The 144,179-nt window shown below is 37.0% G+C and overlaps 3 protein-coding genes across 3 annotated transcripts; 1 reads left to right on the forward strand and 2 right to left on the reverse strand.

Annotated features, from left to right (window-relative positions):
- Positions 1-9,395: 9,395 nt before the first annotated feature.
- Positions 9,396-49,358, forward strand: LOC125225107 (myrosinase 1-like). The gene is made up of 7 exons (XM_048128661.1): positions 9,396-9,653; positions 26,612-26,730; positions 26,815-27,390; positions 27,468-27,562; positions 28,414-28,719; positions 34,221-34,462; positions 49,104-49,358. The coding sequence occupies exons 1-7, from the start codon at positions 9,616-9,618 to the stop codon at positions 49,303-49,305; spliced, it is 1,578 nt and encodes a 525-aa protein (XP_047984618.1). The 5' UTR covers positions 9,396-9,615; the 3' UTR covers positions 49,306-49,358.
- LOC125225108 (facilitated trehalose transporter Tret1-like) lies at positions 49,294-70,983 on the reverse strand. The gene is made up of 5 exons (XM_048128662.1): positions 70,639-70,983; positions 53,756-53,962; positions 52,873-53,063; positions 50,021-50,812; positions 49,294-49,622 (listed from the first exon to the last, which is right to left on the reverse strand). Exons 1-5 carry the CDS (start codon positions 70,688-70,690, stop codon positions 49,434-49,436), a joined length of 1,431 nt encoding a protein of 476 aa, XP_047984619.1. The 5' UTR covers positions 70,691-70,983; the 3' UTR covers positions 49,294-49,433.
- Positions 70,984-101,423: 30,440 nt separating this feature from the next.
- Positions 101,424-122,483, reverse strand: LOC125225460 (facilitated trehalose transporter Tret1-like). The gene is made up of 4 exons (XM_048129197.1): positions 122,170-122,483; positions 109,364-109,504; positions 103,357-103,613; positions 101,424-102,750 (listed from the first exon to the last, which is right to left on the reverse strand). Exons 1-4 carry the CDS (start codon positions 122,213-122,215, stop codon positions 101,782-101,784), a joined length of 1,413 nt encoding a protein of 470 aa, XP_047985154.1. The 5' UTR covers positions 122,216-122,483; the 3' UTR covers positions 101,424-101,781.
- Positions 122,484-144,179: the final 21,696 nt, after the last annotated feature.

Here is a 144,179-nt window from a genome sequence, read left to right on the forward strand (position 1 = left end):
ACACAGCAAAAGGGAATGTACAAGTTTCTAATGGGGTGGCAACGCGCATGTGACAAGAATGTACTTGAGTTGCAGGCGTCCATAGGTTATGATGACCGCTTTCCATCAGGCGGACCGTACGCTTGTTTGCCACCGACGTAGTATAAAAAAAATTGTATTATGAAATAAATGAATCTTGTCTAAATGTGCCTAAGATGTTACAAAAAACCGGCCAAGAGCGTGTCGGGCCACGCTCAGTGTAGGGTTCCGTAGTTTTCCGTATTTTTCTCAAAAACTAATGAACCTATCAAGTTCAAAACAATTTTCCTAGAAAGTCTTTATAATGTTCTACTTTAGTGATTTTTTCATATTTTTTTAACTTATGGTTCAAAAGTTAGAGGGGGGACGCACTTTTTTTCCTTTAGGAGCGATTATTTCCGAAAATATTAATATTTTTAAAAAACGATCTTAGTAAACTCTTATTCATTTTTAAATACCTATCCAACGATATATCACACGTTGGGGTTGGAATGAAAAAAAATAACAGCCCCCACTTTACGTGTAGGGGGGGGGTACCCTAATAAAACATTTTTTTCCATTTTTTATTTTTGCACTTTGTTGGCGTGATTGATATACATATTAGTACCAAATTTCTGCTTTCTAGTGCTAATGGTTACTGAGATTATCCGCGGACGGACGGATAGACGGACGGACGGACGGACGGACGGACGGACGGACGGACGGACGGACGGACGGACGGACGGACAGACGGACAGACAGACATGGCGAAACTATAAGGGTTCCTAGTTGACTACGGACCCCTAAAAACGGCCAAGTGCGAGTTGTACTCGCGTTGCAAGGGTTCCGTACACTACAAGAAGGGCTTCCCCCTTCGAGTCCCAAGCATCTATATGTACCTATTTACTTATATTTTACTGACATCATATGATGTCGCTGGGACTCGAATAGTTAAAAAATTATTTAAAAACATATTTTTGAAACTTAGTATCTCGCTCACGCTCTTTCATTTGATATGTAACACAATAGGTACGTATACTTCAAAAAACTTCAGTTTTTATTTTCACTTTTAAATTACATGTCCATCTTTGGCTCACAGGTTAACATACCTGTGCCAAAATTTCAAGTTGATCGGTTGAGTAGTTTTGGAGAAAATTAGCTGTTACAGACGGACAGACAGACGCACGAGTGATCCTATAAGGGTTCCGTTTTTCCTTTATGAGGTACGGAACCCTAAAAATGAGTTATTGAATTATGGAATAGTTTCTTATTAGATATTCACGTAATCATTTGTGTACCTACACAAACACTGAAACTAAACATTGTACCCGTTTGAAATTATGAAATTTCCAGAATTAAGTGTACTATAATTATTTGAATTAGAAGAAACGTAACTTATTGCTGGATATAACTTTCCTCAGATGTTAATTTAATATTATAGTTCAACTTAAAACATCGAAGTGCTGGGCGTCCTAGCCGTGTGATTCAAATTTAAAAACATGGTTCTTCAGCACTCGCTCGCTTGATAAAATGTTAAAAATAACACCTGCACTAATGTATCACTAACACTGCCCCTAATGTATCACGTCTAATGACTCGAGACAGGAAGTGCTTCGGGTTTCATGCTCAACCATTTAAGTATTTGCTTACCAACTTAATCTTTTTTTTTTATGAAGCTGTAGGTACCTGAATTTTCCACCCATAACGCCAACCTATCTTCTTCGTTAACCGGGAATCGGAACACTAAAATTTCTCCGGATAGATTTTTGCAGTTCACGTATGCACATGTACACGGCATTTTTACAATTTATGTCAAGTTGAAAACCAGAATGACAATTATTGTCACTGTGTCAAATTGAACAAAACTTATTTAATCTATGAAATCTGTCGACAACCCAAGTCCAGCGCCATCTGATGTGACATTTTAACAATAATTAGTTGGCTATAAAGCTATCGCAACTTAATGAATGCTTGTGAATTCCGAAACTGTCAAAGCAGCAGAAACTCAAAATGATTTGAGGCAAAAGGACGTAACTCCATGAAATGGAACTGCTAGAGTCATCTAGCGACAGCCAAGCAATTCACGTAGTCCGTTACACAATTGACTTAGACCGTAGCGCTCTAGAAGACTATATTCTCTTTGATTGTACCTAAGGTACGCACAGGCTAACGAATATACCTTTATGTAAGTGTTAAACTGGTGGTCGGGTAAAGTAAAGGTTTAAGTTTATTTTCCTTCTAAAAAGATCGGAGGGAAGAAGGAAGGAGGAAAATGAAACGCAAATGAGTGAATGTCGATTCGATGTTGCGATGTTCGGTAAATTATCTGCTAAGAGATACTCGTAGGTACTTGTATGATGTCTATCTCTAGGATACAAAGAAAATACATACGGGGGTTATTGGGTTCATCAGATATGGGTTTGCTGTTTAGGACAAACTAAGTAGAAGGAATACATTTTTAACGCCAAAAATGTTTGGTCTTTATAGGGAAAGTCTTCCCGAAAAAAAAACATTGTATACTGTAATGGAGGAGGAATATTATTCCAGTACTTAGTTGCCTAATATTTAAAACTACCTCGGAGGTACAGTTATGTCATGTGAACTTCTGAAGCTACTAATTTGTTGCTGATCGATCTATAGCCATAACTCATTAAAAAGTATTTGATCGTCAGGTCAATTTTTCCAACTTTCGTGCTACAAGTAGACAGACAGATACTTATTGCGCAAAATCTATCCTGAGCTAAAAATAAATAAATTGAAGTAATAGTTACCGACTTTGTAATGCATATGGAAACGTAGTTAAAATCAAAATAACCGAGGCAAGTTGATCACGTTTTGTTTTGACCAAACCCCCGACGAATAGTTGTCCAGCAACTAGTCGACCTTACGAATAAACTCAAACGGTGACCGTTCGAAACTCGCCAGATATGTTGCATTTATTTATTTACCTATTTAAATTTAAGTGCACAACCGGGCAAGGTCATTATATGTATAATACGGTAATTATTCTGTCCTTATTGTCACTGAGCGTAAGAGAGATATGTTATAAAAAAATGTGAAAAATCATCATCCTTCTTTCGTTATCCCTGAATTTGCCGCGGCTCATGGGAGCCTGGGGTCCGCTTTGACAACTAATCCCAAGATTTGGCGTAGGCACTAGTTTTACGTAATTGACTGCCACTTGACTTTCCAACTTCCAACCCGAAGGGTAACTCTAGGGCCCGTTTCTCGAAAGGTACAAGCCTTGTATTACAAGTGTGTTTCCATGACAACCCATACGATTTGACAGTTCACGCACTTGTAATACAAGGCTTGTACCTTTCGAGAAACAGGCCCTAGGCCTGATTGGGATTAGTCCGGTTTCCTCACGATGTTTTCCTTCACCGAAAAGCGATTGGAAAATATCAAACATCAGTGCATTTTGACCCAATGTTTACGAACATTTTCTTCTTATTCAGCAAAACCCTCGAAACTGAAAATAGAATGGCTTAAATCCGTATCCAAAAAACCGGCCAAGAGCGTGTCGGGCCACGCTCAGTGTAGGGTTCCGTAGTTTTTCGTATTTTTCTCAAAAACTACTAAACCCATCAAGTTCAAAACAATTTTCCTAGAAAGTCTTTATAAAGTTCTACTTTTGTGATTTTTTTCATATTTTTTAAACATATGGTTCAAAAGTTAGAGGGGGGGGACGCACTTTTTTTCCTTTAGGAGCGATTATTTCCGAAAATATTAATATCATCAAAAAACGATCTTAGTAAACCCTTATTCATTTTTCAATACCTATCCAACAATATATCACACGTTGGGGTTGGAATTTAAAAAATATCAGCCCCCACTTTACATGTAGGGGGGGTACCCTAATAAAACATTTTTTTCCATTTTTTATTTTTGCACTTTGTTGGCGTGATTGATGTACATATTGGTACCAAATTTCAGCTTTCTAGTGCTAACGGTTACTGAGATTATCCGCGGACGGACGGACGGACGGACGGACGGACAGACAGACATGGCGAAACTATAAGGGTTCCTAGTTGACTACGGAACCCTAAAAAGGCCAAACCGTTTTGTGATCAAATAAAGCCCTACGATTTAAAAAAAAATCCGTTAGTTGAACCTAAGTAGGTAGCTAGTATAGTCTACTTGCCTCCTAGTCAAATCAGCTTCTTTTTAAGAACTGTCAAAACGAATTCCAACGTCTTGGAATTAATATGAAATCGAATTGAGTGACGTCACGGTCAACTCAGTTACTTTATATATTTCTACCTGACTTATTAAATAGAAATTCAATTTAAAAATAACTTCCATCCATGTTTTTCTTATATTTATCTGATGCTTTATTTCGTACAAGATATAAAATATTTTATTTTAAGTACAGTCAAGTTCCCTATTATTACGCCTTAAACAAAACAGGTTGAATATTTACTTGTAATTAAAGGCAATAACAAGGCAATGTAGGTGTCGCATTAGTTTCACCACAAATCGGTAAAGGATTTTCCATGAAAATACCCACGACGAAATTATACCGACCGCTCCACTTACTTATTATGTGGAAAGGTAATTCACCCGCCTCGAGGAAAAATGTAAGCATAGTATTCACTCTCTACTACAAACTGTAGAGATAATTATGTAATAGCCATTTAATAGTTATTTGTTTTACATGGGGTTAAAGTAGTTGTTTAACCTTCGTGCCTTGAAACCCTCGCAACGCTCAAAATTCCACTTTGCACTCTTGTGGATAAAATGCAATTTTGCTATCTGTTTTCGAATAGCAAAGTAAGCCTTTAACGGTTGGTGTGGTGAAAATAAATATGCCATAATTCAAGATTTGATCTCATAATGATAATATTTCATATTAAATAAAAGTTGAATTTAGTGTTATGTTCCTGCCTGTGAGGTAGACTACCAGAGCCCAACGAGGGTGTGCTGGTGACCTTGGGACCTACGGAACTAATTTATTCCGTCTATTGTCCTTTGAGTCGTCGGCAACCCGAACCCTCCTTGGAACTTGTACACTCCTTTTTGCTGTGTACTTAACCACACCTCGGACACTGGCGATCAAATATATGAAAGAGGCGCGTTCCTAGCACACAGTCTAAGCTCGTGTAGGTGAACGCGAACTATGCTTGTATGAGTGAAATATGACAGGTCGACTGTTCGCGTTTTTGACAGGCGGTAACTGTGAGGTAACCGAGAGGGGGTGGGCGGCGCTTTCAGCGGGGAGCGGGAGTGGCCATACTGTACGATAGTACTCTTTATTATACTGTGACTTAACACAGCAAAAGGGAGTGTACGGTCACTGACTTTAATTGTTGATCCACTTTATACTGGATATTTCAGAGTTAACCATAGTTAAGCTATGACGTTCCAGTATAAAATGAGCTAGAAGTGAATCAACAATTAAAGTCTGTGACTGTACAAAGTTTCTAATGGGTTGGCAACGCGCATGTGACACTTCTTGAGTTGCAGGCGTCCATAGGTTACGATGACCGCTTTCCATCAGGCGGACCGTATGCTTGTTTGCCACCGACGTTGTATAAAAAAGTTATAGAGTTTGTGAAGATAGAGCTTGGATTGTAGAGTTAGAAACTTGGCTTTGCATAATTATTTACGTACTACTTACTGACTTACTTATTGTCAGTGCTATCTTTATAAATTAGTCTTCGTTTTGCAACATTTTATACAATAGGTACAACAATACAATAGGTACAAATTATTATTATTTATTATAACAAGATGACATACAAAATAAAGTACATAACTTTAATAACTATGGTGGTCTTATCGCTAAAGAGCGACCTCTTCCAGACAACCTTTGGGTTATAGTTATGTTTAGAAAAAAATACATTAAGTTATAGAAAGGTGGTAGGTATTAAATCATATGAACATTAACAATATGTTGTATAGTTAAATTAGTTTATGTTTGTATAAGTACGAGTAATTAAAGTACATTATTATTTATAAGGAAGATATGAACTAAATATAACTCGTTTTAAGGCTGCAAGTTTAGTGATCTTCACGGTGACTTGTTTAACCTTTATCTTAACAAGGCACAAAATGTATTTTTTGTGTCATCAAGTCATCATGACCAATTACAAATGATTGTGGAACATTAAATAAGACACTGCATTTTGTGGTGTGAATTAATTTAATATTCCTTTTAGAAGTATGTTCTTTACAAGTGAGGTGAGGGCGGCTAGCAGATATCGTGCTGCTACGAGAAAATGGTCTTAGAAGACTTTCTCTCGAGATCATTTCATCAAATATGAAATTTTTACTTAAACGAATATACACCATTAAGTCCATTAACATAAAACAAATCATAGAAATATTTTAAACTAGCATATTGCTTTGGGCACCACGTCATACATACATCAACAACTACATTTATGAATTGAGTACCCACATGTCCCACATGTAATGCGCATGTTTTTCCCGTGACGAGAAAACTATTACGTTACGTTTTCCTCTACGCAATGAGTTATATCAGTACTTTTTAAAGACGCTGTGATAAAGGACGCACGACACGAGGCGACCTTCTATGTATAGGCAGAATACTAATTTTACTGCCGACGTATCAACTGCAAAAATACGGGGTCAAGGTAAACGCCCTAATTTGTTTTGTTTTACTTAATTGGGTCACGACGAATGCGGACCCAGTTTTTCGATATTTGTTTTATCTACATTTTCACCTGATACCCTTAATTATACATTTTTTAGCCATTTTTATTAACGCAGATTTACATTAAAAGTCAAAGCTAACAAGTTTGACATTAAACGTTAAAGTTTGGCAAGTTTTTACTGTATTAATCTTATACTTTTAAACGAGAAATTCTTGTATATTTATTTATTTATACCGACGATCTCGGAAACCGCTTTAACGATTTCGCTGAAATTTGTTATGTGGGGGTTTTCGGGGGTGAAAAATCGATCTAGCGTAGCCTTAGATCCCGGAAAACGCGAATTTAGGAGTTTTCATGAGTTTTTCTTTCGCGTTAGTAAACGTAAAATATGGTCGTTAATTTCGCCGCGCGCGCATCGATTCCGCTTAGCTCAGTCGTACGAGGTCGGTCTAATGTACGCAGATAGATCGTAGGTGTCAGGGTTTCGAATCCCGGCCAGAAATTAAGTTATTGTTTTTTGTCTTTTTTTTTTGTTTTTGTATTTATAAGAGTTTTTTTTATGTAAAGACGTGATATATTAAAATAGAACCAAGCGAAGCTCGGTCGCCCAGATATTATGTACTTATTAGTTTAAGGTGGTTTTTTTTTAAACAAAAAAAAAAAGAAAATTACATTAAGATAATATCATTGTACATAACAGTCTTAACACATTTACCAACTATAGGACTATGGCTAGATTGGTATACTCGTACATATATAACTCGGGTAGATATACTCGTAAATAAATGGCCTTATTTTACTGGCAGAATTTTCCAATAATAATCTTAACTACAATGCGGCTTCGACAAGATCAAAAACTAATCAATCATTATAGACTTGCTGCCGTCGGCTATGGATAATACCACAGAATATATAATAGTACAAGTACAGAAGGCTCACTCCTTTGATGTTCACAAAACGCCGCCATTCTAAATTCTTACCTACATTAACAAACGGACCGCACGCGTGCAGACGACATTGAATTCTATTGCGCCGCGCGAAGGTCGTCGCCAGTGAATGGGCCGCGAACTCGCGGCCGCCGGCATGTACTTGTAGCGCGGTGAAAGGATCGCGGAGTGAGCCGCCCCTGATAATACCTAAACCAGTATCAATGGAATGGTTTAATTCATGAGCGAAGTCTAGGGCCCATTACACGGCGCGTAAACTTGCACTTCTCGCATCCGATTTTAGTTACATCCTCGCCTGTTATGTTTTTATCCATTCCTACTACATGATGACCCCTAAACATAAACGAAACGATAAAATAGTGCTAGAATATACGAGTAGATATTTTATTTAATAGTTTGTATGCCCCATTGAAACAAAAAAAATATTGAAGTGCAAGTTCTCGCACCGTGCAAATGGGTCATTAGAATGAATTCGGTTATTTTTAACTTTTCCATAGTAAAATATTTTTCCTAAGTTTTGGCGGTCACCTAGATTTTTATATTTCTATTACTATAAATAATTACATATTATATGTACTGTTATTTTGAGGATAATTTTAATGTAATTTTACTTTGTAGTCTTATAATTTGTACGTTTAGATTTTAGTTTTAGTTTGTAATTTTATTTAAGGCCCTCATTTTATTGTTTTTATTATGTATTATTGTAATTTAAATGTTATTCATTTATTTATCTTTTAATTGTTATTATTACCTAATTAATAATGTCCTTCCAGACAAACTTAGCAAATAAGAGCAGGGAGGAAGTCAATACAAGATATTAGTTTATGGGGTTGTTACATAGTGCTTGAAATTGCTGTTATTTTCTAGAAAAAATATTACTAAGTTATTTCCCTGAAAAATGTATCCAATCATACTAATTGCTCTTTACTTCGTTCGAAGCGGATTTCATTTCATTTCAGACGTCTATAGAGCCACTCACAGTTTTTCCAACGGGCCTCCGATCCGATTCATTCTTGAGGACAGTTATTGGAAATTTGGAACTAGCAATCAAACTTAAGTTTGTTTCCTGCTTGATTATCAATAAACCTAAGAAACCATTGAATTTGATGGACGAAATTAGGAAGATATTACCAAACTTAGGTTGAATTTTGTTGAAAAATTCAGAAGAGAAATTCATGATGATGACTTTTATGCTTATCAATATCCATTATACTTATGACTAAATATTATGTGAAATCAAGAAAGTTATAAAAGCCTTTTAAAAGTTTAAACCCCAGGAAAACTTAAAGAGGTTCTTGGTGCCGATTCGAGCGGGTCATATTATAATAAAATACTCTAGAAAAGTAAATTTTATATATCATGCAATTTAAGGTTTGTTACTTTGTTAGCTTTGCCTAAAATGTTGCTGTCTGTGTGAAATTGTTGAGTACAACTAGGTACTTGATTGTTGATAAAGGGTTAAAAAAAGCTCATTCCTAAGGGCTGAGAACGGGATATGGGATTGAGAAATAGCGCCAAGGTATGAGCTCGAGGGCAAATTCAACATTGCTGTTAAATTGAGGTCGTTTCCGCACCGCTCAGGAAGGAATATTTATATCGCGCCTTATTATTCTAATTGGAGGTTCCGACTTCAGACTGCGATTTGCTGACGTTACCTGAAACAAAGAGTAGCTCAAAAAGAGACAAAAGAGTAGCTCAAAAAGAATTGGACATAAAGTTAAGTTTTATGATCAGTAGTTTAGCCAAAACAATTAGCCAGTAAAGCCTGTAATTATCGACGTCATTGAGGCTGTCGGTTATCTGAGCTACAGCCTATGAGTTGAGCTGCGCGCGCGCAGTTCGCGCAGGCTGGCCGCGCGCACTACACGCACCGTCTGACCTTCCGCCCGATCGAGACCACAATCACTCACTTACGCTCAATGATCCTTTCCTACAATTACATGCAATAATGTAAATTAACTAGTTTATAAACTTAGTATTTTTATTCAAGTGATAGCAAAGTGATACTGTAAATATTAGTTTAGTACCTAATTAGTGAACAATTTTAGAAAATGATGCTTTTAGTTTTTGCGGTTTTAATATGTAAAGGGTAAGTTATACCTATTTAAAAGTTTTTTTAGTTATTTACTCTCCGAGTATAATTTGGTTTACGATTGATATATTATTTTTAACCTTGATAAGGGTGAAAGTATACGATAAGTAGGCATTTAATTCTTAATAATAAGTATATTTCCGATAACTATTAGATTAGGTAAGACTTTATCAATATATATTAACAAAGGATTCAGTCAGTTATTCGAAATTAATCTCAGCGATCGTCAACAAAATAAATACGGAACCCTAAAAAGTCATGGTTAAGTAAATTAGTTACGTAAAGTATTAAGTGAAAATAAAATATTTAAAGTAATTCAATTAGCTAGTTGAGTATAACATATATTATATTATAGTTGATTATAACATATATTATAATCTATAAATAGAGTCGTTATTTCAGGACTTAATAACCACAAAAGGATTAAACTTAAAATGTCATATTACCTAAACAATAAAACATTGTTAAATCATTCTGATACCTACTCCCTACTCGAAATAAAATAAGTTTTGTACAAGATATCACATCGAATGCTTTATAAATGTATTATATTTCTTCCACCAGTTTTGCCACTTTTGCTTTTTTTGCGAATTGGCAAACATGAATTAAGTTTTCAACCTACCAGTTGAAAAGTTATGATTGCAATCAACTTATTGCGTGTTTGTCTTTTTTGCTGAGTCTCAATGTTACCAACTACTTAGTGAGATTTTGATTCATGACCTTATCTAAGTTTGACAAATTCAGTATGCAAGGAAAATAGTAACGGGGACCAAAAACGTTGCAAAGCTGCATCAACTCGTCGCCAGACCAGAATAGTTATTTTCCCCTCACTAGCTCGGAAACACGTGTTTTGTCCTTTAATACCAGCGGGTAAAAACGCATTTTATCCACTAGTGGATAAAGTAATTTGACCTTGAATATAGTGATTTTTTCTGCTTTACAACTGATAAAAGTGAGTGAATCTAGTGATGACGATGTTTTACCACCTGTGGAACTACTGGAAGCAGTGATAAACGCGTTTTTTGCGTTGTACTTTCCTCGCTATAGTGAGGGGAAAAATTTTGTGTTACACTCGGGTGTAAATGTATTTTAGTCAAAGTCAATAGTTTATTGCAAGAACATAGTGAGATTACATAAGATGATAACATTGAAAAGCAGTTCTTATGTTCTACCAAGCAAGGCATGCAATATTTAACAATTATTTACAAGTATGTACAATATAATGTCAATATAATTTGTTACACAATAATTCATTACAAATAAACACAAGGATTGAGTCAATTTATTACATTTTATAAATTACACAGCTAAGATGTCAAATATAGGCATAGAAAAATTACTTAATTTCAGGATTTACAATAAATTGAGATCTTGGCAACTTAAATATTCTTTTACCGAGTAAAAACATTTGTCTAGTAGCCATTCTGTAAGTGATTTCTTAAAGCGATCTGTAGGACATTCTAAGATCGATTTAGGCAGCAGGTTATAAATTTGAATTGCCATACAGAACGAGTTATTTTTGTGAAGCTTTACTCTAGAATACGGTAGGAATAGTTTATCTTTATTTCTGGTAGATCTAGGATAGAATGTACTTTGCTTTTCAAAAAATTCAGGATGTTCTCTTACAAACATGCACATCTGTTTGATGTACAAGCATGGAAGTGGCAATACTTTTATTTCTTTAAATAAAGGTCTACATGGCTCTAAGTAGTGAGTGTTACAAACGGCTCGTACACATTTTTTTTGTAGTAAAAATGCATCATTCACATCTACGGAATTGCCCCAAATAATCAAGCCGTAGCTAAGTAAAGATGACACGTGCCCGTGATAAGCAGTTAGTGCTAAGTCTCTAGATGAGGTTCTGCTTAATTTCCTTAATGCAAAAACAAACTTCTCTAGCCTTTCACACAAAGATGCAATATGGTCTTTCCAGCTACAAAATTTGTCAATAATTATTCCAAGAAATTTTGTTGTTTCTACTTCTTCTAATTGGTAACTCTTGTAATTTATATTAAGATTAATGTCAGTATTTTTGTATGTCCTAAATTGCATGAAATTAGTCTTGTTTATATTTATTCTTAATTTATTCATGTGTAGCCAGTCAATGATGTCTGCCAGAGTTTTATTAATGTCATTGTTAAAATTATTGATGTCATCTGATTTAATTATTAGAGTCGTATCATCGGCAAACATGATGCAATTTTGATTAATATGTAGTGGCATGTCATTTATATAAAGAATAAAGAAAAGGGGCCCTAAAATACTCCCCTGTGGCACACCGCATATGTTGGGACTATAATGTGATCTCTTAGTTATAAGTTCTCCATTTTCAATAATCTGTATTTCTGTACATTGCTTGCGATCTGTAAGGTAGCTTTCAATCCATCTGTGGGCATTCCCTCTAACACCATATTTTTCTATTTTATTTAAAAGGATCGAATGGTGAACAAAATCGAAAGCCTTGCTCAAGTCCAGGAAAATAGCTGCTACTGGTATTTTGTCGTTTATTGAGTCTGTCACAAGTTTTATGAGATTAAAACAGGCTAATGTTGTTGAGCTGCCCTTCCGAAAGCCATATTGATCTTTGTTTAAAATGCAGTTTAGGAAAGACGATAAGCGACTATGCATGGCTTTCTCTATAACTTTAGAGATAATTGGCGTTAAAGTGATGGGCCGATAATTATTCATCTGGCTTTTGTCCTCTTTTTTATATATCGGTTTAACTATTGATAACTTGAGATTCTGAGGGAAAATGCCTTGGTTAAAGGATACTTCTCGTGTGTTAAAAAACTCGCAAGTTCAGGATTCTATTCTCGAACCACTCGCTTCGCTCGTGGTTCAACTATAGAATCCTTTCACTTGCTCGTTTTTCAATTTCACACTCTGCGTTAAAATACAACTTTGCCCCCTTGTATAACAATAGTTATTTGTTATACAAGGGTGCAAAGTTGTATTTTAACGCCGAGTGTGGAATTGAAAAACGAGCAAGTGAAAGGATTCTATAGTTGAACCACGAGCGAAGCGAGTGGTTCGAGAATAGAATCCTGAACTTGCGAGTTTTTTAACACACGAGAAGTAAAATACTTTTGCACCCCAGTGTAACACAAACTTTTCCCCTCACTGTAGCGAGGAAACTACAACGCAAAAAATGCGTTTGTCACTGCTTCCAGTAGTTCCACAGGTGGTAAATCATCTTTATTACTAGATTCACCTACTTGTATCAATTTTAAAGCAGTTAGTTTGACTTTATTCAAGGTCAAATTACTTTACCCACTAGTGGATAAAATGCGTTTTTACCCGCTGGTATTAAAGGACAAAACACGTGTTTCCGAGCTAGTGAGGGGAAACATATTATGTAATAGATATTTTCTTATAAATCACCATGACTTATGAATTATCCTAGTAGGTGCAGTTACAAGTTTTCAATATCGGCGAATTGGTTCTTATCTTACACTTCGTTCGATATTGTCATAGATAATGAATTTAGAGTAGACATCATTTTGAAAGTGACTCTCACTTATCTCTCTCTACCTTAAAATTTGATATTTACTTCACCTTTAAATCCACAAAGCAACAAAACTACAAGAAAAACCCGCCAAGAGTTTTTGCTATGTGTACAACTGACCAATACCAAAGCAATACGCATTCAAAATTACTATGAGGCTGGCTGAAGGTACGCTTGTTTGCCACCATGTGGTATAACAAAATATACAAAACATAAATAAAGGAACTTTTTTTCTTTTAATTGCCTAGTTTATAATATTTATTGCATCAAATTTTTATTTAAGAGTTATACACAAATTTTAAATCCTTCAAAAAAAAAAAATTAAAGCTATATTTAATTCTGTTTGATAAAATTGATGATATTCAATGAAGAAACCACGGATATTTTCATGATTCGAAAATCTTAATTGTCCTGTAGCTTACACATAGACAGAATATTTCGTCGACGTGACAATGATACGATACGATCATGCGCGCCACGTCGAAAGTCATGAAAAGAATGGTTATGCTACATATTTCCTACCTAATTGGACAGTTGTCCCATTAAATTACGTCATCTATTGTATGACCATTGACATAATCGAGTATACGTCGTAAAGTTTGAACCTATTGGAATCGTATCTTTTAATAGGTCGGATAAAGTTCGACTAGAGATTCCAAGGTATGTTGGCAGCAATTTTGACTAAACTGCCAAACCGAAATGAATGGGATCAGTTATGTTATTAGACTTATGATACACTAAATAAAATTATGGTATGGCAGTTTAGATTATTGTAAAACAAAAAAATTATGATTACCTACGTAGGTAGTAGGTAGCTACTGAAGATACTGTTTACCTATAAGGTACAGCGGGGCAAATCTCGACTGCGGGGGGACCGGTGAACACTCTATTTAATAATGCAAACATTGTAAAACATAAAAAAATAGACCCGGGACCCGGAGTTACATTTGTCCCCCAGTCGGGATTTGCCCCGCTGTACTTTAGTCGACGTTACATACATCAAATCAAATACAAAATTTTGTCAACCGACTAGGTAACAGTTTCTTTTGTGTTTTTTTAAACACTAGTTTTAAATTATGCACATAGTGTTTTTATGATAACTTTAAGCGAGTACCTATCAACTATGTAGAACCAATGAACCAATAAGCGATCAATATTTTTGTTACAACTAGGATGTATATTTTATGTTTAATTTGCATAAAATTATAATAGGTAACGACTTCGTGCACTTGAGTTCATACATATTTGCTCCATATGTTTATTACCCGGTTGTCGATGGTTATCTAAAACTACTTAGTTCAACGTTTATAGGTTGTAGGTATATATTAGTTTTTAAAACTGCTCAACAAATTTTGCAATACGCATTACCTAAATGTCAAGGTCTTTGCTATTTGAACCCGCGTATAGTTTTTATACGTCTTTAGTTATCTTAGTGGGACAAATTGGATAAATCTTTTGTTATTTATTTTGGGCACCAAGAGTTCATCCAATTCGTATCTCCCGTGACCCTGATGAGACGTCATTTGATAAAACGTTGCTAATTCTCTGGTTTGTAGGTAAAGGTCGAAGTCAAATGTAGAACAGACCCAAGTTTGGTGATACGTAAGCATCTGGTAATAAACTTGACCTGTGTGCGTAGCCGAATGCACAAACACTCACGATAATATCTTTTTCGTAGCTATCTATCTCTATCGCTCTTGCGTATTGCCGCGATAGAGCCAGACTACATTTCTGCGGCGTTTCGCGTCGCAGAAATGCCATTCGGCTACGGGGTCAGATCTCAAACCTAATGCCAAGTCGGTGCGTGATAGCACTGTGGCTCTTAACTGAAGAGCCGAGTGGGTAAATTAATTAGGTTAGATGCCTTAGTTTTATTTTTTATTGATAAAAAACTGGCCAAGTGAGAGTTTGACTCTCGATCTGCGTGTACTATCACATCACAATACACTTTTTAAAATACATATCACAAAGTTGAAACTAGATATTAGAACTAGTTTGACTTTGAGGAAAAAAACAAATGTATTTCTAGTATATTGGTTGTAATAATAATAAGAATAAGAACAACTTTTTCAATGGTTTACGACCACACGTGCCGCTTACTGTAGTTATTGCACTTATTGCCATTGCCATGACTTCATGAGACTTATGAGTCAATTGCATTTACAAAACGGGCATTTAAGTTTTTATCTTTTTAGGAGTACGAACCTACTCAGGTATTTCTTCTGCAAAGCCAGAAAGTCAGAAGATTTCGGGAAACATAGATACTCGTATGTACCTACTAAATACAATAAAAAATGTAGGTACTCGTGTCGCAGATTGCAAATAAGCAGAACATAGTTTAAGACTCGAGTTTGTGCCATTTTTACGCCCCAAGTTACACACAAATTATATCTTCACACTATCGATAAAAGAATAACGAAAAGGACAAAAAGTTAAATATTGTACTAGAATTTTCATAACTCCCTTGGGTGCGAAATTGAATTTACTGAGCAAGTGTGATAAAAACAATTTTATTAATGACATCTATGTTACATTTGACCCTGTTTTTATATGAACTCAAATATACCTATATACTATTTGCCTTGATATAAATGACTAGTTTTAGAACTATACTTAATATCAAAAGTTATAAGACATAGTAACACCTGTTCTTAATGAAAAAGTGAACTTTGTAACAATGTACACTTGCATACAAAGTTATCTTTTATAATTGCCTCCGTGTACTAGTTCCAAAGAGATAACTAAACAAATGAACAATAATAAGCAGTGTGTTGTATGTAAAATATTTATAACAGAAAATATACAAATAGTTTTTCGGTGGTATTCAAACAAGGATATCGACCTGTCAGAGTGAAACGTGAGTATTTGGTTAAATATTCTCATAGGAACTATGATAGCGGTGGTGGTCATCTAAAATACAGATATACTAGAAAATGAAGTTCTAGCAAATGCAGTTAAGGGTTGTTATTTATTTTCCTGGTCGGGATTGATAGAGGCATTTCGATAGCGATTAACTCCACTATCATAATTAGAATAACAGAATCGGCCTCAAGAGCAGCTATGGGTATTAATAGTTGCCTGGACAATAATGTCAATCAAAGGAGCGATACAGAGAATTACATCTTGTCAAAAAAAAGAGTAGAAATGGAACTAATTTTTTGTGTCAAAAATCTGTCAAAATAGTTGCCACATGCAAAACGGTTTACATAGACGGTGGCGCCCCTTTTATTGTCAATCTTTTTTGCCATGCTTTAATTACGATACGCTTCTATTCGTGAACCTATTGTACACATAAGGCTTACACACTGTATAAGGACGAACTAATGATGTAATTTTTGATAAACACATTTATTGTACTTGAAGCACAAGGACCCTTCCATAATGGAAAGCCACATAAAAAATTTAACTCTTCAAATATATTTTCCGTCATATTTACAATGTGGTACAAAAAATGTACTTAAATAATACGTAAAAGAATATAAATTATATAAATGTCTACGCAACTAAGCATCAGGGTCAATTTAATTCCTAAGTAGCAATCAAATTTACAAATTAAAAAGTATCTGTCGATAAATAATTCATAATTTACCTTGACTGATTAAATAAGTTATATCACGCCACTTCATCTCAATTACGTAGAGAATGAGGTTAACTTCATGTAATTCTACGGAATTATGTTCCTATTAGTAATTAATGACATAGGTTTGATTCGAAGGTAATTCAATCGATCGTATCGATCGTAACTATGATCAACCTCATAAGAGCCCCTACCATATCATGAATCCATGAGTTTAAGACTTCTAGAATATTATACTAGTTCTCGTCCGAAAATCTAAATTAAATATGTTGGTTTTATATATATAAACATTTTTAAAAAACTATAGTATCAGGCATATTAAAACAAAATATATAGATGGATATATTAAATGGATGGATATATGGATAAATATATATATATGACTGAGCGAGCGTGGTCACGACCCCCGCTCCGGGTCATTCCTGTTGCAAAGGTTGTCCATGGCGGTTCAACGTGGCAACGCGGCGAGCGTGATGGGCTCCTTTGCAGCGGGAGGGACTCGGAGTCGATTTAGTGAGTAGTTTAGTCCTAATTTTATTTGTAATTATTAATTTATTTAGTTATTAGTATATATAGTATAAGTCTTGATTGTAATCGTTTTATCTTAATTGTAGTTGAAATATTTTTCCATCATATTTCTACGGAAACGTTCCATGCTATTTCAGTCAGTCTAAGTACAAGGACATCTCATTGTACCTACCATATTCTTAGAAATAAATATTATGATTATGATTATGATTAAGGAGTATTGATGTTAACTAAAGTGGCATAACAAATGCGAACGTTTCCGAGAAAATAAGATGGAAAAATATTATGCACTACAACACTACATCAATAAGACTTTATTAACGGCGCTCCAATAAAAAGCGCCCTACCGCCATGTGAGAAATAAAAAAAAAACTCTAAAGGTCTATTTACACGATGCGAGTTTCATTAAATTGCAGTACTTGAATGGTGTGAAGAATTGTATATATACACCTCAACATCTACAGTCCGCAAAATTGCATGCAATTCGCGCGCCGTGTAAATGGGTCGTTATGCGCGCTTTTTTAAGCGTTTGGAAAATCGGAAATCTTCTCGAGACTGACGCGTAGGGTTAGAGCCGGCATAGCTTTATTTGACGTTCATATGCGAATTGTAATATGCCTACTTGAAAAATAAATATTTTATTTCATTTTTTTTTGGCTTTTTTACACGGCAGAAAAATAATGATACATGCGTACAAAACGTACTGGAGTTGACAGTTGATTAGAGCGCTGATTCGACTCGCCAGAGCGACAGGCTAACAATAGCGGATAACAATAATATACCAATAACACCATAATAGTGGACAACAATGTAGACACGTCATAACGACATCCAGGCTAGCTGTGACGAGTTGAACCGCATGGCCTTAGGAGACTGTAAATTTGTGACCTTATTAATGAAAATATTGATAAAAGAACAATACCTAATATTTAACAATAAAAAAATCATACGAATAAACTGTATCCTGCCGCTCCCGGTGCAAAGGTGCCTATGACGCGTGACGCTATCTTTCCGCGTCGGATTAAGTACTATGGAATGCTTTTGCACCAGTAACGAATAAAACGTTAAAATTGCAAATTCCTCCATTCGCAAATTCTATCCATACCTCTACCATAAACTACGCTCAATGAAGTAGAAAAATATGAGTAATAAATTGTAATTTTCTTGTTTATAACAAGTCTGCATGAGAAGATTAGCTTGAGATTTTAATTGTGGTTACAACAGCAAGTACGTACTGATAAGTAATTAAGAGATTAGTCTGTTGATTCTGCGAGGAACGAATAAGCTGATATAATAATAAGTTAATAACGCACAAGTGTTTGTCAATTATATAAAATCTGTACCTAAAACAAAGAACAAATATCATAATAACAATGTTAGCAATACCTTGATAGGTAGTTTACGTAGTGCCATAAATAACAAAAAAATCTTTCATTATATTTACGTGAATTCCAAGTGCGTAAGAAAGTGGGTGGATTAGTATTTTTAACCGACTTCAAAAAAGGAGGAGGTTCTCAATTCGACTGAATGTTTTTTTTTTTTTTTTTATTTTTTTTTGTATGTATGTTACTCGATATCTCCGAGAATCGTGGACCGATTTTCAAAATTTTTTTTTTGATCGAACCGGTATAACCAAGTCAGGGTCTGATGATGGGATCCTGGAGAAATCGAGGGAACTCTTCAAATGTTATAGGCACATGTAATGTTTTTAGTCTATTTTTCAAAGGTACACCAGTATTTACGTCTGATGGTAATAATTTTATGTGGCTGAGCTGATGATGGAAGGTCAACTCCTCAATGGTTAGGAGTTAAAGGATAATTCTTTCACTACTGTACATGTATTCGGACTGATACATATAATATCACTAGGAACCACTAAAAATCAACTGAGCTGATGATGGAAGGTCAACTCCTCAATGGTTAGGAGTTAAAGGATAATTCTTTCACTACTGTACATGTATTCGGACTGATACATATAATATCACTAGGAACCACTAAAAATCAACAAATAAATAAACTTTTTAACAAAAAATAAAACCGCCTTCAAAAATAAGCGCGTTACAAAACACGGAGAAACTAAAAAGCCAAAAATAATAAACCTTTCAATTCAGATTTCTTATCGTATTGCAATAAGCTAAACATCCAAATTATAAACAAATCAATTATTTTTCCCTACAAAACTTCGATTTTGCCAATAATCAAACTTTTGTGACTTTCCAACAAAAAAGGATCCTTATATGCTTCAAGTCATCATCCTCCTTGCGTTATCCCGGCATTTGCCACGACTCATGGGAGCCTGGGGTCCGCTTTGACAACTAATCCCAAGATTTGGCGTAGACACTACTTTTTACGAAAGCGACTGCCATCTGACCTTCCAACCCGAAGGGTAAACTAGAGCTTATTGGATTTAATCGGTTTCCTCACGATGTTTTCCTTCACTGAAAAGCGACTGGCAAATATCAAATGACATTTCGCACATCAATTCCGAAAAACTCATTGGTGCGAGCCGATGTTCGAACCCGCTACCTCCGGAACGAAAGTCGCACGTACTTACCGCTAGGCTACCAGCGCTTACTTATATGCTTCAAGTATAAAAATATTTAAAAAGTCCTTTCCATCTGAAATTTTAACAAAAGTTTTATCTAAAGACCCTTTTGTGGAAAGTCACATTGAAGGTCGGGTGCGCCAAATCGTCTATTATTAAATTTAGCATTCGCAATTTTTTCGTATGGGAATTTCCATACTAAATTGTGGTTAATGCAAAAATTTAACTAAAAAAAAAGTAAATAATAATAAAAATGTCTATGGCTATGTACAGTCAGCTGCAGAGAAAAGGATACCCCCTTGTATAAAATCTCTATGTAGGGGGTATACTTTTCTCTGCAGCTGACTGTACTCTGTAGCTGTAGGTAATCGTTGTGAATGGTATCGAGTAAATTTGTACAGAGCAGTTTATTTCCTTAGTTATGAAGGCGAAACGTAAGGCCGCGAAGGTTTTCCTAAAGGATCACCATTGTTACTCAGTACAAGTAGTGCCATTGACATACTTTTAATTATAAGGATTTACAGTACAATTCCCACAAGAAAAAAAAATTAAAATATGAATGATCAAAAGATGATTTGTATTGCGTTGGTACTGGATTTATAAGTAGGTACCCCAGAAATTGAAATTAAAGATTATAAGAACGAGAAGTATTTTTACATGGTTACTAAATTTTTTCCCCATAAATTAGTACCTATAACCGTAAGCGCATAAGCGTATTTCAAATATGACGTGAAATAAAAAAAAAACAAAGGTCATAATTTACTTTTCTTCGGTGATCAATATTATGTATACATATTTATACACATTTTATACCATTTTACATCTCTCACGTCAAATAATACTCGTTCAGGCGTATCAAATCCACATCGAATTTATATAATAGCTACAATTTTAGTATACATTATTTTTAACCTGTGTGGTGACGGGTTAAGAATTTCACCACCCCCTCTTCCCGTGGGTGTCGTAGAAGGCGACTATGGGATATGGGTTAAATTGTGTAGGCGAGAGGCTGGGAACCTGTCACTGCAATGTCACAGTTTCGTTTTCCTTCAACCCCTTATTTGCCAAGAGTGGCACTAAAGCTTTAGTAGTTTTATGTGCTCTGCCTACCCTTTTATGGGATACAGGCGTGATTGTATGTATGTATAATGTATTATTTTTTACTTAGGACTCGCTATATAATCCCTAATACTACTCTAGTTTAATACCTACCTAAATCATTATACATATGTTTTCACTATATATACCTGTTTTATTGATAATATAATTAATATGATAAACTTCCAAAAAACGTCTACCATCTACCTCTAATCCATATAAAATGAACGGTCATAAGTAGCGCCATCCTTCAAAGTGAGAACAGAGTAAGAGGTATAATAAATTATTATCTGCAATCTTAGACAGGCGTGGTAAAAAAGTGATACAAATAACCTTTCTCCTATTTATTTACTTATATACCTAAGAGTCGGTTGATTGACAAGCAAATTAGTTTTTGGCAAACGTGGCCGCTGTGAGGCGATTGCGCAAAATTGCAATCTATGCTATCAACTGTAGCTCTCGACAATCTACTTTCTATTATTACTTGTACAGACAAATAGATTTAAAAAAATATACGTGATATAAAAAGAGATAAAGATCATGTTCGAGACAGTCTACTTTCTATTAGATCAGACAACTAGACTTTAAGAATATTGGTAGATACGTTATTTAAAAAGGGAAAAGAAAAAACGTTATTTAAGGATTAATTGATAAGTTAATAAGTAATCATCATCATCTCGGAAAATGACAATTTAAAAGCTATTTGGTTGCGATTGTTCAAAAACCCAAGGACACATAATTTCGTAACTTTATAAATATTGCCGTTCTAAAAACGAAGGGGAAATCCGTAACAGACTTCAATTATTTATCAAAATGAGTACCAATAATTATCTTATCAGCAATACAACATCACCAAACGATATATAAATCTGCGTGCGTAGCCGAATGTACAAACGCTCACGATAATATCTCTTTCGTAGCTATCTATCTCTATCGCTCTTGCGTATTGGCGCGACAGAGCCAGACTACCTTTCGTTTCACGTCGCAGAAATGCCATTCGGCTACGGGGACTGTTCAGTTTGTTTATGTGTAAAGTTTAAGTGCGAAAATTCGTAACTACTTACCTGTTTCTGACCAATTAGCTACGTAAGGTACCTATAGGTAGGTATACTGCACACTTGTATAGAATAATAACCTAACCACAAAATTAAAATTTTGAAAAAACCCCCGACCGCGACATAGTGGACCGATTTTCATGAAACATGGCTAAGAACACTTCCGACTAACTCAGTTTTCAGACAAAAAAAACTAAATCTAAATCGGTTCATACGTTCGGGAGCTACGATGCCACAGACAGACACACACACAGACAGACAGACAAACAGACGGACAGACAGACAGACAGACACGTCAAACTTATAACACCCCTTCGTTTTTGTCGGGGGATAAAAATAGGTAACCACGGGTCAGTATCGTGATCATAGAATGAGTATAAAATAGTCATTTGTTTATACAAGGGGACACTTTGTATAGTTGAACCACGAGCGAAGCGAGTGATTCGAGAACAGAATCCTGAACTTGCGAGTTTTTTAACACACGAGAAGTAAAATACATTTGCACCCGAGTGTAACACAAAACTTTTCCCCTCACTATAGCGAGGAAACTACAACGCAAAAAATGCATTTCATATCGAATTATATCCGTCTAAAAACATAAAATTCAAACAATTTTATAACATGATTTTACCATAAGACACTTGAAATCGTACAAGAAATTGTATTTTTGACTCTTCCATTGTACTTATTCAGAACGCACCTTAAGTAACATTGCAATCTCAAAACGCGTGAAACGGAACGCACCCAAATAGATTTTTCTTCTTGATTCTTAATTTGAAACTTTTGTGGGGTCGGTCGGTGCATCGTGGAAATTGTAATAAACGCATTGACTTATTTCTGTCAATTATGTTCCAGTTGTTTTTATTGCGTGTTTCCTCGCTTTAGTGAGGTGAAAAGTTATGTGTTACACACGGGATACAAAGTTATTTTACCTCGTGTGTATTGCAACACTCTCTACGCTCAGGATTCTATTTTTGAACTACTCGCTTCGCTCAGGATTCTATTTTCGAACAACTCGCTTGGCTCGTGGTTCAACCATAGAATCCATTCGCTAGCTCGTAGTTCAACCCTAAAATCCATTCGCTAGTTCGTGTCGCAATTCCACAATCCACACTCGGTTAAAATATAACTTTGCTCCCTAACTCTATCTCTATTCTCTATTTGCTTTGCGCGTCAAATAACTATTATCACTGCTTCCAGTAGTTCCACAGGTGGTAAATCATCTTTATTACTAGATTCACCTACTTTTATCAATTTTACATCAGTTAATTTGACTTTATTCAAGGTCAAATTACTTTACCCACTAGTGGATAAAATGCGTTTTTACCCGCTGGTATTAAAGGACAAAACACGTGTTTTCGAGCTAGTGAGGGGAAAAGTTTATTCTTTTATCCAACTTTAATGCATATAAAATATTTAGCAAAAACTTGTTGTAGAGTTAAAACTCGAACCTTATTTCCATTTTAGCATTCTCTAAGCATTTTGCAATAGCAAACTTATTAATACAGTAGGTATAACTTTCAAATTGTACACAATAGACTTTCTTTTTGCATTTTCTACTCTTATATCGGGATATAATACTTTAAGCGAGTATTCTGACAGCTATGGCATGGCAGACGATTTTTTGTTTTGACAGATTTTTTATGTAATTTTTTGATTACATTATTGCGCTGCTTATTCTAAGTAATTAGCGTTTGCGACGATAAAGTATTTAAGTAGGTAATTTAAGAAAACAAACCTTTCCCGCTTTTCCACCCTAAAAGAGTCTACCGCCCCTGACCATGGTAGCTCTAGAATAAATACGCCCTTGCCTGTTATAAACTACAATTTTTGTGTTTGGAAAGGTAAATACAAGACCTTTGACAAGAGGTGGTACTCAGGGTCTGATGATGGAGCCAGATAGTGGTCACCAGTACCAATGAACCATATGACTATACCACTTCGTGTTTGGGGTCATTGGGTTCGTCTCAACAATACCTTTGACAGGAGGTGGTACTCAGGGTCTGATGATGGAGACAGATGGTGGTCACCAGTACCAATGAACCATGGAACTGAGCCACTTCGTATGTAGGCTCGTTGGACTCGTCTCAACAAGACCTTTGACAAGAGGTGGTACTCAGGGACTGATGATGGAGACAGATGGTGGTCACCAGTACCAGTGAACCATGTAAGTAAACCACCTCGTGTTTAGGCTCGTTGGGTTCGTCTCAACAAGACCTTTGACAAGAGGTGGTACTCAGGGTCTGATGATGGAGCCAGATGGTGGTCACCAGTACCAATGAACCATGACTATACCACTTCGTGTTTGGGGTCATTGGGTTCGTCTCAACAATACCTTTGACAGGAGGTGGTACTCAGGGTCTGATGATGGAGCCAGATGGTGGTCACCAGTACCAATGAACCATATGACTAAACCACTTCATGTATAGGCTCAATGGGATCGTCTCAATAAGATCTTTGACAAGAGGTGGTACTCAGGGTCTGATAATGGAGCCAGATGGTGGTCACCAAAAAATCAACTCGCATATGTGAATAACATAAAAAAACACGAAGTGGTTAGTCATATGGTTCATTGGTATTGGTGACCACCATCTGGCTCCATCATCAGACCCTAAGTACCACCTTTTATCAAAGGTCTTGTTGAGACGAACCCAACGAGCATAAACACGAAGTCGTTTAGTCACATGGTTCATTAGTACCTGGTGACCACCATCTGGCTCCATCATCAGACCCTGAGTACCACCTTGAAGTAATTAGAATTGTATTTGACATATTTTATCATCATATTAATATATACTTTTTCAGTACAGATGGTCGTTTTTTTACGCACTAGTTCGAGAAGTGGTTCATTATACATATAACAGGTCGAAACTTCGGAGGCTCATCTGTACTGAAAAACGTCGTACGATACACGTGCAAAAAGGAAATTCGTAACTCGTGTCGATTTAAAACACTCCCTTCGGTCGTGTTTTAATTTATCGCCACTCGTTTCGAACTTCCTTTTTTACGCACTTGTATCGTAATGTACTATTTCAGTACAGATGGTGTTTTTTTACGCACTAGTGCGAGAAGTGGTTCATTATATGCCAGGTCGAAACTTCGGAGGGTCATCTGTACTGAAAAACGTCGTACGATACGCGTGCAAAAAGGAAATTCGTAACTCGTGTCGATTTAAAACACTCCCTTCGGTCGTGTTTTAATTTATCGCCACTCGTTTCGAACTTCCTTTTTTACGCACTTGTATCGTAATGTACTATACTCTAATACTTATCATATAACAAAAGCAAATATTTGGGATGGGATCTACTTAAATATAATCATAGTTTATAATTATTACTTTAAATTTTTAAATAAATTTTAACATAATTAATATTATTTTGCGCTATATTCTAGTATTTTCGTACAAAATAATGTTTATTAGAAATCAAAAGTTTATATCGAGATAGTAGATTGTGGTTGTTATCAAAATTCCATAGGAAGGATCAAGATTGTTTTGCCCATTATTGTAGTGCGAGCGAGTAATAAGACGTGCTAGAAAGGGTCGGCATATTGGGCTCGCGCGGCGGGTAAAATACCTAATTTCGCCCGACTCCGAAATGTTATAACGCTCTTAGTAATTTTGTCTACAGGGTCATTTTTAATGATTTTGGCTTTGGTAAAGTTCATTGAACTCGATTCACTGTTACGGTCTGCAATGTCTGTGAATTGCCTGTCTGCTGTCAGTTACTATCTCAAAAATATGTAGCATAATATTAAATATATGTTGAATGCTTAAAAGTCAAAAGACAAATATTTAAATCTAAGGTAAAACGGTTTCAAATATGATGCGGATTGTATATCTTATTACTCAGACTTCATCATAATGTTATTACTTATTTGATATAGGACATCGTTGTAGATTACGAATATACCCAGCTAAACTGTGGAATGAACTGTCGCCTTTGGTATTTCCGGAAAGATATGACCTTCAAGAAAAAACTGTACACCCATCTTAAAGGCCGGCATCGAACCTCCATCACTTCTGGTGTCTATGGGCGGCAGTGATCGCTTCCCTTTAGCCGATTTGTCTGTTTGCCTCATATCGCATAAAAAAAAATATGTTTGCAGATGACCTGGCTTCGGCTGAGATACGCCCGTATATGTCATCCGCGTGAATTATAAATGTCTGTGTTACATTCAAACCGTTTAAATCAGTATCATCGGTTATTTTCGCTCGACGATATAACTGTAAACTTTTTGGAACTATTACCCCAATACAACTTAATATATGGCACCCTAATACATATTATGTATATGATGGTCGTAGCGTTGATGTTTTAGAAATTTTAGAACACGTTACTTTACTTTCGATAGTGGAAATGTTACGGAAAATGAATGAAATTTTTGTTTCTACATAAGTAACCGTTTGATATGTTCTGAGCAACGTATTTTCAAACGTCTAAGAGTCATGGTAGGGGCTCCTGTCCTGTCGCTTAAGGGCACGAGCGACGCGAAAATTATTACAAGTGTGGTTTAATAACGTGGCGTTATTTGCAACTACTAATTATTGTGCAGAATCTATTCATTGTATGAATAAATTCATGTTACAATAATGCAACATTTTGTAAATATTTATGTATTAATAGCTACTTTTTGTTTCTATTGCAGGTACGCTGAGATCCTAAACTTCTCAGGCGGACATAGTTCTAATTATACATTCCCGAAGGATTTCGTCTTCGGCGTGTCAACTGCTGCTATACAAATTGAAGGAGCTTGGAATACAGATGGTAAGAGACAATATTCTGTCGCAAATTAGAGAGAAAAGAAGAATTTTCAAAGGAATAATTCTAACAAAACCTTTATATTTTCAGGAAAAACGCCAAGTATTTGGGATACCTTAGTTCACAATAACAGAAGTTTTGTGAGAGATCGCTCAACGCCAGAAGTTGCGGCGGACTCCTACCATTTATACAAAAGGGATGCTGAAATTATCCGTGAACTAGGAGTGGATATTTACCGCTTCTCGATATCGTGGCCTAGAATCCTACCTACAGGGTTAGCAAACGAAGTCAACCCTCATGGCATACAGTATTATAAAAACCTAATCGATGAGTTGGTGAAATACAATATCACGCCCATGGTGACGATTTACCACTGGGATCTGCCGCAGAAGCTGCAGGATGTGGGAGGGTGGAGTAACGCTCATATAGTAGACTACTTCACCGACTACGCAAAGGTTCTGTTTGATAACTTTGCGGATAAAGTGAAATATTGGATCACTCTCAACGAGCCGATGCAGACGTGTTTGGAGGGCTACGGGGGCACCTCCCGCGCGCCGGCGCTCAACCGCCACGGCATCGCCGAGTACCTCTGCACGCATAATCTCCTCAAAGCCCACGCTAATGTGTATCATCTATACAGACAACAATACCACTCATTGTATGGAGGTAATGTGACATAAAAATTCGAGAAAGCTTGAACACAATATGATGTCATTAAATTAATCGACTCCGTTATATTTCAGGTAAGATCGGCATGTCCTTGGATTCCAATTGGGCGGAGCCGAAGACGAATTCTGCCAAGGATAAGGAAGCGGCGGAGTTATATTTGAAAACACATGTGAGTATTTGGCTACATTCCATTTTTCTCAGAACCCAGTTCTGATGATGGAATCCTGGAGAAATCGAGGGAACTCCTCAAATCTGAAAGGCATACATATGGCGATTTTTGTGTTTTTAAAGGAACAGCATGCATTTACGTACGGAACAGTGACATTTAGTGCAGTGGAACTGCTGATGATGGTCAGAACGGAACTCCTCAAATCTGAACGTCACGCGCTTATAGTGACTTTGGTATTTTTATGAACAGCATGCACTTACGTCCAGAACAGTGACATTTGGTGCAGTGGAACTCCTGATGATGGTCAGAACGGAACTCCTCAAATCTGAACGGCACACTTATAGACTTTATAGTGACTTTGGTATTTTTATAAGAACAGCATGCACTTACGTCCAGAATAGTGACATTTGGTGCAGTGGAACTGCAGATGATGGTCAGAACCGAACTCCTCAAATTTGAACGGCACACTTATAGTGACTTTGGTATTTTTATAAGAACAGCATGCATTTAAGTTCAGAACAGTAACATTTATTTAGTTATATTTGTTAAGCATAAGTATTGAGTTTTCAAGTCAAATTTTGTCAAGCTTCGATTTCTTATAATCGGATTCATGAGGAATTGAGGAAACTCCTCAAACCTTAACGGTATACGTATATTGATTTTTGTTGCCATCAAATAATTAAAGCATTAAAAGCAGTTTAAAAAAATACCTACACATTTCTACATAATCCAACATTCGCAAGTAGCTTTCACCAGAACCCCAAAGGCGGCGGTTTTTTTTTTCTTAAAAATTATTCCATATATTATCATCCGATAATCGGAGGTAATAATTGACTTTTTTCTTCTTGTAGGTTGGTTGGTACGCGCACCCTGTTTATTCTGCAGAAGGCAATTATCCCCCAGAGCTTATAAAGCTGGTCGACGAGAAGAGCAGGCAGCAGAACTACAGCCGGTCCCGCTTGCCCAAGTTTACCCCCGAGGAGGTCAACTACATTAGAGGCACGGCCGACTTCTTCGGCTTGAATCATTACACGACATACCTCCTCACGATGGCTGATGGAGAAGTAGGGGCTATACCGTCTCATGAAAATGACGTAGGCATCGTCAGAGTTCAAGATCCAAAATGGCCGTCCCGGTCGTCATCCAGCTGGCTCAAGGTAAAGCAATCACATTGAATAGTAAGATCTACGGACACTTGTACCTGACAATTAGGCTCCATTGTAGTTAATGGCCGTAGCCAACAGCTAACAAACCGATAATGTTATGCTAAGGAGGCGCGTGTCGGATCTGTTGTCGACACCTACTTACTGTGAAAATGAACTACAGTTTCTATTCTCTTCCTATGTAAGAATGTGTATAATTAATAACTACAATATAAATACAAATTTCCTTTTTAGAAAATCACGTATTACAATAAATTTTATTACGGGGCAGACAGCCTCATTACTAATGAGCTACTTGCTCGGAAACACGTGTTTTGTCCTTTAATACCAGCGGGTAAAAACGCATTTTATCCACTAGTGGATAAAGTAATTTTACCTTGAATAAAGTCAAATTAACTGCTTTAAAATTGATAAAAGTAGGTGAATCTAGTAGTCATAGGGCTTACGGAAAAAAACTGCATTTTATGCAGAAAGCAAGCCACTTTGCACAGTGATACTAGGGACCAATATAAATGATTTCATCCGAGGAAACACGATTTTCATCCACTAGAATTCAAGATGGCGGACATTTTCCAAAATGGCAGCTGCATATTTTTAAAAATTTATAGAATCGTAACGGCTGCACCGATTTTGATGGTTGAGGTGTCTATCGCATCGTATTGAAGCGTTAATTAATATAAAAAAATAAAGTCATAAAAAATTAAGATGGCGGCCGAATAATAAGAAAAATATGAAAATTTCAAACAATTTTTTTTTCATTCTCGTGCAATTTACCAATAAGTTTTCTATGATATGGTCACATTTTTATGTATTTAAATTAAACCTGGTAATATTATCTACATAATAAAATAAAAATCATGAAAATCCGTTGAGTAGTTTTTGAACTATACTCATTTGAAATGGAGCGCGCGGATTTGAAAGACGTTTTCGCACGTGATGTAAACAATTTTGGAATCATAACGGCTGCACCGATTTTAATGGTTGGGGTAGCTATCAGTTTGTATTAAAACATTTATTTATATAAAAATTAAAATCATTTAAAAAATAAAGATGGCGGCCGAATAATAAAAAAAATATTTTTTATTATTCGGCCGCCATCGCAGTTTTTCTACCATATGGTCACATTTTTATTTTTTTAAATAAAATCTAATATTAACATTGCAAAATAAAACAAAAAACATTAAAATCCGTTCAGTAGTTTTTGAACTATACGCATTGAAAATGAAGCGCGCGGGTTTGAAAGACTTCTTTGCACTTGATATGTGATGCATCGTATCGTTTGGTACCGCTATACACGCAAGACTGATTATTTATTTTGGTCACAACTTACTATATTACTATTCAGAATCAATGTTTTTAGTATTTATATACATTATTAGTTTTTTATTCCGAGTTTAGGTATATTTAGATAACCCCCGTAAACTTGACCATCACATAATTTGTATTTTAATACGTAAAAGAACTTAAATGCACATAACATAACATATGTATTAATAGCAATTGTTCTTTCCGAGGACTCCAGAGATAATTTTCGACAACTTAGGGGGCTTCAGAAATATCTATGTATAAAATAACTTGTTTTCTGCGACAAGGAGCGTATGTTTTTGTAGTGCTGGCGATGTTGGTGGGATGCTGGTTATTAATTTTGGTTGGAAACAGTTCCAAGCGCACCAAGTTAACCGATAAATGTTGAGTCTGCGGATCAAGGTTTCAAGGATGGCCATTATTTCTCCAGGAATACACTGTTCAGCATGACAACCAACAATACTTTTTCCAGAAACTATAGCCTGTTGATGTTATAAGTGTGGTGATTTTTTTTTTTCTAAACAATTTACTTCCTCAGAGAACATTTGCTCTGCTATTTCAGGGTAAACCATAGGAACGTAACCGGAAGAAGCTGATAGCCTCATTGTACCTCGCCCAAAAGATATGGCGGAACAGGGACTCACGCGTATCATCACATCTTCCGATACAGATGTCTTAGTATTTAAATAAAAATCACTGGAGTCTTCGGGTGAAGGATAGACGTAAAGTCAGTGGCCAGATTCGGGTTTGGACCTAGCTTAGAGCCTCGAAAGGTCTTTGCCTCATGTGAGACCTCGAGTGAGTTTAGGGTGGTAACGGATGCTAGAGTGTCCCATGCCCTTCGTTGAGTTTATCTCGCAGTTTGTAGCCGTGGAGGCTTTCAGGGCGTTACGTGCGAGATCGGACGTGATGTAAATGGAGGCAGGAATGACGGCAAAACGACACTTTACGAGTGCCTCAGTCGCCAAACCATACCGGTAAACAGGCCTGAGTCCATGCTTGCTCACTAAAATATGTGTTAAGAACGGTCCCAATTTGGCATTTAAGCATGTGATCTATGGAGCTAATTATATTGGGAAATTTCCAATTCTTATCTAGTATATTTTCTTAAGACTTCAAATGAGAATAACCTACCGGAGTATAAGGTACTACTGCTATTCGTGGTTTTTACGCTTTTACGTCTGATACGTTAAGTTAAGTTATACCAGCTTTGATAGAAACATCGCAGTAACTACAAAGTCTTCCTGGAGAAATAATCGCCATGCTTGAAAAGTTCACTCCAGTTCAACTTGGTGAGCAAGAAACTGTTTACTACCGAAAATAAATTAGTACCTAACCAACATCGGCAGCACTCCGTGTCGTATAACAACGCCCCATATTCTGGATATTACTTCTGTGCCTATGCCATCATCCTGGGGTTGGAAGACGTACAATGATAGTTGGGTACTGCAGTGGTCTGAAAACAGGGAGATATGGTATGAATATGTATACTTGGACAATTGCGGTTGTGAAAAAGGCTGCGAAACAATACGCTGTACGTGTTGTGGGTCTACCCTGCGCGGCGCAATGCAAATAATGCAATGTATTAATAATGTTATCATTATTTCCTTGTTTGATATTATTTTCTATCTCTTTTATCTTTCAGTATAACCTAGACGAGAAGCAAAAAATATGTTTTGTATTAATATATGTTTCCGTAGCCCCTACAGGAGTTGTCGAAAATTATCTCTGGAGTCCTCGGAAAGGACAATTGCTATTAATACAAATGTTATGTTAAGTTCTTTTACGTATTAAAATAAAAATTATGTGATTGTCAAGTTTACGGGGGTTATCTAAATATACCTAAACTCGGAATAAAAAACTAATAATGTATATAAATACTAAAAACATTGATTCTGAATAGTAATATAGTAAGTTGTGACCAAAATAAATAATCAGTCTTGCGTGTATAGCGGTACCAAACGATACGATGCATCACATATCAAGTACAAAGACGTCTTTCAAACCCGCGCGCTTCATTTTCAATGCGTATAGTTCAAAAACTACTGAACGGATTTTAATGTTTTTTTGTTTTATTTTGTAGACGTTAATATCAGATTTTATTTAAATAAATAAAAATGTGACCATATGGTAGAAAAACTATTTGTAAATTTCGTGAGAATAAAAAAAATTGAAAATTTCATATTTTTTTGATTATTCGGCCGCCATCTTTATTTTTTAAATGATTTTAATTTTTATATAAATAAATGTTTTAATACAAACTGATAGCTACCCCAACCATTAAAATTGGTGTAGCCGTTATGATTCCAAAATTGTTTACATCACGTGCGAAAACGTCTTTCAAATCCGCGCGCTCCATTTCAAATGAGTATAGTTCAAAAATTACTCAACGGATTTTCATGATTTTTATTTTATTATGTAGATAATATTATCAGGTTCAATTTAAATACATAAAAATGTGACCATATCATAGAAAATTTATTGGTAAATTGCACGAGAATGAAAAAAAAAAGTTTGAAATTTTCATATTTTTCTTATTATTCGGCCGCCATCTTATTTTTTTTATAACTTTATTTTTTTATATTAATGAACACTTCAATACGATGCGATAGACACCCCAACCATCAAAATCGGTGCAGCCGTTACGATTCTATAAATTTTTAAAAATATGCGGCCGCCATTTTGGAAAATGTCCGCCATCTTGAATTCTAGTGGATGAAAATCGTGTTTCCTCGGATGAAAACGTTTATATTGGTCCCTAGTATCACTGTGCAAAGTGGCTTGCTTTCTGCATAAAGTGCAGCTTTTGACCAGAATTTCGCCGTAAGCCCTATGACTATAGTAAATAAAGATGATTTACCACCTGTGGAACTACTGGAAGCAGTGATAATAGTTATTTGTTATACAGGGGGGCAAAGTTGTATTTTAACGCCGAGTGTGGAATTGAAAAACGAGCAAGTGGAAGGATTCTACAGTTGAACCACGAGCGAAGCGAGTGGTTCGAGAATAGAATCCTAAACTTGCGAGTTTTTTTAACACACGAGAAGTAAAATACATTTGCACCCGAGTGTAACACAAAACTTTTCCCCTCACTATAGCGAGGAAACTACAACGCAAAAAATGCGTTTATCACTGCTTCCAGTAGTTCCACAGGTGGTAAATCATCTTTATTACTAGATTCACCTACTTTCATCAATTTTAAAGCAGTTAATTTGACTTTATTCAAGGTCAAATTACTTTACCCACTAGTGGATAAAATGCGTTTTTACCCGCTGGTATTAAAGGACAAAACACGTGTTTCCGAGCTAGTGAGGGGAAAACGCATTTTTTGCGTTGTAGTTTCCTCGCTACGGTGAGGGGAAAAGTTTTGTGTTACACTGGGGTGCAAAAGTATTTTACTTTTCGTGTGTTAAAAAACTCGCAAATTCAGGATTCTATTCTCGAACCACTCGCTTCGCTCGTGGTTCAACTATATGTAGAATGCCTTCACTTGCTCGTTTTTCAATTTCACACTCGGCGTTAACATACAACTTTGCCCCCTTGTATAACAAATAACTATTAAAATTAACTACTTACCTATATGATTATTACACACTATGAATGGGTAAAACGCCTAGTCCTTATAATTTATCAGTCAACAATTAGAGATAAAATTAATAAACTTAAGTATTAAAGATACCGTAGGTACCTACTTATGTACTCGCGAGTTCTTATTTCTTGAAATCCTTGGTCCTTGGACCAAGATATGTTTTTTTTAAAACACGTAGGTAATACCTACGTATAGTTACCTCAATTAAATTTCAAAGTTGATTCGCTTGGGGAAATACCCTGGTTAACTTACTTTGACAAGTCGCATATTCTGCAGGATAATAAAGTTCTTACGTAATAAGATAAGAAATCCTTCCACATTTCTTGTTGTACTCAACTTAGCCAAATTAGGTACCTTTATATTCCCCATTATGCATGCATAACCGATTATCGTCATGGACCTTTTTTAGTTGTCCAAACATGGATGTGGGCCTCTTTCATTTTTTTCAATCGCAAGTGCGAGTTCCGAACTTCGTGTGTCCTCGAAACTCGTTAAACGCCAAATGACAAATAGCTCGAAAATCCGACACATTCGCAAAAGAATCATTCAAACAATTTTCCAGTCATTATGGACTACAACATCTACAATAAAAATCTTCCAGGTGGTGCCCTTCGGTTTCCGAAGACTGCTGCGCTGGATCAGCACGACGTACAATAACGTCCCAATCATTGTCACGGAAAATGGTTACGCGGACTTCGACGGCGTGGACGACTATTCCCGTGTCTCCTACTACAGCCATTACTTGAATGCGTTGTTGCACGCGATACATGAGGACAAGAGCAACGTACAGGGATACTTTGCGTGGAGCTTGATGGATAATTGGGAGTGGGATGATGGATTTGTGTAAGTATATAAGTTAATGAACGTTTGGTACAATATCTGGCATCACACACAGGACAGCTGACGTACTATAGCCGTTACTTGAAGGTGTTGCTGCACGCTATAGAGGTACATGACGATAAGAGCAACGTCCAAGGATCCTTCGCGTGGAGCTTGATGGACAATTGGGAATGGGATGATGGACCTGCGTAAGTACGTATACATTTCGAATGGTTTTAGATATAGGATAGGTATCTTTAGCCACTATTTGAACGCGTTGTTGCACGCCATCCATGAGGACAACAGCAATGTGCAAGGATATTTCACGAGGAGCTTGAAGGGCAACTGGGATGGTGGATTTGTGTAAGTACGAGTACCTACTTAATACAATAGCTTTACAGGACAGGTCTGTACAGCCACTACTCATAATGAATGTCAGGGCCCGTAGCCAAGAGACTATAGGTAGTTGGTCCTCCAAGGCCAATGGCGAATACGGAACAGAGATGGAGAGGGAGAATTAACGAAGCCTGACTTTAGTACTCTTGGCTACCCAGGTCACCTACATACTTATAATATAAACGACATCGTGTGAGGGAGAGGGAATATGAGAGGGCAGCTGGTATAGAAAGTCACGGATCACAAGCACAATGAATAGATCTTTATTCTACAGATTCGTTTAGATAATAAATTGACAACAATAACAAACATTATAATGTTACGTCGGTTTGACGGATTCAAATGAGGATTTGAATTCCGATCTGCGTCGAGAGTCCCGTGGCCAGTACTCACACTCCTCTTCACGGCACTATCAAGGCCATCAGTAGAGCCCAAGGCTGCTCTTCAATTTCATTAGCCGTGGGCCAGGCAAAGCTTTGGTGAGGAGGTCCGCTTCCATATCTTCGGTTTGCAGGTACTTCACCTCTATTGCTCCTTCTTGAATGCAGTCCCTAATAAAGTGCATCTTCAAATCAATGTGCTTCGACTTTGACGTTACCATTGAATTTTGACTTAACTTTAGGGCGGCTTGATTGTCATTTAGAATGAGTATGCGTTCGTAGTTAGCTCCTAGATCCTTGAAAAGGTTCTTCAAATGGATAGCTTCCTTCGCGGCTTCAGTTAAAGCAATGTACTCACTTTCTGCAGTTGATAAGCTGATACTCTTTTGTTTCTTCGACATCCAGCTTATGCATGCACCAGCATATTTGTAACAGTAGCCTGAAAAAGACTTTCGGTCGAGCTTACATGAGCCCCAGTCCGCGTCGGCCATTCCATGCAAATCGTTGCCGGTTTTCTTAAATGTCAGGCCCACACTCTTTGTTCCTTTTAAATAACGAAGTACTCTTTTAGCGCACTTGAAGTGCTCTTCGTTATAGCAATCATTAAATTGTGATAAGTAGCTTATGGCGAACATAATGTCTGGTCGTGTTGCCACTGCTATGTACATGAGTGTACCAATCAAGTTTTTGTATGGGAGTTACAGTTGTTGAGTCTCCTCAATTTTGCTTTTTTCTAATTTCAGACCGGGCTCCAATGGCGTGGATACTGGTTTACAGTCTTCCATTCTAAATTTCTTAAGAGTGTCTTCAATGAACTTTTCTTGGTTTATTTTTATTTCGTTCTTCTTATATGACACATCTATGCCAATAAGCCTCTTTGGTCTTCCCATATCTTTCAACTCGAATTTGGAATTTAGTAGGTATTTGACTTCATTTAGTATCTTTGGACTTGAGTAGGCAATTAGTAGATCGTCGACATAAATTACTATTATGACTTTAGCTCCTCTTTTCTCTAGTACGTATACACATGGGTCAGCCTCTGATGCTTTAAATCCAATGAGTTTTAATTCTGTGTCGAGCTTCTTGTACCACTGCCTCCCTGCCTGCTTGAGTCCATAAAGTGCTTTAATAAGGCAGCATACTTTCTCTTTTGGAGTATTCTTTATTTCTATCAACATGTCCTTTGTCTTATTGAAGATGGTTAAATCATCTTTTGTACTTTCTTCGACCATAATTTCTGTCAGATAATCTTCTAGGTAGTCTGGGTATTTCATAACGATTTGTTCTTCCAGTTCTCCATTTAGGTACGCCGTTGTTACGTCCATCTGGTTCAACTGTAACCCTTCTTCCATAGCAATGCCAATGACAGATCTGATCGAACTTAATTTCGCAACGGGAGCGTATGTTTCGTTGTAGTCGATTCCTGGTCTTTGTGTGAAGCCCCTTGCAACAAGTCTTGCTTTTCTAGTGACGCTGTTATCGGGTCCGATTTTATTTCTAAGTACCATTTTATAATCTACAACTTTCATGTCTTTGGTTTTCTTTCCGATTTTCCATGTCCCGTTTTTGACATGTGCTCTTATTTCAGCTTTTATCGCGTCATGCCAGTATTCGTCATTTTCATTTTCGTCAAAGAGGTTGCTTGTCTCTGTGAGCATGTGACTTTGTTCTCTGTCACCTAGTATGAAGTCTTTCCACCATGAAGGTTTTCGCCGTTCTCTTTGGGGCCTCCCATTCTCGGGTATCTGCCTCTCGTTCTCAGGTATCTGCCTCTCGTTTTCAGATATTTGCCTCTCGTTTTCAGGTATCTGTCTTTCGTTTTCAGGCATCTGAATCTCGTTTTCGGGCATCTGAATCTCGTTTTCGGGCATCTCAGCAAACTCTGGAGCATCATCGAAGTCGTCTGCTTCTTCTGGCTCGTCCTCTTCAATGGGATCTGTTGCATTGTGCCTGTTTTGTTGAGCTGATATCACTGGAATTTGGAGGGGATCTTCATGCCTGTGATCCGTGACTTCTACCTCTATATGTCGTCTGCCATGACTATTCTGATGTTTATTTCTGTTTCCTCTTTCAGATTTCTTTGTGTTGCGCTCCTCTTCGCGTACGAGGTCTTCATAGCTTGTATTTTCGTCTTTAAAGTACATTTTCTCTATGATCTTGATATCCCTGCTTATTACCACGTCGTCATCTTCGGGTATGTAGATTCTGTAGCCTTTAGAGGTCAACGAGTATCCCACAAATACACCCTCTTTGGTTTTTTGTGTCAGTTTACCTCGCTTGTTCTTTTTCAAAACGAAGGTCTTTCTGCCAATAACGTGAAGATGGTTTCCAGATGGTGTTTTGTTCATCCATTTCGTGAACGGTATGGTGCCATTTAATGCTTTTGAAGGGCTACGGTTTATAAGGTAATTTGCCGTAGATACCGCTTCTGCCCAGAGTTTTTGGGGAGCATTGGCTTCTATCAACAGACATCTGGTTTTATCTAATAAGGAACGATTTTTCTTTTCGCTTATGCCGTTCATTTGGGGCGTGTAAGCAGTGGTCAATCTTCTTTGAATGCCATGCGATGCGAGAAAGTTGTCAAATTCCTTGTTGCGGTATTCTGACACGTTATCAGATTGCAGGTGTCGAATTTTCTTGTTATGGAGCGTTTCAACTTCGTTTTTGAAAGTTTGGAAACATTGGAATACGTCGCTTTTCTTCTTGATGAAGTATACGTAGCAGTATCGAGTATAATCATCTATGAATGTGACGTAGTATCTCGAGCCTGTCAGTGACTCACATTCGAAGGGTCCACAAACGTCGCTGTGTATAATTGCGTCGTTGCGTCGTGCGGTTGCGTCGTATAAAGATCACCATGTCTTGTGAAAGGTAATCTTGACATCTTGCCTTTGATGCATGTCTCGCAGGTATTTAATTTTTCTTTACGTAGGTTCAATCCGTACATAAGGTTGTCTGCGGCCATCTTGTTAAGATCTCTTTCATTTATGTGACCAAGTTTTAAATGCCACTCCATGATGTCAGAAAGTCCTTTTTGTGTGTAGTTTGCAGTTGCTTCTTTCTTGAATTTAAGGTAGTACAATTCGTCTCTTCTCTGTGCTTTCAGTAATATTTTGCCATTCTTCTGTGTGATGAGAGCTTTATCTTTGTCGAAGATGACTTTAAATCCTTTGTCTGTGATCTTTCCAACAGACATTAAGTTTACTGATACATCAGGAACGAATAAGGTGTCGTCTATATTGTAACCATCACCTTTTTCTGTTTTGACTGTTACTCTTCCTTTTCCTTCAATATTACTTGTGTGTTTTCTTGATGCCAACTTAAGCGCGCCGTTTTCGGAGGTTATTTTGGAGAATTTAGATTTGTCGCCGCAAATGTGGGAAGAACAGCCGCTGTCTAAACACCAAATATCTTCTCCGGTGCTTGAATTTTCGGTACTCAGACAAACGTTGAAGTTACTAGTCTGGTTTCTGTTCGTCTTCTCATTTGAAGTCTATTTTTTGCTCCAACATGCCTCAGTAGTGTGACCTTTCTTTTTGCAGCTCTTGCAGTACGGTTTCGAGTTCTTTTTCTTGAAATGGTACGCTTCGGAGTGCTCTGGTTGTTCACTACCACTCCTGGCCTGATATTCTTCTAGAATTTTTACCTTCAGGTCATCAGGATCGGGCAGGGCGTCTCTTGATTCAATCGCGATGCGAAAGTTTTCAAATGTAGTTGGCAAACTGTAGAGTAGCATTATGCTGAGCAATTCCGATGGTATTTTTATGTCCATGTCGGCTAGCTTATCCACGATATCCATGAAATTATTTAAGTGATCACGAATATCTTCATCTGTGGTCATCCGTTTTAGAACCAATTGTTTTAGCAAGGTTGCTTTTCTCGCAGGGCCGGTGCTTTGATAAATCGCTTTTAATTTGTCCCACACGGCTTTTGATGACGTGCAGATCTTCACTTGTTTTAGTTCGGAAGGTGACAGCAAAAGAAAAATTTCAGCCCTTGCCTTCAAATCTTCTTTGATGAAAGTTGACTTCGTTTTCTCATCTGCTTCTTGCGATAATTTATTTTCGCCACTAACGATATCCCAATAGTCGTTTTTTATCAGGACCGCTTGCGCTTGTAAGCACCATGTGTCATAATTTGACTTGTTCAATGGTTCAATATTTCTATAACTCGTTGATGCCATCTCGATTATTCTCAGGCGCGTAGATTCTGGAACCGCACGCTGCTACCATTTGTGAGGGAGAGGGAATATGAGAGGGCAGCTGGTATAGAAAGTCACGGATCACAGGCACAATGAATAGATCTTTATTCTACAGATTCGTTTAGATAATAAATTGACAACAATAACAAACATTATAATGTTACGTCGGTTTGACGGATTCAAATGAGGATTTGAATTCCGATCTGCGTCGAGAGTCCCGTGGCCAGTACTCACACATCGGCGGTGGTTGCACTACTGCTGCTCTCAGCGCCGTAGTGCAGAGAATGAATAATGAAGTGGGCAATAACAATTTTTATCTTCCGTGTTACAATGTTACCTCAGACCGTACCCTGCCAAAGTATTCGTTCCTACAATGCATCGTATGTAAAATTCCCACATTTGAGCAACGTATAAGACGCGCAATTTGAAAGTGTGCGTAGGACAATATAATACACTTAAATACTTTATCATGTTGCGTAATGGAAAAAGCATCAACATAGTTATATCGAGCCGGGTCATTACCCGCCTTAACGCGCGTTTATTGCGTTAATGATGCGTTGAGGGTGAGGTGATTGTCATAACCTACGCCAAAGGTGAAGGGCTGTAAATATTAGTGGTAAAGCCGCTGCACTTGTGCTATTGCCAACTGCCTTGTTAAAAATATCACGTGCCTTGACAAGAGTTGGAAAGGGAGTCTTCTGTGTAAATACTAGAATACTCACCCTTTAGCACAACTTGCCTTGTCGTGCGCGAGTCCATACTTGAAGTCGCGCTTGATGTATGGACTCGCGCGCGACAAGGCAAGTTGTGCTAAAGGGGCTGACTAGGTACTAGTAGATAAATAAGTCTAGTTGTACAGTGTGTTACCAACAAGTGGGCTTTTTTTTAAAGGAAAGTGTAAGCAATAATTAAAACTTTTGACTTTAAGTATAAACTTTCTTACAACAAAAAAAATTGCCAGCAATGCACAGCACACATACTTGTCAAGTGAGGTCAATGACAGCTCATAACATAAGTATGAGCGATGTGAGTAATGACAAATAAGAAGTGCACGCATTACATTGAATGTTAGAATTTTGGAAAATTGATTTTTCAGTTAGGTTAAATAACTATGATTTGCTGATATGCGCAAAGGATAGCTAATTGACTGTATTATCATTGGTTTTAATAAATGCCCAGGTGGTGGTAACGGTAACACACTGTGTGAAGTAAATCTAGAGGTATTTGAAGTCATTGTATTAAATTTATACTCAAAACGTACTCGTACCAACTGATTAAATAAGCCAAGTAAATGTAGCAGACATTTTATGACCAAACATTCTCTGAATTCTGTTATTTTTGCGACTTACGAGTTGTAATCCCTTAATCTCACGTACCTATGTGTATGAAAATCCTGTAAAATATGTAAATGTTTATATAAGGTCCTAATTTATTAGATGCAGATTTTTTTACAGCTGATAGTACTCGGTCTCTGGAGTATATTAAACCGTGAAACATTATAGCTTTTACGATGTTTTTTTGGAGAAAACGGAAAAACAAATTTGCTACGTAAAAACACCCTGTTTATGTGATTATTAAATGAAAGCTCATTGAACAGATTGTAGTACCTCTTTTACGTACCACTTAACTGTAACTGGCCACTTCAATGACATGTGCAGTTTTCCCGCCGAACCTTTACGACATTTACAACAAACAATTGTTGACATGACAGACAGTGTTATTGTGACATGTGATAATGCACATGATGATTTTTTTAGACGAAATTATAATTAATTTTTTTGTTAGGAAAATGAAATCAAAAAAGTTACATGAAAAGATTTCTTAATTTATATTTAAAGTTAATTATTTTAATGTATAGTATCATGTGTTAAAATATCTGCAACTAATAAATTAGGACCTTATATAATCTCCTTGTTACCAAGTTATTTTGCCAAATACAAGAATAACTGTTTTCGTTAAAAGGGAGCCGATTCGATTTCGTGAATTTCGTTAAAAAATCAAAATAATTTATTCAGCAAATAGGCCACAGGGGCACTTTTACACGTCACATGTAGGTACATATTTAGAAAATATTTAAAATTGAGTTGAAATTACAATTGATACTATTATATACTAATTCTAATTTCTAACTAAAGTTAACTCTATACAATTAATTAGAGATGTAGAAGGTCTCTAAATGTCGAATTACAACCAAGAAAGTTACACTAAATATAAAAAGTACAAATACAAAAAAAAGTCTAAAATTACTTTATATATATTCTTTTCAATACATAAACTCGATGTTATAATAAGTTTGTAAATTTTAGTTTAAATACTTGCAGAGATTCCGAAGATAACCGTGGTCGTATGCCACAATTATAAACTTTAAGGTAAGTACATAAGTGGCATACGACCACGGCTATCTTCTGAATCTCTGCAAGTAGGTATTTATAAAATTTACAAACTTATTATAACATTGAGTTTATGTATTGAAAAGAATACACAGCTGTGAATTTCATGCATGATGATAGTTTCAAAAAACAATTCTATCTTGTTTCATACTTTTTAGAGCACATTTTATAGTAGTCGGGTTTTAGTTTTTAAACTTATTTTTTATTTAACTAACTTTGGGGTTACTATTTTATTTATTAAATATGAGGGCGCCGAAGGCGCCCGGCTTAGGAAAGCCTGCATCGGGCTTCGCCCGACACCTTAAAGGTCGCCGAAGGCGCAGGGCTTATTACTGCGTGCGTCGACCCGACACTTTTAAGTTAGAGGGCGCCGAAGGCGCCCGTTTTAGAACCGCGTGCGTCGGGCATCGCCCGACACTTTAAGTTAAAGGGCGCCTTCGGTGCCCGGCTTAGGACCGCGTGAGTATTTAAGTAGGTTTAGGACCGCGTCTACGGTATGTATATTCACTCGTATACTGAAAGAGACAGGTATAGCTGACAATCAGTATCGTGATACCGCATTTCTCTCTCTTTATGAAAATTATATTAATTAATATGAAAATGATTAACTGGCTTTCAATAATATATTGTCGTAGTGGAAACTCATTATGCCATGATGACGTAACATACCCTTCATCTAGGGTGTCCTATACAATCTATGATACACGTCAGAATGTCAAAACAGTGTCAAACTATATCTATTGTCCCGGATCTGTAAGTTCACATTTTTGACAAATTTGTTTTGAAGTATGTTGCGATGTGGCTAAGATGAATCGTTTGCCAAATCTGAACGATTAATTTCGAATTGGTTGAATCGATTAGGCCCTATGTACAAGGAGGCGCTTAAACAAATATACGATTTCTATCAACTTACTGAAATGTCATTTGAATCGAAATGACAGACTCTGCCACAGCACTAGTATAAAAAAAATAAGTTCAAAAACTAAAACCCGACTACTATAAGTAAAATGTGCTCTAAAAAGTATGAAACAAGATAGAATTAGTTTATGAAATTATCATGCATGATATTCACAGATGTGTATTCTTTTCAATACGTTAATTCAATGTTATAATAAGTTTGTAAATTTTAAATATACTTGCAGAGATGCCGAAGATAACCGTGGTCGTATGCCACAATTATAAAGGTAAGTACATAAGTGGCATACGACCACGGTTATCTTCGGCATCTTTGCAAGTATATTTAAAATTTACAAACTTATTATAACATTGAATTAACGTATTGAAAAGAATACACATCTGTGAATATCATGCATGATAATTTCATAAACTAATTCTATCTTGTTTCATACTTTTTAGAGCACATTTTACTTATAGTAGTCGGGTTTTAGTTTTTGAACTTATTTTTTATTTGACTTACTTTGGGGTTACATTTTATTTATTAAATATAAGGGCGCTGAAGGCGGCCGGCTTAAGACCGCGTGCGTCGGGCGAAGCCCGACAGGCCGACACTTTAAGTTTGAGGGCGCCGAAGGCGCCCGGTTTAGGACCGCGTGCGTCGGGCTTCGCCCGACACTGTAAGTTAGAGGGCGCCGAAGGCGCCTGGCTTAGGACCGCGTGCGTCGGGCCTCGCCCGACACTTTTAGTTAGAGGGCGCCGAAGGCGCCCGGCTTGGGAGCGAGTGCGTCGGGCTTCGCCCGACACTTTAAGTTTGAGGGCGCCTTCGGTGCCCGGCTTGAGAGCGAGTGCGTCGGGCTTCGCCCGACTCTTTAGGATGGAGGGTGCCTTTGGCGCCCAGCTCAGGACCGCGTGCGTCGGGCTTTACCCGCCACTTTAAGTTATAGGGTGTCGAAGGCGCCCGGCTTAGGAGCGCGTGCGTCGGGCTACGCCCGACACTTTAAGTTTGAGGGCGCCTTCTGCGCCCGGCTTGGAAGCGAGTGCGTAGGGCTTCACCCGACACTTTAAGTTAGAGGGCGCCTTCGGCGCCCGGCTTAGGACCGCGTGCGTCGGGCTTTCCCTGACACTTTAAGTTTGAGGGCGCCTTCGGCGCCCGGCTTAGGACCGCGTGCGTCGGGCTTCGCCCGACACTTTAAGTTAGAGGGCGCCGAAGGCACCCGGCTTGGCAGCGAGTGCGTCGGGCTTCGCCCGACACTTTAAATTAGAGGGCGCCGAAGGCGCCCGGCTTGGGAGCGAGTGCGTCGGGCTTCGCCCGACACTTTAAGTTTGAGGGCGCCTTCGGCGCCCGGCTTAGGACCGCGTGCGTCGGGCTTTCCCTGACACTTTAAGTTTGAGGCGCCTTCGGCGCCCGACTTAGGACCGCGTGCGTCGGGCTTCGCCCGACACTTTAAGTTAGAGGGCGCCGAAGGCGCCCGGCTTGGAAGCGAGTGCGTCGGGCTTCGCCCGACTCTTTAGGATGGAGGGCGCCAAGGCGCCCAGCTCAGGACCGCGTGCGTCGGGCTTTGCCCGCCACTTTAAGTTATAGGGTGTCGAAGGCGCCCGGCTTAGGAGCGCGTGCGTCGGGCTACGCCCGACACTTTAAGTTTGAGGGCGCCTTTGGCGCCCGGCTTAGACCGCGTGCGTCGGGCTTCGCCCGACACTTTAAGTTAGAGGGCGCCGAAGGCGCCCGGCTTGGAAGCGAGTGCTAAGGGCTTCACCCGACACTTTAAGTTAGAGGGCGCCTTCGGCGCCCGGCTTAGGACCGCGTGCGTCGGGCTTTCCCTGACCTTTAAGTTTGAGGGCGCCTTCGGCGCCCGGCTTAGGACCGCGTGCGTCGGGCTTCGCCCGACACTTTAAGTTAGAGGGCGCCGAAGGCACCCGGCTTGGCAGCGAGTGCGTCGGGCTTCGCCCGATACTTTAAGTTAGAGGGCGCCGAAGGCGTCCGGCTTAGGTGCGCGTGCGCCGGGCTTCGCCTGACACTTTAAGTTTGAGGGCGCCTTCGGCGCCCGGCTTAGGACCGCGTGCGTCGGGCTTTCCCTGACACTTTAAGTTTGAGGGCGCCTTCGGCGCCCGACTTAGGACCGCGTGCGTCGGGCTTCGCCCGACACTTTAAGTTAGAGGGCGCCGAAGGCGCCCGGCTTGGGAGCGAGTGCGTCGGGCTTCGCCCGACACTTTAAGTTTGAGGCGCCTTCGGCGCCCGGCTTAGGACCGCGTGCGTCGGGCTTTCCCTGACACTTTAAGTTTGAGGCGCCTTCGGCGCCCGACTTAGGACCGCGTGCGTCGGGCTTCGCCCGACACTTTAAGTTAGAGGGCGCCGAAGGCGCCGGCTTGGGAGCGAGTGCGTCGGGCTTCGCCCGACACTTTAAGTTAGCCCGGCTTAGGACCGCGTGCGTCGGGCTTTCCCTGACACTTTAAGTTTGAGGCGCCTTCGGCGCCCGGCTTAGGACCGCGTGCGTCGGGCTTCGCCCGACACTTTAAGTTAGAGGGCGCCGAAGGCGCCCGGCTTGGGAGCGAGTGCGTCGGGCTTCGCCCGACACTTTAAATTTGAGGGCGCCGAAGGCGCCCGGCTTAGGACCGCGTGCGTCGGGCTTCGCCCGACACTTTATGTTTGAGGGCGCCGAAGGCGCCCGGCTTGGGAGCGAGTGCGTCGGGCTTCGCCCGACACTTTAAGTTAGAGGGCGCCGAAGGCGCCCGGCTTGGGCGCGAGTGCGTCGGGCTTCGCCCGATACTTTAAGTTAGAGGGCGCCGAAGGCGCCCGGCTTAGGTGCGCGTGCGCCGGGCTTCGCCTGACACTTTAAGTTAGAGCTTAGGACTGCGTGACACATTAAATATGAGCCTATGAGGGCGCCGAAGGCCTCTTTAAGTTGGTTTAGGACGTAACTCTGTAAGGACTCTTTAAGTAGATTTAGGACCGCGTCTACGGTATGTACAACCTCATAAAGCATACCGTATACTGATAGAGACAGTTATAGCTGGCAATCAGTATCGTGGTACCGTATTTTCTCTCTTTGTGAAAATTATAATAACTTTAGATGATTAACTAGCTTTCAATAATATATGGTCGTAGTAGAAAGTCATTCTGGCACGATGACGTAACATACCATTCGTCTAGGGTTTCCTGCAGTCTATGATACACGTCAGAATGTCAAAACAGCGTCAAACTTCATCTAGTTCTTATCATGACAATTTGCTGTACGAAATTGAGCTTTAGGTCGAAAAAATATTGCAAATCTTTAATAAAATTAATATACAAAGCAGGCAAATTTGTTTCTTTGGCAAAAGCCTTCTTGTGTAAACGCAGTCGGCGTTGCGGATTTGCAAATAGTAAATTTTTCCGAGAAATCAATGAATTATCAGGTGTAATCAAGTAAAGCTGGGAATAAAAGCTAATAATATATACATATTTGAAATGTGCTAATCAAGACCTTTCAAATGATATACAACATGTCATCCTAACTTCATTTTATTTTTTTGCTTCGTTACTTTATGACCTCTAGAGGGCGCCATGTTTCCTTTTCGGTGACGTCATATAGCCTATAACCAGCGGACGATTAAGACAATTCGAATGACGTATCGTTTGTCAAATTCTAATGAGTACTTTAGAAGTTATGAGGGAACAGATGAACATACATACATACATACATACATACCCACATACATACCGGTCAAAATCATAACCCTCCTTTTGCGTTGCCGTAGTCGGGTAATAAAAATGAATGATAAATGACATAATAAGTAAATCCTGCAAGATAAATTAATATCGTAAAATACTCACTAACGAAGATCCGCAAAAATATAACATGTGTTAGATTATGTTTAAAGTAAGAGAAATATTGTTTTTTAAGTACTTGATTTTTTAAAATGTTATTACAGGATTTTATTTAAAATTTCATTAGGTTGCGCGAGTTTACGTATTGTGGACGCTGTCATGTGTCAAAAAGAGGTTCTTACAGCTCTGGGACAATAGTTGTTATTATGACAATTTGCTGTACAAAATTGAACTTTAGGTCGAAAAAATATTGCAAGTCTTTAATAAAATCATTATATAAAGCAGCCAAATTAGTTTCTTTGGCAAAAGCCTTCTTGTGTAACCGCAGTCGGATAATGCATGGAACTATGGCAGAGCGCTTGCGGATTTGCAAACAGTCAATTTTTCCGAGAAATTAATGAATTATCCGGTGTAATCAAGTAATGCTGGAAATAAAAGCTAACAATATGTACATATTTGAAATGTGCTAAATAAGCCCTTTCAAATGATATACAACATGTCATCCTAACTTTATTTTATTTTTTTGCTTCGTTATTTTATGACCTCTAGAGGGCGCCCTATTTCGTTTGCGGTGACGTCATATAGCCTATAACCAGCGGACGATTAAGACGATTCGAATGACATATCGTTTGTCAAATTCTGACGAGTACTTTAAAAGTTATGAGGGAACAGATGAACATACATACATACATACATACATACCCACATACATACCGGTCAAAATCATAACCCTCCTTTTGCGTTGCCGTAGTCGGGTAAAAATTAGAATTAAAGTTACTAAGTTATAACAGCCCCAGTAAGCTTAAACAGACCGGTCTTCACAGACGGCACCCGTTCACGAGTATGACGCGTATCTCAGCCATCGCCTCCCTCAACCTTTATTCGTTCAAAATCAAAAACGAGTGAAAATTACCACTAGATTTAAAATTACTAGCCGTCCTTTTTCAAAAATAGTATTACGTCGGCGAAATCCAGCGCTCAAAGTTCAGAAATCCACCCGAGTATGGTTTAATATTGAAAATAATTGTAGATACTAAGTATGTCAAAACCTCAAAGAATTTAAGTAGTACACAGAACAAGGTTTGTAATAAAAATATTGTTCATAGATAGTAACTTGAGCGCCACCTACTGTTTATACTAGTATAGCCTCACAGTATTGGCGCCCTTCTCAAGACGCCAACAGCCCTTCATGCGCTTTGCTTCCTCCAGATTTAATTGTAATGAGCTCGAACACACCTTGTCCATTAATAGAGACATCTCTCGGAGCCATTATCTCGATGGCTGAGGGATTTACTTAATGGAATTATGTCTACTAGCGGATTATTGTAATTAGACGAATATATACGTATAATGTACACTTGTACAGGTACCGTAAGTAAATAGGTAATATAAATGTAGATAAAGAGACAATGAAGATTAAGCGGATTTATCAAATTTTACACAAGACATGAACTCGCACAATGTTACTTAAATGTGCGAAAATGATACGTACTCATTTAGTCGGCTTTTTCATATATTTTTTTTAATTATAAATGGGCTTACTCTTAGCCACAAACTAGCCGAAGGCAAAGACGTGGCCTACGATGGAGTGAGCTCGCCCAGAAGATGCCTGTTCACTCTTGATTTGAAGGTTGCCGGGTTATATGAGCTCGGAAATATAGGTGGATGGTGTCAAATTAGTTCCAACGGTCGCCGGTAGCATTAATGATTGACATTCCATAACATGTATTTTTGTGACAATCAGCGCCACTCTATCACGCTCGTTGCCAATAGAAAGGCTTATTCAAGAAAATGTATATAATATATGTTATTTAAAAGTTTTAATTGCCTTGTTGCAATCAAAAAAGTCAATGAAATAGGCAATTCGTGTTTTGCGCTGATAGGCTTTTCAACGCTCAACAACTTTTCGTCCAATCTCTTCGTTCGGAATTCAATCAAGTTTAAAACCCAATACTATCATTGAATAGCAAAAGCAGCCTATTTATTACCTATAACCCTTAACTTTGTCGAGTAGATAAACATGTACGAGTAGCTACGAGCACATAAGTGCACTCTCTGGGAGCCCTAATGGATAACGGTGGCTCGTATAGTGTGTGCCGACCGTCGTACTCTCAGGAACAAAAGACAATAGGTATGGCCACTGTCGTATTCAATGACTAAAAGCATAGCCTTCCTTTTAATAGTCATTGTGACAGAATGACATGAGTTTTGTGTGTAGAATGTAAAGTAAAATCAGTTTCCTAAACTTCCTTTGGGCTAATTCTGAATAACAGAAATTTATGGATCTATGTATTTTGAAAAGTGAGTTGCTTTGCTTTGTTAGTTATCATTTTTTGTAAAAGATTCTGTAGTTTTCAGAGAGTCTTCTGTATTGGAAAACGTCGTACGATACACGTGCGAAAAGGAGGTACCTACTCGTTTCGAACTTCTTTTTTTCCGCACTTGTATCGTACTATTCCGCTTTAACAATAGAATTTCATCATTTGCCCCCAATACTTGAGCCAATTTCAGAGACGAGGATAGTAAATAAAACAAAATATCAGTCAAACGTTCTGTGTTATAATTTCACTCGTCACATTTGTAAATGCATTTGCAGGTCCCGCTTCGGTCTGTACTTGGTGGACTTCAAGAGCCCGAAGAAGACGCGGACGCCCAAGCGCTCGGCGCGGCTGTACACAGACGTGGTCGCCTCGCGGCGGCTGCCCGCAGACTATGACCCTGAGGACTTCTCCGCGTTCTCCGGAGCCGCCACGCTGGCTCCCACTCTGCTACCCCTCCTAGTCCTCTACAGGCCTTAGTTACCCTACACACCCTTTGTAAAAATCTTTAAATTAAATTACATTTAAATATTCTTAAGATTCATTATCAACTTGATCCCTAAATTAAGCTTAAGCTAGCACTGAAGAATCCGGGCGGCCTAGCCGCTTTAATACTCGACGGTCATAAGCTTGCTGGCGTTGTCGCGCGCGACGTCGCGCTTCAACTGCGCCTGGATGGAGGCGAAGGACTTGCCCTTGGTCTCGGGCAGCACGACCAGCATGAACACCAGCCCGAGGAGCGAGAATGCTGAGAAGCCCCAGAATACTGTGTAAATGCCACACGCGTCCTTGACCACCTGAAATTAAAACATAAATACATTTATGTATCATCAGGATAGCTCTACCACATGCTATAATAAGGTTCCTTAAACATGAAATAAAAATAAAAACATAGGTACTCGTACAAAAGTATTTTTGCAATTTCAATTAGAGAATACGAGTAGGTAATATTTAAACTGTGGGACAGTTTAATTTTTGTATCAAGCGGGAATGTCTGATAAAGATTTGGTAGCTCAGTAGACCGCTGGAGTATTGATCTAGAAGCCATGAGTTCAAGTCTCAATCGAGGCAGTAAATTTGCCTCTTTAAAATTTATCCTGAGCATAGTAGAATGGATTTTTTGGGTACTGCTTTTAATTGTGGTAATAGTGTTTGGATAGGTAGTATTTACTTAAGTTTGCTATGTAGTATTTACCTGGAAGAGTTTCTGAACCGCAAACATGAAGATTCCCGTGTAAATATGCGCCACACAGGAAGCGTATAATTTGACATTAGTAGGGAACATCTCTCCGATGATGACGTAGGGCACCGTTGACAACCCTATGGCGTAGCACACGATGTACACGAGGATAGAGGCCACTGGCAACCAATGCAGGAACTGCACAGATTCCTTGTCCGCTTCGTAGAACCAGTAGAACGTTCCAAGTGTTCCATTCATGAGCCCCACTCCGAGAGCAGACAGTAGAAGCAGTGGTTTCCTTCCAACTCTGTCTACAAGGCAAACTGACAGCACACATGTCGCGACTTGCACGCAGCCCACCATAATGGATTCCACGTAGGGTTCCAAGTGTCCAGATTCTGCGGCGCCTGAGCTGTTAGTGGACGCCGTCTGGTTGAATATCACCTGAGCGTACGCAACCACAGCGGCACTGCCACAGAGTTGTTGAATCGTGAACACGCCCAAACTTATCCACATTGCTTTTCTGTTCGTCGCTTCTGTGACAAGGTCGAGCCAGGATCCTTTGTTCTTCATATCTTCCTGGACATTGATCTCGATGTTTTTGAGTTCTGTTCTTATGTCTCCGCTGCGTAGCATTCTTAGGGATCTTTCTGCTCTTTCGCTACGTTCAAATTTTAGGTAATAGTATGGCGACTCCGGCAAGAATATGAAGCTTAAAACGAATGATATAGGTAGGATCAAGTTGATGCCGGCTAGGGTTTGCATCGAGACGAAGGGTCCGATACAGTACTGGGCAAGAATACCGACCTGGAATGAAACAAACGGAATTATTAGAAAGGTATTACCTATAGATACATGTTCGTATTTTGTACACGTGGTACCTATACCTAACTATTTATTGAGTTTAATAATAATCTGAGTAAGACTAGCGAAACAAGTAAATCCACTTATACATTTCAGTTCCAACTAGAATTAACTTAGATAATAACTGAGATTCTTGGAATTTAAGCTGGCTGTCAGAACAACGGTAAGTACCGTATATATTCGTGTACCTACACAACTACGTAATCGAGAGCATTGACTGTTATGAAAAATTGTGTCTCGATCCCTGTAACGAGTTAAACTCCATATATCTTAATAGTTATTGTTTAAAATCCGTCTCATATTCTCCGCCGGGTACAGGGCCGGCAAAGGCGGAGTTTTCAAAGTAAATAGGTAGTCGAAATGTAATCAAGACTAGCTGTACACTACACTCTTTGTGTCTGAAGTCGGCAAGTCATGCGCGATATGTAATTAAAGCAATGAGTCACGTTTTGCGCGCGTGTGCGTCAGATAGAAACGACGAAACGACACACAGATAGAAACGACTAATGAGAACCTTTGAAATTGTTAAAAGCCTGAAGCTTAATACCTACAGTATATGACAACTAAATTACCCTTATCCTTAATTAGGCTTATAAAGTGTCAAATACGGCAGTTTCCGCCAATAAATGGAAATTTTAAAGCTTAACAAAACTTAGACTATAATCCTATGGATTGTTAAACTTTTAGTTACTTACTAGACAACTTTACCTATAACTTCTTAAATAACCTACCCAAATACAGAGAAGAATTTACTCCTAAACATTGTTATCTAATTTCACCGAAAATTACCTAACTACGTAAGTATCTGCCCCAATTTCGATATTATTCGGTCCATTTCAATTGCTAAATTTCAGAGCTATCTTGTGCATAGGATATTCGAAGCAATTGACCTCAATGACGCGGAATATCTGCCGCAAGGTGTGAGTACAGGGTGCTCGCATTTACCGCTTGAAGCGTTAGTGCATATGGTGTTGAACATCTAGTTTCCAGATACTAAAGACAAATTCAGGACGAGGACTTTTGTGTGACTAAAATAAGTCTCTTTGGCGTGTAGAACACTTTCTTGCGTCCGAATGTTTAGTAATTAGGCTTATAAATTTTAAACTACCTAATAGAGCATTTTTGTAGTACTAGGTGGAAATTAATATGTACCTACAATTTCTTTTTCATTGAGATTCGTTGAATTCTTGTTCGTGGTAAAATCGTCCTGCCGGAGCGAAACGTATTGTTTAGTACCGAACAATGCATTATTTATGGCCGTCCGCCGTAAGTATTTAACTTTATTATGTATTCAGGTGGTTATCTTCCAAAACGTTAGCAAACACGTGTTGTTTTGTGTTTTTAACGAAATCTTGTGGATTCCGATCTAGGATAAAACGACAGGTACATTACTTAGTAATACTATCATTTAAAACTTAATGTAATTGTAGAACGAAAACATTAATAAACACACATTAGCGCAATTCTAAATATATTTCCCCATTAGACATTTGTTCGGCTGTCGCCTTCTGAAATCGACATCGCCTTGCACTTAGCGTTACGCTGTCGGTTGTAAAAGGCTTATATCTACGCACTTTGATCGTGAAAAGCCTGAAAGTTTTCCCGCCAGTGTATGGTGGTAACAAAACTAACAAAGGCTAAATTGGCTATTGCAATTGAGGGCTATGGTGCATTTGTGGACTTTTTACCGTCTAATGCCTGATTGATTTCAGCTCTTTGAGCTTAGAATGTCAAGTAGATTTGACCCTGATGATGAAAAAAAAAACAGGGAAAATGGTATGAAAGTTGTTCTTATACTTACTAAAACGTACCGTGGACAACTTTTTAATAGAAAGATGGAGAATAGGTACCTACTCATTATTATAGTGAATGAGCCCACAAAAGTGTAGTTCTTCTCTCATTCTCTTTCTAATCTCTCTCTAATAACAGATTCTACTCTCAGAACTCTTTCTAGTAACAAATTTTCAATATTTATTTTATAGAAACCATTCAAATATACGTACTTTATTCATGAGAGTGATGAGCGTGGAAAGAGCCCCTCTGACTTCATTGGTGGCAATTTCGCCGGTGTACATTGGTGCCACGGTGTAGACGATGCCGTAACCTAGCCCGGAGAACATCCGAGCTACGTACAGCAGAGGCACAGACTTGGCCACTATCACCAGGATCCAGCCCAGGATGAATGGCACGGCCCCTGGAAATTTAGAGTGAAGAGTTTAGAAACTTGGTAGATGAGGCTGAATGAATAGTTAGGCAGGGTGTTCTATTACTAGGGAAAATTCTGGAGGTAGGTTTTTAATAAGTACCTACATAATTATACTATGTAAGTTGCTATGCCCTTACAGGGTCTGTATTGCCTGCTACAGATATGTAATGTGTAATATTACTGCAATAAAGATATTTGATTTGATTTGATTTGATTTGATTTAATACGTGACGAGTGTATGTTGACGTTCTACGTAAAAAGAGGCACTAGGGTACATTACATAGAATATTTGTATGTGAAACGTAGACAGATGAGGCTAATATATTAAAAGTAAGTAGAAGAAGAAGTATATGTATAATGGCAATTAAATAACACGCATTCTCGTAACCCAGTTTCATATGTGATATGAAAAAGGTGAACCGATTATGCACAGACCAGACTCATGTGTGATTTGCAATGGCAAGATATAGCACTAGCTCTGTTTTTTTATTGGAGTTGATAAACATATGATTTCATCGCTCTCTTTACCAAGAATATTTCAACATAAAGCGTTTAAACATTACAAATAATCGTTTGTCTTTTGTTCATCATTTAGAGCATTTTCAATAAAGGGACAAAATCTAAAAATAACGAATTAAAGTCTGCGTAGGTTTATTCATACGGAGGATAGATTAGCTTACCAAGTAGTAAGGTGGTCTTTCGTCCAAATCTGTCGGCGAAGTAGGCGGAGGGTACAGGCGTGAGCGCGGAGCACAGGATCATGATGGAGGTGATCCATGAGCCCTGGTCGGCGGTGGTGGGGATGGAGCTCTCGCTGGACAACAGGTATGCCAGCGTGGGGGACGGCCAGCCGTAGCAGGTGCCTGCGGTTGCGGTGATGAGGGTTGCTGGAATTGAAAAGAGTTACACTTAATAATCATTGTAGAAGCGCTGATGTTTAATAAGTATTTTAAACAAAGAACATAATAGTTTGGTTATGATGCAGGCGATGTCTGATTGCATTAAGGGTAGGTACTAGGGGTAAGTTCGCTGGAGGATAATTAAATGTCAGTTATTCGGCTCTGTCGCATTTTACCTATATAACTGACATGTCGATATTGTCCGTGATATTCAGTGGGTTCCTTAAAACTTTCTCGTTAAAAAGCCAGAATCTAAAATACCAACGCGCAGATGTCATACTGATAATATAGCAACCTTTTTCATTAGGTTATCTTCTTAAGCTTACAGTTGTGTTTATTAAACCTTGTTTATGCAAGTTAGGAACTAAATAGCAGAAAAAAACACTAATATTTAACCTTGAAATTTTTGATATGCGTCGTTACGTTACTAAAAACATTAAGCGTTAAAAATAAGCATTATTTTTCTATAACACGAGGATAATCATAACAAAACACAAACAAAAATAAGAAAAAGGTTAGGCGATGAAGTTGATGTTATTTTGTAGGTATAAATGTAGGTATTTAATAATAGTGTGCCTGTGTACATAAATAAAACATGCGTTGGTACTAAAGGTTATTTGTGTTTACAATGTAATGACAAAAGCATGCCAAATTATTAATCGCTAAATTGAAATTAATCCAAATCATCTATACATTCATTGACATACTTATTCATAATTAATACTCTCAAAGTGGGATAGGCAACAACGCTACGAGTTGAACGCTATTACGCTAGAAGTTATTTCTTTAAGATAATTAGACATACAATTCATGACATGTTTCACGAATTACGATATAAAATATTAACATAATAATAATAATTTATGTATTTTATTTCGATAGACAGATTTAACAGAGTTGGTTACATTTATTAGACCTAAGGCCACTTGCACCAACGAAAATGGTGGGTTAACCCTCCATTTAGTTGCTCCCTTAAGTAGTTGTTGCAGGAAAAAGCCTCTTAAAAATTAAGTACCTTATATTTAAAATATATGCGTCAGTGTTTTGGTGCATAAATGTATGTTTTCTGCAACGTTAATGGCACTGATTAGTGAACAAGAAGGCGATTTCACTCGAAAATGGCTGTGTAATGTGTTAATAGATTACTCAGAGTTGTGCAAACTAACTAGGTGCATTGCCCTCTAGGTGTTCAAGGGTTGCCAACTATTGTAGGTACGTTTACATGGATGTTCAATTATTAAATTAGAAATAAAGGTTATTAGAACTATTTTCGTGACTTTTTGATATTTTTGAATATAATTGATAGCATAACGACGACATCCAAAAAATTGCGGATCACAACTGGATGAGACTAGCTCAGGACCGGGACAAATGGCGTACTAGAATGAAAGGCCTATGCTCAGCAGTGGGCGATAAAGGGATGATATGATGATGATGATAAACGTCACAGAAAAAATAAATATAGAAAGTGAACAGCGCCCGCAAACAGTTACTAGAACCAAAATTTACATACGCTTTCCGTGTTGTTTACGCTATCGAGTAACATATTAGAAAACGTCAAACTCATGGTAGAGCCTCAGGAGTATTAAGTTTTTAACCTCCGACGCAAAAACGACAGACTGTCTGTCTGTGTGTGTCTGTCTGGCATCGTAGCTCCCGAACGGATGAACCTATTTAGAATTTTTTTTTTGTTTAGACCTGAATTAGGCGAGTGTTTTTAGTCATGTTTGATTGGAAATCGCCCACTAGGTATGTCGGTATTTTTTTTAATTAGCAATTATTCAGGGACAGGTACGTTTAGGTAAATAACAGTTAAAAAAAAACCGATATACCGAGTACTAGCAGAGAGATAAACTACATATACCTACAGAGACTGACATGGATATTTAGTTGTTTAAGTCAACACCTCAGTATTGAACGAAAATACGCAATACAAGCAACCCTTGTAAAATGTGTAGGTATTCTGAATTCTGCCTACTTAGAGTGTAAGTAGTGGACTGTTTACATAGATAAGGAGTTAAGTAAGTAAATAATGAAACATGGGCTTAAGATAATACAATTAATACAAGTGCGTTAATGCCACATTATGTTATAAAACAATCGTTATTTTACACACTGATAAAGACCGTAAAGTACTATTAATGGGACTGCAATTGCTAATTGATACATAATGCCTACTCGTGATATTATTATCCAATGCAGATTAAAGGATCCACCTCCATTTTTATAGCAAGTAGCAGACAGTATATTTTTTTAATTCCTGAAAATTTTCATGAAATTACGGTACTTATTTATCTTTTTTATATTAGGGAGGAATTATTATTGTGCAACAAAAATACCACGAACATTTAAACACAACAAATACACGAACGGGAGAATTTTCTGAATAAGGAAATTATATTTGGCACATTGCTTACAATATTGCAAATTGTATTACATTCGCCATACAGCTAACAGACCAGACTAAAAACAATATGCGGTCTTTTCTAAGTTTGGGAGGTCATCAGGTACTTTTTTTAACTTTCTTTTTTGAACTTCTTTTGACAAACTAATGATATCCCTTTGTGTCTTGAGGTCAACAGTCAATATTTTTGCTTTTAACGCAAGGGAGAAATACGTACTTAAGTAGATGTCGGAAAATTTATCGGTTTCGGCATTTCCGGCCGGACACTAATACCACGAGGGTGTGAATTATGTTTGCTCCTTCTTAGTAATGTTTGCATAAATATGGGTTATTAAGTATTTGACCGCTAGTTTTCGAACGTAATATGTAGATTCCTCGCTTAGTCAATAAACCTCAAGCCGTCCAGGTGGGAGTCGAGCTCGAACACCGAGAATTCCGTAGGTACAAATTAACTTCTGGTTTAAAATTAATAATTTAAAAATCATATGCTAACTTTTTTTAATGTAGTAACGCTCACTGTACATTATTTACTTAGGATATACTTTTTATTTACTCGTGTATAATTACACTATAGAGTTCTACCTATATATGTTGACGTACTTTGCCGGATAATGATCTACCTCCATGTTTTAACATCCTGTAATTAAACCAATTAAGGCATCTTGAACACATAACCAAGTTACCCACAGTATATACTTATATAAAGATACAACTATGCTTCTAGGCAAGACAAAGACATATCAATATCACACAAACATGCTAATTAATAGTTATTTTAGGGCGTTTAGCAAAACAAGAACTTCAAGAATGTCTGACCTACATGTAAACACTGTACTTACAGGAAATTCTAGGCTGTTAGTACTCATCTCATTCCACTGTATGTATCTATTTGTGGAAATATTTTATTTGTATATTTTTCCTTAACATAGGCAAGCAAAAGCGAGCTAGAACTGTATTTTACTTAATATAAGTTAAACCACATAAGAAGGTACAACAATCAACTTACAACTCACATCAGTTTTCCTTGTCGGGAAACTTCTTAGCCATGGTTACCCCATTTGAAGCAAAGTAGGTTAATTTAATTCGTATAAGTAGTATGATGACTTAGCGGTTACAATGAAACGGGCTATTAAGATTGATCGAATCCCAACTGGGTTCTGCAGAAAGCAATTATTCAAGTACTGAAATAGTCAGCTGGCCGTAATGTGCGTCACAAAGACATAACCTTTTGCCAAAACTTTGGGATGTTACGATCCGTATTTCTGTGAAAACCGCCAACGACAGCCAAAATTGTCATGAAAATCATTAGGTTCCTAATACATTTTGTCATAAAGATACAGCATCTAGCTTTTTGGCTACTACTAATCAGTCAGAGATTTGACGTTTGGCATCATTCCTACCAACAACATAAGGTTCCTAAAACATTACAAAAATAACGCTAATAGTGCGACTTAGCATTACAAACAAATGTTGTCTTCAAAACAAAGTTGAACGAGCTAAGTTTTAAAATATGTGTTTAAAATATTTTAGTGAGGACGAATAAAAATTTTACTTATATACATCCCAGTTAACCATTAATTCAGTCAAGGAAACATTTGTTTACGCATACCTATAATATATATATAAGTAATATTGCCTCGCTTAAATTAAACTGATAACAAAACGTGGCATGGACCTATAAAGATATTAAATTTGTAAACTCGCCCCGTAAAACTCCTCATCTCTAAATAATTAAATATTCGAATCTGGTTAGCAATTTTAGTCAGTTCTTCCTTATTTTAAAACATAATATTAACTCAGCCATGGTTCTTATACTTTTGTAGCAGGTACCTACAAGAAGTAATTAATGTATCCAATTTGATGGATTTGTTTGTAAATTAACTATGTTCCGTTTGATGGTTTACGACTTCTGTTCTGGCTTCCAGAAACGAACGTTTGTCCAAATTGAACACCAGTCATAAAATACCCATGTTTTAAAGCATATTTTAAATACATTATAGGAATATTATAGTTTTTTAGGGTTCCGTAGTCAACTAGGAACCCTTATAGTTTCGCCATGTCTGTCTGTCCGTCCGTCCGTCCGTCCGCGGATAATCTCAGTAACCGTAACCACTAGAAAGCTGAAATTTGGTACCAATATGTATATCAATCACGCCAACAAAGTGCAAAAATAAAAAATGGAAAAAAATGTTTTATTAGGGTACCCCCCTACATGTAAAGTGGGGGCTGATTTTTTTTTTCATTCCATCCTTAACGTGTGATATATTGTTGGATAGGTATTTAAAAATGAATAAGGGTTTACTAAAACCGTTTTTTGATAATGTTAATAATTTCGGAAATAATCGCTCCTAAAGGAAAAAAAAGTGCGTCCCCCCCCTCTAACTTTTGAACCATATGTTTAAAAAATATGAAAAAAATCACAAAAGTAGAACTTTATAGACTTTCTAGGAAAATTGTTTTTAACTTGATAGGTTCAGTAGTTTTTGAGAAAAATACGAAAAACTACGGAACCCTACACTGAGTGTGGCCCGACACGCTCTTGGCCGGTTTTTATTTGTAGTATTTTACTGAATACCTCTACAGCGTTAAATTGGTTAGGTAAACGTGTTAGATATTGAGGTCGACTTCTACAACAATTTCGATATTTTCATAAAAATATATTTTAAAAGAAGTTTCAAAACATTGGGATAGTAAGGAGTAATGTGGTTGCATGTGTGTACGGACAAATGTTAGTTTTGGGAGCGGTCGCTCCCTTGTTATCGGGGCCGCTGTTATCGCCGTTCTTATGGAAACTTCTGACCACCGCGACATGTGTTCCCCGCACACATATAAGGCGATAATAAATCGGATGCGTCAGTTGCTATCTGTCTTAATGAAATATACAAAGTATCAACATTGCTCAGTGTTAGATTACGTGAGAGCTTGAAGGCTTGAGGAATGTGGCATTATTTGTGTTGAGGCTAATGAATACAAGGAAAATAGTATGTTTTAATACAGTTAGGTTATGCCCTGTATGACCTGTATCCATCTGTTTGTGTTAAAGACGCGGAGAATATTATGATTAGAATGTAGAATTTATATGACACGTTGAAACTTTCTTAATTCACGTTTGTATGTATTGTATTTCTATGTATAACATTAATTATTCACGTACTCATTGTCGGACGTTAATATATAATTGCAAAAATACACACTAATCATGACATGGGTGTAACACAACGCTGGCGTAGATCTGACTTGGAAAACGTGACTGAATCCGTGTAAATTGAATAAGGAGACAGACGGACGAGAGTTTTGGAATATAATTCAGTATGCCACGTCGCTTGCCAGTTGGCACAATCAGCGTTTGGTCGATGTACTTGCGCGATTACATGTTCACGATCAGCGTGTGTGTAAATATGGTATAAACTCACCTTGCTGTTTCATGTAATCCTAGTATCAAATGTACGACAGGAAATTGGCTAATTATCAAACATGGAAAAGCTTTCAAAATAGCGTATTGTGATGGCAGACGCAGAACGAAACACCTAGAACATTCTTTCGACAATTGTATTGTTCAGTTCAGTACATTATTATCCTTCCGAGATCGTTGGAACAGGTGACACACGATAGCGTAAAACAAAGTTCAGTTCAACTTCTGTATGGTGACTTGGTGAGACTGTACGAAAACATATCGTACATAACTTGTAAATAAAACGTTAGCCTAGAGCAGTTTCATTATTTTAGCATCATAAATGTTGTCGCAGGAAATGATGGTATCGTACTTGTACTATTATAAATATCTATATTCTATGGTATATATCGTGTATTAGAGTTTATACAGCCGTAGTCGATTTAGTATTTATTGTTTTGGCTATTAGGCATGATACGAGTTCACTGTGGTTAATAGAGCCGAGTGCGATAAGCAGATATCCGGACGGTCACCGCGTTCTTGTTATTATTTGATTTTGTATATTTTCCGGAATATTGTTTATTTGTTGGCCTCACTACACTCAGAATATCGTCCACCGACATTCTCCAAGCGTAAAAAACGATACAGAGAGTAAGACTTATCTACTGATTACCTGTACGGAAGACTGTTAATATAGCGACTGTCAAATTCAAGTTCCTAACAGATTCCAAAGTTAGACATTTATTGTAGTATCATGCTTACATAAGTTACATGTTTATCTTTGGCTTGTCACCTTCATTGCGGCGCACCTTATGTTCTGATATATTCTATCTACGATTTAAGAGAGACATATACGTAGACATTGACTGGCGGATAAGCCATGTCTTCAGTTGTAAATATGTCATCTCAAGGTGTCTACGTTCACATGGCTTGGGTTTATCCAAGGGAAGTTTGTGAATTATTTGAGTCAGATTTCCTTAAGATTTTCCGTTCGCACGGGAATATGTGAAATAAGATGTTGATTGACGCGTCAAAGTCGTTAAAACAAGATGGTGGGGAAATTATTGAAGTGACAGATGGCGTTGAAAGCCGGCGTCTAGACTAGACGCAAATTTTTTAAATAGCTTTTTTTTAAGTTCGTAGATATTTTGTGTGTATGTAGGACATGTAGGTTGCCGAGGAAAGCCGACGGCGGGCGCCAGGCCACATGACCTGCCGGCGGTGGCGAGGTCGCGCGAGGCGCGGTAGCGGGGCGTGCGCGGGGCGTGAGCGGCGTGGCTGCGCGCCGGTGACGTAAGCCAAGCCATCACCTACAGCGCGATACATGTGTAATGTGGAGTAAATTCTCTCTCCGCGTGACTCAGAGTCACTCACTTTTCACATTTTATCAACTACAGACACAATCAGTCTACTCGATGGAATAACTAGATAACCTTTGTCTCCGACGAATATAGCAGGACAGATAAGCTGATGACATTCAGCAACGAGGTATTGTGCCGCTGAAAATAGTCGTTCGAAAGAATTTACTGTTTATAATGAATATATTGTAGCTGCGCTATAAAATACACACCGCAAAACAATGCACGTTAATTACTGCCGATTGTTTCACCGAACATGTATGTGTTTTTCCATAGCAAAAAGGTCCTTAAGCTCATTGCATAAGGACCTTTTAGGTGGGAAACATCACATGTATACGTAGGTTATGTATTGTACCAACATGTGCTCAATAAGAGCGACGTATTCCACGTTGCCAATACCTCTAGGTTAAGTGGTTACATTATAAGTGGCAGTTTATATGAATTATACGATTCGTAATATGCTGAAAGATATATTGGCTTTTATTAAACATTCGATACGTTTGAACTTTGATCTTGGCAGAATAAACAGATGTGTGTACGCCATCAGAATTTGTACCCAGGCTATTTCGCTCGGTGGCCTGTCGAATTATTATTAAATCGACGCTCCTTTTGTAGACGCAAATAAATAGTTAAATAGGTATTCAACGTTTTAAGATAACAATTAACAGTGTAAAAAAAATATAATTTTACAAGCGAACGAAAACGAATTTTTTAAATGCGGGCAGCGGCCATTTTGGATCAAGGTTATTTTAGTACCTACAACTACATATTCGCATTATTTGGCAGTCGCTTTGCATATTATTGTAAATGTAAAAAATCGGTTCTAAGGCAGCGTTCCCACTTATGCGTCGCGTGTCTCGGGGCGCGCAAGGGGCGTCCGCGCCACGCCGCTTAAGTGTAATTCAAAAAACGTTTCCTCAGTACATTTTGTATAGGAAAGACGTTAAATTCACTGTTTTCGTTGGTAGTTTGTGAGAACTGAGTGAGCACATGTTAATGACTGTATCTTTTGATTTATCTTTTTACAAATTCAGAGATTCGTTTTACAATTGTTTTAGAACTTTTACTAAATGATCAGCATATTTTTTTTTATTTTCGGAAGGTGCTCACTCAATCCACACGCACACCGTTATTAATCTCTTAATTAGATTATATTCGAGGAGTATCAGCGCTGGAAGTCGCCAGCTATATGCTGAGGTGAGATCATTTTGAGGCACTTTCTCTTTTTTCGACATATGTTGCGAATAGATAAATAAATTATATTCTGTATTATTAATATTTTCATAAGTCCATGTTAATGACAGACAAATAGACGGACAGAGCGGCGCCATAAGGGTTCCTTTTGTACCTTTTTGGTACGGAACCCTAAAAAGTACTAAGAATCAATTTGAACCGACCGATACCAAGGGTTAAAGGGCACGGCACTGGCAAACTCTTTGAAAAGCTCACGGCTTCTCAGTCACGAGACAGGTTATAAATACTCCGACGCGCGCACGTGCTGCGCGCTTCCTCAGACACCGGCCTCCAGCGTGCGGCTAGACGTGTCATGCTACTTTTACTTAACGGGTATGCTTCGCGAAATTTATTCTTTGAGACGTTTTGTATCGAGCCCAAGCGAAATTTTGTCGCTTGACATAATTGAACGCTTTGACTGGTTATTCGTTAGGTTATAAGCAAATCTTGTGCTAATAGTAAGCGAAAAAGTGGCTCATGAGAACAAGGCACCATTGGGTGTTCAGGATTAATAGCCACGGAAAGGGCGCTCTTTAATTATTTATGCGTTAATACGTTACTGAAAATGCTTAACTGCACTACTTATTTGAGTACTTAAACATATGTTTTAATTATGTATGTATGTTGGTGTCTTAGATCTTACAATACTTACAATAATGCATATGCAAAAGTATACTTTATATAAGTACCTATACGAATTGAGGATGATTTTAAAGCAGTATTGATATATAGATAATTTACTAGAAATTTATATTATATTTACTCAGCAATTACCAAGAACAGCATTAGATGAAGTCAAAAGAACAAATGTTTACTCAAGGAAAATGTTATATATAAAGTGACTAAGATAAATCACAAGTTAGAAACCTAGACTGAATGTTATGAACAAGCCATTCAAAACATTTGCTTTATACTTAGTTCATGTTTACAAACTTATATATTTAACAAATTTCAAGTGAAAGTCTGAAAGAACACATGCCGAGCATTTTAGGTAAGTAATTATTTCTAAAAACATAAACCTATCTGTCATAATTTTAAGAGAAGACGATATCAAAACAAATTACGCAGTAACTAACGTCAGACTTTATATCCATATTCGTACTCGTACATTTATGTAGACTAGGTAAATATAGACATACTCCAGAGTGTACCTATTTGTAATTGATTGTTGTGTGTTTGCAATTGATTTAATAAGTTCAATCAACCTTCATCAATGACATTCTACGTGAGAAAGAATTATATTGCCATAATCATTTCGAAAAAAAAATCATTCTTAATCTCTCAAGGAGACTGTTTTATATTAGTTTGTACAAGCACTAATATTATAATGGTTAGAATATAGGTACCTGATAATACAATAGCTTACTTCGCAATAGTACTTCGCAGTAGTTAAACTAAAACTTATTTCGTAAGAATTTCACAGTTCCATTTCATAGATCGAACTTGTTATTCAGAAATATTCAGAATATGTACTTTTCTACTATAATCGTAAAAAGTTCACACGTAAAGCGTTTTCACATATATCCGATCCGATCGATGTTGAACTGCCATGCTGATTTCTTTTTACATCCCTCCGATATCCGATGATCGGATGTGAAAACGCTCCTAAATTTGTTTTTGTTTGTTTTCAAGTTTTTTTTACACAAAAACGCATGTTCACGATAATTCGCACGAATCGCACGGTATTTAGCCGTCCATGGATCCGGTTTATCTGCCTGCCGGTTGTTATTCCCATTGTCATTGACAACCCGAGCATGAGCCTCTGAGAACAAATTGGTCTCCTGTCCTTCCAATAAATTAGCGCTCAATTATGTACATATATGTATCGTTCTGGGAAATACTCGTTATGTGCAAGCAATATGATATGAGCCAGTGCATTAATGAAAAAAAAGTCATAGCATTTGTGAATTTCTGATCTGGGGGCCGATTTTTGAGTCTCACTGTCACTAAAGTACCGGTTGAAAACGGTGAATTGCCTATTATTTTCAGTGACAATTTTCTGAATTCGAACGCCGTGAGACTCAAAAATCGGCCCCCTGTTTTTCCAATGTAAACATTTTTTTGACTGCAATAACTACCAATTGCGTTTTTAATTAAGTGGCGATCTCTGCAGATGTTCGGTACGGTCATCAAACGATAGCCGACCCTGCTCTATTACTATCCCTATCCCTATATCGACATCAGCAGAATCTGGTGATACAATGCACCAAAAGAATCTGTCCATTAACACTCAAAATTATAACACTTTAAGTTCTACCGCTTTGTACACATATTTAAAGTAAAAAACTAATATAAAAATTCTAATAATTGGTTTATAATGTAGAGACGACCAACATAACAAGCTCTAGAAATATCTAGAGCTTGTTATGTTTCCTTTTTCTATTTTATCGAAGAATAAGCTTCTTAGGTACGTCGACACGTCGCCGAAAAACCTAACTTAATATTTTTTGTAACGGGAAAGGTTGAATTTGTTCCAGTTGGTTGAGTAATTGACATAAACATGATTTGTGTGAAATTGCGTATAAATGTAGTTTCTTCTATTTATTTTGTCTTAGAAACGCTCTAAAGAATAAAAATAATGAATGATAAAACCAGACAAATAAGTAATGGTGGTAGGTGGAGGTGGAAAATTTTATATACCTACATAATGGACTTTTAAATTCATAGTAAAAAATAGAATTGTGTTTTAGCTTTTAGTATTTTTGATTTTCACATCGTTTTCCTCGTATCTCTTAGTTCACAATACACATTGAAAAAGAGAATGCGTTTTTGTGTAAAAAAAACTTCAAAACAAACAAAAACAAATTTAGTAGTAATTAAGTAGATACCTAATTGAAAACACGTGATATTATGAAAACAATTCTGTTGTGAATGGTTTGTTAATTCGACAATTGATTGAAGGTTATTTCATTGTGCCATTATTTCTGGTCGCCTGCGACGTAGTTCGTAAATAACCATGTAAGAGGAGAATCATTTAGTAACACTTCGTTCGATACGTTTTAATAGACTGTATCAAATAATAGCTTCTTAAAGATGTAAAAAAATAAGCATTTGGGTGATTCTCCGAGACCCTAATTTTCAATGTCCGGAGGCTTATTTCACTGAAAACTTTAGTTTAAAATCCTGTTTTTTTTTTCAGAGATACTTTATATCTCTAGTCGACTGGGACATCAATTAGCTTTAGTATAAGGTCATTGTAATTTTTTATATTAAAAAAATATATCCGTTATTCTTACTACTCTGTCGTGTCCGTTCTCCATTTTTCTCTAAACATGTGATGATAACTTCAATTCAGTCATCTTAACGAATATTTTGATTGAGTACATGGATACATTATTAGTTACTACATTACTAAAATTTAACAAGTATTTTTTTATCTATAATTTTGTATTTAAAATTTAGGAAATAAGAGATGTCCGCGACAAAATTCTTATTTCTCTGGTGCGGGCTTTATTCGCCTGTATCGTAAACGTATTGAAGATTGTAGACAAACTTCCCCCCGCGGGGAATAATCAGTCGCGTTCGGAACGTGGTACGAGGTGGAAGTTTCGGCTGTTGCACGTGGCTCCGGAATTACGAAGGTAAATATCTTACTCCTCTGTCCGTGGTTCAGGTATCATTCTTATTACTCTGTTCGGTTTTTTGGGATTTGTGTAACTTTTAAAAATGTACTTTTTTGCTTAATTAATTGCTTTACGTACTATCTAGTCATATTATTAACGACAGCCGCGTTGTACATACACATTATGAATCATTGGTTTTTTTTCGATAATTTCTTATTCCTTTGTCCCTTATTCCTATGGATTTTGGACAATGGAATAAGAATTTCCTAAATTTTTCTTGTTTTTCTTAACTGACTTTCAAAAAGAAGAGTAGTTTTCAAGTGATTTCCTATATTTTAAAGTAACTTAATAAAAAAAACTTACATCTTTTTAAAAATATTAATAAAAAAAACCTGTGCCTGTACCTGTGTGGTGACGGGTTAAGAATTTCACCACCCCCTTTCTTCCCGTGGGAGTCGTAAAAGGCGACTATGGGAGATGGGTTAAATTGTGGCGTAGGCGAGAGGCTGGCAACCTGTCACTGCAATGTCACAGTTTGTCGTTTTCTTTCAACCCCTTATTTGCCAAGAGTGGCACTGAAGCTTTAGTAGTTTCATGTGTTCTGCCTACCCCTTTACGGGATACAGGCGTGATTGTATGTATGTATGTATGTATGTAATAAAAAAAATTAGACCTTTTTAGCACCTAGTGCATTTACAGTCTGAATGTTATTAATAAAAATAAATATAAAAATATTCTAGAATACTTTTTTGATAGTTTTGTGAACAAAAGTACAATATATAATTTATAAATATACGGTTTTTTAACATTTTTGTTAACCTATCCTGACTTATCTTATTCCTCTGGGCCTAAATTTCTTATTCCTCTGGACCAAAAAGTTAAAATGAATTTATTTTATGAATGAGTTCACAAAAATATGGGCCAAAACCATAGTTATGTCTAAAAATAAATCTATTTTCACAAGAGTATGTCCTTATTGGTCAAATTTCAAAAATAAAAAAGGACAGAGGAATAAGACAAAAAACGCTGTCTCGTAGAATGACCCATTTATGTTATTTACGTATCAACGTTTACTCAATTTGTTTTTTTTTTATTGATCTCTTATAGGTACTATCAGCTGCAAAAGTGGATGGTGAATTAGTCAATGAATTCATTCATAATTTCTCCATGCACTTTTACAGCTGATAGTACATACCTCCGCCCCATTACCTCTAAAGGAATGGATAATTTATTAGTCAAGAGACTTCCATCCTCTCTTTTTACTTTCTTACGAAGGTAACTACTATTGTATATGGTATTTTTATGCTTAATATATGTTTTGTGATAAATACAATACATATATTTGTATGTACAACATTCTAATAATGCCTTCGTATATTATTAATTATTATACCTTTCATATATTTGTCCCTCCATACATATTTTTGTTTTTGAACAATATATTTTCTTAAATCGGTCAACGTAGTTAAAACATTTAATTTGACGTGTAACGACGTCAATAATTAATATTTTAATATGTAGACTTTGATTAAGAAAGTCTGCTTCATTTGCAAACTATTGAACGGAGAGTGTGTTTAGCATTTAATTATTAGTTTTTTGTAAAAATATTATAAACATTTCATGAATTATGAATACATAATTACTATGTAATTGCTTTCAAGTGCGCGACTGTGACGATAGTGAACTAATTAACATTCCTAAGACGAAACTTTTTGGTCAGTTTAGACTTTAGACGATGGGAAAACTGGGTGACTTTGGGAAAAAATTGGCAGCTCTGTAGTTTAAAAAGTCCTTGCGCTGCTACCCGACTACACAGAAATACATTTCGACGGCCTCATTCGCGCGATAATCTGCGAGCATAAAAACTAACAGCTCTTGTATATTTCCTATGGACCAATTCGATAAGGCAACCTTATCAGAAGGATTAAGTACCCGTGTCGTATGGCATAATGCCAACCAATGATTAAGTTGAATCCGTTTATCTCCCACTGCATCGCTGCGCACTGCATTCGGCTTGAGGCCGCGCTAATAAAGAGAGTTTATCTCTACGATTGCTGGCTAACCTCAGCCGGCGAATTTATTTGAAAATGCCGGCAGTTGCGGTCGGGACCCAGTTTCTGAATAAACTACAACATGAAAAGTAGATTGAAAGGCATTAAAGTTATACGCTTCAGCTCAGTGCTTTAAATACGTATTGTATATACGTGTTGTATTTTCTCGTTATTACCCGATAGTTAACAACTTTGATGACGTCAATTGGTTTATCAACAATTGCACGGGAGGCATCTGCTTAATGAGCCGCTGTAATTGGAAACTCTAGTGTTTCAATCTATTGCCCGTAATTCTCGTAAACAAGTTGGAATATATTGCGTTCATTTGTTTCTTTATAGCCTTGTAGTCTGATGCGTGAAACATACATATATATATGTTAAGGAAATAAACAAACAATCCTCATTAAGTATACCTAATGAGGTATAATACTCATATGAATTTTACGGGATCTTTGAAGTAAATAGAAAACATTTCCACAAGCGATTCTACGAAGGAATTGTCGGAGTAGAAACGAGTCATTGCAACGGCATTGTTTATAAACAGCAGTCGTCAGTTCGCCGACGGGAGTGCTCTCTCTTGGCCACTCGAGCGAGCGAATCGCACGAAATCGCGACATCGAGGACTGCGAGCTATCTGATGTCATTGACATACGCTCTTACTGGCCTGATAGGTGTCCATTAAGCGGGAATCGAACGGCTCCGGCAAATGTAAATTACAACGTGAGCGCTATTTCAAGGATTTACGTGAACACTATGCTATTGTGGAGAATATTGATTCAGCAGTGGTATCCTCAGTAGTTTTTTAACGTTTTGCTATTCAGGTCAGATTATGAAGAACTTTAACGACATAACGACCCATAAATTTAAGCCCATCTTTTGTTCGTAAATCTGCACTTTCCTTGACTGTATATAGTAGGCATGTAAGTTGAAACCGCCACACAAAGTCCTATTTTCCCTTATAGCTGATTGAACCAATTAATCTTAAGCAGGACTTGTAATGTAAGCATGAGTATTAGAGGTACCCCACGAAGAAACCATTAAGTTATTTTAAATACAGCAATGGTTCGTCCATCACTAAGGATTTGTTGGTCCAAACGGCGGGTCCTTTGTAGAGTTTATACCTGCCCTAAAAATTGTTCCGGGAATTGCAGCTCCAATCGGATTTGCTTTTAGGAAGAATAACGGTTGAAATGAAACCCACGACCTTAATGATAACGCGCGATATCGGACCCAATGAGACATTGACGTCTATGTTTAAAATGCTACGTTTTAATAAATTATTGGATATATTATATTTAAAAATATCTGTAAATAATTTTTCATAGGTAGATTTTCCAATGAAGTCTGACATAGTTAATATAGTTAGTATGCAAGTGAATTATTAGTATGTGTGCGTGTGTGTAGCTCAGGGAATGATTTTTGAATTTACTCCAATACTCGGTATTTACATTATTCTATTAAGTATGTATATGTAATTTAAAGAGATTTATTTCCAATTTTAACGGTTATTTCAGAAAAAAATAGCTTTAAAAATACAACTTAAAAGTAATGTTTTGTAAAGTTAAAATATATGGTATGTGCCTACTTTGAAGTCAGTAACCGATGATACCGCACTCGACAGCTTTCACGATTAAAGAATTTACTGAATTACATATGTATACAGATGCAAACTATGTATATTACTCATATTAGGGTCCTATTTTTCTCCGCTTAGGGTAAGGGTTAGCTCTAAGCTGAAATGGATACAGCTCCAATGGGAAATTAGCAATACGAATTGATTTGGCAAATGTTAGTCCGTTAGTATTTAACAATAAAATTTTAGTACAACCCTGTTACCATTGTACCAAGAAGGTAAAGGGACTAGGGAATTTAGGCACAGTTATTCAACATGTATATGCGGTGTACATAATTATATAGACCTAATTAAAAAGCTAATCAGAATAAATCCGTTGATGGAGGTGTAGGTAAATTTTTAACCTAATTGACTTAATTCCACGTTTTTATTTTTTTTATTTCGACTTGAAGTATTTTAAGTTTTGCATTTGTTATTATTGTGGTGAGTCACGATGAAATTCCTGTAATCAATCTGATGCGATCTAAATTGTTTGTAATGCCTAACCTCGTACTCGTACTGCTTACGGTACTTGTTTACATTGTATGTGTACCGAGAAATTAAAACTGTTTCATTGTCCTCAAATGTATGTTTTGTTTATCATTCAAGAAGCGTGTTATTAGGTTGTATGACTTTCAAAAGGATATACAAATTATAACTAGAGACTTCTAAGTGTCAAAAAGTATTGCTTCGTGTTGACTCTGATGATAACCTCTAATAACCTCAAATTACGCTGAAACGGTCATGTAGAGCCAGATTCCTTTCATGAATATTTAAACATATTGAAATAGTTGTAGGTATATTGAATCATATTTCACTAAGATTGTTACCATTCATTTGCGAATATGTTGAGGTTATAAGGTGTTATGGCGTACGGTTTCATAATTATGACAAGCGTGTAAGCAAACATACGATAAGCAAAGCTATGCATTAATGATTAGAATAATGTGTGTGTACATGAGTCCACATGAGTATTTACATGGATGTGCGCAACATGGCTCACATGCGTGGCGTGGCGAAAAATGATAGGTTATGTTAAACAATTAACTTACCACATAGTGCTGTTGCATATTCCTTCCAATGTGAACGAGTTTTGGCTGTCATTGTAAATGTGTTCCTAGTTATTTCTTGACTATTAATTTCTTACTGGACGTTTTGGAATGAGATTATCTTGAGCACTGATTATTTATAAATATATAAAATATACTAATAATTTGTATCCATTTTAGAATGTTAAATATATAATAATATTAACGGAAACTAGCTAAATATCACAATGTTATATATTTCGAACTAAAAATTAAATTGGGTTTGAAAGAAAAACGTTATAACTTATTAGGCTTCATTTTTGATGTTTTATGTGTTGGCTTGCTGGCTCATAGTGCGGCGAAACGAGTGTCGTGATAACGCGACGGCGGCGGGCGAGCGACTGAACGAGTCGAACGAGCGAAGCGAACGTATCGCGGCGCGGCGAGTACAACGGAATGAGGTAAATCGGCGCGGGCGCACGTTTTTGCTCTCTGTTTATCGCGCCGTGCGCGTCTCTACGCGGAGTAGCTCTTGTCGAGATAACAACAAGGTCGACATCGGCTCGCCGCCGGCGCCGAGCGGCTCCCGCGCACGTTGCTCGCTGGTGGAACGACCGTGCCTCCGAATGTTTGTGGAGACATTAGTATTTTTAGACTTTAGTCCAAAAATAATACTGACAATAGTTTGAACTGTACTGCACGAGACGTTTCATTGGCACACGCATGCAATAATTAAGCAACGGGAATACCCTAATAACTGGGGCACGCGGCGAGAAGGCTGCGTTTTGCGCGGAGTCTGTTGCGTAACGCGCCTAATTATAAAAGGAAGGTTGATCCAGATATTAATTATGATACCCACAGGTCCTCATTACATATTTTCATAATTTTCAGAAACGTATAACCAATAATATTAATATTCTAGCAAGCAAAAAAACTTTTGTGTAACTATGTAGGTAAATATTTCCGCAATGCACTTTTTTACAGGTTTTTTTTTATCTGTTTCCCTGTTTCTTGAAATAAGAAGGAGTGATACGTATTATCACACCTACAGAGGTAACTACTACCGAAAGGTCTAATTTTGAGTTTGAAACCCTAACAAATTAGAATTAGAAATGTTGATGTCTACCTCTATAAAATGGATTTTCTGTCTACAATATCATTGTCAGGGATAGAGAGATATAAAAGTCAAATAAGCATCATGTTGTACATGCCTGAATTCGCCCCTACATCTAAAAGGAAGTGACATATTATAGGAATAAGCCGAACTGTTGCCAAGAGCGCCTGGATGTGTGTGGGACATAAATGACGTAATCATTGAGATCTCACTGACCCTTAGAAGGTTAAGCTTACCAGCTGTTCTTGCAACGTAGATATCCTATATATCTACGTATTAAACTATAAAAGATTTGTACACATGTCTACTAACATGTTCCTCTTTTTCTTATGAGCTTTTTATAAGAGATATCTATACGAATTACAGAATATTAGACGACTTTAGTAATGGCAACTATTATATATTCTGTGGTAATGGCATTACAAAAAGATCGTTTTATCCTCTCGATAAAGTTTTTATAAAAGACTTCGATTTTTTTTCTCTTTCCGTCCCTACATTTACATAATTATTACGCAATATGATGCTGTCCTGTCAATCATGAATCCAGATATTCTGCCACCTCGCTTTCTTTTCAGTAACTGCGCAACGGAACACTTTATTCATTTAATATTTTATATATTTAAATCCTTTTAGACCATTATTTTTTATTCTATTGGCTATTTGTTGGTTTTATTGGCCTCCTTCATCTAGGTGCTGAACTGCTGAAATCTCCCTCTGTTGTTCCTGCGAAACAGAAGTAGAATGGACTTCCACGTGCACCCCTATCAAAGAAGCGCCGTGCTGCTATGGCAAAATAGACGCCTGTGTCAGAGTGGAAGGGTCGGTGGCATGGAAATGGAACTGTCTTGACGGGCGTGCCATAAAAGATAAGAGGCAAGGGATCTAATGGAATAACTCTTATTTCAGCAATTAAGCTCATATAACCCGGCAACCTTCAAATCAAGAGTGAACAGGCATCTTCTGGGCGAGCTCACTCCATCGTAGGCCACGTCTTTGCCTTTGGCTAGTCTGTGGCCAAGAGTAAGCCCATTTATAATAAAAAAAAAAATTGAAATGGCAGTGTACGCGCAAAATATTCGCGGAAATACTTAAGAGTAATTATAGTCTTTCAATCGTCCCCATAAAATAGTTATTTGTTATACAAGGGAGCAAAGTTGTATTTTAATGCCGAGTGTGGAATTAAAAAACGAGCAAGTGAAAGGATTCTATAGTTGAAACACGAGCGAAGCGAGTGGTTCGAGAATAGAATCCTGAACTTGCGAGTTTTTTAATACACGAGAAGTAAAATACATTTGCACCCGAGTGTAACACAAAACTTTTCCCCTCACTATTATAGCGAGGAAACTACAACGCAAAAAATGCGTTTATCACTACTTCCAGTAGTTCCACAGGTGGTAAATCATCTTTATTACTAGATTCACCTACTTTTATCAATTTTAAAGCAGTTAATTTGACTTTATTCAAGGTCAAATTACTTTACCCACTAGTGGATTAGACAAGGTCTGCAAAGATACAAATATTATAAATAGGATATAATTTATGTAGAAACTAGCTGTTTAGCGGCGTAAGTGAATTAAAGGCCACCACACCACATAAGATGCATAATGCATAAGGCTGCATGTCGTACACTACGTTACGAGTGTACCCGTTTGGCTACGCGTATACTTGCAGCAGTTGCAGCTGTTTTGAAAATGTGCATCGCGGGCAATCCCGGTCGTCCACTGTCGATGTCGTATTGTTAGTCCGTAAAAGTATAGCAGACTATCAAAATTAAAAAAAAAGATATCACAAAAAGTACAGTCCATGTTAAATACCATAATTATATAAAATGTCCTAAAAGCCTTCCATTGTCTTGAGAGATAAATATTAATTGTGAGTTTGAAGTACAGTATTTTTAATTTTAACCCCTGACGCAAAAACGAGGGGGTGTTATAAGTTTGACGAGTCTGTCTGTTTGTCTGTCTGTCTGTCTGTCTGTCTGTCTCTGTGTGTGTGTGTGTCTGTCTGTGGCATCGTAGCTCCCGGATGGATTTGGAAGCCGAGTTAGTCGGGAGTGTTCTTAGCCATGTTTCATGAAAATTGCTCCACTATGTCAGGGTATTTTTAATAATTTTATTTTTTTACTATGTAGGTCGCCAGCGGCGGTACAGTTCCTTGGATTCTACTTTTTTTTGTACAGCTACAACCACGGACTTGATTTTTAAACGAATATTTAAAGCAATAAGTGCGCTCCAAAGGAAAATTAAATTTAAATTGCTCTGAGAAAATTGTCCTTTTAGAAAAATGGAAACTACAAAATCAACATTTCTTCTTAATGTTAACGTAGCTGCGTTTCTGCTTATTTATTGCACAACTTTTTACAGCATAAATAATGAATTAATGACTCATTTATGAGTTTTGTCGATGTGTAATGTGTTTTTGTATGTCGATGCATGATAATCAGCTGAAAGCAACATGAAACTTGAGATAAAAAGGTATTCAGCTAAATTAGCTATAATGTTTTATATACGTGTCGGATCGTGGGTGTATCATATTAGAACCATTGTCAAGGCCTCCCGTAGTTGTTTATGAGAGCTTTCAATGAATTATGTTCATATCACAGAATTTAATTCACAAAACTGTTCACACATCAAATCACATCATAAAATACATTCCGCGTTCCGCCTGTTATTTCGAGCAAACCGCCGGATTAGACTGATGAATCTCCAACAACGCCAGGACTCCTCAACCATTTTTCCTGCAGATCGATTGACAGCCTTCTATCATCTCTTTTTCAATTCCGTTCTTTTAGACAGTAGCGTCCTCTCTGAAGTTTTGGCAGAACTCTGTCGACATTGTATTCGAATACCAGCCACGTTGTAAGAAGTGTAAAACCCTTGTTTGCTCTATTCGTGAAATATAGCGGGACAAAAAGTATCTTAAACCACATTCGCGATGTGCCCACAACCTCATGAGCGATGAGAGTAAGTGGCCCTCGCTAGATGTACTGGTGGCCGATTGCATTTACAGGTGCCGTTGCCGAATAGCATTTCTGCGACGCGAAACGAAAACGAAATGCCGCGAAAGGTAGTCCGGCTCTGTCGCGCCAATACGCACGAGCGATAGAGATAGATATCTACGAGCGTTTCGTTTCGTGAGCGTTTTTAGGGTTCCGTAGTCAACTAGGAACCCTTATAGTTTCGCCATGTCTGTCTGTCCGTCCGTCCGTCCGTCCGTCCGTCCGTCCGTCCGTCCGTCCGCGGATAATCTCAGTAACCGTTAGCACTAGAAAGCTGAAATTTGGTACCAATATGTACATCAATCACGCCAACAAAGTGCAAAAATAAAAAATGGAAAAAAATGTTTTATTAGGGTACCCCCCCTACATGTAAAGTGGGGGCTGATATTTTTTTAAATTCCAACCACAACGTGTGATATATTGTTGGATAGGTATTGAAAAATGAATAAGGGTTTACTAAGATCGTTTTTTGATGATATTAATATTTTCGGAAATAATCGCTCCTAAAGGAAAAAAAAGTGCGTCCCCCCCCCTCTAACTTTTGAACCATATGTTTAAAAAATATGAAAAAAATCACAAAAGTAGAACTTTATAAAGACTTTCTAGGAAAATTGTTTTGAACTTGATGGGTTTAGTAGTTTTTGAGAAAAATACGAAAAACTACGGAACCCTACACTGAGCGTGGCCCGACACGCTCTTGGCCGGTTTTTTCATTAAGTACATACTGTTTAATATCTAAACTAATACGGGTGACTTCAGATTCAATAACTGTCACTTAATGGTGGCCCTGGCCCCTTTACCGTTTATTATTTCCCACAGAAATCAAGAAATGAACGTACAAAATCCATATAACATATAGGAATTGCTTTGATTTATTTAAGACAGGGCAGCTATTTTCAGTCAACTTTTGCATTAAGTAAATACTTAATATTAATAATCTCATCAACATCATTCGCTTGCCATTATCCCAATCACTTGGGGTCGGCGCAGCATGTCTTTTTCTTCCATCTCTCTCTATCGGACGTCATCTGATCAGTCACCTGCATTCGTTCCTTGTCATATCTCACGCAGTCCTTCCACCTTTTCTTCGGGTCTCCTCTCCCGCTTCCTCCGCCCACACTCATCCGTAATACTTGTTAGTTGTTTCGTAACATGACTTTCATCCCTCCGCATCACATTAATAATCATATAAATAATCTAGTGTTATAATAGTTATTTGTTTTACAAGGGGGCAAAGTTGTTGTATAACCACACGTGCCAATATTGAAGCCCGTGCAAGCGAAAGATTCCAATATTGAACCGCGAGCGTAGCGAGTGGTTCAAAAAGTGGAATCTTGAGCGTTGCGAGGGTTTCAAGGCACGAAGGTTAAACAAACTTTGCCACCGAGTGAAACACAAAATTTTTCACCACACCAACACGAACAAAATACTGACTATAAAACATCAAACTAAATCAAATCTATCAATTTGTTCAATATTTATAATTCAAAATCATCATTTATAGGTAATTTCTACCAGCATGGAATTACTTTGCACTCTTGTGGATAAAATGCAATTTTGCTATCTGTTTTCGAAAAGCAAAGTAACCCTTTATCAGTTGGTGTGGTGAAAAATAATCGGAGCCATTGGAGGTGCCCACCTCGAATTATTATTTTTGATATTTTTTTTTTATTTCAACTCAACATCACTTTTTCAATCCTTAAATGGGGAAAACGGTCACATGCGAGTTTTTCCTTTTGGCTTTGGGGGTAACAAAAGAGGAACGTAACAAAAATGTATGGATATCTGGGACACTTTTCTTCTCCTGTTGGGATTTAGTGCTCGTCATTCATAGTAGAACTGACCTGAAATTCACAAAAAAATTGACAAAAGAGAAACGCACAATTCTTAGTACTTCGAGTGTCACCTGCGTAGGTACCTATACAATATAAGCTCTGCGATATCATCGATAACGTGAGTGGAAAAGCACCTTCAACCGATTAGTGACGACTAATACTTTCGAAGGCCTAATATAAAAAAAAAAACTATACAGAGTGTTATATTTATAACCGGAAGTATTTTCGGGATATGATGAGCTGGCTAAGATAAATGTCATAAAATATCAAACTTTTATCGTTCAATTTAATCTAGACGTTTTAACCCTTTCATTCGTCTCAAAAAGCCTATCGCGTGATCAGACATATCTTTTACCCTATTACACCACCACCACGCTTGGTATTCATAATTTATGGTTTAGGAAAATATTGGGTAAAATTGTTATACAAAGTGATTTCTGCGACGGTTAGTAATTTTTATTTCTGAAAATTGTTGAGATTAAATAAGGAACGAAAAAGCAAGTGAAGCCAACTTCTATTTTAACTTGCACATTCTGAGAACCTTGTGAAAATATTATTTAAAAACGTTACATTTCGGATATAAAAGAAATTAGTTTAGAATAGGGACTGAAACATATTTTTGAAGGCTACTCATCATTAACCGTCGCCTCATATCTCTCAAGAAGGACGGTTATCAAGTCGTCTGTATGTTTTTTTTTTTATTATTTTTTATGTTTGTTCCTCGATATCTCCGTCGTTACTGGACCGATTTTGAAATTTTTTTTTTGATTGAATGTATATGCATACAGATTGGTCCCCTTTTTCCTCAGAACCCAGTTCTGATGATGGGATCCTGGAGAAATCGAGGGAACTCCTCGAATCTGAAAGGCATACATATGGTGATTTTTGTGTTTTTAAAGGAACAGCATGCATTTAGGTACGGAACAGTGACATTTGGTGCAGTGGAACTGCTGATGATGGCCAGAACGGAACTCTTCAAATCTGAACGGCACGCTTATAGTGACTTTAGTATTTTTATAAGAACAGCATGCACTTTCGTCCAGAACAGTGACATTTGGTGCAGTGGAATTGCTGATGATGGTCAGAACCGAACTCCTCAAATCTGAACGGCACGCTTATAGTGACTTTGGTCTTTTTATAAGAACAGCATGCACTTTCGTCCAGAACAGTGACATTTGGTGCAGTGGAACTGCTGATGATGGCCAGAACAAAACTCCTCAAATCTGAACGGCACGCCTATAGTGACTTTGCTATTTTTATAAGAACAGCATGCGCTTACGTCTAGAACAGTGACATTTGGTACAGTGGAACTGCTGATGATGGTCAGAACCGAACTCCTCAAATCTGAACGGCACGCTTATAAAGTGACTTTGGTATTTTTATAAGAACAGCATGCACTTACGTCCAGAACAGTGACATTTGGTGCAGTGGAACTGCTGATGATGGTCAGAACCGAACTCCTCAAATCTGAACGGCACACTCATAGTGACTTTGGAATTTTTGTAAGAAAATCATGCATTTATGTTCAGAACAGTGACATTTATTTAGCATATTGAGTTTTCAAGTCAAAGTTTGTCAAGCTTCGATTTCTTATAATATAATCGGATTCATGAGGAATTGAGGAAACTCCTCAAACCTTAACGTTATATGTATATTCATTTGTGTTGCCATCTAATAATTAAAGCATTAAAAGCAGTTTAAAAAAATACTTACACATTTCTACATAATCCAACATTCGCAAGTAGCTTTCACCAGAACCCGAAAGGCGACGGTTTTTTTTTCTTAAAAATTATTTTGCTGTGTACTTATACTTAACACAGCAAAGGGGAGTGTACATGTTTCTAATGGGGTGGCAACGCGCATGTGACACTCTTTGATACGCCTAATTTGTGTGTTTTAAATTGTGTATTGTATTGTGTGTGTTTGCAGTCTGCCAAATAAATGACTTATCTATCTATCTATCTTTGAGTTGCAGGCGTCCATAGGTTACGGTGACCGCTTTCCATCAGGCGGACCGTATACTTGTTTGCCACCGACGTAGTATTAAAAAAAATACTATAAATAAAATAAAATGAAAATATTTCGCAATATCACTACAAAATAAATACTGAGTTCATGACTACGAATGCATGCATTGCATTATTATAAATAACATTTTAACAAGATGTTTCATTTTTCCATGGTATAAGTATATTATGTTTATATAATATACGCGTATAAATATATTATATTATATTATATTTATACGCGTATTTATTTATTTGTACCTACCAAGTATACCAACAGGTCATCTTTACTCGCCGTGGTCAGTTGGTCAAGGACCACGATGCGTGATATTATATAATTTTTATAATAAGTAGTTATTATTTATATTTCATCGAAACTTAACACACTTACTATCGAAACTATTGTCTTTTCTATTAAATTATGTATTTAATTTAATGTTGATGACGTTCTTTGTTAGAACTTCAAAAAGTAACTCCTAAATTTGTGTTATGTAAGAATGACCTGATGTATCTCTAATTCAATCTTAATCAATCTCAATTAGTCATATCACATGCGCATCAATATATTATCTTACCTGTCTGTTTACGTAGCTAATAATAATACTTATGTTTATTAACACCTTATTACTGATAGGCTATATGATTATGTAGTAGTAAATTAGTACTACCTTATTTGGTGATAGGAGATTCGATTGCCGATATTAAAGGTGCGTATTCACTATAAACATTCTTGTTTCTAAACACGGTTTATAAACATTATTTCTCAAAAAATGTATGATATTTATTAATTAATAATCATCAATCATAGTGAATATGCGCCCTTGCATTGACAGTGGAGAGAAACTGTTCCGTGCACGCATTCTAAGCTCGTGTAGGTGAACGCGGTCGCGTACCATGCTTGTATGAGTGAGATATGACAGGTCGATTGTTCGCGTTTTTGACAGGCGGTAACTGTCAGGTAACTGAGAGGGGGTGGGCGGCACTTTCAGCGGGGAGCGGGAGTGGCCATACTGTACAATAGTACTCTTTATTATATTGTGGTTCAGATCAGCATAGCATCATATCATAGGTATGAATTACCTGAAACATAAACATACATACAGCACATCTTGTAGTATGTATTATTGACAAAATAAGTACCTACTTAGAAACGTTTTAGTAATTTGTAACAAATTAACCTATTTTTTAATAACTAGTTACCAGTCTAGATTATTGAATTAACGATATTATTTTCTTAGCTTGTTGATTAATTTTGCTAAGTTGATTAAATCTTCCAAGTATCCGCAGCATAATTTCGAAGGGAAATTCCAAGTTATAATATGCGTAATTTGGTAAAGTAATAAATTGTAAACCAAGAAGCGATGCTGCGCGCCGTTGGGTGCCTGAAAACTGTAATTTGGGACGTAATGATAATAACTGTCAACAGTAATGACTGTAACAAGAAAAACACTTTCTTTTAAATATAATTTTCTAACACTTTCTTTTAAAAATAAGCCACACCAACTGGCAAAGGCTTACTTTATATTCGAAAACAGATAGCAAAATTGCATTTTATTCACAAAAGTGCAAAGTAATTTCATACAAATTCTAACTTGACGTCTTAAGCTGGCTGGTAAAATTACCTACAAATGATGATTTTGAATCATAAAATTCATAAGTATTGAATAGATTGATGGATTTGATTTAGTTTGATGTTTTATAGTCAGTATTTTCTTCGTGTTGGTGTGGTGAAAAATTTTATGTTTCACTCGGTGGCAAATTATATTTAACCTACGTGCCTTGAAACCCTCGCAACACTCAAGATTCCACATTTTGAACCACTCGCTACGCTCGCGGTTCAATATTGGAATCTTTCGCTTGCTCGGGTATCAATTTTGGCACGTAACCGTACGTGCCAAAATTGATACCCGAGCAAGCGAAAGAAACAACTTGGCCCCCTTGTAAAACAAATAACTGTTGTCATTATACTACGTAAATATATAAAGATTTCTATGGAACTTGACTTAGGAACTTGCACCTGGGTAAGCAAAACGTTCAAACCTTTTTTGTCCCGGTTCACTTGAGGGCTCCATTGCAGATTCCATCAGTAATCTATATCTCGTTTGCTAGGTAAGAAAAAACATTTCGAATTTTTGTGTTAGGTGCTATGAAGCTCTATCCAGTCTCTAAATACTTCATGACGACATCTTGTATGTAGCTTAGTCGGTTTGTTGACAATGTGACATACTGACAGTAGTGACAGTACTTTTTTGCTCTTTATGGATAAGATAAGGTTTGGGTGACGTCAAATATCTATGAAGGTATTGCGTTGCGCAATAGCTTTTGAAAAACCGCCACAAAGTGTTGGAAGAATCTGCCACCACCGCTTAGTAGTAGTAAAACACTTTATTGTACCAGAAAATAATACAACACACAAGAAAAAGAGCTTAACACTAGTACAAAGGCGAACTTATCCCTTTAAGGGATCTCTTCCAGTTAACCTTTGAGCAATTGAAATTTTGATTGCTTAGAAATTGCAAGTGAAAATAAGTATTGATCTTCAAACGTCTAACACATGAGCTTATGTACTTACCTACTGTGTCATGTAGTTGTTTCTCGAGTTTCTATCATGTCAAAAACATGCAAAAGATGTGCTTTTCTTGTATAAATGTGTGAACTGTGAAGCCTGATTACCTTTTACCATGTGTAACAGAACAAGCGTCTATGACGAGGAAATGGACTCGTTATTACCAAGGACGATTATAAAGGACCAGCAGAGTCCATACTAAATACCGTACCCCGTTGGCAGCCGTAAATCTATGTCACTAGATGTCACTAAGAGTGTCATTTGAATAAAAATGTCGTTTTTTTTTAAAATACGCACGCGGTAGTTCAACGGCATTACAAGTGATACAGTGAAAAGTATATAGATGACGCTAGGGGCCCGTGTCATGTTTCAGTCCCTGTTTACAACGCAAACCATCGTTCTTATTTTGAATTATGACAATCATGCAAAAGAGTACCATATTGTCAAATTTTCTATCTCTTTCATTTTGAGCGTGACGTCAATGATTAGTAATATTACTTTCAATATATTTAAAATTTAGATTTTAATGAGGCCATTTCGAACGGTGTTTATGATAGATATCATGTTGACAATCAATCTCCTGACCGTCTCGCTCATACCAATCCTATCCTATATTTGAACGAGTGCGACCGAAACAGTTGAGTATTATTGAAGATTTTTCAATGTCTAAAATCTTATTGGTACTTAGTGGTCGAAAACCCGCTTTTTCCATAAAGTGTTGGCGCGACGTCAAGTGGGTGATAGGCGTACGAGCAAGTACGCGTTGGATGGTCGACTACTATGCGCAGCGGTTTTTACGCGTACTTACGGTGACACACAATCGAAAAAGGTGGTCGAGCCATAAGTACGCATACCTGCTCGTAACGTACGTTTATCACCCACTTCAGACTGCGTTTCGATCGGCGTTTAGCGTCAATGATTATCAGCTCGGCTTCATGGCTTTACGAACCTTAGCTCGGACCATCGAATATGAAACTTATAAACTTCTTTATACACAAGGGTATAAAGAAGTTTATAACCAGGTGCTCCATGACACCATTGCACCAATCTGTCGCCAGCACCGCTACACTTCAACGGCCAAGTCACACAACATCCATACTAATATTATAAATGGGAAAGTGTGTGTGTCTGTTTGTTTGTCCATCTTTCACGGCAAAACGGAGCTACGTATTGACGTGATTTTTTAAGTGGAGATAGTTGACTGGATGGAAAGTGACATAGGCTACTTTTTGTCTCTTTTTATATCCCCCCACTTCCTTAGAATGGAGGATGGAAGTTTGTGGAGAGATTTTCGAATTTAACGCGATCGAAGCCGCGGGCAAAGGCTAGTTAACTATAATAATAAAGAAATCGCAGTAAGGAACTTTATGTAGATTTCATTACTTTTTAGAGATAAACAAGCAGCTCCATCGAGACGGCTATTTTTTACAGAATGTTTTTGGTGGGATATACATAGGCATAGGTATATAACACTAACAAGGTATCTATTGTCTTAGTCCGTTTTCACATTATCGATCCGATATCGGATGTCGGAAGGATTTAAATGGAAAAAATCCAAGATAGCGCCTGTAATGTATGGGGTATCAGTCCTACATCCGATATCGGATCGGATAATGTGAAAACGCATTTAGTCTCATTAATTATTACTTATATCAGAGTTTCACTAATTATTTCCTTTTATTCATTTATTATCTCAGTTTAGGTTTATACGAGTACCAAACGAGTATAGTATACGAGTAGAAAATATATTACCAAAACAATACAAACTATCATTAATTTATTATAAAAACGTAATCCAAAGTGCCACACCTGGCGGCCTAACTATCGGCGTTGTGTCCAAGACGAAGCCTGACCGACGAAGCTAGCAAGTCTCTCTACATGTTAGCTGAAATACTGTCAAACCATTCACTGTGATTACTCAGATTATTATAAGCATAAACTTTTTAACAAAAAATAAAACCGCCTTCAAAAATAAGCGCATTACAAAACACGGAGAAACTAAAAAGCCAAAAATAATAAACCTTTCAATTCAGATTTCTTATCGTATTGCAATAAGCTAAACATCCAAATTATAAACAAATCAATTATTTTTGTAGTCGGTACCAGACCTGTTCGTCGCCTTGCTATTGCCTGTTTGCCCCACCCAACCATACACAGGCTGGTACCGACTCCAAAAATAATTGATTTGTTTATAATTTGGATGTTTAGCTTATTGCAATACGATAAGAAATCTGAATTGAAAGGTTTATTATTTTTGGCTTTTTAGTTTCTCCGTGTTTTGTAATGCGCTTATTTTTGAAGGCGGTTTTATTTTTTGTTAAAAAGTTTATTTATTTGTTGATTTTTAGTGGTTCCTAGTGATATTATATGTATCAGTCCGAATACATGTACAGTAGTGAAAGAATTATCCTTTAACTCCTAACCATTGAGGAGTTGACCTTCCATCATCAGCTCAGCCACATAAAATTATTACCATCAGACGTAAATACTGGTGTACCTTTGAAAAATAGACTAAAAACATTACATGTGCCTATAACATTTGAAGAGTTCCCTCGATTTCTCCAGGATCCCATCATCAGACCCTGACTTGGTGCCAATGGGACCATCTCGGGGTTATACCGGTTCGATTAAAAAAAAAATTTTGAAAATCGGTCCACGATTCTCGGAGATATCGAGTAACATACATACAAAAAAAAAAAAAAAAAAAAAAAAAAAAAACATTCAGTCGAATTGAGAACCTCCTCCTTTTTTGAAGTCGGTTAAAAATGATCTTCGAATGAACTTTCTGGACAATTGAGATGCATGGGCGCAGTCGAAACCAGCTCGCCCCTTCAGCCATGTCCCGTTGAAAATCGGAAAGATTCTTTTCCTTAGCACATTAAATTTAATGTTTACAAATTGGATTCGCCTTCTGTCACCTAAACTGGTAATTTTATGTATGAGGTCATTGGTCATACAATTATTAATTTATACAGTTATTAATTCTGTATCTCTACTCGCATTGCTGCTGCGATTCTAAAATATTTAATATCCATATATTATGAATATTCAATAAATCATACAATGACATTTGTGATGTGACATGGATGTCAGATGTCACTGGATGTCACATCTGTTGGCACAATGATTGCGTTTTGTTGAACGTATTTGAGCTCAACATATAGGTTCATTATCACTAAGTATATTATATTAATGAACAACGAAACGGATGTGACATTTTCCTAGTCCACCAACGTCATCTAGTCATTTTATTTGGCAATAGTTAGACAACATGCGAACAAACTTAGCCAGCGAAGCGATCACAACTACGTCGAGGCCGACCAAAAAATATAATTTGTAAAAATTATGTTTTGAGCCAATATTTTGATATTAAAATAAAGTTTTTTGATAGTTATTCATAGTATAATATAAAAACAAGTAAACATATGTGTGAAAATATGTTTTTTTCCACTCCCGGGTTACGAAACAACGCCATCTAGTTTTAAAGCAAAAACTAAGCTTTTTTCAGGGGTACGCTTTTTTGTATGGGCTATATCAGTCTAGTATTAAATGGTCCTTGTTATTACATATAAAACTTACGGCGAATCAACTTTTCCTTGACCAACTTTTTGGTGCATATTTCCTTCGGGATTTCATTGAATATTTTAACAAATAATATCTTTGATGGTTAATTACTATTTGGTGCAAAACAGGTTGGAAAAACGTATTTATCAACAAACTACGTTCACATGGACGGAATACTGACACTGACAGTTGTCAGCTGCGTAACGTTCCGATATTATGTCTGGGTTTCATTTACAAGTCAAAGAAATAATAATGACTAATATTGGTTATTATAAGCATAATAACCAATATTAGTCATTATTATTTCTTGAGTATATCATTCAATGTAACATTTAGTAACAGATAAAATATTTCATTGCGAAATTACTTACAAAATAAATAAAAATGTTCCACAAAATAATATTTACGTAAAAATATTTGCGAATCGCTCCACTATTGGACTACATAGGTATCAATATCAATAGCTCTGTCTCTCTCTAAAACACGTGCACTCGGCACGTGTTGATAAGCAAACATCCGTGTTTTAATCGTGAACTCTAATGCATAGGGCATAAGACTTAGTAAACAAAGCACACGATTGAGTAGCCATCTTGTCGGAAGTCGGATGTCAGAAGTCGGAAGTCGAATGTCAGAAGTCGGAAGTCGGATGTCAGAAGTCGGAAGTCGAATGTCAGAAGTCGGAAGTCGGAAGTCGGAGATAGAATCTATAAAAGGGTCGGAGCGAGCTGACGCGCGTCATTCTTAAAATATCTACAAGACTAATAGTGTCTCTGGCTTTCGTGTGTTATACTGGTGAGTGAAGTTGTTCTGCTATTATTTCTCTGTTTGTTTTTACTTGGAAATTATTCTAAGTGATTGTAAACTTTGAAATTGTGTCTCTGTTTGATTGTGCGGGGACAATATCGTCGTACAGTTGAACTTAGACCTGTAGTGGAATTGCTTTACTGTCAGTTGGGGGTTATTTTAGTGTTCTATTTATAGTGTAGTGTTACATTTAAATTGATGTGTATAGTGAAGTTTTCTGTGCTTTGTTTCATGAGTGCCGTCAAGCAATACAAAGACTGGGTCGATGTATAGCTGGTACTTGGAGATAAGTCTGTGCTTGGTTTTATAGGAAGTAATTCTTGTAAAACTAAGCTTAGATTATAGCACGTAAAGGAAACTTCATTCGTTTATTTAGTTGGTCAGTAAAATTGAATTTAGTTATTTTCTATGGGGTTATTTTGTGAAAGTTATAAGCCAGATCATTGTTTGTGACAGACTGTTGTCCGGCTAAGCGCTTTATACCTTGCGGCTGTTAAACATAAGGCGTTTAGGGATCTTTTTGTTCCAAGTGGAGGCTTGGGCGTCTTTATTTACTTACAAAAGGCGTACTTTCTCACCGGTCTCAAAGAGTCCAACTGTTAGATGGAAGTGAGGACTTTCACGATTGACGAAAGACATTAGGAGTAATCCTTGCTTACTGAAGTCGGCAGTATTTGAGGCTGGGGTCCTATATATATATATATATATATATATATATATATTTATTTACTCGGTGGTCTGGTTCATGCTGGCGTTGGTCGCTGGAGATTTCGGTTGTGATCGATCCATATCTAAGTAAAGTCTGATCGCAGCTGGGTCTCCCATGTGGCTGGTACTGGTGTGTCCTAGAATACTGGATATATACACGGATAGGGCGATCTACTCTCTGCTACCCTAGCCCGCGGGCAAGAGCAGAGGGGGGGATCAGAACACAAGCCTATAGGTTGCCTATCTCAGCTTCGCTGGCTGAACTGTACAGTTCTAGTAGGGATACACTTGTACATATTTTGAACACAAGATCTATGGTAAGTGAGGGTCTGTGTTTCAGATATGTTAGAGTAGGGAAAACGATAGGACTAGGGTAAAGTCACACACTATTTCTATGAAAGTAGAGTTCTATTATGATTGGTCTTAAAATATAATTGTTCAACGTGTATTGTGGAGAAATAATTTAACTACTACTATTTATATGGTTAAAATTGACTTTAAATGTGGTGTTTACTATCTTAAAATATGTGGTAAAACTGGTAATTTATAAAACTCTTATTACTTAATTTAATTGAGTGAAATTAATAATTGTGGTAGCAATTTCTGATTTTTCGGTGTGGCTGCGGGACACTTAGTGTTGCTAACTGGTTTTTCAAGGTAAATTCTATCAAGTTGGTTAGGGAAACAAACTATTCTTTGGAATAAAAAGCATAGGTTTGTTATAGGGCCCAGTGGCATGCGAGCGCCGTCCACTGATGGAAAGTCAAAAGCTTAGAAAAGTTTGACTTACTTAGTGCTTATAAAAGTTAGCGACTGCTCGGTGTTTCGTTAAAACATTAGAAAGATCGAGAAGTTATGGTCTATTAGCAGTATTGGGGAAAAGGGGGGTTTAGCTAGGGAAAAAGAAAACAAAAATAAAAAAGGGGTTAGTTTGTAGATAGATAGCCCTTCAGGCTTACTTGCTTAGGATGCCCGATAATGTGGTTTGATTGGGCCTAAGGATTCCAGACGGTATCGCAAGTTCTCACCCCAAACCGGAATCCAAAATAGAGCGTAGCCGATGATTACCAAAATATTTTTTAATATTTATTTCATGTATGTTTCACTCACTAACTTTTATTCTAAAATTTCTTCATCACGTCATTAATTTTCTCACATATAACATTCTAGGCCTAAATCTGATAAAATACTCTTCTATAACACTATATTATTATGCTACAATAACCTTTATTCTTCTTTAAAATATAAATAAATAAAATTTTAAACATTAGTCAAAAATACAGCTGATACTCATTAAAGGATCTAAGTTATCGCGGTTCACATCGAAGGGTTCTACTTATTCACGCTAGACGATCACAAGGCCAAATTTACGGGGTATTTTTAAAGGGGGGTTAGTTATACTAATGGTTAGTCAAGTAAGTAAGTAAATAAGTAAGGTGAGCGGAGGTTTAGTTACACATGGGACAAACCCCCAAAGCGCGAAATAAAATGTCGATTTCGGGGTTGGTCCTACAACAGTAAACGTTTGCTCAGTATGACCCTGAACATACGGGTTTCAGTAAATGGTTTTCGTTAATTTACATACTGTAGTTATACAGGAAACGGTTTATAAATTTTAGAACCGAGTTCCGTATTAACAAAGTGCCATCCCTTCCGTATTAATTGGCCATTTGCTGTTGGTTACAGCTTGTTGAACAAAACTTTCGGGGTTTGAACCTCATTTATTTTGCATCAGCAATTGAGGCTGTTTACTTAAAGTATAATCTGTATAATATAAAGCGTTTTTACGACGATGTTATAATGTAGAATATAGATGTACCAGCATTCTGAATATAGATCTACCAAATCATAGAAAATTTACATCTTGAAACTAAGACTATAAAACCTTCAGGAAATCTATTAGGGCAGTAGTTTGTCACGTCACCACGGCAAGATCTCGTCGTTCGATGGGGCATTTGAAGTACAATAAAAAAAATGCAGTGTAGATATTTTTTGCAATTCATATTCAACATATTTTTGTAAAATAAAAATAAAACACGAATATTATAAAACTCCATCCTCACAAAACTAAATTTCACATCCCACTTTAAAAGATTCGAGCTAAATGGACTTCCCGCAATCATTTTGCCAAACTGAATGTAGTTTATGGCACGTGACTGAATCTAACAAGATACTTATTTAATAATCTTTTTATGTACACGAATCGGTATGGAAATTTTGTCATTACTCATGTAATGCAGGTGTGGTAACATTACCAATGTTTATAAATGGAAATAATTTCAAGGACAAAAGCCTGTCAAATGAAAAAATGCTATGTAGAGTTTCGATGGCAGTTCGAAGCACGTTGGAATGTCGACAAGTGATCAGCAGGGCACCGCGTGAAGCGCACACTCACAGCCACCACGCGCGTGTGGGAGCGTGTACCCACACGCTGGCAGCTTTACAAGTGTGATGTATTTCACAGTCCGTATGCAACATAGCACATTTATAATTAAAACGTAGCAAGGCAAAAAAGAACAAATTAGAATTTGGAACTTAAATGATTGGACTAAAGTTTGAAATATATTTTATGCTGATTTAAATAAAGGCTACTTTATTATGAGACACGTGTTGCCGAACATTGTAGTGACCGTCGGTCGGGTGTATTTTCAAAACCGGAAAAGTTTTATCACTTGATTAGTAAGGATTAGTAATTTGTCTATCTCCGGTTTGGATGAATGTAACGTAAATCTCCGAGATCTAAATTAATAATAATCTGATATTTATTAAATAGGGTGACAATGGATTATAAAAATATGAATTTATATAAATTACATGCACATATAAAGGGTAAAAGTCGTGGCATAATTAGCGGAAGGCGGAAGGAGATATTACACAGCTCTAGCTCTGTTTGAGGTAAGCTAACTAGGGATTGCAATCCGGTCTGATATCCAATCCGGCCGGATCCGGCCTTGAGGATTAAAAGTACCCAAATAGTAACTTTTTTTGTATGTTTTCAGCATAATATGAGAAATATGATGGTATTTTGCTTCACGATTAATAAACCAAAAGTGGAAAGCTTAGAAATCAACATTTTTAACAGGTAACGAGTAAATTTTACTAAAATAATCAGTCGCAAATAAAATTCTGTCGTTCTTTTTAAACTTTCATAGGATAACAAAATTATTTTTACTGTATTGTTTTACAGTAATACCTATAGAGCTTTTAAGATACAATTAAGAACGGACATTATAATATTACCTACATGCATTTATGAGATAACTATTTAAAAAAAGATATTATTATTTTGTGTTATTTTACAGTTAACTTTTCTCACACGCAAAGAAGAACTAAAAAAACTACAGTAGCTAAATTGAAGTCATCAAGAGTAATTGACCTTAGTATTATTTGCTATTGCTGAAACCACAATCTTACTGGATACCTTTTAAAAATGTTCATATTTAAGCTTTGAATTGTTTTTTTATGATTCTTGTAGCAATGTGCCCTCATACTTCTTATATCATACTGAAAACGTTGTTGTTCTTGTAGTCCTACGTCACCACAGAGGTGCAAAGGGTCTTCTCAAGCTCGCGTCATGCCTTCCTATCTTCAGCTACCCTCTTGGCCTCGCTCCAGCTCGACCCGGTTGCTCGTAGTTCATCCTCAACGGACCTCAACGGACTCCTTCCAGCGGCAGGCGATTTCCAGCCGAAAGAAATGGTTGCGTTATTTCGTTAGAGGGAATTCTTGGAATTGTGTGCTACCAATGTACTTTTTGTGTCGCGGTTTCCTCACTAATGGGTGTTTGCTGGCATATACTCAATAGGTCTTGATTTCGGATAGTGTTTGGCCAGAAAACGTGACGGATCGACCTCAGTGACATGTTAACGAAAAGTTTTGTCGTATGGCCCTTTGTCACTCTCCACTATTCCACATTTTGCATCCAAGCAAACAATTGCACAAATTTCACTACAGATTCAAAGACGGAAAGTTTGACGCGTCACTTGAGCACATTATTTTACTTCCAAACGGCCTAGTAGTGCAAAAAACGTACATATTAAATTATTTTTTGATCGGAAATCAGACCGGATTGCAATCCCCTGTTGCACTATTCTAACATATTAAATTACATTACCGGATCCGGTAGCGGATCCGGCAAATTTCACCGGATCCGGTAGCATGAAAAAAGCACCGGATTACCGGATCCGCCGGACCGGATTGCAATCCCTAAAGCTAACACGCTCAAATGTGCGCAAGAAACATGCACCTAACTCAAAATACCTACATATATAGCAAACAGGATATCAATTTAGAAACAATTGTTACATTTATTAAAAAAAAAAAACTGAAATGGAAATTGCATTATTGCACTATCTTTCTGAAGCGCTAGGTATAAAAGGGTGAAACCAGACTTCGTGCAATATGTACTTAAATAATAAACCTAAGATGTGACCAATCAGGCTGATTTAAGTTTACGCTATTTTATTGAGAGATAAATTAAGTACCTAATACGATTGTGTTTTTGCCGCATAATTAAGGGACAGTAATATCGAATACTTGGCTAGGCTACCAGTTTTTCAATTTCGGAATTTTTGCGGATCCTCCAACTGCCATCGTCCCTTTTAACGGGTTCCGCCCAAGACCGAGCAAAATGGCATGCTCTTGTGTTGGAGGCCAAAACTCATTTTGGGTTATCGCGCCAGCCAAGTAAGTAAGTAAGTAAGTTATATCGAATACTTAAATGTCGATTAATAACATAATAGTCCCTATGAATTCTTCATACTCAATTCGTTCATCGCTGAACACATCGACGCAAATAAAATAAGCATGTGTGCGTGGATCTTGTCTATGTAGTGTAGTGATAAACGTCTACGCTTATCAGCACTGATGCAAAAATATAATAATAGTGACGTTGAATGTACACACCCACTGCTGAAAATACTTAGATTTATTATGTAAAACGGATGGGTGGGCGTGTTAATCATTTTTAATGCCCGTGATAGGTATATTACGCCTAAGGTTAATTAAATTACATGGCTATCTTATGTTACATGTATTTATAAATACACCTACTTAGAATTATTATTATACGGAGATTTTTTTCCAGTGCTTATATGGGTTGAATCATAAAGAGGCCTAAAGGTATTTAAAAATATTTTAAGCGGGTTACTCACGTATTAAGTCGATATAGCGTTCGACATGTTTCGGTTCAATTTCGAGAACCTTTCTCAAGAGTCCTTTCTCAAGGCCTAAAGGTATCCAACAAGCACGTACGTAGCACGGGGGAGCGTTCAAGTCAGATAACTATACCTATACAATAAAAATCCAAACGCGATATCTTCCGGCGAACGTTGGTATCTGGTAGTCTGTTGGAAATCTAAATTCAAGAATTGACGCAGTTGTTTTTACGATAGCGACAAACATCTGGCCATTCAATCTAAAGGAGACACTAGGCTTTATAGGGGTTACTCGTACTTGTGTGATAATATTTTTTTTTTGAAGAAGGACAACAAAAATTAAAGAAGGACAATAAAATAATTGAATATTTTATATTACATCAAGTTCAAAAAATCAGAAAAAAAATCGGAATAGAACAATGTATAGTTTTTGGCAATAGGTACTGTGTACAGTTTTACTTTAAATTGTGGCGCGGAGCTCCCACGTGGTGGTGCGACAGGCTTGTTGAAAATGTTGAACCGAATCGCTGGGACTTCAGCGATTGAAGTACCTAGAGAAACGCCTCAATATTAAGAAGAGGCCAGGAAGAGGATAGTTATCTTGATAAAGTGGAGACTCAATTGATTCTTAAAACTCAAATTATTGTATTACCCGCCCGCTTTAGTGAGGTCATCCATTTTATTACATTTATTTGAAAGCATGATGGGGCTTAATTTTACCTGAAAACATTTTAAAAGGGCAGTGTTATTATTAGATTTGTTTCCGATATGATACTGAATTATCATGCAGTGTCAAAAGTGTCTGTATTGTATCACATTGAGTACAACTTGCCGCCAAGATAACCTGGAAAGCTAGAAAATAATTCCAATAAGTAGATCTCTATCTATCCGATCTGATATCAAAGATCGATTTTTGTATGATGTGTTGTCGACATATCTTTCGTGGGGAAAGTGGGGAAATTGAATATATGATATAATAAAAAAACACTTCAAATTATTTTTTATTTGTAAGTTTTTAGTGTATGTGTTTTACGGTGTTTTTATTATGTTGTACGTTATACAAATAATTTCAACAATGACTTCACCAATACGGATTATATGGATAGACATTAGGTACCTACTCATTTAAAATGTTATGCACAATTTATGTGAATACGTATGTAATAAGTATTGTGTAGAAGACAAAAAATGTGGTAAGATGTGCAACTTGTGGCCAATGCCTTAGAATCGCAGTTTTATAGATAACTGAATTACGTATTCAATTCATCGTAACCCAACCTACTTTACTGCCAAGCTGACTCTCACGTTTTTTCACGATTTTGTTTATATTATGTATGTACTTAGATTAGATTAGATTTCTTTGTGCATATACTGTATGATTTGACTAAAATAAGATTAGTAATGATGACGGGATTAATGTTTTATCAACTGAATAAGTGATACAGATCTTGAATATGGAAAAATATAGATTGGAGTCTCGCCGGCTGGCTTAAGAGTCCGCAGCGAGCTCGGTTCATCATATATGTTGTACATTGTGCAACGCGGGGCGAAAGTTGAATATTGCTAGAGTAAGTTCAATTAAAATTTAAAGACTTACGTTTGCAATATTATTACGCCCCGGGAATGTTTTTCAGAACACTTGCGATATGAAAAATATGTAAAAAGTTAAATACGCTACTGGAAATATCATAACTCCCTTGGGTGAACGGTTTTTCTGTAATTCCCGCGCCGCTGTATGCAATTGCATATTTACTGTGGAAGTGTGATGAAATAGTTATTTGTTTTACAAGGGGCAAAGTTGTTGTTTAACCGCACGTGCCAATATTGAAGCCCGAGCAAGCGAAAGGTTCAAAAAGTGGAATCTTGAGCGTTGCGAGGGTTTCAAGGCACGAAGGTTAAACAAACTTTGCCGCCGAGTGAAACACAAAATTTTGGCGCGACAGAGCCAGACTAAACATTACATAAGTTGAGCTCCTGGAGGGCGATTTTTGAATCTCGCATACGGGATTTTGTCACTAAAATACCGGTTGAAAACGGTGACTTGCTTATTATTTTCAGTGCCAATTTTCCGAATTCGAACGCGTGAGGCCGTTTTCACATTATCCGATCCGATATCGGATGTCGGAAGGATTTCAATGGAAAAAATCCAAGATGGCACCTGTTATGTATGGGATATCGGTCCGACATCCGATATCGGATCGGATAATGTGAAAACGCACTGAGACTCAAAAATCGGCCCGCTGCACGCTGTTGCCTCTTACATCTTTCACATATAAGTAACTGAACATAGGTGAGTACGTATTGGAAAGATTTTTAACTCCCGACGTAAAAACGAAGGAGTGTTATAAGTTTGACGTGTCTGTCTGTCTGTCTATTATTATTATTATTTGTTTCTCCGTTTTTAAACTCTCGGGTCTTATTATTATTTATTTATTATCAGAAAAAGGTACATTTATGCAGTAACACGTGTCCCACAAAACGGTTTACACAGTTTGACTGTGGGATCAGAGTCTCTTCGCTAATAACTAAGAATAAAATAACACTTACAAAGTATCAATTAGGAACTTAAATAGTCTTCTTTTGAATATATTTCTATTGGCCTCCGACCTGATATCTGCAGGCAGACTGTTTAAGATGTAGGGTAGACGTTTAGTCAGACACCTATCACCATAGTGATTAAGATACTCTTGGCACATTGTACTTGCCTGCAGTTACTGATCTGGTGCCGTATGTATTATTTACAAGTGATAAACTATGATCATGACTTCCTTGTCCTTCCTTGTCTGTGTGTGTGTGTGTCTGTCTGTGGCATCGTAGCTCCCGAACTGATGAACCGATTTAGATTTAATTTTTTTTGTTTGAAACCTGAGTAATTAATGTAATTAAAAATTAATAGAACATAATGGTCTTGAAAACGTCAGGTTTCTTTTTAATAAAATGTATCCGGACATGTAAGTGAAAATGTCATCCTTGACATCTGCAAATGCATCTGCATCCTTGACAAAAAAGTACGACATACGCATTATTTCACATACATCTTGGACGCAAAGTATAAAATCAACAAACAAATTTCTAGTGCGCCATTTAACTACAATATATTGGGAAATGGAAATTTTGCCTAACAATACATTAGACTAAATAATATTTGGTAAAATAAGATTTGACCAAGTAAATATTTTGGGAAACAAATACTTGCCAAAAAAAGTTTTGCTAAATGTCAATTTGCGATAAGTTGTTTTGCCAAACGTTTATTTGGGAAATGATAATTTGGGAATAATAGTTTGGGATGTGAAACTTTGGGAAACGTTTTTTGGCGAATCGTCAGTAAACCATATTCAAACATTTGCCAATAGGAGCCTTTTTCTAGAAATAACCCATTTCCGTCAGTTCCGGTCGAAACTGGCTTGCTCCTGGTACGCTAGGTACTTAAGTAATTACCTATTAAAATCTAAATTCACTTTCGAACAGTATTATAACCATTAACTACTAAAGAATATCTGGAAAAGTTCTGATATCTAGAGATAAATGAACACTTTATTTGCATCATAATCATAAATAAATAAACATGCAATGAAGTGGTTTCTTATGTTACAGTTCTGTGGAACTGCCCCAATGTTTATTTTGAAAATAGCGCCTGTGGCAATATGTACTATCAGCTGCAAAAGTGCATGGATAAATTATGAATGAATTCATTGATAAATTCGCCATCCACTTTTGCAGCTGATAGTACCTACTTATTTCTTGTAGATCTTGTTATTATATTTGACGTTTGGATTGTGATTTGCGCTTTAGTACACAAATAGTTTACGTATTGGCGTTGTGAAAAATGAAGAAAAAAAAAACTACATGTATACAATATCTATGTATAGCTAAAACGGTACGGGAAAGTCGGAAAACTTATAACTTATGGAGAAAGAAAGAGACACAAAGTGCCCCCAACTATTACTTTTACTGCAAGCAAAATAACATGTATTTTCCGCGATGTACTCACTATCGAGTAACGTATTCTGAACTCATGGTAACAAACACTGATCGTGAGTGAACAACGTGAAATGAATTGAATCAACACTAATGTACTGTACCTACTCAAATAAGAAAAGTTTTGACTAACTTATCTAATTATGCCATTCTGCAGTTAATCAAAGAAAGAGCAATTTCGGAAAATGCACTAACTCTGGGGACTCGTACCTCTATTAAAGTTCGGCCACACATGCGCGTTTTGAGAGCGTAGGCGGAGCGTTAGCGGAGCGTCAGCGGAACGCCAGCGTTCCGCCGGCACACCGCTATCATTGCGCTCCGCTGACGCTACGCTATCAAAACGCTTTAGTGTGGCGGAGGCTTTAGGCCTACTTGCACCAACCACTGAACTCAGGGTTAGTGGGCTGTCATCTGTCAAATTCCATATAAAATGGTGGGTTAACCCTCCATTTTCGTTGGTGCAAGTGGCCCTTACTGTTTGCTATCAGAAGTTAGTTGTCAACGGTAAGGTCAGATCAATAATCAATGTAGTAAACTTTATCACGAACATTTTAGGTTGATTTAGACGGCGGACTGTTGAAAATAAATACAATGTAACTTCAAACTATTTATGTTGGTACAGAAATCAACGGCACAGTAATGAATTTTTCGGAACTAATATACCTACGAAATTTTATTTGATATTTACCCCTTTTCAGCGACGAAAAACACCGTGAAGAAATCGGACTAATCACAATAAGGTTTAGTTTGTCCTTTGAGTTGGACGGTCAGATATCAGTCTCTTTCATAAACCTTGTCTTGTGTGCTACGCCAAATCTTGGAACGAGTTGTCAAAATGCTTTCATGACAAAATGGTGGGAAAAATGTAAGGATCAAGATGAAGAAAAACGTCACAATACAGGTATTATTATAAACATTTTCAATCAGAATGTTATTTGGGTTATTCAGTCAGCTATCATTTGTAGCCGAGCCGACCTCATTGATGGCTCTAGAAGTTTACATCGCAATCCTAAATAAACACTACGGCGCATTTGTCAATAAAAAATTGTATTGCGATAAGCCTATCACATCCCGAGAATTTTCCATCAATGGAAATGTGTACGGATGTTATAGGTAGGTTTTCCTGTAGATTACATATTTAACTTATACAATGTATCTATCGGTGTTTAAATCATATTTATTTTAATAACATACTTGCTACGTTTAAAAGGGTGTGCGAGTATCATACAAACATACTTACTTATGTTGTTGAATTATTTTGATAACGGTACGAACAACAATATGTTTTCTTATAAAGTGTACGAGTACATACAAACTTGCCGACTATAAAATAATAGGTCATTTTTTTTTTGTTAGCCTATTTGAGTGTCCCACTGCTGGGCAAAGGCCTCTCCCCTGGCTCTCCATGACTCCCTGTTCTCTGTTTCCTCCGGCCAGTTCTTCAGAAAGGCGTCAAGATCGTTTCGCCATCTTTGCCTGGGCCTGTCCGGCCCTCGCTTCTTCGTCGGCATCCACTTGGTGGCTATGTTAGCCCACCTATCCGGATGCATGCGATAGACGTGGCCGGCCCAGTTCCATTTAAGCCTGGAGGTTTTTTTGCCAACATCAGCAATGCGAGTTTTGGAGTATAAGTCATTAATATTGATTAAATGTTTACTTATCAACATCATCAATTCGTTTGAGATTTGGACGCACTTTTCATTCTCAGGCCTTTAATAGAATCGCTAATAGGTAGCAACACATACGTTCATACCAACACTATGTATAATAGTATGTTTATTTTTTAGTTGTCGTACAAGTATTTTCTAGGCCGCGCCCCCTGGCAGTGGGTTAAATGGTATTTTATTTGTCAGTAGTACCTAATGAAACTTTTTTTATATGTAAGATAAAGGGTAAGTAAAAAAAACATTTCAACAGTTTCTTTATTAAGGCACTTTGTAAATTCTTTGTTAAAATCGGTCGACATTGTGTACATTAATCTTACAGTTATTAAACATAGATTAAGACACATTTGTTAAGCACAAAGCCATTAGTTAACATAAATAGGAATGTTTTAATAACATCACAATATAAATGCTTAAAATCAACAACAACAAAATAATTACATATTAACTTGTACATTGCATCTGTTCACAGAGCGTAAAGTACCTATAGGTAGGCCTTAGATCAGTTATTTGATTTCTCATATAACACTCAATAATATCTGGGAGATTGGTACAGTCACCGGCATAAAAATAAGACAAGTGATGATTTCTGTACCTTGTCTTGTCGCTTTTAGGGCCACTTGCACCAACGAAAATGGAGGGTTAACCCGAGGGGATTTTATAATGGAATTTGACAGATGACAGCCCAGTAACCCTGAGTTTAGTGGTTGGTGCAAGTGGGCCTTAATCGTTTGACCATTTCGTATGACATTTCAAATAAGACGTTTCAAAAACTTCTTTGGCCTAAATGATGGCGCAGCCCTGCCCAATCCTTCCTCCACTTGATAAATTTCCCTGTTTTGTTGATGCTTGATACGTATTTGTAATATTTGTAACTATCTTTTTGTAAATAAATATTTTATTGATAAAAAAAAATAAGACGTTCATATAACAAGGTACAGAAATCATCACTTATTTATGCCGGTAACTGTAGAGTAAGAAATACACTTCACTTGTGTTTTCGTTGCTTACCACACCCACAAATATTCTAAATTGAATGCATAGGGAAATGGAATGAAAATGAAATGTACAATTTACTTAATTAGTTCAGATATGTGTAAATCTAGAAGATACTAGTATAAAAATAACTTGAGGATGCGGGTTCAATTGCAGAGAGAATTTGAAATAATGATTTTTTCAATAGAGAAAAGTAGAGTAGATATTATCATGAAGGAGCAAAAAGATGTCTCTGACCTTAAATTACATTCCTATTTAAATTTCTTTGTTCATGGTTTGCCAGGCTATTTTGCGGACAGTAGGTATAGGTACTAGGTGATGTTTAGCGTTTGGACTTTGGCTGTAGGTATTTGTGATTATTGCTACGATATATAAGTTACCTAGCTTTATTAGACAACATAAATGACGTTCTATTCAAAACAAATTAACTCTTTCCTGTATACAAGCCATATAAAAATTACAGTAATATAATATTTATTCTCAATGTTAGATCACAAGTATTTAAAATTAACAATAATGTATTTCTAGCGGAATGTATATTTAGTGATAAATAGCAGAATTCAACAAAATAAGCAAGCAGTCAAATATATTTTCAGGTAATAAAAAAACTGACATAAAATACACTAACATATTTGTATGCATAGTTACGTAATGCATGGGGTCTGTCATCGGCATTACCTTGCCGTGCCTGTAAAAAGTGCAAAATTACAACATACGGCCAAATACTATATAAACTCTAGAGTTAATACGTGCAGCTTCTGACGTTTCCCATACAATTGAGCGGCAACAATTTTACTAGCGCCATCTAGCGGTTCGAGTTGATCAAAATAGTTGTTCAGACTTTTATTTGAGTAAATTAAAATGGAAAATGCTATTACTTGATTTACTTTAACATTTTTAGACGGAATAAAACAAAAAAATAAGAATTTGTAATTTTTTTTAATTTTATGCTGTATGAAACTAAACTATTTTGATCAATTCATGCCGCTAGGAGCGCTAGTGTGCATGTTGCCAACTTTGGCACCGAGCTGCACGTATTAACTCGTAGAGTTTACATAGTATTTGATACGGCTTCATAATCTTATATTGGGGCCGCTGCCCTGTCGGGGCTATGTATTTAGGTATAATAAACATGTTTATTCCATGTTTTCATTCACCAGATAATTTTGCTTAACATTTGCAAACCTATTATTCAACTGTGTTAACCATAGCAACAAACAAAAAAAAACTATGAACGTACTGAAAGGTTATGCCTCTTCAGCGTCTAATATTCATCTTTGAACTAGTTTGAACTGCCAATCACTTGCTTACTAATCAATAATCACCTGAGGACAGTGATGATTTCTGACAAGATCCATGTAACACTTCACATAAAGCGTCACACTTCACATAAAGTCAAGAAAAGAGTCCTTGACACGTAGAACTACAACTTTGTAATTATTATTGTTATAGCAAACGCAGCCAAAAGCAAACCTCCTTATTCTCAGTTATAAAAACTATAGGCACATTTAGATAAAGATTTCTTATTTATTCCTGCTGTGTAGATTAAGTGAATACCTACAGCGTACATTGAATCAAAGTAGGCGAATGAAAAAACTTCATGAGTCGCTCTTTATTTGCGACAGGTCGTCGCACTCTGTTAAAATCGGAGCACGAGCTCGGAGCGTGGTTCAAGAAGGCCAACGAAAAATGAGAATGAGTCAGACGGTAATTACTTTCATTTCAGTCCCATAACCGGAGTAGCGACTGTAGTTCTACGAGTAAACGAACTCTTTTGATAGGCTCAGATATCAACGATATTAAAACGTTTTCAGAATATAAGTAAAGTTATGAAGGTACTGTGAAAATAAACAATATTGTACATACAAAGTAAATTAATAGTTATTTGTTATACAGGGGGGCAAAGTTGTATTTTAAGTATTTTAACGCCGAGTGTGGAATTGAAAAACGATTTTTGAGAACTGCTCATTTATGTAGGTAGGTAGGTATACAACAACCGCGATATTTACGATTAAGGGATCCATCCTCAGACTTTATTTTGAACGCAGGTAAATTTTTTATTATGTTAATTTTTATGGAACGTAGGTACATAAGCAAGGGAGTTTGAGGCTGTTTGCGAGATCGTACATCTTAATTTTGAATACCTACTCAAATAAATGATTCCAATCAAAATCATTTAAAATTTGTCGATTGTAACATATCTATTGCCAATTAATCTACAATAAAATTAGTAGGTATATTGTTGTAGAAAAGATAACGTTGTAATTTTACATTCGATACAACTAGATAAATATAGTTAGGTGGCTGGGTTTATGTTATACTAGCTTTTGCCCGCGGCTTCGCTCGCGACAGAAAGAGACAAAAAGATGTCACTTTCCGTCCCTTCAAGTATCTCCACTTAAAAAATCACGACAATTCGTCGCTCCGTTTTGCAGTGAAAGACGGACAAACAAACAGACACACACACTTTCCCATTAATAATATTAGTATGGATTTTAGTTGTAAGTAGGTAATTAACGGAATTTTAGGCACTTAATTATCTGAATTTACTTCTGTTAAGAACTTAGTGTAAATTCTAAGTAAGTACAGAATTTGGTAAGTACTTTTAGTGTTAGTGGATATTTGTTTATTTAATAATGGAATAAGCAGAGATTCAAGCTAATTCGGAATAATAACATTGATTGTTTCGATTGTTATATGTTGAAGTAAGACTAATATTAATTACCTATATTTTTGAGTTATTTTACTTTCGATACGAAATCAACGGAATTTTATATATCTACTCATTATTGCACCTAGCGTGTTTTAACCTAATAGGTAACGTATTATTTACTCAATAACAGCAAGGGAACATAATATTACCGGCCGTAATCAAAACATCGAAATGTTGCCTGTGCGTCATTAATTAATTATTGTATAAAATATACACTATTCTGTTACATCTCACTTATTTTTGTTTATCTTATAGTTATATTGTACGTACAAAAATTAATAGTTATTTGTTATACAAGGGGGCAAAGTTGTATTTTAACGCCGAGTGTGGAATTGAAAAACGAGCAAGTGAAAGGATTCTATAGTTGAACCACGAGCGAAGCGAGTGGTTCGAGAATAGAATCCTGAACTTGCGAGTTTTTTAATACACGAGAAGTAAAATACATTTGCACCCGAGTGTAACACAAAACTTTTCCCCTCACTATAGCGAGGAAACTACAACGCAAAAAATGCGTTTATCACTGCTTCCAGTAGTTCCACAGGTGGTAAATCATCTTTATTACTAGATTCACCTACTTTTATCAATTTAAAAGCAGTTAATTTGACTTTATTCAAGGTCAAATTACTTTACCCACTAGTGGATAAAATGCGTTTTTACCAGCTGGTATTAAAGGACAAAACACGTGTTTCCGAGCTAGTGAGGGGAAAAATGTATTAAGTATACCGTGTATATTATCTTAAATATCACACTGGCTGAGAGCACATTTATTCAATAAAAACTGTATGAATAACGAATACTGAAAATTAACTTAACATTATCGTAAAAACTTCCTTACTTTCTAATTGTTAGTTGCATTAAAAATTATGATAAAGTCAATCATATCAAAGTTTTAGTGAAAAAGTTGTGAAATGTTAATCGTATTGTTTTTTTACGGTTTTTATTTACAAAAGCTGTTTTATTTTTATATTTTAAAACACATTAATCAGTTTTTAAATACGATACATATTATTTTGTTCAACTAGCTGTTACTATAAGCCACAAAAAGTAGAAACTGATTGACTTAAACTAAATACTAAGTCTCACTCTGTCAACATGGTCGTCTCGTTTCTCGTAAACCACTTTATCACTGGTGTAAAGCTTTTCTTGAATGGCTGCGAACGACTGGCCTTTAGTCTCAGGAAGCAGGACCAGAATAAAGATAACCCCGGCCACCGACAACGCCCCGAAGCACCAGAACGCCACGTGGGTTCCGTAGTTGTCCGCCACCACCTGGTACAACTTGGTCACAGCAAACGTCATCAACGCAACAAATATCTGTATAGCACACGTGGCCTTCGATTTTATATTTGTAGGAAATATTTCAGATGTTATAGCGAAAGGCACTGTCGCTAACCCTATGGTGTATGAAAATATAAATATTGGTATCACAATAATAGGAATGAACTTTAAATTAACGACATACTCGCTGTTTTCATGCTTGATGAAGAAATATGCCCCTACAATGATGTTCGTTAAGCCGACACCGCACGATGAAATAAGGAGGAGCGGCTTTCTTCCTAACCTATCGACTAGCTGCGACGAAATAGCAGACGTCAACAACTGCACTGTCCCGAATATGATACACGACTCCTTGTCCCCCAGGCCCCCGTCTGCGGCACCAAAGATTTGCTGGGCGTAGGCAATGATCGCGGTACTCCCACAGAACTGCTGTGTGAAGTATATGCCGTAGAGAATTATAAGCCCCTTTCTGTTCCCGCCGACTATTAACAAATCTTTCCACCGACTTTTCTCCTTCATGTTTTCATTCACCAGATGTGTCATGCTGTCCAGTTCTCCCCGCATGTAACGTCGTCCTCGGAGCTTCTTGAGGGACCTCTCCGCCTGGTCGGGCTGCCCTTGCTTCAAGTAGTAGTACGGAGATTCAGGCATAGCGCTGAAGGTGACTACGAACAGGATCGGTATCGCGACGTTGAAGCTCGCCAGTCCCAACATCGAAACGTATGGCCCGATGGCGTACTGAGACAGGATCCCGAACTGAAATACATAATTTATAGATGAGAAAAATTGTGTTTTTGATTATCACTTTTACTAAGCGTTATTGATCTTATAAAACTGACAATAGGTCTTATTTACGTACTCGTACTTCACAGTGGTGTTGTATTATTTTATGATAGTTACTGGGAGTACTTTATCTAATTTATGTCATTAAACATCAAATATTTAAGTTGCACAACTCGCAAAATGACATCGCATCGTGAGGATACTGGGCTAATCCCAATAAGGGCTAGATTGCCTTCTGGGTTGGAAGGTCAGATGGCAGTCGTGTTCGTGTCTAAGTGTCTACACCAAATCATGGGTTTAGTTGCCAAAATGAACTAACTGCAGGCTCTTATGAACCATAGCAAAATACCAGGATAACACTAGAAGGAGGAAGAGAGTTACAAATCGCACAAACCTTAGACATGACAGTAATGAGCGTCGCCATAGCGCCCCGCACCTCATCGGAGGGGATTTCCCCCAAGTACATAGGAGATAGATCGTGGGGATGTTGCCCGCGAACATGACCAACACCCAGCCGATGGTGTACGGCACCGATGATGACGGCTAATTTGTATAATTTACCATCTTACTGGCACAAACCTTAGACATGACAGTGATGAGCGTCGCCATAGCACCCCGCACCTCATCGGAGGCGATTTCCCCCAAGTACATAGGAGCGGCGGTATACGCGATACCATAGCCCAGGCCGGACACGAGCCGCGAGGCGTAGATCGTGGGGATGTTGCCCGCGAACATGACCAACACCCAGCCGATGATGTACGGCACCGCCGCGAGCAGCAGCGTCTTCTTCGTGCCGATTCTGTCGGCTAGGTACGACGCGGGGATTGGACTGGCGGCTGGAAATAGAAGGAAATATAGGTGTGAAAGAGGTACAGTCACCGGCAATAACATTGTACAAAAATGAAATAAATATATGCATACATATCTGACACACGGCTCTAGAAATAAGATTGTGTCAAATATTTTTGAGGTATTCTTTTTGTGCGATGTAACTCCCCTCGTACTTAGCGTCTCGCGACCGTAGCGTCGGGCCAACTTTACGGAAAAAGACGATACGACGTCGATGCGGCGTCAGGTTTTGCCATACAGACCATACAGTTGGCCCGACGCGACGCTACGCTCGCGAGACGCGTAATGAGAGCCATATATTTTTAAGTCCTATTTAAATTATGAAGATTTCATTGAAATCGAAAATACCTTGTAACTTATAGCTTGCGTAATTGCGTTTGTAAATATTGTGTAATTCTTAACAGTAAACAGTAATTAACTATTTTAAATAATGTATAGGTAATTCCACGGAGGTTGAAGTGAATGATAACACACACAGCTAAATGAAGATTAGTACTGATTGCAAAAAAATGAATGAATGAAATGAGTGAGTGAATGTAAAAAAACCAATTAATATATTTTTGAAAAACATTATTATTTATTGATATACTTATCATTAATGGTATTAAAAGCAGTAATGGTATTATCCGGTGAACTTTATAGCTCATTATGAAATTTCACTTCCAAATAAGTATTCAGCTATCGATATATTTTATATCGGAAGGATGTCCCTATGTTAATTGACGTTATTGCTACCGCGACTTCTATGTCTGCTAATAAGTAATGAAAAAATAGGTAAACACCATTTTAACAGCTACGATGATAAAATAAGGCAATCTATTACATATTATCTTTGATTTCTACGATTAATGTTACAATCATAATCTGACAATTAATTAATCACATACGAGATATTTTATTTTCTGTTTTGTTTGAAAATTGTTCTATAGACGTAATTCTTAACAAAATAGTTAATAGAAACTTTTTGGTCTTTCTTGCAATTCACTGTTGAATCTGCAGTCGGTACACGGTAAGAACACTAATTTCAAAATCTCGTTGTCTTTACATGACAGTGTTATAGTGTGCGTGGCCTCAACTGAGTTGAAACTACCTATAAAACTATTCATTTCCTTACTCGACGTTGTGTGATTTACACATGCAAAACATGTACATCTTTGGTATGGGATTTATTTGTATAGCATGTACTGAAATTGTGAACAGCAATCACTTGTTAATGTGATTGCTGTTCACACCTGTGTACTAACAGCTCTTAGATCTCTATGTTATCGAACTAAGGTTTAATTTTGGACAACTTACGTCAAGAATGGTAACTATGCATTTAACGAACGTATTTGATTTACCTTTGTATCTTTATGGTTTATTCGGGGAATGTACGTCTGAGCCGTAGTATGAGAGTGACACTTATAAATAGAACAGTTCCTCATAACAAGAGCGCAAGCACCGACTCCCAGTGCCACGGTTTTGGAACTATGCAAATATTTCTCAAATTGTGCAATAAGGATGACCAAATTTTAAAACTTAAGTATGCGAAAGGGCTTACGTCTCAAGTTTACAATACTGACAGTGGTTCACAGAATGCAAATTGTAGAGTTTCTTATAAAGGAACCATTTCTCCACGATCTCCATACAAACATAAGCTGTTTTAAAAAGACACCTCTCGTCAATTGACTTTTATAAAGCAATTGGGTCCATGGGCCGGCTTTTTCAACATCGACCCCTCCATTTTGTTTAGTTTTTGTTCAATAATACTTTCGCTACGAGCAATTTGAATTCTATTATATATGTAATTGAAAACGAGTGGTAAATACTAAAAGCATTACGAGTAGAATCGCAATTTCTAGCGCTCGTGTTAGAAAAATGTTATTTGGCTTTTTCTCACTGATTTTTAGTAATCGCAATTTCAAGTGCACGTAAAAATACCACTGGATTATGTTTGTAGGTACCTTACTTATTGGCGCAGCGACCCCAAATGAGTCTTGGCCTTCGACACGAGTGCACGTCAATCATCCCGATCCTTAGCGACGTCCCTCCAGTTGTATGCTTGGAGATCGTGCAGATCCGCTTCAACGGCATCACCCCAACGATATCTAGGTCGTGCACTTGGCCTGCGTCCTACAGAGAGACCTAGGTATGCCCTTTTCGCGCCACGATCATCCTCCATTCTTAAAACGTGACCGAGCCAACGGAGACCATGGGCTTTAGTCTCGCCGATGATGTTAGGTGCAGCCCCAAGGTCTTCAATTTCGACATTTTTGAGGAGCCTAAAACTACCATCCGCTCTCCTCACAGGGCCCAAGATATTTCTTAGCACTTTCCTTTTTGCCACCAGTAACTTGTTTTCTTCTTTAAGGGTCAGTGTCCAAGTCTCGCATCCGTACATGAGTATTGGTCGTATGACGGTCTTATATGTTATACGTATTTTTGTGGTCTTACTCAGGAGCTTGGACACCAACACCTTATGAAGGACGGCACTACATCGCAAGGCGTTTTGGATTTGGATGTCAATTTCCTCCTCCCGGGTATTGGCGTCCGTGACGATGCAGCCTAAGTATTTGAATTTGGCCACCCCCTTGTAAACGGTATCTCCAACATGGAGATCTTCTCCTCTGACGCGTGTGTTCTTATAGCGCTTCATGTGTAGACACTGACTTTTCATGGCTAATACTTGCTAATACTTAGGCCTACCTTTTTGGCTTCGGTTTCTAGCACTATTACGGACTCGACAATTTGCTGTTTTGTTTCGCCAAGCAGGGCTAGATCATCTGCGTACCCTATCACCGCATGCTTTCCATTCAGCTCTAGCCCGTTATCCAGCATAAGTACCTTCCGAACCACATATTCCAGCACTAAATTAAAAAGCATCGGTGACAGAGCATCGCCCTGTTTTAATCCCGTTATAACAGAAAATTTATCCGTTAGCTCATTATTCACCCTGACCCTCATTTTGCTCTCCTTGGTCGCCATTTCAATCAAATCCACCAACTTATTCGGGACACTAAAATTCCTAAAAATGGTGTACAGGGTCCCCCGATCAATGCTATCATATGCTTTTTTGAAATCCACAAACAATACGTGAATGCTCTGCGCGTATTCCCATTTCTTCTCCATTAGTAATTTTAAACGGAATATCTGATCAACCGTGCTGCGGTTGCGGCGAAACCCACACTGATAATCACTCAGGATTTTTTCCGCAAGTGGTTCCAACCGCTTCAACAGCACATACGATAGGATCTTATATGCAGATGGAAGAAGAGCAATCCCGCGATAATTTGTGCACTTCTTTCTACATACAGCCTTTCTTATGGATCGGGCAAATTATCCCTGCGCAAATTATTCCACTCGTGAGGCTGTCGCCCCTCCTCCCAGATTCTATGAATTAATTCATATAACTGCGTATGCATGCGTCCTCTCCTCCGCCATATTTCCATACTTCCGATGGTATGCTATCAATTCCTGGAGCATTGTTATTTCTTAGCCCCGAACCTCATCGAAAGACAAAGGATCCACCTGGGTATGGTTATCTTCTCTCGTAGCGGGAATTGCCTCATCCAGTTCAGGGCAGTTAAGCAGTTGCTGAAAGTAGTTACGCCATGTGTTTTTTATCTCTGCAGTATCTGTGATTAGGTTGCCATGGTCATCTTCTAGCAACTTGTAGGTACCTACTTACCTAAGTATTTTTAAATGTATTAGTTTGTTATTTAGCTTTACTTTTAATGTACGTAGTAGGTAATATAACCTACTAAATAAAATAAAAAAGTCGATGTGCATATAGACTATGTAAGTTATCAAATGGTTATCGGTATTAAGGTAATATCCAAGGCCTAAACGTTATTCAAAATATTTAATTTTAACTTCTTATACATCCGACCATACCTTAAATGTTATCCAACATTAAACAGAGGAGTAGGTTTAATGGTTGATCCATTGCTAATCTATGAAATAGTATAGTTATCAAAAAAATCTAAAGACTTACCTACTATCTGCCGCATAGTTTATACTGATAAGGTCCATTAACTTTTTAACATAATTATCATGTGATAAATATAATAACTGTTGAACTAAACTATACTTTAGGGGCCCACGACGAGCGAGTGGCGGGACGATATCAGTCTGTCAATTATTCGGTCGGCACCGTTACCATTTCTGATTTGTTACTTTGGTATGTACATTATTTTGTATGAGATTTTACACAGCACGTCCTTGCGGACGTTTTGGCATTCATTATAATTCGCAGCGTGACGATTGACACCGTAGAGTTCGTAAACTCTGGTAATCCGCTAATGTGTTAAGCATAAAAGCCAATATTAGGTACCTATTATTATTTATTCATATTACGTTTTGTGGTTCAGCCGAATGATAATGTAGGTAGATTATGACTGATGGGTGACGTAGAAATTCGATAGGAGATAAATGAGTTGGTTCCACGCATCAGTCCGGTACGATTAATTAGGAACACGCCAATGGCTATTGGCTTGGCTGCAACAATTTGTGATAAAATAAATCTGTTTCATCACAAAAAACATATATTTCATCACATTTTGTTATTGTTTTGACGGAAGTTAGGAATCTATAGGTAATACAAATATCTTGTAGATTTTGAGAAATGTGTGATATTTAATTATTTGTTCCTGAGTCATGGATGTTTTCTGTGTGTATATATAAGTATGTATTTATCTATTTAAGTATGTATATCGTCGCTTAGCTCCCATAGTACAAGCTTCGCTTAGTTTGGGGCTAAGTTGATCTGTTTATGTAAGGTGTCCCCAATATTTATTTACGTATTTATTTATTTGTCTTAGTTTCACAGTTTAGTTTGGTCATATAAGTAGAAGTGTAATTTACGAAAAAAGTGTTAATTAATACTTTTTGTAGGTAGGTATCTCGCTTAAACATTAGTAGGTACTTTATGAAATTTGGTAATTTTTTTTTTGTTATATTTGTTCGATAATGTGTCCAATTCTTTAAACACGGTCTGTACAATTGAATAATATCCTATTATCATTAGACGTCACACTTTTTACGCAGTGTCGATCTATTGTTACGAGCTAGTTCATTATTTGTCATTGTAGAAAATAAGAAGATAATAACTAACTGGCCTCGACTAATTTAACATGTATACGGTTGTTCAGTTTCAGATATTAGCGGAACTTACTAATTATTCATATTTTATTACGTAGGAATAAGTATAAAGATCTTGAAGCCACCGTTATGTCCTTGTACGCTGTTCGAAACGTATGTCTAAAGCCATATCAAACCAGAATTTTCATGCAGTCAAAATATGAATACTTTGCTCCTACTTTTGAAATAGTTAGGTGACTATGATAGTGGCTTCACATGCTTGGTGTTTCCCACAAACACCGAACACAAACAAGGTATCTGCTTCGGATCGGAACGTTAGTGAAAAATAGGACACCTATGCCGAACTGGCAAACACCAAACAGAACTTTTCACACGCTCGTATTCGTTGTTGGTAGGCATGTATTTCTTCTTCTTTTTTTGATAGCCGCCGAGTGCACAAACGCTCACGAAACGAAACGCTCGTAGATATAAATCTCTATCGCTCTTGCGTATTGGCACGACAGAGCCAGACTACCTTTGGCGGCGTTTCGTTTTCGTTTCGCGTCGTAGAAATGCCATTCGGCTACGGGGCCTGGTCTAACCATCGAATATGACTGCGGCCTCGAGGTGGTACCCTCTTAACTCCCTATATCATGTAGTGTGTGGTTTATTAGTATACCTGAGCACAGGATCATGAGCGAGGCGATCCAGGAGCTCTGGTCGGCGGTAGTCTCGATGGGCGAGTCGTGCGCCATGAGGATGGGCAGCGTGGGCGACGTCCAGCCCACGGTCGTGCCCGCCGCCGCCGTGATCAAAGTAGCTGAAAAACGATGAGAATACGATTAAAGACGATGTTTTTGTACCGTCAACCAACTGCAATCCTAGGCCACTGTAGAACTATGTCATAGTGACATTATAAATCACATTGGAAAAAATCTCTTACAGTAGGCCTAGCACATGATGGCCGCGGGAGTATGTCGCCGCGAGATAGACTACCCGTCCTTATGTCATTAATACAGTTAGAAGAAGACGTGGCATCTATCTCGCGGCGACATACTCCCGCGGCCATCATGTGCTAGGCCTACAGACCCTTTAGCACAACTTGCCTTGTCGCGCGCGAGTCCAACATCAAACGCGACTACGAGTATGGACTCGCGCGCGACAAGGCAAGTCGTGCAAGAGGGTTTGCTTGTCAGTTTGACATGGTTGTAGAGTGGCCTAGGGTTCCAATTGGTTGACTGTACTATTAAATGAACCTTGTAAGGCCCAGACTTGTTTGCAGTGTTGAATTTGAAACCTTCCTTTTTGCGATGTTGAATTTGGAAGATTCCATTGTATTCAATCCAATATTCGAATTTCTATCTTTTTAAATAAACTTAGAAATTAAGAGTTTAAAACTTGGTATGTGCACTATCATCGCCTTAATATTTAGACGCCTGTGGGTAGGCAAAAAACGATGTCCAATAGATAGAATTAGAAGAAAAAAGAGCAGGAAAGCGGAACGCGGAAACGGGAGGATGATTTATTTATTTATTTATTAGTAAAAACATGTTTACATGACATTACAGTAAAACCAATGCGTCACGAAACTTAGATAACAAAAAAGAGAGAAAATAAAGAGAACAATAATAAAAATAAAATTAAACAATTGATTTGGGCGATGACGTCACAGCGTGGCTCCGTTGCGTCGTTTGCCCCGGTGTGGGATTTGGCAGGTTACCCCGGAACCGCCGAAAAACCACACCTTTCGGCCAGAAGTCTGCGCTCGCGATAGTGTTCTGCAGCGGCCGCGGCATGCGCACAACAAACGAGCTGAAGTGCACGTAGCGGCGCGACTGCAGCTGTTGCCTTCCGGCGAACGTAGATGATGATGGTGTAAAAGTAATATCAGGTCGCATAGCACAGAGAATTATGCAGTTAGATTAAAAAAAAATGAAATCCAAGTTCGGCATCTGGATAAGGAGTGGAAGCTATGCCACGCGAAGTTATTAAGTTTATTTGGCAACCATGGATCTATGCTCGTTTTTTAATTCTAGGCGAGGTAGAAAAATTACGGGATTAAAAAGTATTACAATTTATATTTAATATTACTTTTAGCCATAAAAAATGTATTGACTAGCAATTTCCATAACTAATCGCAACACGGCGCCCGATAAGTGATAACCTTTTGGCTTGTATGTTAAATTGCGTGGTTACCCCATACAGCAACGTTATCAATATAATTTGTTTGTGAATATTGTTACAATAATCTGCAATTAGCGCAGAAATAATAAGGAGATTAATGAAGTTTTTAGTCAAGGATGGCGACAGGGTTAGGTTAGGCCTGCTTTGAACTTGTCCCTTGGCGCCCAAAACATAGGCTACTAAACTACTAGGGCCAAAAGATCAATTAAGGTGGTTGCAAGCGTCGTTAAGAGATAAGGCACTATTGATTGGACTGGTAGCTATCTTTCGATGGCAACGACCAAATTGCCTGTGAAAAAACGCGACGGCTCTTGAACATAATTACTGTGTTCATCATAAGTTCATAACTGTGTGGTAACTTTCCACTGTGTTCATAGGTAAAATTACTACAATAACTTCACAAATGCATTAATTAATGCTTCTGTTTTTTTCCTTTTAATTGGGTCGTTTGATATTCCCTCCTGTTATCGTATTTCGTTCTGGGGACCAGGTAAAGTGCATTGAGCGCAGGTATACAGCGTGTGTATTCCATACGGGCGAATATCTTAATGACGATTAGTATCGGACCTAAGGAGCCTAACTACGTGGTTTTCTTTTTAAATAGATGAGATATTTTTTTCATACATAATAATTCAGGACGCAAAGTATTATATCCACATCAATTAGCCTACCTACCTAAACGTCATTACGACATGACGTTTATGTATGTCAAATTAATTGGATGGTGTACATTGCTGTTTGGCAAGATTTCAAAAATTAATTACTCTTAATGAATAACACTTTTTAACAAAATGATTATCCTACACGATTCGTATAATCAGATACTTTAACTGGATACATTATTCGCCCGTATGGAATCCACACGCTGTATAAACGAGATAACATTGACAAAGGAACAAACAGATGAGCGCAGACGCGAGTGTCAAAACAGTACGACAACTGTATAATACCTAGATACCTATATACCTATATACTGTGTTATACCTAGATTCGGAAGTGTTTGTTGTTCCTATCTTTTCATGTACTATTTTATATGTTCAGACACAGTGCTATAATTATACAACGTATAGGGGGCAACCTGCAATTATTTTTTTCAGAAAATTGCACCTTATCCACCAACGTACAAGGTGCTATCTGATACAAAAAAAAAATCGCAGATTTCCCCTTGTACGTTGTTGTCGTCGTATTGTTCATGAATAAAGTACTAATTACGACTATAACTAGGTATGACTTAAATTATCATGTTCGTCAAGATTCATATGCAAATAAAAAATACACAAGAATTTTGAAATGTCAGCATGTCTACTGCTTTAAAGTTGTCGACTAGGACTAAAATGTATTTCTCAAAATAAAACAGAATCACTGTCTATTTCAAGTTGACATTATCTGCCGGTAACCGCATCGCTTGTCTGAATACTTGAAAACAATACGAGTAACTATGAGTTTCGTGGATAGTTAATGCTATCTTGTATTAAATTTTCTCTTAAATACTACATGAGGTACTTCCCTACGAGTATAAGTATGCGACATAATATTTTGTCTAAGGTCATTTCTCTAAGCATCTGAAATATTATATATAAAACCAAAGACATATTGTAACTCTGTATAGACAGAGAAAGTCTAAGAAATAAACGTACCAGAACCAGAGAACCATTAAGAAAAAGGTACGATGGCCCTCGGTGGCCTAGACGGCGTTACACCTTTCGGGGACTCTCGGCTAAATGGCGCTAATATTATTGAACTATAGACCAATATCTCTTGCTACTGTTATTGCAAAGGTACTGGACGGTGTGCTTAATGTACAGTTGAGTAAAAACCTTTCGTTGCGTGACCGGGTTTAGGCCTGGGCTGTCAACTGAAAGCGCTATCCTGTGCCTTAAGCATACTGCCGCGTACTATGTTGATAGGAATACTCCGGTCTATGCTTGTTACCTTGATTTATCGAAAGCGTTTGATCTGGTTTCCTACGAATTGCTTTGGAAGAAACTAGAGGGAATTAACTTAGCGCCTGATCTTATAAGTATATTCAGATATTGGTATGGAAACCAGATCAACAACGTGAAATGGGCAGGTACATTGTCTGAGCCGTACAGGTTGAGGTGTGGAGTGAGACAGGGGGGATTAAGCTCACCATCACTTTTCAACCTGTATATGAATGACCTTATTGTAGCGCTCAGCACCATGCATGCCGGCTGTCATATAGATGGGGTTAATGTGAACAATTTGAGTTATGCAGACGACATGGTGCTGTTGAGTGCGTCAGTTTGTGGCATCAGAAGGTTACTGAAGGTATGTGAGGAGTATTCTCACTCGCACGGACTTAAGTATAATGTTGAGAAAAGTCAGTACATGGTGTTTGGGGTCGAGTCTAAAATTCCGTCATTGATACCACCTATTAGACTTAACGCGGTTGCCTTAAAAGAGTATACCAGTACAAATATTTAGGTCATATAGTTAGGTCCGACCTCAAGGACGATGATGACATAGAGCGGGAACGTAGGGCCTTGTCGATCAGAGCTAATATGATTGCACGAAGATTTGCTCGGTGTTCAAATGACAGTAAAGTGACGTTGTTTAGAGCTTTTTGTACAACATTTTATACCTGCAGTCTATGGCGAAAGTCCAATCTTAAATCGTATAAGGCCCTACAAGTACAATATAATAATGCATTTAGGGCGCTGATGGGGCTGCCGCGATACTGCAGCGCATCGGGGATGTTCGCGGAGGCGCGTGTGGCATGTTTTAAAGCTACTATGCGCCTGCGGGCTGCATCTCTGGTGCGGCGTGTGCGCTCCAGCTCCAACAGCGTCATGTCAATGATTGCGAACAGGTTTTGCCCTTATGTCGCATTTTGTTGTGGGCTTCATGCACCTGTGGTTGACACAGTGAGGAATAACTATAGATAAGGGTTATCCTATCAGTGTGTCAATCACAGCTGCTTGACTTTTTAGTATGTGTGTTGTGTCTGTGTATTTTTTATATTTTATTGTAAATTATGAGTTGTGTTACTTGAAATAAATAAATTTTAATTTTAATTTTTTTTAAATTAATATTTGACATATTAAAAAAAATAAAAATATATACTTTATTGTACACCACTTATTGACAATGAGATTACAAAAACAAAACATATTAAGAAGCAGGTAACAACAGGCGGTCTTATCGCTAAAAAGCGATCTCTACCAGACAACCACACATACGACCAGACATATTCTTAGCTTTATATGTGTTAAAATGTCAAATTTAATATTCTTACTTAAATACTTGTCATAAAAAATTGAGGCACAAGGAACCTGACATAAAAAAACAAAACCTGATCATGTTATTAAAAACGACAAAATAAGTGTGTACATAAAGAAAAAATAAAATATTTGACACGACCACATGTTCCTCAGGTAGTTAGCGGGTATACCTAAGCCGTAAAAATTACCCAAAATTTAAAAAATTCTAAATTTAAATTACATGACATGATATGACATATTATGTGGCTCACCATACAGAAGGGTTTGCAATACCTGCACATGCTAATACGGTAAATTTTGTCAGTGCGATAAGGGCATATTTATATGCAATTTCAACTCAAAATCGTCCTTATTTCAGATCACTCATAAAAACCATTTAGTATGTAACTCCATTTATATCTTTACAGTAAATCTTTTCAAGATTACAAGATCCTTGGTCTCAAGATCTTCGCCTTGGGTTTTTAGTTCTAATAAATTCCACACACATAAGTGCTTAAACCGATAAGCCGGTCGCATAAGGTGCGACGATTTCTTTACGATTACGACTATCATTGACATTGTTGTATATCTGTCTTAGTAAATAATGCAAATTGATGTATGTGTACACTGCACATAGGTACTTAAGCATAAGCACCATGATTACTGATTAGGACTGATCAATTGATTATATGAAATCGACATTAGAACTTTGAGAACAAATCAAGTACCTACATTTATGTCAATTATTTTGATTGGCGTTTTTTATGCGGTTACATATACTAGTATACCTTACCAACAAGTAAACTAAGTACCTATGTATTTCAATTGCAAAAGTATCAATATTAAACTAGGAACCCGAAACCACCCGAAACTGTATAGGTAACTCTGTGTTTTTCATTTACAAAAAGTGTAGCATTTATGTATTCCAAAGAAAAATCATAGATTTAGTAGTTTAACGTATTTTCCCTAAATCTTTTAGTTTTACAACTCAGTCTGGTTTCGAAAACTTTTGTAAATATTCATATAACTTATGGCGGGAATGTTAGTTACAACAAAGACATATATAACTCCGTATAGACAGATAAAGTCTAAGAAAAAAACGTACCTCAGTACCATACAGAAAAAGGTACGGTGGCCTAGATGGCATTACACCTTTGGGGTACGCTCAGCTAGATGGCGCTAATATTAATATTTGACATTTTAACACATATCAAGCTAACAATATGAGCCAAATTGTCAAAACTGAGGTTCAAAAGTTTTAAGCTTGTGTCAAGAGATGGCAGTCTATGCACTGTGATTACACATTTTACTTTGACAGTAACTCTCTATTGGTTACAATTAGTTATTAGGTACGAGTAGGTACAATGAGTTTGATTATTAACGATGTCAGTAGGATATTGACACATGTGAAATCAATCAACATGTTGTTGTTGAGCCAGAGAAATATAATCTAAAGTAAGTACTTGTAGGAGTTGTAGGCATGTTTATCAGTGGGCAAGCTTCTAATTACCTAGTTCAATTTCTCCATCTTATTTTATTAACACCTTTTTCCTTCCGAAAATCAAGAAATGGATTTGGAGTAATTTGGACTAGACATCCAAACAACATAACATAGCGTCACTACTCTGAAAAAAACTTGTATCTTCTTCTGACAATGTAGAAAAGAATCCCTCCCTCAGCCATGAGGATACGATAAAGAAGAAGAAAAGACTGTAGTATGTATGGAATGCATGTAAGTATGTATTAGAGTTACTGCGTTTTAACTTTGAGGAGCAGTGTGAGACACGAGAATTTTTCAAAGTACGAGTAGTGACGATAGATTGAGCAGAATATTCATGGTCAAACGTCTACATATATTGCATCATATTTGTATATTACCACATCACGGAACAATAGGTAATGTTCTGGACCTTAGGGAGGCTTGCGTGGAACTAAAGTCAACACGTAGGTATGCTTTTGACACTGCCGATCTTAGGAATGAGCCATATGACGAAGCATTTAAGCGCAAATTGAGAAACCTTTTGTTAGATAACCCTCTGTACTCTGTAAATGAGTACATGGAATTGAATTTGTGATAGCATGCATTTGATTACACTGACTTCGGATTTTATTTCATTTCTTAATTTTATTGTGTTTTGTGTATTTCTATTTGTAAATGACGATCCTTATTGGGAGAAAATATTCATTTTATTATTTTCAATTTATAATGTAAGTTTCGACGATCATGATGAGAAGATAAACATAACTTAATTTGGCATATAACAAATTTATAGTGTAATTTTTATCATGAAATAAAGAAATCTAAATCTAAATCTAATCTGAGGCGATGTAAGGGGTACACCGAGCGGATACAAGTATACTGCGCTTGCCCGTATCATCGGACGAACTCAAGTCAGAATCAGCAGCCGCAAGTGGCTATTTGAGAGTTCATGGATTTTAAAATTAACTGGGCCATGCGAATTTAACACGTGAAAGTAAACCTAGTATTTCTAGAAACTTCACGTATACACCTGTTTTATATATATCATCTAGGTATATCGTTTAATTTAAATTCAGGCGGAATGCGAATATAATTTTAGCAATGAAAAGAATCGGATTCTTCAAAGAAAAATGTGCGACAACAAAAGCCAGTTATTGTTCTTAAATACAATAGGATCGGCTGCCGCATACAAATCAATCTGTTCCGTTAGAAATTAGAATAAGAAGATGTCACGCAGACATCAAAGCAAATCCATGGATTTTTCACCACACACCATATTCACATGTACCTACGCAAAATTGCAATTTATCCATATTATGTGCAAAGTGATTCTGTACAAATTTTCACTTGTTTTTTTTAGTTAGCTGGTACTTAGAACTTGCTTTTAAATGAAAATTTTGAATTACATACACATTTTTAATAAAAGTTAAATCGTTGAGTCCGATAGAGTCAATTTTAGAATCAGTAAATTTACAAACGTATAAATTGCATATTAGCCCTATGTTAGTGATTTTTTTTATAGAGCGTATGTCAATCCTGATACGCATCGCTGAAGTCTGTCGAGAAACGAATTACATGTTTGACAGCCGTATTCTGATCTAAATTAAAAAAAAATAGAAAAGGCGCCACGACTTTTAAAATATTTCGCTCTCTGAACCTACTGCACCTCTATTGAGCTTAGGGTGTGTTTACACTTCTTGACCGAAGGTTCGGGGTTGGCACTTGGCAGCATTATACTTTCAGCAAAGGGGTTATCGAATATCGAACTGTAGCAGGCAACAATCGACCTTGTTCATTTTAAACACGTCTTTATATGGTATCACCAATGGCAAAAGTTATATTTAATATCACGTTACAATAACGAGCTGATTGACCTATTTTAATTCGTACCATAGACACACAATAATTGGTCACCAATCAAGCCAATATCGTTATAGTTTCCGCCGTCGTTAGATACAGTTTGGCTTGAAAAATTAAAAACATACAGATGTAGGTAAGTAAGGTGCCATGTGCAGTCTAGGGTCAACATAATATCAGATGATTGAATAAGACATATATCTCGATATGTAAGTACTCGTAATGTAGACAGGAGGTAAGACATAAGCAAGGGTGGGAACTTGAAGACCTCTACAGACTGACCTTTGTTCATGTGATACAGAAAACGGCCATGTTTATGGGCGTGCCAGGAATCACTTATGTGCGTATTGTAAATATTTGTGTTCTATTTTGGAGTCTGTGGATTTTCTTACACGGCTAAGATCGCATTTATTTATTTTATCGTCTGAACGACAAGTCTTATCTAGTAGGGTCACTATCTACTATGTACCTAATCGATAGTCCTGGATTGGAATCCCGGTTAGGGTATTAATTTTTGTAACAAGTTTTGTATTTATGTGATAAGTATGTATCTGTATGTTTCATATTTATATGTATACTTACTGATCTTAGTTCCCACACCACAAGACAAGTATTCTTGAGCTTACCGGGCTCAGTCAATCTGTGTAAGGATGTCCTATAATATTTTTATTATTTATTTATTTGTCGTATGACTTGGTATGTTTACATATTGATATGTAAGGTAAAAATTATTTGCCACTGCATATAGGAGGAAAAAGTTTTGAAGGCCTCCATTTCCAGCGCTGGAAACAGTGGAAACGAACTCTGAAAAAAATCCTCTTCTATCGCTGCAGGGGCTTGGGCTCCTAAGCGAAGCAATTCCTGAGCTATATATGTATGTACCTAATGCTCAATACCGGGTGACAAACAAGAGGGTTCTAGAAATTGCACAGTTGCCTAGCTTAACCGCGTTTCTTAAACAGAGACGACAACGTTGGTTAGGGCATGTGCACAGGATGGAACCCTCTCGACTACCTCGTCGTGTTCTTCTTGGTGCTGTTGCGAATGCAAAGCGTAGCGTTGGAAGGCCGTTGCTTCGTTTTAAAGACTGCGCAAAGAGGGACATGATTGCCTTTCATATTGACTATCGACTCTGGGAGAAGGTTGCAGAACAACGAACGGAGTGGCGCAAATGCATTGTGGAGGGTCGCATAATTTGCGATGAGTCATGGTTTGCTGCACTCGCTGATAAGAGACAGAAACGACGCCAAGGTGTTTCAGCGCCGATTTCCGCAAACTTCTCTTATCAGTCCTGCGGTAGACTATGTCGGTCTCGCATCGGTCTAATAAGTCATCAGAAAAGGTGCTCTTCGAATATTACACCATAAATCGTCTGCAACAGAAGGTTAAGGCCAATGATGATGATGCTCAATGAAAATTAAATTCAATTAATAAATGATATCTGCCAATAATCATACCAACAGCTATGTCCATGTTGATAAAGTTCATACAAAGGGTCACCTTAAGGCAGTATGTTCCTAATTACATATATTTCGTGTCCTGTCTCCGGATTTACAAGGTCAGTGCACTTGTGTCCAAAGGTCGCCAGTAGATGCGGCACCTTTGATTACAAGTGACACCACAACAAGTGACCAATAATTATAAAATTATCACAGCCCATGCAAAATATTGTTATCTCAGCTAGCATAGCCAAAGTGACAATCGTTGACGCTATGTGGTGATCGAAGCACGGTCCGGCTCTGTCGCGCCACTACAGAAGAGCGATAGGGAGAGCTACACACGAAATGCTTACGAAGTGTAAGTGATTGTAACGTTGGTTAGGAACCCAGGTCAGACTTGTTGCAAATGTCATCAGACAACATTGTGTAGGACAGGAGGTATTCCAATGTTGAGGTCATAAAAATATAAGTAAAACCGTTACGTCGCGATATATAAAATTGGGATTTTTATTGTAGCAAGTTCACGTGTTATTAAAAATCGTACTTGTAATATGTAAATATACACAAACAATTCATCAATTCCTGATCAACAATACTATCCGATTCAAAGTAATGCGGGGTCTTATAAGAATATTTATGAGCATGAATATGCTGTAACAAAGTGATAAGGTAGGTATGGTAGATAAATATGTAAAATTCTATCTCTACTCAAATGGGACACGAACTTAACATATAATACAAAACATTTGCCTATTACCTATGTATAAACCTTTACTTAGCGTTTTTAAAATATTATGTTTATTTATGCTTTTTTATTTCTAAATAAAAATTACCTATAGGACAGTTTTACACAGAGTCCCACGGTAAGCTCAAGATGGCTTATGTTGTGGGTACTCAGACAACGATATATATCATATACAAATACTTATATGCATAGAAAACATCCAACATTATCCGTTCAATTTATTATGAATTATGGCACTCGGTCAACAAACATCCATCATGGGATATCCACTGTATTTGGTTACGCAAATAATATTATTTGAATTGCGTGAACCTGTAAGTAGGTAGGTTGATGCTTATATTTTTGACTGAAAGAGCAATATGGTTCGATAGCTAGGAACTGGATAGTTAAAACTTTATGTCTTTTGAGAGTCGTTTATGGCGTGACGTGACGTGGCGTGGTGTGACGCCATCGAGTAATTTTTGAGAGACTTTTTAAGTTTATCAACTTTTTGATGGTCCATTGCTGCAATGGAACATATCCGTAACCCTTAACAACCAATCCACCTGTAAAGTTATCACTTTTCAGTTATATGCTTATTGATTGGCTTATATGTAAATTGTATTTTATGACTTACTAACTATGTATGTAAATGAAGTTGTTAATTCAAAATATGTACCTATTTGTAAAAATCTATTAGTAAAATGTATGTAACAACAGTAGGAATTAGGCCAAGTAATACTACAACTACAGTTCCGACAAATAGTGAACGTTCTATGGTCTATGGAAATATACATAGTTTTAAAAGGTCAAGTCTGTCCACAAAATCGGTCATCAGAAAAAGCGCCAAATAAAAAAAAAGTATATAATTCAATAGAAATCTTGAATATCTAGGAACAAACTTATTTGGTCGGATATATGTGACAGGTCGTTTCTTTGTTTTATATTTGTCTATTGCAAAGTTTATCTAGTGATCTACGTATAGAATCATTGATCAACAAAAACGTGGTGTGAAAATACGATAAGAGGTTTATGATAGCAGATCGTGATAGTGAAAGAGCAACGGATTCGTTGTAAGCATTTAAGCAAACAATTGACTTCTACTTATACTAATTGAAATCGTAATTGAACCTCTCATTCAATGGCAGTGGTGGTCAAGTATTTATGAGCTTTATGTACAGCTATGTAATGGCTATTTTGCTCATATATATTCAAGACTGCTATATGGTTTAATGTAGGACATTTCGTCAGTTATCGTAATGTTATGGCAACTTATGGGCGAGGAATGTTTTAATACCCGATAGCTATATACATATGTTTCCAACAGGAAAATGTTTATGGTCGAAGAATTAGTTATTAGGTACAAATACCGCGTATGGAGCAGATGTGCCCGTATACATTTTAAGATTTCATATATCTGTCATTGAACTGACAAACTGACTAAAATATTGGCACAATATACATTTATTTAAATTTCCAGATAATTATGTTTAGATCGAGTATATAACGCTTTGTACCTATCCATGGTAACGAGGAACGGGAGACAAATTTATCATAAATATACAATATATATACGAGTAAAATTATGAATGACCGATTCACAGATAAACACATATCACGTAGGTAGTAGGTAGATAATTAGAAGCTCAACACTAGACCGTGTATGTTATATTTTACCACACCAACTGGTAAAGGCTTACTTTGCTATTCGAAAACAGATAGCAAAATTGCATTTTATTCACAAAGTAATTTGATATAAATTTTAACTTGATGTCTTAAGCTGGCTGGTAGAAATTACCTATAAATGATGATTTTGAATCATAAATATTGAATAGATTGATGGATTAGATTTAGTTTGATGTTTTATAGTAATTATAGTCAACATTTTGTTCGTGTTGGTGTGGTGAAACATTTTGTGTTTCTCTCGGTGGCAAAGTTTGTTTAACCTTCGTGCCTTGAAACCCTCGCAACGCTCAAGATTCCACTTTTTGAACCACTCGCTACGCTCGCGGTTCAATATTGGAATCTTTCGCTTGCTCGGGTATCAATATTGGCACGTGCGGTTAAACAACAACTTTGCCTCCTTGTAAAACAAATAAGTTGCCATGGACGCGGCTTGTCTTATCATATCACGAATATGCCTACACTTAAAAAAACTCCATTTTCCAGTTGTGTTAAGGTTTATTTTAAATGGAATGCAACTGACTACGAAATCTATACACTTGTTGTCACAACAAACGGAATTGACAATGAAATCATTATGCCGAATGCCAATCACTAACCCGTATAGTTTGACGGGAATTCAATAGCTAGACTTATTCTGAAATTATAAAGGAGCGGGTAAGTCCAAAGTCGAAACATACTCGTACCTAGAAGTTACCCACTCAGCACAAGTGATTTAATGGAGAGTTCATGTCATAATTGTCATGCGGGTAATGGTTATGGCAATTATACGATTTTTGTGAATAATAGATCAGATACATCTACAGTTCGGTGACAACAGACATGTCTACAATTGAAGTGTCATTGGAAAGCTTTCCCGATACCTATTGCAATAATAAGCAAAACAAAAAAACTAACCACTGAGTGCTGCCACATATTCCCTCCATTTGCGGCTGATGCTCATTGCTGGTGTTCACTCGGAATTTTAAAATAAACATTTATGGTTGTTTGTTGGACTCGGACATGCGCGCGAACAGGCTTATGTGTTGATACTGGAGCGGCGCGCGCAGTCTGTCCGCGATAATATTAGCCGCCACGTGCTGGCCGCGATTCGTCGGCGGCGTGAATGCTGCTGCGATGACTGACCGACCACACGACGCTCCCGTTTTGTTGACAATACTGTCAAGACTGGCGACCGTCGACCGCCGCGGGCGCCACCGGCACGCTTCTGTCTCGCTATACTCATACGCTATCATTCAAAGCCCTCTGATAACGTTATATGTGCGTACACGTCATCCTCTGAAAGGTCGACAAATTGGTTATAGTAAACTTCAATTGTAAATTTGACTAAAATAACGTTTTTGGCGCCTCGCTAATGAGTAATGGCAATAGCATTATGCTTGCTATTTGATATGTTGTTGCGGTAAAAGATGACTGTGCAGTCTGTGCAGAGAATCGTGTTACGTTGTCGAGGAGTAATGCTACATGATAGGCACCTAACATACATTATGACAGATAAGCACCGCAGTAATAATGGGGGTCAGCCAAGCGCGAAGGTTGCTAGTCATTAGATGAGACACTGAAAAAACAAGATTACTTATACCTCTTACGAGTAGCTATCTCTACTCTACTGGGTGCGAAATACCTTCGGGAAATTGTTATATATACATATAGACACATGGAAATTTCGACCTTTGTCATCGTGACCGAATGGCTAAGTGGTTTAGGCATCCGCCTGGGAAACAAAGGACGCTGGTTCGTATCCAACTTTGGACACTTGGAGGCCTTGAATTTTTTTTCTTTGTATAAGATATTTCAGTTTATAGTTTAATAGTAGTGTGAGTACAAAAAATACATGTAAATGAAAATATATTCTATGAAAATAATTTAATTAGTTCTTTTCACTTGATTTCGATGTATTTAACGAATGAAAGATACAAGTATCATGATGACAAACGATATAAACAAACACGTGGCTATGAATGAAATTAATTTTTTTTTCAGCACAGATGGTGTTTTTTTTACGCACTAGTGCGAGAAGTGGTTCATTATATGCCAGGTCGAAACTTCGGAGGGTCATCTGTACTGAAAAACGTCGTACGATACACGTGCGAAGAGGAAATTCGTAACTCGTGTCGATTTAAAACACTACCTTCGGCCGTGTTTTAATTTATCGCCACTCGTTTCGAACTTCCTTTTTTACGCACTTGTATCGTAATGTACTATGGCGTTTACGTTTAAAAGGTACTAGTTTAATCAATGATTGTCATCAGCTAAGCCCAGGGGTATAAATATAAAAATAATAGGAACAATCACAGGTATTTGAGAATAAACTTACTATTACCCAGAAAGAAGAAATTAATAATGAATTTGCGCTCCACTTACGAGTACTAGTATACCAGGCGTCCTAAGTTCAGCGAAATATCGATTGTTTGGTGACGGCCATTATTTAGGCTCAAGACCCTTAACATCCCTATTATTAACGTCTGAAATGCTTAATTATCTGATAGGTCCAGATCGGTCGCACTCAGCCAAACCCTTTCAGAATTTTTCGACGCCGGGGTGTAGTTGTGAGCATGTTTGCCGTGTAAGCTGAAGACCCGGGTTCGTTCCCCGGCTCTGCCACTAGTGGAGTTTAAAAAAAAAAGAATGGGCTTACTCTTGACCACAGACTAGCCAAAAGCAAAGACGTGGCCTACGATGGAGTGAGCTCGCCCAGAAGATGCCTGTTCACCCTTGATTTAAAGGACTTGGTCCGTGCACGATCTTTAAAACCCTTAGATGAGTCTATTCCCCATAAATGCTTTGGTCGAAGATACACACAGTATGTTTTTGGCAGTTTGGCACCTCTAAACGTACTAAGATATATTATTGGTAACCCATAAAGTTATGTAGGTCTGATCATCAGTTAAGTCCAATTATCGGTCAACCAAATCTTGGCACTAAAAGGCGATAATTTAAAAAAAATGTAGGGCTCACTGGCCAATTGTGTTCATAAAACGCGTGCCTTCCTAAACATTGACGTTGGCGGAAACATCAACGAGCTATAACACTTAAAAATTGATTGTTACCTCTATAGTTGTACAGTCGCAAGCCATTATATGACACTGTTCAAGGGCTGGATAACACGTGATATGAGGCTCATATCTATATGACACATATTGTTATGGCTCTGCAAATAATTTATGATATTTTTACAGGCTATAATTTTTTTTTTTTTTTAATTTATTTATTTGGGAAACATACAGAACATAATAATACATTAAGGTAAACAAACATAGTTAACTCATGAGCCAAAACAGTTTCCACTTATAGCTATTACAGAATTCTTTGCTCCGAAAAATAATACAAGTAAAATAATAATAAAAAGTTGACTTCAACAAGCAGGAATAAATAGTTTTACATGCATGATTAAAGTAAAGTAAAGTATTCAATCACAAATTTAGAATTTGGAAATGAATATGAATATACAAATCTACAATTTAACACAAAACAACTTAACAATTGCAACATAAATTTAACGTTATACAATGGCAACATCAATTTAATTTTAACGTTGAGTATAAAAGGAAGATATAATTTAACTCAATTTGTTAATATTATTATTTTCTTTCTTTCTTTTATTTTATTTATTTATTTTTTAATTTTGTTTAATGGCAGAAACAAATCTATTATAATTATGCTGGAACAAATCAATTTTCGAAAACTTCTTATTGTATGTATTGCAGGCTCTTGATAGATATTTGTTGTTGACATACTTTTTGCGACTGAATGGGACAGATAACAAAGCGGTGGAACGTGTGCGATACGTGGGACATTTAAATGAGACTTTGCTTAATAGTTCTTCTGAGTCAGTTAAATTATTCAATAATTTAAACAAGAAAATTACATCACGTTTTTCTTTTCGCACTTCAAGGGACTCAAAATTCTCGGGTTTAAAAGACTGAAACTTATACTTCATACGTTGAAGAATTTTTTTTTGAATTCTTTCTAATGAATTAATGTGTACTGAAAAATGAGGACTCCAGACTGTAGATGCATATTCCAAATTTGACCTTACATATGCATTATATAATAGAAGTAGCGTCGTAGGGTTTTTGAAATCCTTACTTTGCCTAAAAATGAAACCTAGCATTTTGTAAGCCTTAGATGTTATCTTATCAACGTGTGACACCAACTGAATTTCGCTGTCTAAATATACACCTAAATCTCTAACCTCAGTAACTCTAGTAAGTGGCTGGTTTCCAATGGTATAGTTAAAGATTATAGGATTGCATTTACGTGTAAAAGTAATAATTGAACACTTCTTTATGTTTAAATACAGGTTATTAATTAAACAATAGTTACTTAATCTGTTAAGGTCATTCTGTAAATTGACACAATCAGCCTCGGACTTCACAACAGAAAATATCTTGGTATCGTCAGCATACAATAATACTTTAGAATTTATAAAACAGTTAATTACATCATTGATGTATATGTTAAATAGCAGTGGCCCTAAATGGGAGCCCTGCGGAACCCCTGACGTAATAGGCACGAAGCTAGAGGTGTACCCTTTAATAGTTACCGCTTGTGTTCTATCCCGCAAATACGACGTGAGCCATCGCAGCAAATCCCCATGTATACCGAACATTTCAAGTTTATGGTTTATGGTTTAAGACATTTATTCTCATAAGAATATACATTATTCACTTAAAATGAGAATTAAAATTTAACTTAATGCTATTTAAGTACAATAACGTGGTGTTTTTTGCATCTCAGGGAAACACGAGTAAGTTCGTATCTGTATAGGAATAAGGTTGGTATTCGTTCTGTACCCGCGACCGTGCGATGCAAAAACTATACAATATTAACTAATACTACATAGGAGTGGGTAGCGTAACAACAACATGCATAACTCTGCGAGTGCAGTAACTTACGATTATTATTGTACAATAATACGAGTATCATGCTTCTTATGTACCTATATGGGTTACAACTTACAATGTTATGAATTACAACTTTAAGTAGGTATTTTTTTTTTAATTTTAGGGTTTAGTGGTGCTGTATTTGAAACTATTTTTTTTTTTGATATTTTTTTTTAATGTGATAAATATGTAATATGTATAATGCTACTTATTTAAGAGAAATATTTTCAACTACATATCGCTTTAGTTTGTTTTTACTAAAACTTCAGTTAGGCCTACAGTCCAAGTTATTTATTTATCTTACCATAATGGGTATCCAGCAGATATAGTTGGTACTTATATATTACAATGATAAGTGAAAACCAGTGTTTTTCTAGCTATACTACAACTTATTAGCAAAGGTAGTGCTGCTTACCATATCAACCCAACTAGTTGCAAATACGTATAAGTACAACAAAATGAAACCACTTATAGGGTGGTACATATTAAAAATGGACTGAAACGAAAATCTTATAAATTAAAAGATAATTTATTGCCTAAATAGCTGCGCTCTGTATACTACTATTATTCACCTTTAGGTGGGCACATGAAATTCGGCACAGGCCAAGGCCGGCAAAGTCTTCTTTTTTAATTTCCAAACACAGATAATTGTGACATAACATCCAGGTATTTAGCCAATTAAAAAAAAACTATAAGGGGCTTTATAGACGTGCCGACTGCAACTGGCACGGGCTCTAGACAATATTAGATTTTAGGGTGCGTTTTCATACAAAAAAAAAATTTTTTTTATTTTTATTTTTTTTGTTTTTTTTTTTTTTTTTATAGGCGTATACGGGGCATTAAAGGGGAACGAAAATTCGATTATTTTTGCGCTACGACGCACCGTTTAGGAGATACAGCCATCCAAAGTTACTATTTTCAGTAGACTTTATTTATTTCATACCATGTTTGAGAAAAGCACTATACATACCTCGGCGGGAAATGGGGTTGCCCGCCTCAGACCTATTCGGCCTCGCTTCGCTCGGCCGTCTATATGTCTTCGGCCGGCAACCCCATTTGTCCCGGCCTCTGTAGTAATGTACTATTATCACCTTCACCATTCAGGTTGCAAAATCCAACACTTATACACTCCAATGTATACTGATGATGTCCCTGTTTTTATTTAAAATGTACATAATAAAAATAATTATTGCAACCTTTTAGTAAATTGTACACTTATTGCAACTTTGTTTTGGTTATAATTTGAGAACCAATGAGGCAAACGGCGCCCGTAGGCGCCACCGCCCGGTGGCGAGGGGATAAAACTGGAAGGGTAAAACTGGTGGTGGGGATAATGGCGACTACTGTCAGCTAATATTTGAACCGCTACGTCATCTGTTAACAGGATTGCTCTCTCAAATATAATAAAATAGGCTTCAAATAAGGTACTTCGCTTAATATGCGTTTTATTGTAAGATTTGTAAGGTAACACGCTGCTATTTAGTTAGTAGCAATGCAAACAATTAATCAAAATATTTGTTGGTTTTCTTTTCACAAATTCATTGAATAGGTACATGGAAATCAGAAAGATTATGTAAAACTTTGTTTTGAACGATTAACATTACCTATGAGTGTATGGAAGTGCAGCTGTTTAAATAGTTGTTTCACAAATATATAGCCAACCTATAAGTCGGTTAGTTTTCAACATACATATAGGTATTGTAGTTATGTCTTATAAGTACATATATTAATAGATATCTGAAGATTAAAATTTTTCGCATTTAACGATCACTTTACGAATTTATTTATTAAGTATCTTTACGAATGTATTTATTAAGTATCTTTACGAATTTATTTATTAAGTATCTGTACGAATTTATTTATTAAGTATCTTTACGAATTTATTTATTAAGTATCTTTACGAATTTATTTATAAAGTATCTTTACGAATTTATTTATTAAGTATCTGTACGAATTTATTTATTAAGTATCTTTACGAATTTATTTATTAAGTATCTTTACGAATTTATTTATTAAGTATAGTTACGAATTTATTTATTAAGTATCTTTACGAATTTATTTATTAAGTATCTGTACGAATTTATTTATTAAGTATCTTTACGAATTTATTTATTAAGTATCAACATGACATTGCATTGATTAATTAAACAAAGTTAACCTACTTTAGATGAAATTGCAATACGTCGTTTAATCGTTGGATATTTTTAACAATTATTTCTGACTAGCGTTTGCCCGCGGCTTCGCTAGCGTTAGAAAGAGACAAAAAGTTGCTTATGTTACTTTCAGTGCCTTCAACTATCTCCACTTAAAAAATCACCACAATTCGTCGCTCCGTTTTGCCGTGAAAGATGGACAAACAAACAGACACACACCTTTTCCCATTTATAATATTAGTATGGATAAATTACAAATATGAATGATTGGCGCTCAAGAACTTCACGACCTAATCCCTCCTTCTCCTTTCCATCTTCGAACGTTTAGGCGGGGAGAACGAATGCACCCGTATGCGGGTAGTATTACATTTGTCCGCACAAAACGATTTGTCTTATCTTTTGTGATGCGGACTGCAAAGGAATGGAATGCGCTCCCACCATCTGTGTTCCCAGAAAAATACGACCTCAAGTGAATCGGCTATTACTGAATCGGCGAACTCCATTCTGTCTTCACTTTCCATCAGGTGTGACTAGGGTCAATCCCTGATCAGTCTACCCTGTGTTGAGAGAAATTTTTTTTTTTGTTTGAATCCTGTGATTAAAATTTGACCTACGAATATAATAATAGATTCAGATTCAATAGTTTATTCATGGTAAACACATAATTATCTACATAAGTATTTCATAAATTTTACAATTAATATTTAAAAAAATGTATGACGGGTTTACCACGAAATGGTCCCGCCTCAGCATAGATGCTGACCCAGGGGTCAGCGCTGATCTTCCGGCGAGACCACTTTGTGGGCCACGAACGCAGCTGTACGGCCTGCCCCTCCGAAACATCTGAACGCGGCCACAATTGCGAGGCGGTATTCACTAATACTAATACTCAGTGTTGCCATTTAACTGAGCATAAACCGAGGGTGTGATGCCATCAAAATGACTACATTTTACAGAAATTCACGCCTGTATTTCCTTGAGGGTGTACACTAGGTAGAACACATGAATTTGCTCAAGTTTCACTGCTAATTTGAGATGCACAGAATATTCGGTTACTTTTCGGTATCCGGCCTATCCAGCCCTTATTTTAATATTCGGCCGGATACCGGATAGTGAATCATGATATTCTGATATTTCAGCGATCGCTACTGTATCGTCTATATACCACACACCCACAACCCACATCCCATAGTCGTCTTATATCATAAATAAATAATTAAATATGTGCATTTCTTTGTTACACAGTAGAAAAATATTCGGTGGATGACGTGGAGTATATTAATTAGCAAATTGTTTGTGCTTCACGGATGAATGCGGGATTACTGCAGCCGACATCCAGCAAATAAGCGGAACATAAACATCCCGTGCAGTTGTTATTGTAGGCATATTAAATTTCAATGTTTAAAAAGAATAGCTTTTTTGTTAAAATGTATTTATGCATATTTTATATTAACATTTCAATGAATGTTGCGGGATTATAATAAAAGAGTAGCTGAATGGCACAAACGCTCACGAAACGAAACGCTCGTATTATCTATCTCTATCGCTCTTGCATATTGGCGTGACAGAGCCGGACTACCTTTCACGGCGTTTCGTTTTCGTTTCGTGTCGCAGAAATGCCATTCGACTACGGCACCAGTAAGGGTGTCTTATAAGTAAGGTGCAGCGGGGCAAATCTCGGGGGGGGAATGTAACTGGTCTATGGATTAGTTACAATTGCCCCCCCAGTCGAGATTTGCCCCGCTGTATCGCTGGTGTTTGCCCTACTTAAAACTGAAGCTCAAGTTTTTTCGATTTTTTGTTGTTGAATTTTACATTTATTCATCTCCATCTTCATATATTTACAGTTGGATTGGATTACATGGGAGGGTTAAGGAAAATAACATTTCCTTTGCAAGATATTATTATGGCGTCACAGTTTTCCCACTTTAGCACTTCCCGGTTTTCGCAGTTGACACATTATCCGTCTTCAAAATAAGTATCATATGAATGTAATGATACGAGATAAGTAGGTATACACGTTAATCTGTAATGACTAGTTATTAGACAAGATTACAGTTTAGTACCTATATGTATTTAGAAATTTTATAGGACCCTTTCGTGTATGACTGTCAGTAGAGAATGAAAATATTACAGCGAAAATGAAATCGATTACAATTTTTCCACTTTAAATTAAATCGATTACAATTTATTTGTACGGTGAGCTGCAAAATTGCATGGCGTATTTATCAATGATTTCTTTCATAATTTCTCCATTCAATTTCGTAGCTCACTAGCTAATTTAAATCACAAATAAAATATTGGTGCCAAAGTACTATTGCATGAAACTCTTCGCAATTTATTACTCAATCCACGAAATAACTGTCATTTTGTCCCTCGAACACATAAATTTTAGGGTCGACGAAATTGGCCATTCATTGTTTTATTGGGTGACATACATCTAACGCGAAGTACGCGAGATTCAATAAGATTTTAAGACGATACAGGAGGGGTCAATTCTCCTTACAAACGCTCTCGACTTTCGTATGGTTTTTGAAGATAGAGCATTGATTTTTTCAACACAGATTATTATTATTTTAGACGCTAGAGCCAATCAAAAATTTCCAAAAACGGCTTTTTCATTATGGCGCAAAAAAAGGTGTGATACTCAATATTGGTAACAATTAGCCAAAAAAACTAAACGGTCCGACACAGATCATTTTATTGTTAATCAGATTCTCAAATTTCGTTCCGATTGATTAAGTTTTGAAGGAGGAAAGAGTTAAGTTTTAGAATAAGTGTATTTTGTAAATAAGAATATAATGTGCGCTCATCGAATATTTTTATAGTTGCATGATAAAATAGTACAAATTCTCATGTAAGTGAATATGTTCTGTATTCTTTTGAGATAAATAAAGATCTTTAAACCTAAAGAGTCGAGAGCGGAACCTCGATTTTAAAGATTTTTTCGCAATATCTTTTAACTGAGTTGTTCTTAAAAGACAATTTTTTTTCGATAAATCTAGTTTATAACACTAGTATATTCAACTAAAATTCCCAAATTGAAAGGTTTTTCGCGGAAATTTTCGCTCCTGTAGCGTCCAACTTAAATTCTGTGTACGTATTATTTATTATTTATTGTATTGTGTAGGTCTAAGATTAAGGCGTTTTTCTTTGACAGAATTAGTCTTTAGGACCCAAGAATAGATTTAAGAAGTGGGGTCATCAAGACTACCGAATTCCTAACTTTTCTTGATTTCTCTATCATTAAAGTTATTTACTAGGTTACGTATGGTATCGATTTCGTATAAATTTGAGTGCTGAATTTAATTCTGGTAGGTATCTTTTTGATACCACCAAAATTTTAGGTAGGTTGAACTATTTTTTTTTTTTTAATTATAAATGGGCTTACTCTTGGCCACTTGACTAGCCAAAGGCCTTTAAAGACGTGGCCTACGGTGGAGTGAGCTCTTTTATATCAGAAGTCACAGAGAAAAACTGTATGTGCTAAGGTTCTTACTAACCTACATCCAAATGAGCATGGTAAACATCAAAAGAATGGTAAAACGACAGCGTTACTGATAGCCTATTTGCTGATGATGTGATAAGAGGACTTGAGTAGTTATTTATTTTAGTTGTACGTCATAATTCTTATGACCCTGGTCAGAGGCTCGATTGTGTAAAAACGAAAATCTTATCGTTCTTATTATTGTGTCAATATGCTACTGAAATTTATTACATACAATTGAGTCAATTTTATTACAGAAAGAATGGTGAATGTCGGTCTAAATGGAGACTTACCTAATACGATTGGCATTTCCGACCGTACCACTGGCAATAAACTATCTTTGAATGAAGAAATCACCTTACCACAATAGTGTTTTATAAAAAAATATATTTTATGTATTCCTAAGACCGATCTCTGAGCCAACCTTCTAAATATTTTATAGTACCTAGTACCTACTTGTACTCGTACATCCGAAACGGTCCTAAAGGTACACGAAATGTGTACCTGTAGTACCTATCTAAAAGTAGTTTCCCTTTCTGAAGCCGGACGCTCTGAACAAGCATCCCTCGGGACCTCTATAGAACTTTCTAGCTCCAGCGTGTCCACCTCGAATGGAAACCTTCGTATTTATTCCTACAATTTCTTTCCACGCAAACACCTCAGCCTGTAATTTGGTGCCTGTCGCATTGGAGGCGAGTTACAGCAAACGGATTTATTGCTTAACAATGCTGTTTTCAATATACTGTATTGCTTTGTCTTGGATTTCAAACAAAACTCAAAATCTTTAAAGGTCATAAATTTTCTTAAAACATCTCCTACTTTTTAGGGTTTCGTACCAAAAAGGTACAACAGGAACCCTTATGGTGCGACTCTGTCCGTCTGTCTGTCCGTCTGTCACATTGTTAAATATCTCGAGAACTACTCATGCTATCGATATGAAATTTGGAATAGTTATAAACATTGTGAACCTCTACAAGTTGAAAGTATTTTTTTTTTAATTAATCAATATAAATGATAGAAAATGGCCAAAATAAAAGGGAGGCAAACTGAAACTTTCAAGTAACTAGGTCAAGTGGGGTATCGTTAGAAAGAGCTCAAATTGTACATATCAAAACTATTTTTTATAATTTTTTGGTTGTGGAAAAAAAAATGTTTTTTGAAGGAAAATGTAAAAAAAATACCGTTCCCCCCCCCCCTTATCTCCGAAGTTTACCAATATAAATTTATGAAATTTTCACCAAACATGGCTATTATAATGAATATTACAGGAAAAATAAAATCGTAGACATATCTTGAAAACTTTTTTTTTATTTATAAAAACCTTTCAGATTTACATTTTTAATTTCAACACCCTTGCGAGTATTTATTGTACCTGTATTTTTTAACAAAATAACAATGAAATTACCTGCTTTCAAATAGAGGCAAAATGGTTAAAATCGGTTCACGCAATAAACAATTATTCCATAAAAATCATCTTCCATACGAGCTCGCGCGCATTAGTTTACTCAATTTTCCGATAGGTGTCGCTGTACGTTGAACGCTCATTTCCTACATCGCGTTTTTCCTGATATAATGAGGTCGGTTCAAGAGCGTCCTTGCGACATGTCGTAAGTCGTAAACTATTGAAGTCGAATAGTCTTGATTTTATTTGGACGTTGTCTAACAATAAAATTGTATATTAAAATATTACTTGTTATGTGGGAAATTGAGTCTTGAGGGATTTAGTCAAATCTGTAGAGTTCTATGAATAACATTTTGATGATTCAACTATTGAAAGTTTGTACGGAACCCTCGGTGAGCGAGTCCGATTCGCACTTGACCGGTTTTTTTAAATCGGTATTCCAAGAATAGAGTTTTATTTTATTTGCTATGGTAATTCACGTAGTTTCCGCGTATCTATTGGTGTGTTAGTTTAAGGTGATTTCTCACCAAGTAGTAGCCATCATTTAAGTACTTACATAATTCTTTGCCGAAATCCCAAATAAATGTTTACATTCAAACTTAGGTACGTATTAGATACTGTACCGTACCTATGCTTTATCTATATAAAGATATAGATAAAGCATAGGTACCTAACCTATGCTATGCATTATTAGTGTAAAACGTTTCTTGAACATTAGTTGACTCTTAAGAATGGCCTACATATTAAGAATTGAGGTAGATCGTGGCACGAAAAGGGCTACCTACCTAGGCTTCTCAGCAGGGCTGAGATCAAGAGGACGACCCAGATATTATTGGGACGATATCCAAGTCGATAACTGGCGGGATGTTGCTCAGGATAGATATCACTGGTACACTCGTGTCGGGGGCCAAAATTCATTTTGGGTTGCTGCGCCAAAAGTTCCTCCACACTTTCAAGAAAAGAGCGTTCACTCATTTTAAAGGCCGGCAACGCTCCTCCAACCCTTCTGGTGTTTCGGGTGTCCCAGTGCGGCAGTGATCGCTAACCATCAGGCACCTCTGGCCCCGTAGCCGAATGGCATTTCTCCGACGCCAAACGAAAGCGATACGCCGCTGGCTCTGTCGCGCCAATACGCAAGCGCGATAGAGATAGATATCTACTAGCGCTTCGTTTCGTGAGCGTTTCGTGAGCGATTGTGCCATTCGGCTAGCCACCCTGTTCTCGTTTGTCTCATATCGCATAAAGATGTTGTCTTAGTTTAATTGACTCTACGTTCGTAATACCTCTGAATCATTCGTCTAATTCGTCTGAATTTTTGATGTTTCCAACCTGCAAGGCCACTAAGTATAACGCGCGTTATCCAAATCTAAAGCGATGACTCGCAGCTCGATCTGTGATAGCGAAAGCGCCCAACCCGCCCGGGATACATTAGAATTTATCCCTCTTCCGTGGCCTCGAGAAGGATTTGCATCTTACCGCCATTATCGTTGTGTAACAGATTATTATGTTAATGTGTACTGTCGAGATAATCCTGTTTATCGTTTCTATGATTGCAGAAACACTGAGACGTGCATGTAAATAAAGCTCCGATCGAAGGTATTTAATGAAGGTAAGGTATTAAGAACAATATATATAAAACAAAAAACATTTCAATTAAAATTAAAACTGTGTTAAGAACGGTGATCCTTTGATCAATAAAAAGAGTAACATCAATAAAAAAACTAAAGAAAAACTTTAATACTTATTAGTAAGTATTAATGATATGACTGTCCCTTATCGACATAAATTTTAAGATTTCCAAGAAAAAAGAGAGGAAGATAAATATTCGAGTTGTAGCTGTAGTTACTCTACTCACACGACTGCCCAAAAAATAGGATATTGTTTTCAGATTTAATTGTTTGTAGGTACTATAGTCTAGTTATGTAGGTAAATAAATAGTAAAACTATCACTGAATGAGTGGAGTTCATGAAATCACTTTGCCGATAGTATCCTCTCACGAGGAAATACCGGCAGACAGGTAAACACCGTTGGCGGGAATGTGAAAGTAGTTAGGTTTACACATGGGGGAACTAGAAGTGGCCCATTAGGCGTTATGTGAGGGCCCCACTCAGTATATAAACAGGGAAATGGCAAGGCATATACTGAACTTTGGCTGTGCTATAAACGATTGCTTGAATGTCTCGAAAACTTAGAAGTTTTTAACTTGGCAACGTAGTGGAAATAGAATGTGAACGACTTTTTAGAAATAGGGTAGTATGTATTAGAGGGTAGATTCATTTTGAATGACATAATTACCTATACTTTAAAGTTAAATGGTGGGTCGAGGAAAGAAGGAAAACGCGATATACAGAGTATTATAGGTAGGTAATTGTTTAAAATATGGTGTTAAAAATATCGTTAATATTAATTTGCATATATGTAGATGGGCCATTTTTTTTTCAAAGTTTTTTTTAACCACCCCATTTTTTTGTAACATGGGTATTTTATACGCGATTCATACTCAGAATCGCGAGGAAAAAAATGTTCCAAGATTTCCATACATTTATCAAACTTTCCATCCCGTTACCGCCATACAAAATTTATGAAAACATATTAACGGAATGGGGAAAAAACCTTGGAATACTTTTTTTTCTCCTATTGGGATTGAAGAAACTCGTGATTTTGAGTGGAAACCACATAAAAATTTCTAAATAAAAAAAAAAGTGGGGTGGACAACTTTGAAAAAAAAAATGGCCAAGATTGCTATACCATCATTGCCCTCGTAGCGTTAATGTTGAGACAACACTGTACTTAGATTAAGATCATATGTACATACTTACACATGAAACTCAAGAAAGTATTGAAGGTTTCTCCATACATCAAATATTACTTCTGAATAACCACAAAATTAGAATTTTGAAAAAACCGCCGACCAATTTTCATGAAACATGGCTAATAACACTCCCGACTAACTCAGCTTTCAGACAAAAAAAAACGAAATCTAAATCGGTTCATCCGTTCGGGAGCTACGATGCCACACACACACAGACAGACAGACAAACAGACAGACACGTCAAACTTATAACACACCGTCGTTTTTGCGTCGGGGGTTAAAAACGAATTCAATTAAAAATATATATCAAGGGCCAAAGCCTCCTGTGTCCAAAGCTGGAATCCAACCAGCGAGCGTCCGCTGTTTACCGGACAGATGCCTAGATCGCTCGGCCATCCGGTCACGGTAGGTTCGGGTCGGTGGCCCCAATATACATACATAAATTTATAATTTTAAAGATACATAAATTTATACTTTTAGTAATTTAAGTGGAATCCATAGAATGTTATTAAACTTAGGAAAATACATCTGAATAGGGCTTATATTTTTACTGCATAAAGGTAGGTAGCACAAAACGTCTTATTAACTGCGCACTTGACGATACGACGGTTATATTGTATCCTAAGCTTTTATAGGAAGAAATTTCGTTACGCCTTGCCATGATATCGTATTGTTGGCATCGTAAATAATGCATTGTAAAGGGTTTATGAGAGAGCTATAAGAACACACAAAGAGGATTACATCCTGGCTCCTTATTGGCCCAGGCGGGGTAGGTATTTACGCAACACAAAGATACTTCGACAATAGACGAATAAGGTTGTTCAAGAAGTTTACAAGTTTATCAGAAAAATTAGTTATATATTGTATTTATATTTTCGAAACTTTCTTTCGTTGGAAATCTAACGCATACTGTGAATTCTAAGATGAATTTGTGTATAAAGTCCCCAATTCATGAATTTGTGCTACACTGCCCAAACCGCTTTAAGAAACAGCTCAAAATACGATATGGATCCGAATCCGATACCTCAGTGTCAAAACGGTTTTTGTGTTTGAAGAAGTATTTAATAAGTACCTACTTGAATTTATGATTAAGGAGTATAAATTTTATGGGCTGATGATGTGACGAATCTTATTGCGGACAAATATGAGACAAAAAAAATGTATCGAGATTTGAGATTGTTGTCTAAAATCGATTATAAACAGTCGTCGTGTATATTTATTATTGTACAAATCGAATATTTATTAGCCAAAGTAAAAGAAGCACGTGACGATGCGATGTTTTAAGACGAAAGACTCGTAAATCCGGAGATACCAAGCGAGTGCGTGCAAAGGATATTAAGATTAAGCACTCTTGGAATGTATATTGGAAGGAATGGTGGAAATTAAATTAACTTCCGTCGTACAAAGACAAAGCTTTGAAGGTTATTTCAATAAAAATAAATAATATTGAGGGGCATCTATACAGATCATCCTAGCGCCAAACTAAGCAACGCTTGTACGAGGTGCTAGGCGATAATATACGTATTTATATAGATATTTATTTTACTTTAATTATTACAAAGGTACATAGAAAACATCCATGACTCAGGAAAAAACTCAGGACCATCGCTTTAGCAGTACCTAAGATTCTCTACCCACAAGGTCAGACCAGATGTCAAATAGATGTTTTTTTGTAAATACCTACTTCAAAATTCAGGCCATTATTTATTACCTATTAGTACTTGAACAATAATATATTTAATTCATTATAATACATTGTATTGTGTAGCCACGGGCAATAAATTCAATAAAGTGACGTGCATATACATTTATAAGGCTTGAGGGCTTTAAATAGTGAAGGTGACATGGTTTATGGTTATCGTTGTGATTGAAAATAACCTCCCGGTGTCTAAAATATTGTGTGAGCTTTGCATATTTTATCAACACGTCTTAAACAAAATCATAAAAAAGAAACTTAATAAAAATATGCTCTCATCCTCAAATTCTTTTTTCATCAAAATGAAGAGAGTCCGCCTGACTGCCTTTGTGCATTGTGGCCACACAGCAAGCTTATTATAGCTGTATTCCAGCTATGATTTTTGCGGGAGCGGGGTCGACCTTAATTAAAGCGCTAAGTATCTTTAGTCGGCGGTTCGACCTTTGCACCCATTTCGTTATTTTATTTTCATCACCCGGAGACTTGGCTTAATTAAATAACCTTCCTGTTTCTGCATGAGCTCTGGAGTTTGCGATGAATTTTTAATTTAAGCGTGTGTGCACCGAGTGAGGCTGCAGCCGGTACGTTTTAAGTTTATGGTGATTGGAACAACGCTGGGATACTACCGGCCACAGTACCATCGAGCTGGGAAACAATGTACCCGAGTTTTATTTATACGCCAGAACATAAACCTTTTAAGCCATCCCTGAAATTGAGAAAGTTTGTTACCAATATTAAATTTAAAACGGATTTCATGTTTTGTCTGCAATATATCCAAGCAATTTGTCACACGCTAAATTGCACGGAAACATAAACTTAAACAACGGGACATCAATAAAAATGCAAAATCGTTTTCCAAATCCCATACCAAATCCTGTAATATTTATCGGTAGTTGTAGGGGTTTATTTCTTTTTGCTTCCATTACCACCAAATTGCATTCAGACGAAATTAAACGGGAAAATCCCGGCTAGTTGGTTTTTGTTACTTTTTTAAGGCAATAATGGAGCTTGGAAAATAGCAGCGGGACAGAGACGCGAACGAGCAAACTTTTGCAGTGACACTTAATTTTGCCGCCGGTGTTGTTTTGCGCCCGAAAGAATGCACGCGGCACGTGTCCCGCAAGGCTTTAGGTTCACCTCACGAAATTTCCAATATCAAAGGCACATTTAGCTCTGGAACGAAAGCGAGGGAAGTTAAAAACACGGCGAGCCTAAAACAACATTTGGCGTCCTACGTAAACGGTTTGTTCAGCTGAAATGTGTATGCTTACCATGGCTATCTTCGACTTGCAAAGAGTATTTTGAAATAATTTTACTTTTAAGATAAGCAAGAAAAAACTCTTAATGAAGGTTGCTGTTGCATAAAACAACAGTCGGTGGGTACATGAAGTTTAAATTCGGTACAAATAATTGCCTTAAATACTTTTAATTTTCCTTTTTCAGTGACTTGTATGGGGTTTAATCAACAATCAGTCTAGCAAAATTGGACATACATAAAATACAACATAGGTAAATCACAAAACCTGCAATACTGGTAGACAACATTCATAGTACCGACTTTTAAGAATAAGAATGAACTTTTTTGTAGAACCTCGTGTAAGTGAACAAACAGCTATTTTCCATTAGGATAACAAGAAGGCTGAGTTATGAAGGGGAAATGGACAATCGTTGCATTGTTAGCGGATTTTGTAAAATGAGAGTTTTCGACTTCGCTGTTTATCTCGTATTTGTGTAATGTGGTTATTAGGTAACATTGTTTACTATTCAAGTAATTAAGCAACAATTCAAAAGAACCCGTTTCTACCTAGTCAGCAGTGACTCTTACCATAGAATAAATATAGCAATAGCTATTTATTTATTCTATGCTCTTACTGCCTTGTCACAAATGCCACGAGGCTCATGATTGAATTCTTGGTAGGGAGGGAGATTTATTTGTTAAAACTGGTATGAAAATGGCCCGAGTCCCGACCTACGACCTAATTTGGACATAATATTGTGCCATCTTTTATTTACGTTTATCTCATTGCATACACGCACTAGTTCCATCGGCTAGTCTGTGGCCATGCGTAAGCCCATTTATAAAAAAAACACTTGTTTAAATTCAGTTTGACTATATATAAATCATTACTGAATATTTATTCCGTACAGAATATTGAATCAAGACCGTTTCGCTACTTGTTTATGTGTCCTCGTACAGGGGCATAAATAAAATCCCAGACCGGGAGGCGGGTTCGAGCGGGTATGATTCGATCCAAATCCAATAGTCGGAATAAATGCAAGACTCCGTCCCACTACTACATCGCTTTCGGCAACTAACTTCGTTTGCGCAAACACTCGGCTTGAGAACTCTTTACCCACTTGCCTCTCGCTTCCTACCAACTTTTTTATTAAGAATGGTATTTTGATGCCATTTCGGTGCCTACGCTTGGCCTTAATTAAAAACTTCTGGCGTGGCTTTCTTATTCACTCATATTTATTTTCTTGGTCGCTTGCACTGAAAAAAAAAAAACTTGATGCAACTTATGTAGAAATAAAAAAAACAACATTAGGTTCTTAAAAAAAAATATCGTTATCTTAACTGATTATTCTGTAACAGGATTACAACATACAAAGGTCGCAATCACAATTTTTGTACAAATTAAAATTTCAAAATTGCTGCTTTGTGTAGTTGTTATTTCTGCGAAAAGCAAACAACATTCGAGCGGCGTTCCTTTAGAATTATTCTTAGAAACATTATAATAACTAATTATTTTATTCAAGAAAATATTTCTTTTATTATTTTACAAGTAAATAAATGTTCCACTCAGATCTCCTGGTAATATAATTTTATTAACACAAACATTATTTCCAGCAACTAAGTTAGCATTGTAAGCCGTATAAGTTGAGAAGGCATCAGTATAAAGTATGAAATTTTATGCACTAACAGGAAAGCCAAGTCACCCCTGCTAATAGGGCAAGCGCAAGTAACCCCAGTTTATGGTCAAAGCACAATTTATATGCAATCTAACGCTGCCGCTACTAGAGCATGAACTTCGGGAGAAAGGACGAGGGGCTTGAAGTTTGTTAATTTCCCATAGTACCTAGTATGCAACAAACTTTATCAATCATTGTGTTTCTAACTTCATACATGCTTGTGAAATAAACAGTTTATATTTATTATGAACTTGTTAAGCGCAAAAGGTATTGTCTGTTTTTTTAGCTCGCTATATTTTCTCCACGAAACAAAGCAAGTAAAAAACTTCAACATTGCAGTGCTTTGTGTTCTTCTGGGAAAAGCTATCAAAAAGCGAGGCTTCCTTTTAGAAATACTTGCGCTCGCTGTTACAAAAAGGAAAAATAAACTAATCGTTTAGAATATAGTTCGATACAAATATTTTCCTAACAGACTACAGTCATTTTTTTATTGACAACGAATACATTTTGCTACCTTTGTCTCGAACTGCTGCTCATATTTATGGATTGAATCTACTTTAATATGTTAAGTGACGATAAGAAAATACACAAAAAGGGCAAGATTTACGATGAGAACATTTTAACATAGGATACCGGATCTGCTTACGAAAACGGAGGAGCATATTTGCATATATACTCTGAGCGATACCAGCGTCTTAGGCAACGAAATTTTTATTTTACTCGCGTGTGCTCAGAATGTTATGATCCCAGAATTAAACTTGCTCGTCGATACTCAAAAGCTACTTGACTTCTGATATTTATTCGGAAAAATTGGGAGATTAAATTGAGTGTGGAACCTGACGTGAATGTTTGTAGGTAATATCGGAATAAATATCCCTAAGCAAGAGAAAAACAACACGCCATTGAAAAAATTGTAACTAGTAGAAAATTGCCTGCAAGTGCGCAGATTAGATACTCGTATGTTTCATTAGTTATAGAGGAAAGGGACACAAACGACATCTTCAATTTCCTCTGCTGACGTAATATATAGAAATTATTATTACAAATTCATGACTGGTTAAGAAAAAACAAATATTTAACATTTTAAATGTTTATAAATTTTCAATATACAAAGAGGAATCTGAGGAATATTTGCATAAAACGGTGTTTTTGCGCTTAATTTAATAAACTAAAAATAACCATCGTCTTAAAGTGTAGTCAACGTGGCGTAAACGCTGTCACCAAGTCAGCACCAAGGCACACCAAGGAGAGTTATCACATAAATTTATCCCTGGCTTGTGGCGACTTTTCTGAATGCTCGCTGCCCGTCGCCAATCCCATTTCGGTCGCGTGAAGCGTAAACTTTATTCCCTTACCCGAAACGCGGCATAGTCAGTCAACGAAATGTGAAAAAACCTCAAATCTATCTTTTTTCATTTGCCGAATAAGATGGCAGCGAAGTTACTATCTGAAAAGGTAAGAATTGATATATCGCTGACAAATTTGGAATTTTACAAACGGCGTTGTGAGGAGTCGTCATGAAAATTGCCGAAGGCTATTTGTATAAAGTCCGTATTTTGTAAAATACCATACTTATGACAATAGCATCTCCGTTTGCAATTAGTTGCAGTTTTATTTACCATGCAGAATGTTGCGTATTAATACATTGAGTGGCGGGTGTACAACATGATGTACAAACACCATAAGGGTCCCTTTTGTACCTTTTTGGTATGTACCTACGGAACTCTAAAACGGTCAGAATCCAGCTGTTATTTTAATAAATTAGGTAAGTATGTATTTCTTTTAATAAATATATAATTGTATAGCTACAATAGACCTATTATTTCTATGACTCGTACCGATTCCAATATGCACATGTGCCTAGATTAAATTATCTGACCGACCGCATCCACACACTAACTCTAATATCGTCAGCCGGATAGAAGTTAGTCCGGTTAGTCAGTGAGGCGAGTTCGAGTGCAACATAGTTGTTATTATCAGGAGACAGTGGAATAGACGCGCCACCTGCTCGCAAACTACTCTCAACTCTGCCGTAGGTTCCTTAAGCACTGGTCCCACCGCGAGCTAGTAAGCTATGAACTATCGGCTATAAAGACGAACAAAGGATAAGCACTCCCGTGCAAATAAAAGAGACACGGCGATATTGATAGCTCACCGCTGGGCGAGTAACTATAAACATCGCCGTGTCTCTTTTATTTACGCGGGAGTGATTATCTTTTATTCGTTTTTATAGCCCAGTTTACAAGCTCGCGTTGGGACCAGTGCCTTATCAACGTTCGCAAATTTGGACTTGATGTTTTGGAACTTCTGTAGTTATTTTAGCGGTTACCTATTGTCTTCTGTGAGTGCGATAGTTGCGCATGATATGAGATAAGAGTATGGAAACGGATTATTATCGCGTGTAATGGGTTCGAAACGTCAGGATGTACATAATGCAAGTTTCTATAATTTTATTGTGTTCATGTTTTGCTCCCTGACCACATGGTACATTCGAAGACGAGCTATTATAATATTACAATTAAATTTTCACCACACCTACTGGTAAAGGCTTACTTTGCTATTCGAAAACAGATAGCAAAATTGCATTTTATCCACAAGAGTGCAAAGTATTTTATACAAATTTTAACTTGATGTCTTAAGCTGACTGGTAGAATTTACCTATAAATTATGATTTTGAATCATAAATATTGAAAAGATTGATGGATTTGTTTTAGTTTGATGTTTTATAGTCAGTATTTTGTTCGTGTTGGTGTGGTGAAAAATTTTGTGTTTCACTCGGCGGCAAAGTTTGTTTAACCTTCTTGCCTTGAAACCCTCGCATCGCTCAAGATTCCACTTTTTGAACCACTCGCTAAGCTCGCGGTTCAATATTGGAATCTTTCGCTTGCTCGGGTATCAATTTTGGCACGTGCGTGACGTGCGGTTAAACAACAACTTTGCCCCCTTGTAAAACAAATAACTATAAAACATCAAAATAAATCAAATCCGTCAATTAATTCAATATTTATGATTCAAAATCATTGTTTACGGGTAAAATCTAGCGACATCGAGTTAAAAAAAAAATGAAATTACTTTGTTTGACTTACTGTTTTCGAATAGCTATAAGAAAGCCTTTACCACTTGGTGAGGTGAAAAAACTCACTCAAACTCAGGTCACGTCAAAGTGTTTATTATATCTACAGACCGTCTATTAGTTGTCTACTGAACGCACATTTATTTCCGCAACAGTATCAATTTATTAATTATTAAACCAGGCGCCTCCAGTCAGCTGGGTGGCTTAAAAGGTTAAATCCATTGAAAAGCAATTACGATCTATCTTCGGGGACCTCGTTATAGTCAATTACAGTTCGATCAATTAAATTCATTATCGGAGCGCACCGCGTGGGGGTGTTTCGAAGTTTCATTACTTTATATTTATGCTATCTAAATACATATATTTAAGTACTTAAACATATGAGAGACTTTTCATCAAACCTACTGAAATTCTCTTGATACTTTTGTAACACGCCGTCAAGCCAATTTTTCAGTCCATCATCTACCGGGAATTTCACAATTTT

The sequence above is a fragment of the Leguminivora glycinivorella genome, chromosome 4 (genome assembly GCF_023078275.1).
Source record: "Leguminivora glycinivorella isolate SPB_JAAS2020 chromosome 4, LegGlyc_1.1, whole genome shotgun sequence".
Lineage (NCBI taxonomy): Eukaryota > Metazoa > Arthropoda > Insecta > Lepidoptera > Tortricidae > Leguminivora > Leguminivora glycinivorella.

Coding starts and splice junctions, on each gene's coding strand:
- LOC125225107 (XM_048128661.1), top strand. CDS start 9,616: ATGATGCTTTTAGTTTTTGCGGTTTTAATATGTAAAGG. Junction 9,654..26,611: donor GCGGTTTTAATATGTAAAGG/GTAAGTTATACC, acceptor TTTCTATTGCAG/GTACGCTGAGATCCTAAACT. Junction 26,731..26,814: donor AGGAGCTTGGAATACAGATG/GTAAGAGACAAT, acceptor TTATATTTTCAG/GAAAAACGCCAAGTATTTGG.
- LOC125225108 (XM_048128662.1), bottom strand. CDS start 70,690: ATGACAGCCAAAACTCGTTCACATTGGAAGGAATATGCAACAGCACTA. Junction 53,963..70,638: donor ATATGCAACAGCACTATGTG/GTAAGTTAATTG, acceptor TTTCAATTCCAG/CAACCCTCATCACCGCAACC. Junction 49,623..50,020: donor CGGTTCAGAAACTCTTCCAG/GTAAATACTACA, acceptor TTTTAATTTCAG/GTGGTCAAGGACGCGTGTGG.
- LOC125225460 (XM_048129197.1), bottom strand. CDS start 122,215: ATGAGCATCAGCCGCAAATGGAGGGAATATGTGGCAGCACTCAGTG. Junction 103,614..109,363: donor GCTCATGATCCTGTGCTCAG/GTATACTAATAA, acceptor TTCTATTTCCAG/CCGCCAGTCCAATCCCCGCG. Junction 102,751..103,356: donor TCATCACTGTCATGTCTAAG/GTTTGTGCCAGT, acceptor TATGTATTTCAG/TTCGGGATCCTGTCTCAGTA.